We start from the raw sequence: 115683 nt of genomic DNA on the forward strand, positions 1-115683 counted from the left end.
CATCCAGCACCCAACCACTTCTCATCACCTCCACTGCTCCCCCCAATCCAGGTCACCATGATCTCACACCTGGGTCATTGCAAAGGCCTCCTAACTAGTCTCCCTGGTCACATCCTTGCACCCCTACTGTCTGTTCTCAGCAAAGCAGCCGGAATGAGTCTTTTAAAATATTAGGTCTGATCATTTCATCCCTTGCTTAGAACCCTCCACTGTCCTCTCACCTTACTCAGAGGAAACTCAAAGTCCTTACAAGTTCTTACGAGATCTGGTTGCTTGTTACCTCGCTGATCTTATAAACTGCTACCTTCAGTTATCACCATCTGAGATGAGAAAGCTGAGGGGAGCAGGTTTGGAAGGGACAACCAGGAGTTCACGTTTGGATGTTCTTAGACAAAGATGTTGTGTAGCAGTTGGATCTATAAATCTGGAATTCGGAGGGATTCTTGACTGGAGGTATAAATTTGGGAATTGTTAGCACACGGATGGCATTTAAAGACATGAGCCTGGAGCAGATCACCAAGGAAGTAGATATAGATAAAGAAAACTGGGCTTCCCTGATGGCGCAGTGGTTGAGAGTCCGCCTGCCGATGCAGGGGATGCGGGTTCGTGCCCCGGTCTGGGAAGATCCCACATGCCACGGAGCGGCTGGGCCCGTGAGCCATGGCCACTGAGCCTGCGCGTCCGGAGCCTGTGCTCTGCATTGGGAGAGGCCACGACAGTGAGAGGCCCACGTACCACAAAAAAAAAAAAAAAAAAAAAAAGAGAACCAAGGACTGAGCCCCAGGGCACCCCAATATTAAATGAGTGGAAAGAAGGGGAGGAACCAGGAAAGGAGACGGAAAACAGCAATAAGTGAGGCAGGAGGGAAGCCAAGAGAGCATCGTGTCCTGCGAGCTAAGTGAAAACAGTCTATCAGTGAACTAGAATCTGTCAGTCAAAGGTTTCTTTCCAAACCTAGACTCATCTCAGGGACTTCTCTAGGAAATTATAGTCTACTTGCCTAACAAAATGCAGTGGGCAATGGAAATATTTCTTTCATCACTATGCTTAATTGCTCAATAAGTTATTACATACAGTTCTTATGGTTCAGAGTCTTGTCTCCATTTAATTTCCATCTGTTTTCCTATTTATGACAGTATCACAGTCTAATTAAATAAACTGAAAGCTTAGGTGTTACGTGAATAGGGCATATTTATGTAGAAATACCGAATCAACATGTATGAGTAACATCTGAAATGTAATAATTGCAACATTACCTAATTATTAATCGTGTCATTTATCAAAATGAGTAGCTAAGGACCAAAACTGGGAGAAAGGGCTGTTCCTAACTCTAAACTTCATCCTAACGAAACCCTCTAAACACAAAATGGCTAATATTTAATAATCAATGTAGTATTTGTTCAGATAATATATTCATTAGTCAGTTAATTTCAAGGGTGTAGCCCAACACTTAGGAACCACTTTGACTTGGTTATTTCTTCCAGCAATAGAGATGAGTACTGATCTGGCCAGTGTGGCATTAGTACCTTATGATAGCAAGGCACAAATGAAACAAGAATTAGAACTCAGGTCAATGTCTTTGCAAGAAAAGAGATGCCTGATGTCATTTCTAGATGGCTTCCCGGAAACATTTACTCCCCCGTAAAGTGGAGGCTGCCTGTTCTTAGCTTCTGATCACGCTTCGAAATCAGAAGCTCTTGTGGTTATACTAAAAAGGGCCTTCAAGGTCTTAAAATTAAGTGAAATTAAGTAACCATTTGAAATTTTTTAAAGCACCGTTTTTACAACACAAGGATAAATCCCAAACCCAAGCTAGGTTTCATTCACATTCCTTGACGAATCAGACTTCATAAAAATAATTCAGGTCCTTCTAAAGTTCCTGTAGAGTAAACAAGCACCAACAGTCACGTTTTAGCAGTTAGGATGAAGTCAGAGCAGACCTACATTCTGAATCTGAGAATGGCACAGTCCTGGGAGGGTCAGCTATGCTAGATGAAAGAAAAGGTAGAACAGCTGTCACATCTCCCAGCCAAGTGACATGCACAACTGTGAGGCCCCCAGTACCCACTAGTTGAATGAGTGGATGAATAAAAACCTGGGTTTTAGTGAAAATGTCTATGAAAAAAAGTCCAGGATGGAAAAAACTGCCCTGACACAGATTCTGGGAAAAGAGCTCTGGGGAGTGAAATCCAACTCAAATTCAAATGATCCAGCATTGTTATAATACATAATAAGTTAATACAATCTTATTAGATGGAAGCTTTCAGATCAAGTGAAGTAATTGTCCCTATACTTGACATGAATTAGACCTCACCTGGAATGTTATGTTTCATTCCAGGAAAGACATAGTAAGAAGGACATTGGCAACCCCAGTATTCTCCAGAGGATGCCCTAGATTGCTTAGCACAGGGCATTGGACCTAAAGCTGCTCAATAAGTAAGTACTGTATTACCCTGAGCTAATATTGTAGAGTCTGGAAATCACATGAGAAATGATTAAGGGAAGTCGAAAGGAGGTGGGCTTTATTTAGCTTAACACAATGCACTTTCTAACAGAGCTGCCCCACAATGAAACAAGACACCCAACAAAGTAAGGATCTTAGTATGGAGAGTATCTCAGCAGGTATTCCAGCTCATCTACCAGGGGTGCTACCAAAGAATCACTTGTACTAAGTGGGAGATTGAAATGAATGATTCCAAGAGCTCTTTCAGCTCTGGGGTCTCTGGAACGGAGGCCAGGGCCTACAGAGGGTATGGCCATGGCTGGTCCGCTCCCCTCCCCACCGTGAGCCTCCGCTCTGCATCCTCTTCTTCAGAGAGGGATGCTGTTGGGCTCCAGGCTGCAACTTTACCCTTCGCACAGCCAAGGACAGCCGTCCTGTGGGGCATCTTGTTGTGACAGAGTCACCAGCACTGGACACTGGGTACTGCCCTATGCCTAAATCGGCCATACCACTTGCTTTCCCTTGCCGTGCTTCACACTCTACTTGAAGCTGATTTTGAAGTCATTCTGCAAGAAATAATGATCTTTGGCTGGGAACTTTGTACCTGAGCTCTCCTTATCCAATAGCCAATTGTACATACTTAAAAAAAGTAATAAGATGGTGGGCTTCCCTGGTGATGCAGTGGTTGAGAGTCCGCCTGCCGATGCAGGGGACGCGGGTTCGTGCCCCGGTCCAGGAAGATCCCACATGCCGCGGAGCGGCTGGGCCCGTGAGCCATGGCCGCTGAGCCTGCGCGTCCGGAGCCTGTGCTCCGCAACGGAAGAGGCCACAGCAGTGAGAGGCCCGCGTACCGGAAAAAAAAAAAAAAATTAATAAGATGGGAGTATGGGGACGGGGAGGGGGCAGGTGCGCAGCAATAGGAGCCATCCTGGTCCCTCCCTCACACAAACACGCTGAACGCTTTCGAGTAAAATTCCCAGCATATCGCTAGACGCAAGCATCTGGCGATATTGCATGAGGCAACAGTGGCATCTAGTGGTCACATAAATTAGTCACACGCATGCTCAGTTGAAGCAAGAAAACAGCAACAAAAACCCAATCTTTCTCCTCCTCCCTTTGTACCTCTTACCCACCCAGACCTGCTGGGAAGTTAGTTGGAAAATAGAAAGTCAGTAAAACAGAGAATCATTCAAACGATGCATGAAGAGCTTCCTAAACACTTAACATAGCTAACTATACCTTCGTTTAGCCATTGATGTATAGCCAAGGTTTCTTTCCCGAAGGTAGGTCCACTAAGTCATCGCTATTCTATGTTGCATAAATCAAACATCATATATCATCTATAATATCCAGTTTTTGTTTATTTAACTAGTTGAGAATTTTAAGACACTTGTGAAATAAGATTCCCTCCACTGATTTTTGTGGGTTTTTTTCTCTGAGAGTTGTCTCTCATTACTTTTTTTTTTATAATCATGACCCTTCAATTCCAAAACTAACTTAAGAAGGGAGAGACACCAGGGTGGATTTCAGTATTTGGGGAGCTAGTTGCCCATGCGGCATCCCACACACCATGGGAGGCCAGCCCCTGTTCCAGTCGACCCTGACTCAGAGGTGGGGAGATCTTGTTAGTGTCCATAGTACACTTCTCCATTGCCTCCTAGATCTGCCTCTTTCATCATATCCAATTTTTAACTGGGGCGAGGGGCGCAAGAGGGCAGATGAAGGCACAGGCTTCTAGAAGCACTATCACTTCTGTTAGTTTAGGGTGTGAGAGCTGGAACCACACTCTGGGTTCAACTCAGCTCTCTGCCACTTTCGAACTCTATGACCATGAGAAAGTTCCTTATCCTTTCTAAGCCCAGGTTCCTTCCTCATCTGTAACCTAAGAAGGAACACTAGTACCCGCTCTTCAGGTGGCTATGAGAGTTGAATGAGGTAATCCATGTTAGGCCCTTAACACAGAACCTGTCAAACAGGAAGCACTCAATAAATAATTATTGTTATCTTGTGTTTATCTCCTTTCACTATCCCGTGGATCAACAGTTCTCAAACTTTTTGGTCTTGGGATCCCTTTAACTTCTTAAAAATTTTAAATTCTTAAAAATTATAAGGACCCTAAAGAGCTTAAAGTTTATATATATTTTTTGGTATTTACTGTATTATAAGTTAATTTGAAATCTTTGAATTCTTTTTTAAATGACAATAAATCCATTAACATAAATAACATTTTACAAAAAATAGCTTCATTTTCCAAAACAAAAATATTTGGTAAGAGAGTGGCATTGCTTTACACTTCTGCAAATTTCTTTCACGTCTGGTTATTAAGATAGCTGGTTACCCATATCTGCTTCTGCATTCAATCTGTTCTAATATCACACATCATGTAGCCTCTGAAAAACTCCTGGTACACCCATGAGAAAATGAGAGTGAAACAGACAAATAACGTCTCAGTGTTGTTATAAACATAGTTTTGACCTCAGGGACCCCATGAAAGGACCTCAGGGACCCACAGGGTTCCCAGACCACACTTTGAGGTTTGCAGTTGTAGCCCATAGTACCAGTCCAGATTTTCTGCTGTCAAGATCAGTACGGCAGGGGCTTCCCTGGTGGCGCAGTGGTTAAGAATCCACCTGCCAATGCAGGGGACACGGGTTCGAGCCCTGGTCCAGGAAGATCCCACATGCCGTGGAGCAACTAAGCCCATGTGCCACAACTACTGAGTCTGCGCTCTAGAGCCTGCGAGCCACAACTACTGAAGTCTGCGTGCCTAAAGCCCGTCCTCCACAACAGGAGAAGCCACCACAATGAGAAGCCCGCATACCACAACAAAGAGTAGCCCCCGCTAGCCACAACAAGAGAAAGCCTGTGCGCAGCAATGAAGGCCCAATGCAGCCAAAAATAAATAAATAAATTTTTTAAAAAAAAGATCAGTATGGCAGAATCACTGGTCACAAGTCAGCTCACTGTCAGAATCTGGGAGGATTTTTGTAGACTACAAGGCCAATGGACCTGGACATGAAAACACAATCGCTGACACAGCCATGACCTTGCCCTGCTGAGAGGAGGCAGGAAGGCCTTTCATCCCAAGCCTAACTCATACCATCTGGTTCAGAAGCTCAGACCCAGGCCATGCAGAAGGCCAGATCCCCACTTCTCTACTGCACAGATGAAGCTGGGTTCTGACTACTAATATTATTACAGGAATCCATCCATTTCTCTGGGTTAAGATATGCAGTTGTTTTTTGTTATTTGTTTCTTGTTTGTGTTAGTTTTTTTTTTTTGGAAGAGAGTGATTTCAAGGTAAGTAAGATATACACTTGGTATAATTCCTTTTTTAGAAAATATCTCTTTTAAAATCTGGAAATCCAGTGGTTGGGTGTGACCTAATCATTAATTTGTTATTTTTACATCATTACAGTTTGAATTGTTATTTGTGGCAAGCCTTTATACAAATTTTGATGCTGAGTGAGACCTTTTCAAAAGTGTTTTATTTATTCTTTCTTTCCTGACCTTTCAAGCTACTTCATTGTAACTACAAGGTGACATCATATTTACTGTGTCCCTCTGTGATACCCAAAATCCCATATGAGGCAAACTCAAACAATGGTTTATCCTCTGCACCCAGTGGGGATGGTTCCTCTCTGAGAGGCTTCCTTCCAGAGATTATCTCGAAGAGAGTTTTCAAAAGGAGGGCAGAACCAGGCTGGGACTGACTCTGGGTGCAGAGCTTACATTTCACCCTCCTCAAGGCTCTAAAACACAGGTTATCTCCCCCCACCCCAGCCCCACTAGTTGTAGAAACTTGAAAAGTTACCTTATCTGTCATCACCTTGAGCTGCTGGTAGCAAAACCCAAATCAAAGCGGCTCAAGTGGAGAGGGATTTCTGAAGGAGATGCTCATTTATTGAAAGCACTTGCAGTGTTTCCACTCAGTTCAGGAGTGCTATGAAAATAAAAACAATACGATGTTTCAATTGTTGGCTGTGAGATTTTTAACATAGGAACATATTTGTATTAATATAAATAGGACACTAAGTGAAAATTTTCCGACTCTTAGGTGAAGCATATTCTAATCTCTAGATCTATCACCATCTCTGTCTCCTATATTATCTATCTTGTGCCTATTTCTATTTTTATGCCTATAGCTGTGTCTCTACCTTCACACATGTATCCCAGTAACTTTGCCTTTGCTGTTCCTTCTACCTGGGACATGTTTCCCCCAAACACCGACATGATCACCTGTGACAATGGAGTGGTCCACAACATGAGCTCTCTGACCGGCCTCCTGTGACTCCCTCCAGCTCCTCTGCCAATGGTACATTCCATGCACATGGGGAGGGAAGGGACATACAGTGGTGTTCTGGTAATGGTACAATGGTACCGTTGTCATCCGTGAAAAAGACTGGGCCAGATCAGTGGTTTTCAAACTCTGCTCTCCAGAACCCCAAAGCCTCCACAGAGCAGCTTGGGGGTGACCTCAGGCAACAACAGGGGAAGCGAGTCAGGAGGGCTTTGGCCTCTCCACCCCTCAACCCCCAACCAGAGTAGCTCTGTTATTGCTCAGATTTGCTTTGAATACAAGGTTCTGTTGTGGATCTGAAAGTCCAGAAATATACCGTAAAACATACAGGAATTTAGGATGGGATAAAAATGGCATTTCAATTCAGTAAAGGGAAGATGAATTATTTAATAAATAATTCACTGGGTAACCATTTAGAAAAAAGTGTTAAAAATCAGTTCACCAATATCAAAAACAAAGTGAAAATAAAGGCAAACAAAACTCGTCTTCTAGCACAGATGGATTAAGAAGCACTGATGCATTTAGATTTGTGACCTCAACATGACAGCCTTCTATACTTTGTATACTCCCTGTGCCTGATGGTTAAGGTGATTATTTCTGGAGATCTGAATGGCGGACTTCTTTGTGACAACACCTGAGATTTGCCCATATAGTGTAGGATCATGAAGGCTTTTCTTCCTCCTCAATGAGTCCATTGTCTAGCAATGGTTATGTGACTTCAAGAAGAAAGCACCTGGTTGAATTCATTAAAACACGAATTTAACGTCAAGCAACTGAAGAATCTTACAGCTGGTTCCCTGGGAAGAAGTTTGTACACAGCTACCTGGTGCTAATCCTTTCTCACCTCTAGGGCGAGTGCCTCAGAAAGAACCAAACCAGTTCACACTGTGATCTTGGACTCCCAGCCTCCAGAACTGGGAGAAAATTAAGTTCTAGTAGATAAGCCACCCAGTCTGTTATACTTTGTTAAGGTGGCCCCATACTGTAATACACTCAATATGCACTAGATGTAGCCACATAGGAAGACTTTTATAATGAACTTGAATTTTGTCGTCAAAAAAAAAAATGTTAAGAGGGAAACTAATGCATACCTTACACAAAAGAAAATACCAGTTGGATCAAAGATTTAAGCATGAATGGAGAGAGTGTGGAGAAAAGCGAACCCTCCTACCCTGTTTGTGGGAATATAAATTGGTACAGCCACTGTGGAGAACAGTACGGAGGTCCCTTAAAAAACTAAAAATAGAACTACCATATGACCCAGCAAACCCACTCCTGAGCATACATCCAGACAAAACTCTAACTGGAAAAGATACATGCACCCCAATGTTCATTGCACCACTAATTACAATAGCCAAGCAACCTAAATGGAAGCAACCAAAATGTCCATCAGGAGATGAATGGATAAAGAAGATGTGGTACATATATACAATGGAATATTACTCAGCCATAAAAAAGGAATGAAATAATGCCATTTGCAGCAACATGGATGAACCTAGAGATTATCATACTAAGTGAAGCAAGCCAAAGACAAATATTACATGATATCACTTACATGTGGAATCTAAAAAGTGATACAAATGAACTTATATACAAAACAGAAATAGACTCACAGACATAGAAAACAAACTTATGGTTACCAAAGGAGAAAGGAGTTGGAGAGGGATAAATTAGGAGTTTGGGATTAGCAGATACAAATTATTATATATAAAACAAACAACAAGGTCCTGTATAGCCTTGTACTATACAGCACAGAGAACTATATTTAATATCCTGTAATAAAACATAATGGAAAAGAATATGAAAAATAATATGTATATTATACACACATACATACATATGTATAACTGAATCACTTTGCCGTATACCCAAAACTAACACAACGCTGTAAATAAACTACATTTCAATTTTTCAAAAAATATTTAAGCATGAAAATAGAACCTATAAAAGTAGAAGAAAAACATTAGAGAATTTTCAAAGAATTACAAAGATGTGGGGAAGCGCTTCCTAAATATCACACAAAACCCAGACACTATACAATAAAAGGCTGATGAATTTGAAAAGATAAAAATTATTTTAAAATATATATATGTGTCAACAAATTAGCATAATCATTAGAATTAGAAACGAAAAAGGAGAAGTAGCAACTGACACTTCAGAAATACAAAGGATCATGAGAGATTACTACAAACAACTATATGCCAAGAAAATGGACAATCTGGAAGAAATGGAAAAATTCTTAGAAAAGCACAATCTTCTGAGACTGAACCAGGAAGAAATAGAAAATATAAACAGAACAATCACAAGCACTGAAATTGAGAATGTGATTAAAAATCTTCCAACAAACAAAAATCCAAGACCAGATGGCTTCGCAGGCGAATTCTATCAAACATTTAGAGAAGAGCTAACACCTATCCTTCTCAGACTCTTCCAAAATGTAGCGGGGGAGGAACACTCCCAAACTCATTCTACAAGGCCACCATCACCCTGATACCAAAACCAGACAAAGATGTCACAAAGGAAGAAAACTACAGGCCAATATCACTGATGAACATAGATGCAAAAACCCTCAACAAAATACTGGCAAACAGAATCCAAGAGCACATTACAAGGATCATAAACCATGATCAAGTGGGGTTTATCCCAGGATTGCAAGGATTCTTCAATATACACAAATCAATCAGTGTGGTAAACCAGATTAACAAATTGAAGGAGAAAAACAGTATGATCATCGCAATACATGCAGAAAAAGCTTCTGACAAAATTCAGCACCCATTTATGACAAAAACCCTCCAGAAAGTAGGCATAGAGGGAACTTACCTCAACATAATAAAGGCTATATATGACAAACCCAGAGCCAACATCGTCCTCAATGGTGAAAAGCTGCAACCATTTCTTCTAGGATCAGGAACAAGACAAGGTTGTCCACTCTCACCACTATTATTCAACATCGCTTTGGAAGTTTTAGCCACAGCAATCAGAGAAGAAAAAGAAATAAAAGGAATCCAAATCGGAAAAGAAGAAGTAAAGCTGTCACTGTTTGCAGATGACATGATACTATAAATAGAGAATCTTAAAGATGCTACCAGAAAACTACTAGAGCTAATCAAAGAATTTGGTAAAGTAGCAGGATGCAAAATTAATGCACAGAAATCTCTTGCATTCCTATACACTAATGATGAAAATTCTGAAAGAGAAATTAAGGAAACACTCCCGTTTACCACTGCATCAAAAAGAATAAAATACCTAGGAATAAACCTACCTAAGGAGACAAAAGACCTGTATGCAGAAAACTATAAGACACAGATGAAAGAAATTAAAGATGATACAAACAGATGGAGAGATATACCATGTTCTTGCATTCGAAGAATCAACATTGTGAAAATGACTCTACTACCCAAAGCAATCTACAGATTCAATGCAATCCCTATCAAACTACCAATGGCATTTTTCATAGAACTAGAACAAAAAATTTCACAATTTGTATGGAAACACAAAAGACCCCTAATAACCAAAGCAATCTTGAGAAAGAAAAACGGAGCTGGAGGAGTCAGGCTCCTGGACTTTAGACTATACTACAAAGCTACAGTAATCAAGACAGTATGGTACTGGCACAAAAACAGAAATATAGATCAACGGAAGAGGACAGAAAGCCCAGAGATAAACCCACGCACATATGGTCACCTTTTTTTGATAAAGGAGGCAAGAATATACAATGGAGAAAAGACAGCCTCTTCAGTAAGTGGTGCTGGGAAAACTGGACAGCTACATGTAAAAGAATGAAATTAGAACACTCCCTAACACCAAACACAAAAATAAACTCAAAATGGATTAAAGACCTGAATGTAAGGCCAGACACTATAAAACTCTTAGAGGAAAACATAGGCAGAACACTCTATGACATAAATCACAGCAAGATCCTTTTTGACCCACCTCCTACATAAATGGAAATAAAAACAAAAATAAACAAATGGGACCTAATGAAACTTAAAAGCTTTTTCACAGGAAACGAAACCATAAACAAGATCAAAAGACCACCCTCAGAATGGGAGAATATATTTGCAAATGAAGCAACTGACAAAGAATTAATCTCCAAAATTTACAAGCAGCTTATGCAGCTCAATATCAAAAAACAAACAACCCAATCCAAAAAAGGGCAGAAGACCTAAATAGACATTTCTCCAAAGAAGATATACAGGTTGTCAACAAAGACATGAAAGGATGCTCAACATCACTAATCATTAGAAAAATGCAAATCAAAACTACAATGAGGTATCACCGCACACGAGTCAGAATGGCCATCATCAAAAAATCTACAAACAATAAATGCTGGAGAGGGTGTGGAGAAAAGGGAACCCTCTTGCGCTGTTGGTGGGAATGTAAATTGATACAGCCACTATGGAGAACAGTATGGAGGTTCCTTAAAAAACTAAAAATAGAGCTACCATATGACCCAGCAATCCCATTACTGGGCATATACCCTGAGAAAACCATAATTCAAAAAGACACATGCACCCCAATGTTCACTGCAGCACTATTTACAATAGCCAGGACTTGGAAGCAACCTAAGTGTCCATCGACAGATGAATGGATAAAGAAGATGTGGCACATGTATACAATGGAATATTACTCAGCCATAAAAGGAAACGAAATTGAGTTACTTGTAGTGAGGTGGATGGACCTAGACTCTGTCATATAGAGTGAAGTAAGTCAGAAAGACAAAAACAAATACCATATGCTAACATATATATATGGAATCCAAAAAAAAAATGGTTCTGAAGAACCTAGGGGCAGGACAGAAATAAAGACGTAGACGTAGAGAATGGACTTGAAGACACGAGGAAGGGGGAAGGGTAAGCTGGAACAAAGTGAGAGAGTGGCATGGACATATATACAGTACCAAATGTAAAACAGATAGCTAGTGGGAAGCAGCCACATAGCACTGGGAGATCAGCTCTGTGCTTTGTGACCACCTAGAGGGGTGGGATAGGGAGGGTGGGAGGGAGACACAAGATATGGGGATATATGTATATGTAAAGCTGATTCACTTTGTTATAAAGCAGAAACCAACACACCATTGTAAAGCAATTATACTCCAATAAAGTTGTTAAAAAAATAAAATAAAAACAAAGTAGCATAAACAAATTTAAAGATAATCAGCAATGAGAAAAATATCACAACTCATATTACAGACAAGGACATTTTTCTTAGTGTATAAAGAACTGGTATCAATAAGGATAAAAAAATAGGAAAGAACAAAAATGAGCAAAGTCTATGAACAAAGGACACATAAAGAATTTTTAAATAAATGTTAACTTCATGAATATTTTTTAAATGCACATTAACTACCTGAGCAAAAGGTTTGGTAAGATACTGAATAATGTGAGGGTAGAAGGAATTGGGCATTTTCATACAGCACCAATGGAAGTCAAAATTTATATACAGAACATCTGTAGATAGTAATTTGGCAACTTTATCAAAATCTAAAATGCACATTGTTAACAGGTAATTCCATATCTAGGAATTTATCCTATACCAAAACTTGCTCGTTTGCAACATAACAACACATGTACAAGGATATGCATATTCCATATTGGAAGCAACCAAATTATCTAACAATGTACAAGAGGGCAAATCCACTGTGTAGAGTAAAATGAAATGCAGCAGTAAAAACAGACTGAGGTTGACACCTGCACTGTTATGGAATGACCTCCATGATACATTAAGTATAAAAGAAAGGTTCGTGCTTCCCTGGTGGCCCAGTGGTTGAGAGTCCACCTGCCGATGCAGGAGACACGGGTTCGTGCCCCGGTGCGGGAAGATCCCACATGCCACGGAGCGGCTGGGCCCGTGAGCCATGGCCGCTGAGCCTGTGCGTCCGGAGCCTGTGCTCCGCAATGGGAGAGGCCACAACAGTGAGAGGCCCGTGTACCCAAAAAAAAAAAAAAAAAAAAGGTTCAAGACTTCCCTGGTGGCACAGTGGTTAAGAACCCGCCTGCCAATGCAGGGGACATGGGTTTGATCCCTGGTCCAGGAAGATCCCACATGCCATGGAGCAACTAAGCCCATGCACCACGACTACTAAGCCTGCGCTCTAGAGCCCACAAGCCACAAATACTGAGCCTGCACACCAGAACTACTGAAGCCCGCGCACCTAGAGCTGGTGCCCGCAACAAGAGAAGCCACCACAATGAGAAGCCCGCGCACCACAAGGAAGAGTAGCCCCCGCTCACCGCAACTAGAGAAAACCCGCGCACAGCAAGGAAGACCCAATGCAGCCATAAATAAATAAGTTTATTTTTTTAAAAAAGGTTCAGAAGGTTATTATGCTACTACTTATAAATATGTGTGTGTGAAAGTGCTTGAATATGCATAAAATCTTCCTGGAAGGGTATGCAAGAAAACAGTAGCAGTGGTTTCCAGTGGGTAGAGAAATTGGTTGGCTAAGAGACAAGGCATGGAGGGAGACCTAGTTTTTACCATGTGCTTTTTTGTACATTTTGAATTTTCACCATGTGCAAATATGTGCAAAGTGAAAGTTTAAATAATTTTGTAAATGACCTGTTGATTAAAGATATTGAAAACCACTGAGCTCCATGATCTCTAGGTCTGATATTTATTAATTCCATTATTCCAATACACTTTTGTTAAATAATTCTATGATTCTGTGATTTGTTTCCCACTTAAAAAATGCACTAGAAACTCCAGTCCATAGTTCCACGTGCAAAAAAAAAAAAAATCTTTAAGCTTTTCACCATCTGCTAGTTTGGTTGCATATACATATGTGGAGTTCATCAGGTGACAGTTATATGTAACCTGACTTTTCACAGACCTCAGCAAATTTTTCATCCAGGTAGGGTCCCTGTAACAGCAACAACTCAAACCACTGTTCTCACATACATCTTTTGAGGTAGGGCCTATAAAGTCTTCCTATCCTCTTAACACAGGGCAAGGTTTTCTTGAAATCCTGAAGAGGTGCTTCTCTTGTTTTCCCAAACAGGTGTGCTCCCCAGCGGGTGCTCCTACAACTCTGCTGGACGCCTCAGCTCCCCAAGAGGCCCACTCCCCTACCCAGCCCTGCTGCTTCCCGGCAGATGCCACCAGAGCTGCTCCAGAGCCTTCTCTGTCAGAGAGCTGCATGAGCACCTGAGGGAGGGAAGGGAAATGCCCTCCGTTTCCATTATAGCCAGTGACAGCAATTCCAGAAATATGCTGCTTGGACTCCCAAATTTTGTGGAATTCGGTTAAAACAACCCTTCCATGTTTTGCATATAGTTTCTCTGCTCTCCACAGGACTCAGCTGTGAATGCAGATGGGGCTGGAACAATAGGTAAGATTGGTGGAAAATCGTTTCATACTCAGAATCACTTGTCCTTCTGCCACAAGGAGATACAAGGCCAAAGAAGATCCAAAGGCTGAAGGAAAGACCCCTCTTCGTAAAACAAGAACCACTCTCCCTGACTCTCACCAGCTTACCCTATCTATTATTCTGATGGGGAGGACAGAGCCCCCCAAAAATAATAGAGCTCAAGAGAGGTTTGACTCACTGAACTAAAAATATTAGCTACTTTTTACTGACTAAACTATTAGCTACTTTGTACTGACTGTACCACTATTTTGCCTTTTTAACCTGTAATCTTCATAAAATGCCTGTTCCAACTGACAGGTTTTTAATATGAATGATAGAAAACACAACCAAACAGGCTAAAACCAAAAACTGGAATGTTGGCTGATGTAATAAATGGTGTAGAGAGATTAATTTAACTTCAGGTATGGCCTGATCCAGGGGTCATCTGATATGAAAAGGGCCTGGTTTCTGTTTCTGAGCTCTGCTTGTTCAGTGTTGACTCACTTCTTCAAGAAACTCTCCTCTCATGGGGAGATGTTACAAGATGGCTGCCAGCAGCAACTCCTGGGCTTTTTCCTTGAGGTTCAAATCCACTAAAAAACGAGCAAATCAGCTTCCCCAAGAGTTCAAAACAAGAGCCCAGGAATTGAGTTTCTTTGCCCATGTGCTTGACCATGAGTCAGACACCACAGCAGGGAAGAGGGAGAGTGTTGAATGGCTTAGCTTGGTCCCTGTGCTCCTGGGGCATCAACTTCACCAGACTACATGGAGAGAGTTAGAGGAGAACAAAGCTCTCCAGGGCATTGTTGCCAAAGGAAGGTAGTTAATTCTAGGCAGCAAAAATAGCAGAAGCCCACAACAAACCTTATGAGGTTGAAATTATTATCCTCCTTGTACAGATGTGGAGATAGAAGGTCCCAGATGTTAAGAAACTTACACATCATACTATTGGAAAGTGGCAGGGATTGGATCTGACCCCATTGATGTGTGTGATATGACTAAAAGGATGGGTGGGTGTTTCCCAGGCAGACTGGAGCAAGGAGGGTGCTCTAGGTAGAGGTTAATGAATACACAGTTACGAGGGTGTTGGGAGAGCAAGGAGCTTTCAGGGAATTTCAGGTTGCTGTATGCAAAGTTCTCAGACGGTGCAGATAGTGCAAGGCAAAGAGCTTAAGCTCTCGTGTCAGAGGGATCAGGACCCTGCTATTTACCATGAGGTAAACGTGGTCAAGGACATAACAAGTCACCCCACTTTTATCATCTCTAATACAGGAATAATATGCTTTGTGGGGTTCTTGGGAGGAATATGCCAACGAGATAACATATATAAAGGAGCTAGTATAGTGCCTAGCAGATAGGATCTCAACAAATGGTTGATGTTATTCTGCTGATGATGATAGATTGCAGAAGGCAATGAATGGAAAAGATGGTGGGAAAATAAGCTGGAAAAATAACCACAGGCCAGATCAAACTAAGACAAGGGTTTTAGCCTTTATACTCCAGAAGATGGGAACCTATTGAAGGATTTTGTCCAGAGGAATGGTCTGATCAGTTTTTCATTTTAGAAGAATCACTCCGGCAGCAATGTGTAGCCACGGCAACAGAGAGAGGTGGGGTAGGATGGGAGAGACTAGTTGAAGGACATTTAAAATAGGTTGACCAGTGGTTGTCAAATCTAGTTCAGTATCAAAATTTCTAGGGGAGGTTTTTTTGTTTTGTTGTTGCTTTATTTTGTTTTAATACAGATTTCTAAAACTCTCCAGGGGTTGGGAGACACCTGGGTTGAAATATCAGCTAAGTCCCACCCAGAAAACTGTTGGCCCCTTAGGGAAATTGATCCACCTCCTTCCCAAGGATCAACATCACCTAAAGAAAAACTAGAAGTGTTACAGGAATATATAAAAGGAATGCAAATATTAAGAAACAGTCAACTTTCTGGTTTTTTAACCTTAAAAAGAAGTCTCTCGAGGCCCCTGGGATGCAGGGTGTAGCAGTCAGATAAGGCTTACCGGTGCTGGAAGGAATGAAGAGAATGGGATAGAGAGTGACTTTGAAAAAGGTCAGTGGGTTTGATCAGAGCTGAGCACCAGGAAAGAAGTAGACTCAGATTCAGGACATAGGCAGCAAGGAAATTCCAACCCCAAGAGTCTATGAGTCCCCATTTGGTCCCCATTTAATTGAGCCCAGGCTGCCTTTGTGGAAGAGCTACACTGCACGGCTCTGCTTTAGCCATCATCCAGTAAGGGCTTCCCATCCGTAACTGTATCCTAGTGATTCTATGACTCCAGACTTCACTGAAACTTTCATCTGAACTGCCTCATGTGGATAAGAGATAACTGCCATTTCAATGGCCCAAACACTCATGGGCCATTGTACTTCCATCCTATAGATCAAATAATTCATGTAACCATTACCCTTATTCTCAGATGTTTACATTGTTTATACTGTTTCCAAATTTCCTCTAGTAAATTTAACAATGCAGTGAAAATCTGCACATAAAAGTTTCACTGCTATCACTTGCAACTCTAAAATATCTTAATATGCTTCGATGAAACCCTGCAATGGCTATTTTCTCAAGTTCAAAGATACCAAATCTCAAGCACCACTTCCTTCTCAAAGGATGCAATTAGGGATCATTTGATAAAGTTAAATATTTGTTGATTTTTTTAAAATCTCTTAGTGAGCAAATAAAAGGTACTTTCCTTAACCTGATAAAAGATACCTACCAGGAATCTCAGGAAACATCTTACTTAATGGTTTTCTTAAAAGTCAGGAATGAGATATGAATGCCCATTATCACTGCTTCTATCAATGATGGAGGTCCTAGGGAAAAAAAAGAAAGAAACGACTGCCTCATCCAGAGGTGTAGAGAAACAGGCATTCTGCTTGTATATATAGTAAGTTCAGTCTTCAAGGATGGCAATTTGGTGATACATATATATCAGTTTTAAAAATGCACATACTTTCTGACCCTGCAACTCCACCTGGATGAACATACCCTAAGAAACTTCTTAGGGCTGTGTACAAAGTTATAAGTACTAGGATGTTCTCTCCAGTACTATCTACAATCAAAAAATACCTGTTTGAGATACACATTACCATATATAAAATAGATAAACAACAAGGATTTACTGTACAGCACAGGGAACTATATTCAATATCTCGTAATAATCTATAATGGAAAAGAATCCAAAAAATAATATATACATATATATAACCAAATTACTTTACTATATACCTGAAACTAACACAATATTGAAAATCAACTACACTTCAATTAAAAAAAAAAACACCTCGTGGACGAGACACTGGTTATGTGAATTCTGGCACAAACACATGATGAAATAATAGTTACTGAAAATGATACTGTAAAAGAGCATTTACTGGAAAGAAAGCTTAAACCAGTTTTCTCAATATACCTTTTTGTAGATAGTGGTGTGTATATATATGAACACACATAAAAAAACATAGTGGAGAGACCCATACCAGAATACCAATGATTCCTTGTGCTCTTTCTGTTTTCCAGATTTTCTTAACACATGTCATTTTTCTAATTAGGAAACTTATTTAAAATGCTGCCTCAAATGATGGCTGTAGGTAGCAAAAAAAAAAAAGTGGCTCAGCAGCACTATTTACAATAGCCAGGACATGGAAGCAACCTAAGTGTCCATTGACAGATGAATGGATAAAGAAGATGTGGCACATATATACAATGGAATATTACTCAGCCTTAAAAAGAAACGAAATTGAGTTATTTGTAGTGAGGTGGATGGACTTAGAATCTGTCATATAGAGTGAAGTAAGTCAGAAAGAGAAAAACAAATACTGTATGCTAACACATATATATGGAATCTAAAAAAAAAAATGGTCTGAACAACCTAGGGGCAGGACAGGAATAAAGACGCAGACGTAGAGAATGGACTTGAGGACACGGGGAGGGGGAAGGGTATGCTGAGACAAAGTGACAGAGTGGCATGGACATATATACACTACCAAATGTAAAACCGCTAGCTAGTGGGAAGCAGCCGCATAGCACAGGGAGATCAGCTCAGTGCTTTGTGACCACCTAGAGGGGTGGGATAGGGAGGGTGGGAGGGAGATACAAGAGGGAGGAGATATGGGGATATATGTATATGTATAGCTGATTCACTTTGTTATACAGCAGAAACTAACACACCATTGTAAAGCAATTATACTCCAATAAAGATGTTAAAAAAAAAAAAAGTCGCTCAGAAAGAGTAAAGGGAGATTTTATGAGGGGAGATGGCAGGCTGTACACTTGACCACGACTCTCCGTTATCTAGAATCCATAAGACCAGGAAGCTAAATGGCATTCTTATTGTTCTATTTTATTAAAACAAAGAAAAATGACAGATCCACAGGTTATTTTTATACACACACATACATTCACACACACATACACACATTCCTGAATAAACTCGTTTACTCATATTCGGGAACTCGCCATTCTGCCAAGTTCTTGGCAGGTCACAGGCCACCCAGCAACCCAGTGATTAGACCGGCGGAGATGGAGTTTATTGGGCTGTTCTCTTGGTTCACGTGATGAAGGTGGGGTAAAGTTGACAGGGTAAGGAAAGGGAGTGGGGAAAGTCACAACAGCATTCTACGCAGGCGCTCAGATAAACAACGTCACAATAGCTACAACAATGAGAATCTTTATGCATATATCTTTGTAATCAGTACAGTTCTTCAGAACAAGAGAGACTGAAAAAGGGAATACAATATTCCAAACAGTTACAGCCCCATAGGTTGACATTACAAACTAGGTTTAAAGTATCTGGAGGCTTTTGTAAGAGAACTGAGGTGCAGACATCAGGAGTCGGCTCCAGCCTAAGTGCTGACGGGGTACAGACATATCTAAAAATGAAGAAACCACTACTTGGTAAGTACTTCTGGTGCTGGCATACAGTGTCCAATACAACGAAGATAAAAGTCCATACTGGTCTCTTCGTACATGCTGTGTGCTACAGGCTACTGCAGATCCTTTATTTTCTAAAGTAGGCAAAGCTCACAAGTTGACCGATACACATGGTGATTACATGGTACAATGCATGCACTTTAACAGGACAGAGTGCTTTAACAGGAATCTGTCAGGTTTTGAAACCCTGATGAGGTCATTTTTACCTCAAAGGACTATTATCCTTTCAGTAGTTTATTTATTCATTCAACAAATGCTTATCCCAAACCGTGTGCCATCACTTCCATTCTTTTCTCAGGAAGACCAACCCCAGGAAACAGATACAGCATGTGCTACTAACCCTAAGACAGGTGGCAGACAGCGATGGCACAAGCCTAAGAACTGCAGTAAGTGCCCTCCACCCCCTTACCCACCTCCCCAAACCCAGACCCTCTGGGAGCTGGGAGCTGACTCAAGAGAGAAAAGAAAAATTCTCTATTCAAGTCAGACATCCCTCAAGGGGAACATGACTATTCTGAGTCACTTGGGAAGGGGGAGGAGAAAAGAATACAAGGTGGAATGTAAAGTTCAGCAGATGGAAGAAAATAGTATCACTGGCTTAACTTTGGAAAATGCAGAGGGTCTCGTCCTGGGGGTGGTATGCAAAGTAATCCCGACTCTCCACCTACACCCTTCCCAAGACACAGGCTGTGGGAGTGGCTGCTTTTTAAGAAGCTGCATGCTAACTGCAGATGGCACAGAATTCTCCTGCAAGACCAAAACTGCAATAACTTATTAGTCATGTTTTCCATCTTCAGTTCTTTGGAGGGTAAAAATACCACAAAAGGGATAACTCTTCTCATTGTACATATCATTCTTGTGTTTTCTGTGCAAAAAAGCCCACACAACAACATTCTCTATTTTATTATAAAAATTAGTGCCTCTCATAGTAGAAACTCTTTCTAAAACTATAGCTCTGGTTTCAGAATCAGCAATCCAATTAGCTCAAATGAATACTGACTGCATCATCAAAATGCCGGCAAGCCTAGCCGAGGTCTTCCAGGGAACGAGGATAAAAATGCCAAGTCTATCTTCTAATGTTGGCTGGAGAAGGGGTTTGAGGAGTGAGCCTTTTGTCCAGCGAAAATGACAGTTGCATGAAGCATTTTTTAAATGAACTACGTTTTCGGATAAGAAGGTCAAAGCTGGTTTTGTGAAACGCCATCACAGGACTCTGTACCATCTGGAGAAAGGTCCTTTGAGTCAGGAGGGAGTGCAGGGAATAGCTTCCCAGTCTTGGTTTCTAGAACCTATGTAGCCAATGCACCTGGGTACAAGGAGCATAAAACCCACCTATTGCACGGGAGGCAATGTGGCTGAGACACTGAGTACCGGGAGTATTTACCTTGAGTATCTGAAGTACTCCTTCACCTCTGTGTGGCTCAGAGTTCCCATGTGCATGGTGGAAATAACAGGTGCTGTCTCTGGGGAGGAATGGGAGAGACAGAGCTAGACAGCACTGGGGCCTTCTCCAGGGAGAGGCAGTGGTCAAGTAAGAAAGTACTCAACAAAGTACTCCCACCCCAAAAAAAAGCACAAAATTCAAGTAACAGAGTTGCAGGTGCTATGTTCTGGCTTTTGAGCAGAGGCTTCTCGCATCTGCAGTGGAGAACTGGTAGGTAAATGAGCTGCATGGTGGAGGCCAGACAAGCTCTGTATAGAGCCCATTGGTCATCCCACCACTGAGGACCAAAACCCTCCTTAAGAGGCGAACATGAAGCTCGAGGAAAGCTCAGTGGAATCAGCAAGCTGTTGAGAGCAACTGCTTCATGCATAACCCATTTGTGTCCTCTTCATAAGATCTTCCAGCTGATGATCAAGCTACATTTCAACAGATAAAGGTTTTCTTCCTTTTGCAGGTAGAAATAGAAAGTGAAAGAAAGGCTATCTAGATTTTTCTCCTGCCCTTTAGCACAAGAATAAAAACCAGTTTTGAGACTGGCTGAAAGAAACTACTGAAGGAAAACTCACACAAACATTCCCCCCAGCAGGGCATGAAGAGGGAAATTGGGAAGTTCTTTGCAACTTACTTTCTTTTTACAGTTTCTGTTCTAACAAGCTAGTGTGTGCATGCTTGAGTATTAATAACACCCAGAGAACTGGAAGGTTGGGTGGGGGGTTGTCACAGGCACCCTGAAGGCCCTCAGAACAGGAGGAAGGAAGAGGGGTTAACAGCCTAGATACAAAGTCTTTTCTAAACAGCTCACAATGAAAAGCTGGGAAAACTTCACACTTTAAAACCACAATATTTATTTTGCCATAAGAACCCACTGTATCGATGATCGCAAGACATCCCTATTCTAGCACCCATTGTAAAATGTCCAATTCCCATTTCTATGGACCGTTGCTCATCTCTGAACCCATCTCTTCATTTTCAATGGACAGCTGAGGCTCTCTTGGAGCCATCCGGCTGGAACCCTTCTGCCACCATGAAGAGGTGAATGTGGATACACAGTTGCTGAAAGATGTCACCGTTTCTTAGTACTACTGTTTCCACCGCTGGACTTGCTGAAGCTCCTGCTCATGTAAGGAAAGTGCACGGTTGGGGTTCTTTCTGTAGGACCATATAATCCCAAATTCCTGGCAGTGGCTGACTTCCGCAGTGGCTTGACGCTGGGAAAGGGGCTAAAGATGGGAGTTTTCGGGTGGCTGCCTTGGGGAGACTTGCCAGGGGCCTTGTTTCCTCCGGGTGCCTCTGGCGGCTCCGGGAGGTGCTGCTGGCAGGGCAGGTGCACCTTGGGATGAGTTTCAGCAGCAGCAGCCCTTGGGTTCAGTTCCAAGGCTTCTAACTTCACCTGGACCACAGACACACTGGCATCAGCATCCCCAAAGAGCGGCTCTGGAGGTTGCCCTTCGATGGTCCTCCCAGGGCCGCCGTCGGAGATGCCACCTTCCCTTTGAGCTGCCCCCGCACAATCGGAGGAAAATGCCTGCACGGCCCCCAGACTGTGAGTCTTGCAGCCCTCATTCTGCTCGTCTATCAGCCCGACGGTGTCCCCACAGCCCAGCTGACTCTTGGTCCTCGCCGTGTTCTTTTTGTGGACCCGGATGTGAGTTCGCCATGGAGAATTGAGCTTGGTCCTAAGGTCTTCATAGGGCACAGGAGATATTTTGTCTCCTGTGTGACCAGGGATGTGGATGACAGCATTCTTGGCAGCTCTGTTTGACATTTTCATCTTCTTTCCTAAAAGAAGGTGGTTTATAACTGGAGAGTTGTTTACCTGAGATGGGAGAATGCTGGTCACTGGCCCTTTGTCTGAAAGAAATGTTGAAAGGTCGTGTGAAAGGTACCACAGAGAAAGACAGCCATCACAGAACAGGAGTCACACACAGGTTGTCCCCGGACCCTGCCCACATATTTCCCAGGTCTTGGCAGAGTCATGTAACTGAAGGCAGCAGAAACTGAATTCGATCCTAGAGCCTGGGGTACGGATTCCCTCCTCTTCAAAGAGGAGGAGACAAGGGGCTGAGGATACAAAAAGAAACAGACTCTGACCCCTTGTTACTAATTAGAGCCCAGCCTCCCTAGTGTTTTTTACAGAGAGCCTTGTGTCTGAGAAGCAACCTCGGAGGTCTTGTATCTAGGAAATCTTTGAAGATTTTTTTTTTTAAATAATAGGTCAGACACTATGACCATATAGATTACCAGCTGTCAGCTTCTGAGAGGTAGAAAAACAACACACTGCATATTATTGAGAGACAGCAGAATGAGAGAAGTGATAAGAAGGTGGTAAAAATGCAGTGACATCACAGCTATCCAGTGCCTGGCCCTAGTTCCACTCCTGTGTCCTCAATTGACTTTGAAAGCAAATTGAAAACAGGAAAGCACCGAAAGCTGTGTTCTCCTGGAAGGCACTGTTAACAGTATTACTGTCCTCATCCTGTGGCTATGACCAAGCCCCTGTTTTCCAATGAAGCTTCAACATTCATGGCCCCAGGGACGACAGCTGCAGGCAGAAGTATCAAGAGAAGACCCCGCCGTCTTTGTGTGAACAGCCTTCCTCCTGATATCTAGGTCACGTGGCTGAACTCCCGCCTGTGCTTCTCGACTGCTCCTATCTATCTACCTCTGGTCACAGTCCAATCTTCACTGAAATTTTGACACTTGTTTCCTCTTCACTCTATGTCCTCTTACCTACCACGGTTACTTTACTGCCTCGGTGACTGACCCAACCTCCACCTGCCCAGTTCCATCCTAAACCTCATCACTCAGATCTGCCTCATGTGAAAAGTATTTAACTCTCATATTCCTCTCTTTGACTCTTCCAGCTCTCAGACTCTCGATGTAACTATACCTGGTACTAAACCATAAAGATTTCCATTCCTTGATCCCTCAATCTTCTCATAACCTCTCACTGTCTCCTCGGCTCACTTACACCCCTACCCTGCTAGATGCACGGTGGATCCCTGGACCACACCTCACCAATAACCACACATCCAGGCATCCCTATGGCTTTATCACACATGCCTGGCAAAACTCCACTCTAGAACCACAATTCACATTCTCCTTTCCAAAATAGGAGGTGCTAATCGCTGCTGGGGGGTGGGGATGAGGATGGGGAGAAATCACACAGCCATGTGGATTGATATCCCTTAAATTCATAACTTCCTATTTCTGTTAGGTCCACAATGCCGCTGAACAAACTTTCTTTCCCTCTCCCATTGCTTCCGATGGCCGATCCAAATCTTCATTATTTTCTTTAAGCTCCCACCCAACCTTCAACTTACTCCCAAGCAAACAACTTTTCCTCCTATTTCTTCATAAAAACAGAAGCTATCAGGACTGAAAAGCCTTAACTTCCTGTCCTCCCTAACCTAGGAAGCTGGTACCTCAACCACCATCCTTACCACCTTCCTTTAAATCTCAGAAGCTGAGGACTTTTGCCTCTGGCTCGAATTCAATCTCTCCGCCTGTGCTGCTGGTCCTATCCTACACCATCTCCTCTAAAACCCCGCTACTCAAAGTGCAATCTCCATCCAGCAGCAGTGGCATCACCTGGAGGCTTATTGGAAATGCATAATCTCAGTCCTACCCACAGCTACTGAAGCAGATTCCTCATTTTGACACATCCCCAAGTGATGCGTATTCACACTAAAGTTTGAGAAACAATGCTCTCAAACTTTGCCCTTAAGCAGCAATCTCTCCCTAAAAATAACCACATAAACCCTGATCTAGAGTAGGGGTCAGCAAACTTTTCCTGTAAAGGACCAGACTATAAATATTTTAGCCACTGTGGTGCAAAAGCAGTCATAGACAATATGTAGACAAATGGGCATGCCTGTGTTTCAATAAAACTTTATTTATAAAAACAGGCAGTGAGCAGAATTTGACCTACAGACCATAGTTTGCTGACCCCTGACTAGAGTACAGACACTGGGCTGATTTAGTACCCAATGACAATTGTTCACCATTCCACCTAAAGCTTCTGAAAGTGGTTGGAAAAGAACTACATAAAGAATCAAGGGCTTCCCTGGTGGCGCAAGGGCTTCCCTGGTGGCACAGTGGTTGAGCGTCTGCCTGACGATGCGGGGGACACGGGTTCGTGCCCCGGTCCGGAAGGATCCCACATGTCGCGGGGCGGATAGGTCCGTGAGCCATGGCCGCTGAGCCTGCACGTCCGGAGGCTGTGCTCCGCAACGGGAGAGGCCACAACAGTGAGAGGCCCACGTACCGGAAAAAAAAAAAAAAAGAAGAATCAGAACATGGGGGTTTTAGCCCTGGCCTGATCACTCACTATAGTTATATAATCCTAGACAGTTGCTAAGCCTTCCTGAATTACCATTTCCTCATTTTTTAAAAGGATATAAGAATATCTGTCCTTGCCTTGCTCATAGATTTAAGGACAAATGAGGATATGTATGTGCCAGTGTTCTGAAAATTAAACTGTTATAGTTGTTAGTTACTTTTGTGATTGCTTTTTTAATGATTCAGGATAAAGTAAGAATCTTTAAGAAGTTGCCTGCTGCTCCCCAACAAGTGAAAGGTAAATTCAGTTTTTATGCAAGATCAATCACATGCTCACAAGCCTCTTAAAAACATGTCAAATTTATATCTTGGTTAATCCTGGATCGGCATCACTTTCATTAGGATTTCATTTAAAATAAGACAAACCAATTCCCAAATCAGCATATATTAAACAACAAATCAGATTGTTCATTGGGATTTGGGGAATTTAAAGGAAAAAAGAAGCTTGACAATCCTTGGAAAAGAGCATTTCCAACTGCAGTACAATTGTGTTCTTCTCAGCAGACTCCCAAGACACTGCTAACCCACAGTTAGCAGGCACAGTAACGGCGTTTTCCTTTTCCTCTGATCACAACATCTGTTATATTACTACCTAAATGACTGGTAGTAATATTATTTACCAGTATACAGATGACTGAATTCTACTTCCAAATGCCTGATATTTAGGAGGCAATAGCTCCAAAATGTCTCAAATCCAAGGAATGCATGGCTTTGCAACATTCTAATCATTTGTAAAGCCTTCTCCACAAGCATACAGAGTCAAGAAGTATTGAATACCATCAACTGCCTGGTCCTTGGGACCTTTCTCTTATTTAGAGCCTGATAAGATAAAATATAAAAAGTGAGAAGATAAAGATGTTATTGTCTCCTGCCAGCTGTGTTGGTGGATGCTGAGCCAGAGTGAGCAGTAATTCTCAGGCCATCCTGGGAATACTCAGTCTTCCTTTCACAAGTTGACACGGAGCTGAAATTGACTCAAACAAAGAAGTACATTACCTGCCCTGATATACACCTGATGAACCTGCTGCTGCTGCTTCTTTTTAATCCGAGAATATTGCTGCTTCAGCGCGTTGATATCTGTGGTCATGCGTTCCATCATCATACTGTTAAAAGCTGCGTGGTATTCACTTCGGCAGGAATTGATCGCTCCTGGACTCAGCTCTGCAATGTTATTGGATCTCAGATTCTGGTCCCCATTTGGTTCTATATTCCAAGGAATAGAGACAAGGAGACACTATCACAGGAGGAGAACGGGACTAACTGGGAATTGCTTACACTATATAACCTCGGGTAGTATCTTAACCTCCAGGAAATTCTGAACCACAAAAAACATGTACACTAGAATTTGTCCAGTACTTGTTTTTATCTGGTCCTGAAAATATTTCTGCATTTTATTATTAGGCTAACTGTGAGTCTGAAATGAGCTGTGTGGGTTCATTGTTTGATTTTATTACCCCTTTGTTCATTATATGGACATAAGATCCGCTGTTTCCAGATAAAAATCACTGCCATTTTCTAAAATTCCCTTAGAAAAATATAACTCTAGCTGTCTAAAGTCAGGGTACAGATTTCCATATAACTACATGAGGATTTACAAGGTTCCATATAACTAACTGCATGAGGACTCACAACTATAAACTTGTAAATTTTACACTGTAGGGTTTAGTCAGTCATTAAAAGTGAGCTTTTCTTAAGTTAAAAACTGCAAGACATTCTATAAGATTATCAAGACTTTAGATCATGGTATCACTAGAAATGGAATGTTTTTATTCATTTAACAAGTATTTCCTGACTGTCTACTATGTGTGTTATGTCTGATGTGGTTTCTGCTCCTGCTAACACCAACAACTAGTAGATTTATCCCTTAAATAAATTTGAGATTACCTCCAAGAAACAGAAATAAGTACTGTGTGAAAATACACTCACATGCCACACAGGTAAACAGGGGATAAAATGAGGCTTTTCTAATACGATATGTAAAACTTGCCTGGGGACAAGCTTAAAAAAAAAAGATTATAGGGGATTTCAAGTATCCTAACATCTGCTGAAAGTGTTATTCAGATAAAGACTGAACATCTGGTAAACTTTCTTTTTTATTGAAAATACTTCTCTAAGGAGAAGAAAATTAAAAGAGGACATCTAATCTAACTAAAGTAAAACCAATAAGAAAGACTAAGGATGAAATTTAGGAGAAAATGACCATGTCATCCCAGAGCCTATAATTGCACAGAAAGAATAACAGGGGGGAAAAATGGAACATAGACCCAGATGACAGAAAGCAGATTCAAAAACGTTAGAGTTAAAATACTTATTGATCGCATGGCCAGAAACCAACAGCTAAAATTCAGGCAACTAAAGAGGAGATAGAAACCATTACAAAACCAATAGAACTCTTGTTGAGTTCAGATTTTTTTAAGTCATTTAAAAAGATGACAGGGGAGTGCATACCAAGAACACACACACAAAATGACATGAATCAAACATTAAACAAGTTAAAACTCAAAACAAGCTAAGGCTTGCAGAACATACTCAAAACTACCACGACCAAAACAACAACAACAAAACAAACAAACAAACAAAAAGGAAGCCTTCTAAGCAATAGGAACAAAAACAAGAAAATAGCCCCATGACTTTGAGAACGCAGTATAAAGCTAGCAGATGGCAAAGAGAATGCAGAGGTGCCTGACATCTTTTGTTTCTGTCCTCTTTCAGCAAGGAGAATGGTCTTCAAACTAGAATAAATGTCATAAAGGAAGAGCTGCCACCAAAGATAGGAAAGATCACAGTGGGGGAACCGCGAACTGCTTCAAAAGAGTTCATTACACGAATAATGTCCAATCTATTTTCTGCAAGAAAAAAACAAACATAGCATGACATTCAATTCAGAGCACCACTTTTTAAGAGGGATACTATCAAACTTCAGGACATTTAGAGGTGAATTTATAGAACATTAAAAGTTCTGGGGCCTCCCTGGTGGCGCAGTGGTTGAGAGTCCGCCTGCCGATGCAGGGGATACGGGTTCGTGCCCCGGTCCGGGAGGATCCCATATGCCGCGGAGCGGCTGGGCCCGTGGGCTATGGCCGCTGAGCCTGCGCGTCCGGAGCCTGTGCTCCGCAACGGGAGAGGCCACAGCAGTGAGAGGCCCGCATACCACAAAAAAAAAAAAAAAAAAAAAGTTCTGGAAGACATATCTTTGAGAAATTCTGAATTTGGACCATGAAGCCACTTTTGGGGGACGTGATGACTGTCCTCAAGACTCAAAGGAGACATCTAGCAGAAGAGGGAGCAGACTTGTTCTGTTTTGTTCTGAAGAGAAGAACTATTAATAGAACTAGTAAGTGGAGTTTATCTCTTCAAAACTAGAAACCCTGGGCTAAGCAGAGGAATTAGCAGAATGTCTTATGAGATAATGAGTTTCTGGTCACTGAAATTCAAGTAGAGGTACCATAATATTTTGGCTTTAGAGAGTATTTCTATAGTGGAAAAGAAGCCAGTCTATAATGAATTCAATTTAACTCAAACAGAATGTAGTAAGCCTCTGTTATATGCCAGGCTTGGTGCTAAGGAACTGAGCACACAAAGTTAAATCAGACGAGTGGGAGGCAAAACGAATCATAAAGAAAAAGAAATATGTATTATGCATGTAACACATAACAGAGAGAGCCTCCTAAATGATAAAGTAACAGAGAAGTTACTTTTAATAAAGACCTTTAATAGTGGTAATCAGTTCAGGAAACAACAGACATTTATAGGACACAATAATACTACCCTTGCTATAGTGAACCAACACATTGTGAGTATCTAATAGATGCCACCTCTTTACCTTTAACTTGCTTTTGGTACTTCTGCAGTTCAGGTGCCAGGAGCCCACTAAAAGGTCCGAGACACCCCACTGCATTAGCAATAGCATCTTCATCATCTGGGTCATTCTCTTCATCGCTGTCTCTGACCTTACCACGTCGTCTTGGAAAACATAAAAGAAAAAGGAATATTTTTTCAAAAAGTGGTATTATTTTTAAATAAGTAATATAGCCACATGACTTAAATGATATATATATATATATTATATAAATTATTATAATTTCTATAACGTATTTATATTATATTTATATAATTATATATTATACTTATATAATTTATACATATATATATATAAAGTCCATCTCCCATCCCTGGCCAACTTCTACCCTGTTCTTACCCTACTTAATCCCCACAGGTGACCACTGTTACTAGTTTCTGATGTATTCTTCAGCTTCCTTATCAGTTAAATAAGCAAATATGACTATACAGTTTTATTTTTCTCCTCTTTTTCATAAGTATTAGCATGCTATATATAAGTACACTCTTCTGCACCTTGCTTTTATTCACCTAAAAAAAACTCTCCATATTCACACAGAGCTTCCTCCTCATCCTTTTCTTAATGGCTGCACTGTACTGTATGTATACATTATTGTTTGTATGTATGTACTGTATTGTATGTATGTAGCCCATGTTATGGAACCAGGCTGCTAAATGATGCACACTCAAGTGTGCATTGAGGAATTGGCAGAATGTCTTATGAGATAATGAGTTTCTGGTCACTGAAATTCAAGTAGAGGTACCATAATATTTTGGCTTTAGAGAGTATTTCTATAGTGGAAAAGAAGCCAGTCTATAATGAATTCAATTTAACTCAAACAGAATGTAGTAAGCCTCTGTTATATGCCAGGCTTGGTGCTAAGGAACTGAGCACACAAAGTTAAATCAGACGAGTGGGAGGTTTCCAATATTAAACTATTATAAACAACACTGCAATAAGTAACCTTATACATACTGTGTTTTGCATGTGTACAAATATATTTGTTGGATAATTCAGAAAGGTAGAATTGCTGGGTCAAAGGATATATGCAATAGTAATTTGGGAAAATACAGTCAAATTGCCTGCCCCAAATCCCATGGTAATTAACCTCTCATGAGCAAAGTGTAAGACTGCCTGTTTCCCTATAGCCTTATCAACAGAGAGCACATCAACCTTTTGAATTTTTGTCAACCTGATAGGTGAAAAAAACAGAATCTCAATCTTGCTTTAAGCTGCATTTCTCTTAGTCCAAGTGAAGTTGCCTTTTATGTAAACTGCCTATTCCCATACTTTCATCATTTTTCAGATGGTGGTCATTTTCTTATTGACTTCTAAGAACTTTATATATGAGAGGAATCAGTTACAAATATTTTTTCACAAATATTTTTGTGTCTGCTTATGGAGGTTTTCTTTTGCTCTGTTTTGGTTTTAGTTATGCAGAAAATTATTTTTAAAGTACTTAATTTTTTTTCCTTTATTGTTTTTTTTTTGAGCAGTTATTAAGGCCTTCCCAATTCCAAAGAACTAAAGACATCCTTCCACATTTTCTTCTGCTTATTATTTCAGTTTTTTCCATTTAACTGTCTCATCTCCATGGAGTTTATCCTGATGTATGGTGTAAAGTATGACTCTAACTTTATTTCCTTCCAGATTCTCATTGGCCCAGCACCATTTACTAAATAGTATATCTTTTCAGTGTTGATTTATGTTTTCATATATTAAATTCCTCTGTGTGTGTGTCTGTGTGTGTGTGTGTGTGTATTTGTCAATTTCTGGTCTCCACAGTATTTTAAACTAGCTCATCTGTCTACACTTTTTTGATTCTACCCTTTTTTAATTACTGAGATTTTTAATATTTGATATTTTTAAATAAGTTGTGGGGTTGCTAAATATCCCTTCAGTTTAGGTTCCAACCTTCTTTGGAAAGTACACTTTCAAAAATCTCCCTCTTGAATTTAAATCAAAACCTTTGGGAAAGAGATATTCAGAGTTTAAGCACCAAACTACTTCAAATGTATTTCTGGGGTTTAACAAATATTAATAACAAATTAAGGTATTAAGTCTTCCATCATGAAAACAAGAAGGAAAAAATAGGACCTTACCCAGAAACTGAGGTGGGCTTAATTGTGGCTGGGAATGGTGTAATGTTGTAGGTGTACTTTTCCCTCAGCTCTGCCAACTGTGGAAAAGGGAATGGAGCCATAGAATACACAGTCTGGAAAACAAGAACAAAAATGCCAGGTCTGAAATGGTGGCCTTAAACAATTCTTATCAATCCTGCAAAGACATTAAAGTTCTATGATTTGGGTGTGAGGGGATAGATACTGCTCCTTACACAGCAGGTGGAGAGAATATACTTCAATATCATTTTAGAGAAAGACAAAAGCATACTGATAAAACAACAGTTAGTCCCCACATCAACCCAGCTGGGACTGGGCACTCCAACTGGTGAACATGGGTGGGCAAATGGGGACAGTCTGACGTTCTCTTGCTCATTTGATAGATGGGTTAATTCAGAAATTCACAGCTCCCTATTACTTCTTTCACAGTGAACCCATCAATCTTCTTCACGTGTACCACTCGTTTTTCAAAGCTTTGCTTGATGATCGTTATAGGCTTTAAATGTCAGCCTTCCGGATACAGTTATGTCCAGGGGACAATCTTGTGATCGCCTGCAAGCTTTCTCCAAAGATACCACCTTTTCAAATGTCTGTGAATCAGTTCTAGGTGAAAATTGTTAACTGTTATTTTGAAAGAAAAAAAAGAAAGAAAGAAAAAAAGTGACAGGGTGTAAAGCACAGGCTGTTAAAAATCTATAAATAAAAATGGGAAAAGCACCTGTGCTTCCTCCAGGATTTTAAGATTATATATCATTCTACCAGCAGGAGGAAAATCACCTTGTTTGTTCTGTTAATTTTATGAAAATTTAACTGCTCCAAACATATTTCTTCAGTCTTTCAGGTTCTTATTCACCAGAAAATGTATATGAATCATATTAACTTTCATTTCTTCCAGGAAGCCATTCAAATGTCCTGATAACACTTTTCTAGGACAATATTTTGAAGTGGTATTTTTCATTTCAACAGTACTGTTTTCCTGAAGGCTTAGGAGATGTCTAATATCTGCACAGGTAGGAAAAGGAGGGCTCTGAAAGGGGCTTCCTAGCACTGTACCCTCACCCCACAGCTCAGAGCCACCACCGGGACAGAATTTCGATTCTCAACAGTCTGTACATCTGACTGTTGCCAAACTTCTATGGTATCTGCTTATACCTTAGTGTAACATCCCAAGATTCCAAACAAGGAAGTGTTGACTAAAATTCCTTCCCTTTGATTCCCCATTGCTTATTATGCAAAGTTACACAGTTTATTGGGACCACAAGTCATCTCCAAGTCGTATTATCTCACACATACTTGATTACAGACAGCCTCTGACTTACAATGGTTCAACTTAAATGATTTTTCCACTTTACGAAGGTGCGAAAGTGATACATATTCAGTAGAAACCTTTCTTCGAATTTAGAATTTGGAACTTTTCCTGGGTTTACGATACGCCATAGGTCCTCTCTCGTGATGCTGGGCAAGGCAGCTCCCCATCAGCCACGTGATCACAAGGGGAAACAACCAATACATTTACAACCATTCTGGACCCAGACAACCGTTCTATTTTTCACTTGCAGTTCAGTATGCAATAAATTATATGAGTTATTCAACTCTTCATTATAAAGTAGGCTTCGTGTCAGATGATTTTGCCCAACTGTAGGCTAATGTAAGTGTTCTGGGCATGTTTAAGGCAGGCCAGGCTGAGCTGTGATGTTTGGGTGGTTAGGTGTATTAAATGCATTTTCAACTTATGAAGGGTTTATCTGGATGTAACCCCATCGTAAGTCCAGGAAGATCTGTGTACCCAAAAGGCTGAGAAGCAGTACAAATTTACTAACAGTGAACTGTTCCCAACGGGGAGAAGCAGAAGGCACCCTGTGGTTCCCACTCGTCTGGAGTGTGAGACTAAGCTGGTTCCCAACCTCTCCAGGCCTCCTTTTTCTCATCTGAAAAAATGAAGGCATGAAACTCAGGATGCTGGTTACCTCTGAGAGGAGAGGGGGTGGCGGGATCAGAGAGAAGGGTATGAGGGTGTTCACCTGTATTGTGAATGTTTTATTTAAGCTGGGTCATAGGTGTGTAAGTTTTATTATTTTAATACATTCTGTATGCCTGAAATACTTCATATAATTTCATTAATAACATGGTCAGAGTACACTCTCACATTTTTTTTTTTTTCGGTATGCGGGCCTCTCACTGTCGGGGCCCCTCCCGTTGCGGAGCACAGGCTCCGGTCGCGCAGGCTTAGCGGCCATGGCTCACGGGCCCAGCCGCACCGCGGCATGTGGGATCTTCCCGGACCGGGCACGAACCCGCATCCCCTGCATCACAGGCGGACTCTCAACCACTGCGCCACCAGGGAAGCCCCTACATGGTCAGAGTACACTCTCACATTTTTTGATCCCACAAAGTTTACCAGCAGCTCATCGCCCGAGAAGCTGCTTTACTGCCAGTATGGAATTCTTCCCTCCTTGCTCCTGTGACCTGTCTTAACTCCACATACCCTTTTGAGGGAAACGGAGAGATGTGAAAACCTCAGCACCCCAACTGTAAGTCCAGAGCACGGCACCTCTGCTTGGGCCTCAGTACAGCAGCATCAGTCTCTGACACATCAAATGTTGGTCCCACTGCTGGGCCAAAAGTCAGCCTGTCTCTCACTCATGAGACATTTCTTCCTTAACAATTTAGAAATCTGGTTCAGATTTCAAGAAACCCATACCATGCAATGAATAGCATGGTGACTATAGTTAATGATACTATATTGCGTATTTGAAAGTTGCTAAGAGAGTAGATCTTAAAAGTTCTCATCACAAGAAAAAAAATTTGTAACTGTGTGTGGTGATGGGTGTTGACGGGACTTATTGTGATCATTTCACAATATATACAAATATCGAATCATTATGTTGTATACCTGAAACTAATGTAATGTTATATGCCAATCATATCTCAATAAAAGAGAAACCCACACCATCTGGATTCAAGTTTAAAAGATGAAATGATTAATGCTAGGAACTTCAAAATTCTCTACAAACAAAGTAAGATGTCTCATTGGAGACAATTAGTGGGATGTCTAGCTGAAGACTCATTTGTTTTATTTTTGCCAGTTTTATTAAAAGTTATCAGAAAACTCCTTTGTCCAGCCTCATGAAGGAAGTGTATAAGAAAAGAAAGGGCTAATAAGGACCTACTGTATAGCATGGGAAAATCTACTCAATACTCTGTAATGGCTTATATGGGAAAAGAATCTAAAAAAGAGTGGATATATGTATATGTATAACAGATTCACTTTGCTGTACACCTGAAACGAACACAACATTGTAAATAAACTATACTCCAATAAGTATTAAAAGAAAAAAAAGAAAGAAAGGGAAGTTCATCTTGCCCCTACTCTGTCCCATCCTGCTCCAGGGTAAATAGTCTGGGGTCTTACCAAGCTCCTTCAAGGGCGACTCAGCTAAAAGACACTGGACCAAAAAGAACACTGGCTCCATTGAGCTGCATTCTCTATTCCTGGTCTTCCTTTCTCTATAATTTACTTTTAGTTAGCCCTTCAAAGCATACATCGGTGTTCCTGAAACAAATGTGCTTATAGTACTTTGCATATATTCACTCACTTATTTAAAGGTCTCACATGTCGGCCGGCATGTTTATCCCATGAAGGTACACCACACACACCACCACAGTCCTCAGGATACCTGAGAAGCTGTAGATTTCCAACTGTGTAAATCAGAGATTTACAACAGATTTCAAGAAGGGAATTTTACTAATCATCTTAGAGCCAAAGTATAGTACATGAATAGGGTCTTAGGGTTAGAAAGAAATTTAAACATAATTAGTTCAACCTCCCTCCCAAGCAGCAGTTCCCTCTAAAGCATCTCCAACATATGGTCATAAAGGCACCGCTTAAACACTTGCAGTTACGGGCACACACAATTCTGCAAGGCAGATGGTTTCTTTTTTGACAGCACTAATTAATCAAACAGTAACCTTCTACTGGACAAGCATTCACATCCATGTAATTTCTACTTCATCACTGATAGAAAAAAGGGAACAGTCCAAGGCCAGGTCCTGCCTCATGGCACATGAAAGCTCCCCACAGGTAACAGTAAATTACTGACAACCACTTTGGGCTAGGTTTTCCTAAGCACCTAAAACCCATCTAGTAAACAGCACCTAACTAACTTTTCTCTATATTACTCTTAAAGAATTCATGAGAAACTTTGTCAAAAGTCTTACTGAAATCCATATACACTATTTCATCAGCATTCTCCCAATATCTTTTTCTGACATTATTGTTTTTTTTTAATGGCCATTACTAGTAAAATAAAAGAGTGATGCAATTTGCAGGGGGAAAGAACCCAGTAGATTATTTCGCGTATGGCACCTAGAACTGAAAAAAATATGGAAGACCAAACAGGGAGAACGTTTCCATCTCTTCAGCTCGAAAATAAAGATCTGTATGCAATCCAAATTTTTCATCTGGAGTCATTTCAGGTTTGCTGACAGACTTAAAGTCTACCATAATTGGATCACAGCCATTGAATTAATTTTTTTTAAGAGTACAGAAAAGAGAGTGCTTGAAATGACATTCAGCATTTCTCTCCTTAATACTCTACGATGTCAAGGAAAACCAACAAGTCTATTTACTGCCCAAACTACCAACACACATTTAAATAGACATTTATATTTAGGCACTGCTGAAGAGGAACTATATTTCTCTTTTTCATTATTGACATGCTTTAAAAGAAACATGAAAACATAAATTGTACAAAATTAGGCTCAATTCATCTTCACCAGATGTTTTCCTTGGCAGGAGAAATGCTGCTAAAATGGAATTCTAATCAATCAAGCCACAGCCTACATTTTTCCTTCCAGGATTCTCTTAAAGCAGAGTAAAGAAGGGGTGCTCTTTTCTCTTAATACTTAAGACTGGAAATTCCTGAAGGACAAAGATGGAGTACCTCAACATATCTATCATTCCTTCTGGCAATGTTTAAACTTTAGGTGAGATAAAACGTTGCTCATTCTTCTGAAAGGGATTTCAGCTTTTAGAAAGTCATATTTTCAATAAGGTGGAAGCCCTGTGTTGGGTGGTGAGGAGAAGCACTTGGCCAGGTGTCGAGCTTGGGCCCCAGTTCTGGGTCTGCCACTAGACAACCTAAGAATATGGCAAGATGCTCACTCTCCATGTCTTAGTTTCTTCTCTGTAAAATGACAGAATTAGGTTAGTGGACCATTAAGCTTCTTTCAAATCAGTGTTTGTCTAAGTGTTAGCTCAAAGCCACTTGCATCAGAACCACCCACAGGCCGAATATCTGCCTTTTAATACACTCTTGACATGCTGCTTATACACAGTCAAGTTCAAAAACCACCGCCTCGAGTTCTAATGTTCTATAATTCTGTGTATGCACTGAGCAACCAGGTGGATTCTTAGCACTACATTAGATGTTATGGGGATACAGAGTAATACAAGGCCCTTATCATTAAGGAACTTGCTAGATAATATTAACATATTTGAAAAAATACCAAACAATATAAAATAATTTGTAATGAGCATTAAGTCAATTGCTGACAATCTTAAGTACTGAAGGGGTAGGGAAGAGGTATCATCAATGAGGGCTGAGACGACAGAGCCTGAGGGGAGGGGAGAACAGACTGAGTAGGATCCGGGAGACAGAAAGGATTTGCCCAGATAGGGTGTCAGAGGGAACCACAAGCCCTGTCATGGTGATGAGCAGGGCCCACAGAGGACTGGGTGGGGACAGGGCTATGGCCAGTGCAATAGGTCCCAGCTGTGGAGTAGTGGGGAGCGCCTCTGGATAGGTAACAAATGGGGCAACCACAGAATACCTCCAATGCGACCAGTGTAAGACAAATCCACCTGCCTCCCCCGTGAACTTTTCCTCTTCTTCCTAAGCCAGAAGCCTGGGGGCTGTCCTTGGCTCTCCCTGTCTTTCTCCCTCACCCCATGTCCACTTCCCACGGCCAAGTCCTGTCAACTTCATCTTCTAAGTACTGCCTCTGTTCCATTCTTGCGTCGACCCTTCACTACCTCCCCACGGTGACCCCTTCAAGTCCACCCTTCACAGAGCTGCCCCTGTAGTCGACATCAGACACAACTGAGACCATTTCCCTCTTCTCCCTAAAACCTCTCCAGCCCACAGCTCTTCTTCTTCCCTTTCCAAAGGTCCCACAGAGGCCCAAGAACTCCAGCAAGCACAACCTCACAACCATTGACCTTCAGGATCAAGTCCACACTCCTTACCATGGGTTGTGGTCTCCCACGAGCCATCCCTGTATACCAAACCCCTGTAGCTTCCTTCCCACACCATAAAGGTTTTCATTGCCAATGCCATGGCTCATGCTGTTCCCTCAGCCATGAACTGCCTCTCCGCTCTGCACCACTGCCTCAAACATATACACCCACACACCCCACACGTGCATGCACCCATGCACACACACACACAGACATACACACACACACACAGCCCGACCTACTCCTATCCATCTTTAAAGGTAAAACCAGGGCTTCCCTGGTGGCGCAGTGGTTAAGAGTCCGCCTGCCGATGCAGGGGACGCGGGTTCGTGCCCTGGTCCGGGAAGATCCCACATGCCGTGGAGCGGCTGGGCCCGTGAGCCATGGCCGCTGAGCCTGTGCATCCAGAGCCTGTGCTCTGCAACGGGAGAGGCCACAAAAGTGAGAGGCATGTGCACCGCAAAAAAAAAAAAAAAAAAAAAAAAGCGGGAGGAGACTGCAGAAAACTCATGTTATAGAGCCGAATGAGAGCATGTTAACAAATCCGCTCTCTTCTATACTCACTGCCAATTTTAATGATTTGGCGAATGTAATCTTGAGATACAGCAACATACCAGAAAAATGACAAAACCCTTCAAGTCTTCCATTTTGAAATTTATGATTCATATGTAATAACATGAGTCGCAAATGTGGGCAAAACAAATAAACCAAAATGCTGATTAGAATAATCTCCTTTTTATCCTCAATAATCCCTTCCCAGAAATACTTATTTCTCCCCACAAGTCTCCCTTTACAGCTAAGAATCAGATTCAGAACAAATACCTGGTGATTTGAGGGGCGAGGGAGGAGGTGTTCTGGTGGTTTTTTGGTTTGTTTTTGTATTGCACGTTATGATTTTTAAGCAACACAGTTGGAACGAAAGCCGTAACAAATATCCATTTCCTCCTTCCTCTTGTGACACAGTTAGATTCTTAACAAATTATATATAGACTCTTGGTCATTTGAAAAACTACATCTGAGGGCTGGGCAAATACATTTCCCAAGACCGCTGCTCTGGCACTGCTTGTTCCCATGGTACCAGGGTCCCCCGAGCCAAGGGAGGTGGCACTGCCCACTCACCTGCATGAGTTCATGGCTTTCCAGAAGATCATTCTCCAGCATCTCCTGGGTAAGGCGCCCCATGGTGCTATAGAATTCATCTGCTGTTTCACAACATTCTATCTGCCTAGATAAAGGACAGAAAAAGGAACTGTTTAGGACACCCATGCTATCAGGTACATGCTGCAGGCACAAGAAGACATGTTTTCTCTTGCCATCAAATCGACCAAGTTAGCAACCAACAAAAATCAAAATCCTATGATACACTCACAGGACAGCCTGTTTTAGGCAGAGAAAAGATTTAAAAAAATTCGAAGGGCGATGTAAAGGTACTTATTCTAGGATGAGTTCCCATCTTTGCTATGCTGCTCCCCTAACTCACAGCCCCACCTGTGGCATCTTTATTGTTTCCATGTGACACATTCTACACATCAGAATACCCATCACTGATCAGAAATTATAACCAGGAAATTGGGTGCCCAAGTACAATTGTTCCCTAGAGGGAATCTGTTTCTCTGGATCTGCAAACTGCAGTGGCATTGACAGACTGAAACCAAACCACAGGAGAAGTGAAAGATGAAATATACAAAAACTTTATCTGCATATTTCATCAGTCCACAGGATATTTTCACAGGTAGTCTTTTCAGCCCTTCTCAGGACACTGATGCTAGTTGGAAATTACATCCTGTTTCTTGTGTTTGGTTAGACATGTAAATAAAGAATCTGTCAGGGCTTCCCTGGTGGCGCAGTGGTTGAGAGTCCGCCTGCCAATGCAGGGGACACGGGTTCGTGCCCCGGTCCGGGAAGATCCCATATGCCGCGGAGTGGCTGGGCCCGTGAGCCATGGCCGCTGAGCCTGCGCGTCCGGAGCCTTGCTCCGCAATGGGAGAGGCCACAACAGTGAGAGGCCCGCATACCACAAAAAAAAAAAAAAAAAAAAAAGAATCTGTCACCTCCCATCCTGTGAGACAGGTGAGACTTTAATCCTTCTTCTAGAGGGGGAAGGAATAACCCAAAGCAAAGAGACCTGTGTATTTGTTTTATCTATTATGACAGTCTTTGTATCGCAGGATAACTCTATTTGCCCACCAATCATAAGACATGCTCTTTGGCATACACTAAGGTTAGGGGATTTCCGTAGAGCCATCCAAAAACAATATGATGATGGGAAAATTCCATGCTCTGGAGTGCTATTCAAATCCCACTGCCACAATCATGTAAATAAATAAATGAAATAAATGGCTGATGTGTTAATGAAAAATACCGAGTAGCATGTGGGCATAAATAAAGTGGTTAAGTTTATCCTGTGAGTGGCAGGAGAGTGAGGAAGAGAAGTAATGCCTAAGATGAGTTTTGAAAAATGTTCTGCAGGTTGACAAGGTGGAAAAAGCATCCCAAAGATGTGGATACAGGAGACAGAAGGCACTACTGGGGGAAATGCATGTAGGTCCCCACCACCAGCATGGGAGCGGCTGCACAGCTGGGGGCGCCAGGGAGAGATGAGGGCAGAGAGGTGCAGAGAGCAGATCGCAATGGCCTCCCCTGCCTGCTGAGCCCCCTCAGGACAAGAGTTACTGAAAGGCCTTTAATATGGAGTGTGGGAACAGACATGCCCTTGGCAAGGTTGCCGGGGAGGTGGCATGGCGAGTTCGGGGTACGATGGGGAGGCCAGGGAGGACAGTGCCAGGCATGAGGCAACGAGGGAGGGAATCAAGGCAGTCAGATCAGAAAAGAAAGGACATGTGAAAGAGATGCCAGTGGGGCTAAGTAGATGGTCTACGGCTTACACATTCCAAAAGTACCGCTGGTATGAGCAAGGAGGAAATTTCACATTGCAGAAGCAGGATGATGGGAAAGGTCCCATGGATAACCACACACAAGGCACATATGTTACTCAGGTACACGTAAGCTGGAGATCACCTGCATACTGTTTACGATTTTTCCAATGGAAAATTTGTGGACAAGATTACAGGCCCTGGAGTCTGACTGATTACAGTCAGAAAGATCCAGGATTAAGTCCCAGCACCACTACTCATTAGCTGTGGGACAATGAACTAGTTAATTAGCCTTCCTGGGGTAGTTTTCTCACTTGAACAGGCAGGGAGAATAATCCTACCTACTTCACAGGGTTGTGGGGATAATCGAATGAGATGATGTGTGTAAACTTCCAAACACAATGACGGCACGGCAGGTACTTGATGTTGTATACATGTTGGTTGCCTTTCCTTTTGTTTAACAAGCTGCACGCTCAAAACATGTATAATTATAATAAGCAAAGACTATGAAACATTTAAAATTCTACCAGTCTGATTCATAGATCCCTGAACTTCATAAACAGGAGCCATTTATAAGCAATAGATTCACATTATTAAAAGCACAGATTATAGAGCCAAGGTACCTAGGTTCAAAATCAGGCCTTTCCACTTACTAACTCGGTGATTTGGGGCAATTTACTTAACTTCTCTGTGCCTCAGTGCCCACATCTATAAAATGGGGATGATAACAGTACCTACCTCATAGGATGATGGTGAGGACTAAATGAGTTAATTTTACATCTAGAGTGCTTAGAACCATGCCTGTCCACTGCAAGCACTCCATGAATATTGGATTTTAAGTGTAGCTATTATTATTTCAACAGTGTGCCATCCTTGGGATGACCATATGAATAAATTCTGATCCTACAGGTAATGGATAGATGAGAATAAAAATGAGAACCACCTCTTTTCCTCCTGCCCCATAATTAAGAACTAACAAAAAGGGGACCATAACTGACGCAGCATACAGTAAAGTGCTTTAGCATTTTAATCCCATAAGCTAATTACTCAGTAACTATCATACCAGTTAGAGTGTGATAGTGTTTGATAGAGAAATTATCAAAGCTCAAAGAGTTTACGAGGTGTAGAGTGGGTGGGAAATATGTGACTGCAGAAAGAGGTAGACATCGGAAGAAAGTAATCAGATAAGTAAATAGCACAAAAAACCCCACACAGATGAATTTATTTGCCTAGCTGAAAAGCTATGTACAATAAAACAAAGGCAAAGGAGATAGCTATATGATATTTAAAAATACTTCCACACAACAATGATTTTTTTTAATCCCTGAATTGAGAGTCAGTGGATCTTTCTTACAAAAAGTAAAAAATACTGCAAGTCTCTGAGGAAACAACTTGTCTTAGATAAAAAGGCTACTGAAAAAGTTTTTGATCCGTGTCATCTATGGGTACCCACTCAAGTCATTTACAGCTCTAGGAAAGAAACATTAAAAACTTCTCTGCATCTTCAAGTGGCACATATATACAATGGAATATTACTCAGCCATAAAAAGAAATGAAATTGAGTTATTTGTAGTGAGGTGGACGGACCTAGAGTCTGTCATACAGAGTGAAGTAAGTCAGAAAGAGAAAGACAAATATCGTATGCTAACGCATATATATGGAAACTTAAAAAATAATGGTACTGATGAACCTAGGGGCAGGGCAGGAATAAAGACATAGACATAGAGAATGGACTTGAGGACATGGTGGGGGGAGGGGGAAGCTGGGACAAACTGAGAGTAGCATGGACATATATACACTACCAAATGTAAAATAGACAGCTAGTGGGAAGCAGCAGCATAGCCCAGGGAGATCAGCTCGGTGCTCTGTGACCACCTAGAGGGGTGGGATAGGGAGGGTGGGAGGGAGGCTCAAGAGGGAGGGGATATGGGGATATATGTATGCATGTGGCTGATTCACTTTGTTGTACAACAGAAGCTAGCACAGCATTGTGAAGCAATTATACTCCAATAAAGATGTTTTTAGAAATCCTCTGCATCTTCAGTTAACTACAACTTCATCCTGACGTCTCTTCCATTACCCCAAAGGCCGAATTTTAATGTAATAGTCATAATATATTAGAGATAGGTGAAAATACCCTAGTTTTTCCAGCTCTGCTACTAGACAAGAATGTAAGTAAAATCTGTTTAGTAGTAATAGATTTCAACATAGAATTAACTCTTTTTTTTTTTTTTTGCGGTATGCAGGACTCCCACTGCTGGGCCTCTCCGGACGCGGAGCACAGGCTCCGGACGCGCAGGCCCAGCAGCCATGGCTCACAGGCCCAGCCGCTCCGTGGCACGTGGGATCTTCCCGGACCAGGGCATGAACCCATGTCCCCTGCATCGGCAGACGGACATTGGCAGGCGGACTCTCAACCACTGCGCCACCAGGGAAGTCCCTAGAATTAACTCTTGATGAAATGAAATAAGTTCTACTGTTGACTAGATACCAAGCACCATGCTAGATACCCTTATACATATTATCTCATTTCATTTTATCACAGCTCACAAAATAAATTATAAAGATTCAAACATAAGCCAAATTGCAGTCTTAACCAACAAACCCACCCAGTCCTCTCCAGATCTGCCTGTTCCTCTTCCACCTACCTCCCTTTCCCTCTCCCCAACCAGTGTCAGGAAAGATGCCGACAGCTCGGACCAGGCAGGACACCAGCACTGAGGAGGAGGAGACCTACAGGCCTGCAACAGCTTGGCTCCTTCAGTAAAATGGATTCTCTCTGCCCCCAACATTCACAGAAGAGCCAGCTGAGTTCAGAAGGCAGAAGCAATTACACCGAGTTCACAACTTTCTCTCCTCCTCAAACCTAAATACCAATCCTTTGTTAGAGCACAAAAATGGTGTAAGGCCCTCAACACCACAGAAAAGAACAGCAGTGGGAAATCACTTACTCTCCCAGTTTTGCCCAGATAGCCAGCGACACCCTTAGGATGATTTCCGAACCTTCAAAGAAGACTGAATCCCAAATCTTTAAAACCGTATGGTTAGGGAGGCACGTAGCGAAGAGAGTCAGAAACCACTGCATCGTGAAGACATTTGTAAGTGGGGGCTCATATCCACCTGAAATAAAACAAACACTCTACATCTCTCCAGAATCAACAACTTGTAAGATATAAAAATACCCTCTTTCAGTCTCCCATGTCCACCCAAAAATGTTATTTCCTGACTGATTTCTTTTTTTTTTTCTTTCTTTTTTTTTTTTTTTTTTGCAGTACGTGGGCCTCTCATTGTTGTGGCCTCTCCCGTTGCGGAGCACAGGCTCCGGACGCACAGGCCCAGCCGCTCCGTGGCACGTGGGATCCTCCCGGACCAGGGCACGAACCCGCGTCCCCTGCATCGGCAGGCGGACTCCCAACCACTGCGCCACCAGGGAAGCCCTGACTTATTTCTTTATATCTCTAAATTCTGGTTTCTTCCTCCTTTTGTCCTTCCTTTTTTTTTTTTTTTTTTGGAAGAACATAGGTGTGTTTAATAAAAATCTCAATAATATGAACTTCACAGATACTTTGTGATATTTCAGAAATCTTAACCTAAAATTTAATTTGGCTCTACCTATTGTGGGTGCTGAATATTAAGGAGGATGTTTTCCTCACCGAAAACAGGATAAAAAGAAAGGATTTTAACCTCTCAAAAGTAAAAGCTGATTTTCAAAACCTCCTAAAGCCTACCTTTATTCAAATGCTGCCAATAAAAAGAAAATTGCTCATTAGCAGTTACTTGTCTACTTCGTAATTTATACATAGTTCTCAGACCACAATGGAATTAAACCAGAAATCAGTAACAGAAATAAAGCTGGAAAATCCCAAAATACTCAGAGATCAAGCAAAGTGAAATTTTACAATATTTTTAACTAAACTATACCCAGTTTTAAAGACCCAGGATCCAGCTCACTTTGAAGTTTCTGGATTTACTAAAAAAAGAGTCCCCTCCAACTTCCTGTGATCACATAAGCGTGTATTTTAATGAAATATAAAAATTTAGATATTTGGACTAATCCTCCCTCCAAATTACAGTCAGAAGGTGCATTTACCCAAGTACAAGCAAAACAAGATCTGTTCTCCTGCACTCATTTTCTTGCTTCTTACCTATGAACAAAGGAAAATCTTTGTTCAGAGACTAGAATCTGAGGTCACCACTTAAGCAAGTACAGGGCATTTGGGGGAAACGTGGAGCCCAGTAAAAGTGTGTCTGACTCCGGGACAGAAAAGTTTGGTCTCTCTGGAAGCTTTATGAAATCCCCATCGGTTCACAAGTATACTGCACAGCCAAATTAAGTAAGATTGCTCAAACGACTTAGAAGAAAATGCTTAGAGATGTTCAGGTGTCACTAAAATTTCCAGTGTATTTTATTTGTTTGTTTGTTTGTTTTTTTCGTGGTACGCGGGCCTCTCATCATTGTGGCCTCTCCCGCTGCGGAGCGCAGGCTCCGGACGCACAGGCTCAGCGGCCATGGCTTACAGGTCCAGCTGCTCCGCGGCATGTGGGATCTTCCCGGACCGGGGCACGAACCCGTGTCCCCTGCATCGGCAGGAGGACTCTCAACCACTGCGCCACCAGGGAAGCCCACCAGTGTATTTTAATCGTAGATAGGGTCCTCAAAATCCTTTCGTATTTTCCCAGATTTAAATGCATGGATCAGGAACTGGCAACCATCTAAAGGAAACATAGCAAACTTCTGACTATTCTATTTCTGGTATCCTGAGCACAGCCAGGGAAGTGCAAGCAGTGGGTCTAATGAGAGCTACGAGCTCAGGTACTTGGGAAGCTGGACGAAGCCGGCTAGATGGAGGAGACTCAGAGCTGCTTGCAGAGCTATCTCCATCACCACCCCACTCAGCCCAGTCCATTCCTGCAGGGCTCAGGTTCTAAACAGAGGTCCAGAAGAGCCCTTCTCCAGCAAGAACAGGCCCATTCACCTCAAGTAAATCTAAATACCCTTCGCATGAATGAATAAAAAGAGCTCAGTCCAAAGGACTGCTTTTATCTCCTACAACTTTATGAAAATACATATTCCACTCTCCATAACATCAATGGTTGAGGCAAAACCACAGTCTGTGCTAAGTTGTACCTGTAGCTCAGTTTTACAGAACTCCTATAGTTCTGGTGCCAACTTAAAGCAGTTTAACTAGATGGCAAGACACGGATACCCTTCTTTACCTAGAGTACAATATATACTGGGTAATCTGGCACTGGTGAACTATTAGGTTCTTGTCTGAGTTCCTAACCATAACCAGTTAGAAGTTCAACATTCGGCCTTCTGTTTTTTGTTCTTGGTTTTGTTTTTAGTTTTGTTTTTGTTCTCTAGAAATCTATTCCATTGCACTAAACTCTCACCAATAGAAATATCTGAAAACACATATTTCCATTCAAGGTTTAGGCTCTTATGTACAGTGGAACCAGAGAAGTAAACTATTTTCAAAGGTAAAATAGCATTGAATCATCACTACCTCCACTTTCCTTGTTTGCAGTTTTCTGAAGAGTATCCAGGTGCTGAGATAATTCAGGGAGCTTCAGTCTCAAGAGGTCTCGGAAGACGGCCATATCCACAGACAGTGCCCGGAGATTGTTGACAAAATAGCTTTCAGGAAGTACCTTGTCAATAAGGTAAATCATAATCTGAAGAAAAAGATAAAGAATAAGATTGCTTCATACAGGCCGCGGGGCAACCAAGCCCGTGCGCCACAAAAACTGAGCCTGCGCTCTAGAGCCTGTGAGCCACAGCTACTGAAGCCCACGTGCCACAACTACTGAAGCCTGTGCGCCTAGAGCCTATGCTCCGCAACAAAAGAAGCCATCGCATTGAGAAGCCCGTGCACCACAACAAAGAGTAGCCCCTGCTAGCCACAACTAGAGAAAGCCTGCATGCAGCAATGAAGACCCAATGCAGCCAAAAAAAAACAAACAAATAAATAAACAAAATAAATCTATTTTTAAAAAAAGATGGCTTCGGGCCTCCCTGGTGGCGCAGTGGTTGAGAGTCCACCTGCCGATGCAGGGGATACGGGTTCGTGCCCCGGTCTGGGAGGATCCCATATGCCGCGGAGCAGCTGGGCCCGTGAGCCATGGCCGCTGGGCCTGCGCGTCCGGAGCCTGTGCTCCGCAACGGGAGAGGCCACAACAGTGAGAGGCCCGCATACCGCAAAAAAAGAAAAAAAAAAAAAAAAAAAAAAAAAGATGGCTTCATAAAAACCAGTATATTAACATATCCTAAATCGAACATATTCAAACAGATAAAATGCAGTTAGCCAAAGCACACTGTCCTTTACATATGTCAGAACCAAATGCTCTGGATTTTCAAGGCTCCTCTCCCCCTGGGTAAGGAGAGGGCGGCATAATTTTCTAAGTACCTCAGACCCCACATCTGCCAATGTCTAAAATTTCTAGCTGGGCCGCTAGACCTGAGTTCATCCTATAAGTAGCTGTGATGATAAATACACCCCTCAGCCTCCCTCTGAGAAGCCACGGAGCACATGCTTTCTCAGCAGCAGGCAGGAATCTCAATGTCGGCTCCCTGATAGCAGCACAGTGTTACAACCTTAACCTGAAAACCAAGAGCTGGCCTGTCATGAAACATCACAACTGCAGCCCGTCTCAAGATTCACTGACCATCAACCTGGGTTATTCGGACAACTGATGTCGGCTTTTTGTCCACTTCCCCTCCTGGGAGAGTGCAACAAGGTGTTGTTTAAGCAAATGGTACTTTTAAATTGGGATTTCTTTCATGAGATTGTCTCATGCTCTTCAAATTACTATTTTCATTCTGACTTTTCTATCTGATTTTTCTATATCTTTTCTAAGATGTCAAGAACCACCAGAATGACCCAGCAAAACACACATGAGTTCTATATGTCAGCTTGCATGCTCTGTTTATGCCCTCCTCCTTAGAAGACCTTCTCTTTCCCTAGAGCACAGAAAAAGCAAAATTAAGAGCAAAATCATAGGACTTCCCTGGTGGTGCAGTGATTAAGAATCCGCCTGCCAATGCAGGGGACACAGGTTCAAGCCCTGGTACGGTAAGATCCCACATGACGCGGAGCGACTAAGCCCATGCACCACAACTACTGAGCCTGTGCTCTAGAGCTCACGAGCCACAACTGCTGAAGCCCGCCACCTAGAGCCCGTGCTCCACCACAAGAGAAGCCACTGCAATGAGAAGCCTGCGCACCACAACAAGGAGTAGCCCCCGCTCGCCACAACTAGAGAAAGCCCGCGCGCAGCAACAAAGACCCAATGCAGCCAAAAATAAATAAATTAATTTAAAAAATAAAAGAACAAAATCATAGTGGGTCCTATACGTTGGTGGAGAAGTAGCTGTCTCATATTTTGATTTTCAGCATATCACAAAACACTATTTTCCAAAAAAAAAAATTATCTCCCAGACCTGCCAAGGGCCCATTTCCCCCTCATCCTTGGCTTATAACTTCTACTTTTAGGGTCATAGTTGTTTTGTTTTGTTTTTTATAAATTTATTTATTTATTTTTGGCTGTGTTGGGTCTTCGTTGCTGCACGCAGGCTTTCTCTAGTTGCAGCAAGCAAGGGCTACTGTTCATTGCGATGCGCAGGCTTCTCATTGCAGTGGCTTCTCTTGTTGCAGAGCATGGGCTCTAGGTGCACGGGTTTCAGTAGTTGTGGTACACAGGCTCAGTAGTTGTGGCTCACAGGCTTAGTTGCTCTGTGGCATGTGGGATCCTCCCAGACCAGGGCTCAAACCCGTGTCCCCTGCATTGTCAGGCGGATTCTTAACCACTGTGCCACCAGGGAAGCCCTAGGGTCATAGTTTTGACTAAGTCAGTAAGACTGCGGACATACTCTCAAGAAGGCCCCCCACGGCTTTTACTATAGGAGTGAACAGGCCCAGGGAACCGCCTTAGCCTTCTGACACAGGGTCAGAATTTACCAGGTAAATGCAGCATCACCCTGGAAATAGGAGTTTAGCAGTAAAAGCAGTCCCTCCCTGTGGAGGGAGGAAGCCCTCACACAGGCCAGCAGAGGGGAGAGCAGATTGTCAGCAGAGCAGAGGGCACTGTCAGGGACCTCGCACTCTACAGGTAAGGAGAAGATTTATGGGATCTGAAGGCAAAATTTAAAGGTAACAGTCTATTACTGCACTTTTCATCTAGAATAAGCTATATAATACCAAGAAAGATTTTTAAATGAATTTATAAGTATTTATGAAGTAATTACAATCCCTCAAAATTACATGAAAACAAGAAAAAGAATTCCGATTATCACAGTAATTCTTTTGACACAATGAAATTCTCTGTCCAAACACATCTCAAAATCTGACATAAGACATAAGAGCCAGCTATGTACTGTGTCAGCTATGTTACTTCACCTACTACTGTATTCCAAAGACCAAACATTAGATCTTTAAAAAAAATAGGATACATAATGGCAATAGAACAGACAGTCTCTTCAACAAATGGCGTTGGAACAACCCTACACTCTGCACAAAAAGTAACTCAAAAGGGATCATAGACCTATGATCTAAAACGCAAACCATAAAAACTCCTAGGAGATAACAGAGCCTAGATGACCTTGAGTATGACTTTTAAATGACTTTTTAGATACAATACCAAAGGCACAATCCATGAAAGAAAAAATATTTGGTAGGCTAGACTTCATTAAAATTTAAACCTTCTGCTCTGTGAAAGACACTGCCAAGAGGATTAGAAGAAAAGCCACAGACTGGGAGAAAATATTTGAAAAGACAGATCTGAAAAAAGGACTGTCAGCCAAAATGTACAACAATTCTTCAAACTCAACAATAAGGGCTTCCCTGGTGGCGCAGTGGTTGAGAGTCCGCCTGCAGATGCAGGGGACACGGGTTCGTGCCCCGGTCTGGGAAGATCCCACATGCCGCAGAGCGGCTGGGCCCGTGAGCCATGGCCGCTGAGGCTGTACGTCTGGAGACTGTGCTCCGCATCGGGAGAGGCCACAGCAGTGAGAGGCCCGCGTACCACAAAAAAAAAAAAAAAAAAAAAAAAGTTTTAAACTCACGTATTTGATTTGTCACTACCTCCTCCCCTTCACCCCTGCCTATTTGATGAACAAGTACCTTCAAAGCTGTTTCCTTAAATACATGAATGGAAAAATCGAGAGGGTGAATACAGATTTAGATAATGTCATGCTGGATTTATAATTAATTCCACCACGATGTGTATAAAACCAAGAGGAAAATGTGTTTCTTTTTCCGTATGACATTTAGTGAGTGATTAAGAATATCACTAAGTTATTTGCCACAATCAAACACAGAATTGGGAGGGGGGGATCTTGAATACAAAGACTAAGTATTCATCCTATCCATCACACAACATTGCAGTCAAAAACAGCTTCAGGGTTCAAATATGCGTAAGCAACCCCATACTACGCCAAGCAAATAAGGCAGCGGCCATCCTCTACATCTGAAATGCTTCATTTCTCATAAAGACTATTTGTGATGACTCACTGAGTCACATTCAGACCTATAAGTTTAACTTGCTAGCAACCCATCTCAAAGTGTTTCCAGAATATTTTTACTAAAAAAGGCCCTAGACATCAAAGATTAAAAGATAAGAAACATAATTCACTTCCATAACCTTTCTCCACGCAAACACCTTCCATCACAGACATTCACCCTCAGCCTACCTCATTCATACCTTGCTCCAGATGTGAAAGCAACCTATTAACAAGATCCAACCAGAATTAAGCATAACAAATAAGGCAGTTTACAGCGTGAGGTCTCAGGAACTACACCTCCTGGTAGTCACACCCTTGTATATGCCCTTCCCCTTGAATACGAGCTGGACTTAGTGACTGGCTTCTAATAAATAAAACATATACTAACAGCCATAAAAGGGGAAATCAACAGTAACACAATCATAGTAGGGGACTTTAACACCCCACTTTCACCAATGGACAGATCATCCAAAATGAAAATAAATAAGGAAACACAAGCTTTAAATGATACATTAAACAAGATAGACTTAATAGATATTTATAGGACATTCCATCTAAACACAACAGAATACACTTTCTTCTCAAGTGCTCATGGAACATTCTCCAGGAGAGATTATATCTTGGGTCATAAATCAATCCTTGGTAAATTTAAGAAAATCGAAATAGTATCAAGCATCTTTTCTGACCACAACGCTATGAGACTAGATATCAATTACAGGAAAAAATCTGTAAAAATACAAACACATGGAGGCTAAACAATACACTACTTAATAACCAAGAGATCACTGAAGAAATCAAAGAGGAAATCAAAAAACACCTAGAAACAAATGACAATGAAAACACAACGACCCAAAACCTATGGGATGCAGCAAAAGCAGTTCTAAGACGGAAGTTTATAGCAATAAAATCCTACCTTAAAAAACAAGAAACATCTCAAATAAACAACCTAACCTTACACCTAAAGCAATTAGAGAAAGAAGAACAAAAAAACCCCAAAGTTAGCAGAAGGAAAGAAATCATAAAGATAAGATCAGAAATAAATGAAAAAGAAATGAAGGAAACGATAGCAAAGATCAATAAAACTAAAGGCTGGTTCTTTGAGAAGATAAACAAAATTGATAAACCATTAGCCAGACTCATCAAGAAAAAAAGGGAGAAGACTCAAATCAGTAGAATTAGAAATGAAAAAGGAGAAGTAACAACTGACACTGCAGAAATCCAAAGGATCATAAGAGATTACTACAAGCAACTCTATGCCAATAAAATGGACAACCTGGAAGAAATGGACAAATTCTTAGAAAAGCACAACCTTCCAAGACTGAATCACGAAGAAAGAGAAAATATAAACAGACCAATCACAAGCACTGAAATTGAAACTGTGATTAAAAATCTTCCAAGAAACAAAAGCCCAGGACCAGATGGCTTCACAGGTGAATTCTATCAAACAATTAGAGAAGAGCTAACACCTATCCTTCTCAAACTCTTCCAAAATACAGAACAAGGAGGAACACTCCCAAACTCATTCTGCGAGGCCCCCTCAACCTGATACCAAAACAAGACAAAGATGTCACAAAAAAAGAAAACTACAGACCAATATCACTGATGAACATAGATGCAAAAATCCTCAACAAAATACTAGCAAACAGAATCCAACAGCACATTAAAAGGATCATACACCATGATCAAGTGGGGTTTATCCCAGGAATGCAAGGATTCTTCAATATATGCAAATCAATCAATGTGATACACCACATTAACAAATTGAAGGAGAAAAACCATATGATCATCTCAATAGATGCAGAGAAAGCTTTTGATAAAATTCAACACCCATTTATGATAAACACCCTGCAGAAAGTAGGCATAGGGGGAACTTACCTCAACATAATAAAGGCCATATATGACAAACCCACAGCCAACATGTCCTCAATGGTGAAAAACTGAAACCATTTCCACTAAGATCACGAACAAGGCAAGGTTGCCCACTCTCACCACTATTATTCAACATAGTTTTGGAAGTTTTACCACAGCAGTCAGAGCAGAAAAAGAAATAAAAGGAATCCAAATCAGAAAAGAAGAAGTAAAGCTGTCACTGTTTGCAGATGACATGATACTATACATAGAGAATCCTAAAGATGCTACCAGAAAACTACTAGAGCTAATCAAAGAATTTGGTAAAGTAGCAGGATACAAAATTAATGCACAGAAATCTCTTGCATTCCTATACACTAATGATGAAAATTCTGAAAGTGAAATTAAGAAAACACTCCAATTTACCATTGCAACAAAAAGAAAAAATACCTAGGAATAAACCTACCTAAGGAGACAAAAGACCTGTATGCAGAAAATTATAAGACACTGATGAAAGAAATTAAAGATGAAACAAATAGATGGAGAGATATACCGTGTTCTTGGATTGGAAGAATCAACATTGTGAAAATGACTATACTACCCAAAGCAATCTACAGATTCAATGCAATCCCTATCAAACTACCAATGGCATTTTTCACAGAACTAGAACAAAAAATTTCACAATTTGCATGGAAACACAAAAGACCCTGAGCAGCCAAAGTAATCTTGAGAAAGAAAAACGGAGCTGGAGGAATCAGGCTCCTGGACTTCAGACTATACTACAAAGCTACAGTAATCAAGACAGTATGGTACTGGCACAAAAACAGAAATACAGATCAATGGAACAGGACAGAAAGCCCAGAGATAAACCCACGCACATATGGTCGCCTTATCTTTGATAAAGGAGGCAAGAATATACAATGGAGAAAAGACAGTCTCTTCAATAAGTGGTGCTGGGAAAACTGGACAGCTACATGTAAAAGAATGAAATTAGAATACTCCCTAACACCAAACACAAAAATAAACTCAAAATGGATTAAAGACCTAAATATAAGGCCAGACACTATCAAACTCTTAGAGGAAAACATAGGCAGAACACTCTATGACATAAATCACAGCAAGATCCTTTTTGACCCACCTCCTAGAGAAATGGAAATAAAAACAAAAATAAATAAATGGGACCTAATGAGACTTAAAAGCTTTTGCATAGAAAACGAAACCATAAACAAGATCAAAAGACAACCCTCAGAATGAGAGAATATATTTGCAAATGAAGCAACTGACAAAGGATTAATCTCCAAAATTTACAAGCAGCTCATGCAGCTCAATATCAAAAAAACAAACAACCCAATCCAAAATAGGGCAGAAGACCTAAATAGACATTTCTCCAAAGAAGATATACAGACTGCCGATAAACACATGAAAGAATGCTCAACATCATTAATCATTAGAGAAATGCAAATCAAAACTACAATGCGATATCATCTCACACCGGTCAGAATGGCCATCATCAAAAAATCTACAAACAGTAAATGCTGGAGAGGGTGTGGAGAAAAGGGAACCCTCTTGCACTGTTGGTGGGAATGTAAATTGATACAACCACTATGGAGAACAGTATGGAGGTTCCTTAAAAAAAAAAAAAATAGAACTACCATATGACCCAGCAATCCCATTACTGGGCATATACCCTGAGAAAACCATAATTCAAAAAGAGTCATGTACCACAATGTTCATTGCAGCTCTATTTACAATAGCCAGGACTTGGAAGCAACCTAAGTGTCCATCGACAGATGAATAGATAAAGAAGATGTGGCACATATATACAATGGAATACTACTCAGACATAAAAAGAAACAAAATCGAGTTATTTGTAGTGAGGTGGATGGACCTAGAATCTGTCATACAGAGTGAAGTAAGTCAGAAAGAGAAAAACAAATACCATATGCTAACACATATATATGGAATCTAAAAAAAAAAAATGGTCATGAAGAACCTAGGGGCAAGACGGGAATAAAGACATAGGCCTACTAGAGAATGGACTTGAGGACATGCGGAGAGGGAAGGGTATGCTGGGACAAAGTGAGAGAGTGGTAGTGTATATATGGACATATATACACTACCAAATGTAAAATAGCTAGCTAGTGGGAAGCAGTCACATAGCACAGGGAGATAAGCTCAACACTTTGTGACCAGCTAGAAGGGTGGGAGGGAGGGAGACACAAAAGGGAAGAGATATGGGGATATATGTATATGTATAACTGACTCACTTCGTTATAAAGCAGAAAATAACACACCATTGTAAAGCAATTATACTCCAATAAAAATGTTAAAAAAAACCCAAAGCAGCCTAAATAAATAAATACATAAATAAATACATAAATAAATAAAATATGGTGGGTGGGAGGAGACAAAAGAGGGAGGAGATATGGGGATATATGTATATGTATAGCCGATTCACTTTGTTATAAAGAAGAAACTAACACACCACTATAAAGCAATTATACTCCAATAAAGATGTTAAAAAAAGAAAAACATCACAAAAATAATGGAATGTCACTTCTGATATTAGGCTACAGATCTGTAATGTAATCTCTTCTGACTTGCCATTCTCTTTTACTCTCTCGTTCACTCTGAGGGATGCCAGCCACCACGTTGTACAATGGAGAGGCCCACACAGCAAAGAACAACAGCCAGCAGAAAAACTGAGGCTCTCAGTCCAACAATCTGTGATGAATGAAATCCTACCAACAACCACATGAATGAACTTGAAAGTGCATGCTCTCCCTACTCAATCGAGCCTTCGGATGAGACTAAAGCCCCAGCCGAGAGTTTGAGTGCCACAATGATGTGACTCTGAGCCAGCTAAGCCGCACCCAGATTCCTGACTCAAAGAAACTGTGAGGTAATACACATTGGCTGTTTGAAGCAACTAATTTGTTAGGCATCACTGGATAATCAATACAGTTAGTATTCAGCTTGCTTTAAATATGATGTCTCTAAAAGGAAATGAAATTGAGTTATCGTAGTGAGGTGGATGGACCTAGAGTTTGTCATACAGAGTGAAGTAAGTCAGAAAGAGAAAAACAAATACTGTATGCTAACACATATACGTGGAATTAAAAAAAAATGGTTCTGTAGAACCTAGGAGCAGGAAAGGAATAAAGACGCAGATGTAGAGAATGGACTTGAGGACACGGGGAGTGGGAAGGGTGAGCTGGGACAAAGTGAGAGAGTGGCATGGACATGTATACACTACCAAACGTAAAATAGCTAGCTAGTGGGAAGCAGCCACATAGCACAGGGAGATCAGCTCGGTGCTTTGTGACCACCTAGAGGTGTGGGATAGGGAGGGTGGGAGGGAGATACAAGAGGGAGGAGATATGGGGATATATGTATATGTATAGCTGATTCACTTTGTTATAAAGCAGAAACTAACACACCATTGTAAAGCAATTATACTCCAATAAAGATGTTAAAAGAATAAAATAAAATAAAATTTGAAAAAATATGATGTCTCATAAGTGAGACTAAAAGCATAATCATTCTCCTCAAATTAGGCAGCTACATAAGTCTGTCATGTGACTAGGCTTTAACCTGGGAGAAATGGTATCATGGATAATAAGAAAGGTGTAGTCAATACCCTGGAAGGAGGTGGAGCACCAGGGAAGAGAAATTATAGTTCCAGTATTTCACTCTCTGAAGAATTTTAGTTGCCTTCTTCAGAGCCTGATACTCACTTTCAGAGCATCGCCTTCGTTGCCTTCCACCACTTCCAGAATTAGCGCAGCCAGGATGTTAAAGCCTTGGCAATACCCGACATTCTTGTTCCATCGGGCATAGGCCAGCAGAACCCGCTTCAACACAACCCTGTCCTGCTCAGCCTCCTGGCCACAGTAAGAACTGCAGCCTGTGCGGTGAAGATCCTAAAATGAGAGGGAAACAACATTTTTTAAAATACCTCCTTAGGGCCTCCCTGGTGGCGCAAGTGGTTGAGAGTCCGCCTGCCAATGCAGGGGATACGGGTTCGTGCCCCGGTCTGGGAGGATCCCATATGCCGCGGAGCGGCTGGGCCCGTGAGCCATGGCCGCTGAGCCTGCGCGTCCGGAGCCTGCGCGTCCGGAGCCTGTGCTCCGCAACGGGGGAGGCCACAACAGTGAGAGGCCCGCATACCGCAAAAAAAAAAATAATAATAAAAAAAATAAAAAAATAAAAATAAAATAAAAAAATAAAAATAAAATACCTCCTTAAGCTCTCTAAAAAAAAAAAAACTTTAGTTTTTTCTCTGCCTCAGCATTAAGTAGAGTCAGAGTATCAACATGGATTTTAGTTTTCAAAAATGTATATGCAGGGCTTCCCTGGTGGCGCAGTGGTTGAGAGTCCACCTGCCGATGCAGGGGACACGGGTTCATGCCCCAGTCCGGGAAGATCCCACATGCCGCGGAGTGGCTGGGCCCGTGAGCCATGGCTGCTGAGCCTGCGCGTCCAGAGCCTGTGCTCCTCAACGGGAGAGGCCACAACAGTGAGAGGCCCGTGTACCGCAAAAAAAAAAAAAAAAATGTATATGCAACTTAAACATATGGACCAAAACTTTTTTTTTTTTTAGTTTTCTAATATGCTGAGGCATTTTCAAGAGGAATTTCAGTCAGGCAAACTTTCTACCACAGGTATTTCCAGAGTTAACACAAAAAGGGACTCAGAATTAATACTGCATTATAATTCCAAATACATTGACAGTTTATTTTAATCATACATCTCAAATAAAACAAGTCATTTTAACACATGTATGATAGATGCTAACATTATTTCTTTCTACAAAAAATGATATAATATTTAGCTATCAAAACTCCAAATAGTATTAAGGAGCAAAATGAAAAGAATAAAAAAATGTAACCGGTACTACAAAGAGACAGAAAAACCATTTTCTCCAAGTTGTTTTATAAATTTGTATAAAAGAGGCAGAAACATTTACTGTACTTTAATATTTAATGAGGGTAATATCTATAATTTAATTACCAAACAGAGACTATGATTTTCAGGAGCTGAAGTCATTTTACTGACATATCATTCATTTCAATGAGAAAAAAAATTCTCTTAATAACATGATTGTTATAAAATGTGCATTGCCTAAATTCACAACTTAAATAGAAAGAAAATATTTCAAATATGGAATACTTCATCTCCGGGAAACATATACCTAAATTCCAAATAAACAGCTCAAATGTGGACAACGCAAAGGCTTTTCAAGCATACAATATAAAAGTTCCTTTTTTATATTATATGCTTGAAACAGACCAAGTTAGATGAGAAAATAGCTCCTTTTAGTTAGGACCTCCTCCTGAAAAACATATCTTCAAATCTGCCAAAACATTAGCCAACTTCTGGTGACCGAAATTTAGATGAAACAACTTTCCTTTTAAAACCTCAGTTTAGCATCACACGTAATGTACTCATATAAAGTAAAAAGCATGTGCTAGAGGCTTATGTAAGAGAATAATAATGGGATTAAATCAAATCAGCATCCTTGGCTTTCGGTGCCAGGCTCTAATCAACTGTAATAATCCAGGTAGGTGAACCACAGCTGGCTTGAGCATTTGACCATCTGGTTTAAAGTAAACCTATCAGTCAATCTAACTATCTTCGTAAAATGACAGTTAAGAAATTATCAAAATTCTAATAAGTGCCCAATTATTCTAATATGAAATAGATTTAACTTTAAATTTCTCAGTGACTTTTACATTAAAATCCAGTTAAAAGCACTGACCCATGCTAAAGAGAAAAGGAATTTCGATTTCCTATCATGTGAGCAAAATAAATAAGTTGAATATAAATGGAAACATTTTCTTCTTACTAGCAACATACAAATTTATGAGGAAAAGGCATCATCAAGTTCCCCGTTAAAAAGCTGTTAACTGGGCTTCCCTGGTGGCGCAGTGGTTGGAGTCCACCTGCCGATGCAGGGGACGCGAGTTCGTGCCCCGGTCCGGGAGGATCCCGTGTGCCGCAGAGCGGCTGGGCCTGTGGGCTGTGGCCGCTGGGCCTGCGCGTCCAGAGGCTGTGCTCCACGACGGGAGGGACCACAACAGTAAGAGGCCCGCGTACCGCAAAAAAAAAAAAAAAAGCTGTTAACTAATGAAATTAGGAAGCAGGAAATACACGGACATTCAGTCCATAAGGCTTGATCCTCTGTCCAGGAAACATCTGGCTCTTAGAATCTTTCTTCTAAGTTAGGACAATAAGCCAAACTTAGGGACATTACCTTGACTATCTGAATTCCCATCGAGTCATCATCAGGATTACTCCTTTCATTGAAAGTGAAGCGCATGGTTTTGTCCCAATCAATGGCTATACTGTGCAAATACTGATCTGCCAAGGTCAACCAAACCTAAAATATTAATAAAAAAGAATGCTAATGTAAAATACATAATTTCATCTTTCTTTATCAGGAAATAATGATTGCATCCAATAAGAAAATGAGAGCTGTTACTAGAACAGATATAGCCTACATGTAGAAAACTCTAAGAACCTCACTGAAAAGTCTGCTGTACTAAACTGTACCAATTAGGGGCTTTCATTTATTCTTTCAGTTAATATTGTTGAGATCCTACAAGCAATGATCCAGCCATTAGGGATACTGTTAAGAAAACGAAAACATTTCAAATTTTATTTCAGTTCATTGGAATAGCTAAATTAGCTTATGAGCTTGTTATACTTGGCTCTGGATGGCGCTCTATGCTTGGGTAAGAGCTCCCTGGTCATCCGTGGAGTATGGGCCTGTTTTTACCATAAAGTGGCTTCTGCCTTTAAATCATCCCTCTCTCACACACACAAAAAACTGACAGATGGGTTCCTATAATGAATAACTTTTTAAAGGAATCACTGGATATTTTTAGGCCTTTCATTACCTTATCTGGAAAAGCTGTTTCATAATGCTATTTTTAATGTGCATTTTGAGGAACCAAAATGTTCAAATTCTAGGAGTATTAAGACCTGGTTTATAATACAAATGAACTTATTTACAAAACAGAAAGAGACTCCCAAACTTCGAAAACAAACTTACAGTTACCAAAGGGGAAATGTGGGGTGGGGGGATAAATTAGGAGTTTGGGATTAACATATACACACTACTATATAAAAAATAGATAATCAATAAGGATCTACTGTATAGCACAAAGAACTCTACTGAATATTCTGTGGCGACCTATATGGGAAAAGAATCTGAAATGGAATGGCTATATGTATATGTATAACAGAATCACTTTGCTGTACACCTGAAGCTAACACAGCATTGTAAATTAACTATACCCCAATATATAATAAAAATTAAATTTAAAAAAAGGAATGGGAATTGTGGCTGCCACAAAGGAAGGGGGTGGGGGAAGGATAGATTAGGAGTTTGGGATTAGTAGATGCAAGCTATTATATATAGAACGGATAAACAACAAGGTCCTACTGTATAGCACAGGGAACTATATTCAATATTCTGTGATAAAGCATAATGGAAAAGAATATAAAAAAGAGTGTATATATATGTATAACTGATTCTCTTTGCTGTACAGCAGTAAAAACACAACATTGAAAATCAACTATACTTCAATAAAATTTTTTTAAAAAGGAAACAAAGACTACGTTTATGAATTAATAAGATGGCAATTCAAGTTTTGGTATTTGAACATAATTTAGCAGGAATAACACTGATTAATATCTCCAGCCATACTTCTCTCTTAAGCATCAGGATCATATGTCAAAATGCTCACTTGACATCTTCAACTTGGACATCTAATAGGCATCTCAACCTTAACATATCCAAAACCAACTGTCTAATCCACCGCCACCCCAACTATACAGACATACACACAAACACACACACCTGCTTGTCCCCTCTCTGGGAAAATAGTAACTCTACCCTTCCAGTAGCTCAGGTCAATCTTGAAGTCACTGATATCCCTCTTACACTTTTTATTCAATCCAGTAGGAATTCAAGTCAACCCAGCCTTCAAAATATATCTAGAATCTGACCCCTTCTCTCCAGCTACACTACCACAACCCTGATCCATCTCTTGCCTGAATTATCTCACGTCTCCTACTGGTCTCTCCGCTGCTGTCCTTGTCCTTCATATTCTCAGGTTAGTAGCCAGAGTGGTCCATTTAAAATATAAGTCATATCATGTTATTCTCCTCCTCAAAACTTCCCAATGCTTCTCATCGCACACTGGGCAAAAGTCCTACTATGACCTGTAAGGTCCTATATGATCTGCCATTCCCCTAAGGTCATCACATTACCTCTATGACCCCCATTGCTTTCCCTTTTATTCACTGTGCTTCAGCCACACTGACCTCTTGCTTTTGCTTGCATACTCCTCACTGATGCTCTCACCTGAGGGTGTTTCCTGTTTGGAGTACTCTCCCACCAGGTAGCTACGTGGTCAATGGCTCACCTCTTTAAGGGCCCTATTCAAATGTCACCTTGCCATTTAAAATGCTACCTCCTTACCTCCACTCCCCTCTCTCTTTATTCCTTTCTCTGCTTTATTTTTATGCATGGCACTTAGCATCATCTGAAATACTCTATATTATATGCATTGTAAAGTCCATGAGGACAAAAATTTTGGTCTGCTGTTTTTTTTTCCACTGCTGTATCCCCATTACCCTGCAGAACAGTACCTGGCATAGAATAATCATTAAATACTTACTGAATTAATGAATAATGAAAAGAGACAGATTTCAAGTTACTAAATCTAGAATATCCTTTTTGACATTCCAGACACTTTCAAGAGGGACAGAGTGATGGTCCTTTTGTATTTTAGCCATACAAATCCACCTCACCTTTCTCCTCCATTCCTTTGGTATTCCTGTTGATAGTCTGGCAACTGCTTTGAGCGCATCATACCACTAGAAACAAAGAAGGAAAGCTGTCAAAGTGATAATATTGACCTGATTAAGCACTTTTCAACTTTTCCCCATCCTGACGTTCATAGAGCATGATAAAATTTATACAGAACACTGGGGTAAACATTCAGAGCTTCCTTCAGCCAGATATGACTGGTCTAAGGGCTATGACTGCCCCAAGGTCCCCCACTTAGGTACCCTTAACAGACCCGTGATCCAATTGCAGTACACACACAAAGGCTGGGAACTCTGAAATCAAAACATGCGTTACAGATTTGGAATAACAGCATTTGGTTTTTAAATTTTTTTCACACTTGAACCATTAAAAGAAAGTGCAAAATTTTTCACTGCAAGTATAACTCCAAGTCACTTACAGCTTCACAAGTTATTTTATCTATAATTTTTAAAACTGACTCATCTTCTTAGGCATATCCAAGCACATGTTAATCTTCCCACTTTGAGAATATACCTCAGTGTACCCTGTAGGTACCCCAAAATAAAGGTATTTTCAAAACCAAAAATAAAATTACCTGCTGAAAACCATTTTGACCTAAAGATGGCTCAAGAGTGAACTTCAACTTTGTGTCAACTCCTAAAAGAAAAATACATAAATAACTGTTATTTGGGGAAAAATATGTTACATCAAAAATAAAAAGTAAAAATTAACCTGATTCTTTTTTAAAAGAATTTAAAAATTTAAAAATCATAAAATTTTTAAAACATTTATTTTTACTAAATCGTAGTCAATTTTGTTAAAAGAAAAAGAATACTGATTATTAAGATAGAAAAATGTCCTATGGTAATAGAATGAAGCTTATCACATAGAATGGTGGTTCTACCGCTGTCTGGAGTAGTGCAAAAACAAAACAATGACACCACAGGCTTGGAGTCATGCACACTTTAATTCACCTTTGGTTCCTAGAGTCAAACAAATTATTTAACCTGTCTCAGTCTCAATTCTTTATCCTTAAAATGAGGATAATGGGGCTTCCCTGGTGGCGCAGTGGTTGAGGGTCCGCCTGCCGATGCAGGGGACACGGGTTTGTGCCCCGATCCCGGAAGATCCCACATGCCGCGGAGCGGCTGGGCCCGCGAGCCATGGCCGCGGAGCCTGTGTGTCCGGAGCCTGTGCTCCACAACGGGAGAGGCCACAGCAGTGAGAGGCCCGCGTACAGCAAAAAAAAAAAATGAGGATAACGTCTATCTCAGTTAGTTGTTGCAATAATTAACTGTAAATCACTTAGCACAGTATAATTAATATTTATGAAACTTAGGAAGAGAATTCTCTACTTACAAAATTTGTTTTCTAGGACACTTGCATGGACTAAGTCTATTAAGGAAACTTCAGTGAAATATCAAAAGTTATAAAAATAATGTCACTGCCTTCCCACTTGTGGAATAATCCATTTTAACAAGACTATTTAGCGATTTTCATGTATTTTTAAATTCTGTCATGATAGACTTATTCATTAAAGATAAGTTTATACGTTTGATTATAGGCTCCAAGCTAAAAATATAACTGAATTCTAATTCCAAGTTATCTACAACTTTAAACTTCTTTGACTCAAATCCCAAATCTATGGAATAGAAGTAAATAAATAGGAGAATATATAAAGATTATACGCTATATTCATATTGGGCTTTTTTATTATTGAGGTGAAATTCCATGACAATTTTTTAACATCTTTACTGGAGTATAATTGCTTTACAATGTTGTGTTAGTTTCTACTGTATAACAAAGTGAATCAGCTATACATATACATATATCCTCATATCTCTTCCCTCTTGCGTCTCCCTCCCTCCCACCCTCCCTATCCCACCCCTCTAGGTGGTCACAAAGCACCGAGCTGATCTCTCTGTGCTATGCGGGTGTCTTTGTAAAAACATATATGGAGTCAAGAAGCTGAAAAGAGATGTGTCTGATTTGCCCAAGCCCGTGACAGTATGAAGATGTCCTTCTCGGAGTCCTAGAAGAATACTGTGTATACATGAGTTGGGTCCTAGATTTCTAAAGTCAAGCTGTGTGTGATAGAGAATCCCAGGCATCCAATCAATGCCCTGATCATTCTCTTCAGAGCTTCAGGGCCAAAACCATACTCTGCCTAGATTGATAAGATTTCCTTCTTCGAAGGTATATTAAGTACCCCGACGGATTCCCAATTCTCTGAGATGGTTTAAATTAAGTCCTGCCTCAGTGCAGCGCAATGATACAAAGACCACAAGAGTGCCTCCACCTGGCGCGCATGATTTAAGACACGATAAAACGGACCTCTTTGTGAGGTTGCTGTCCAGACACAGGGTGCTGAATGGAGGAGCGTATAGTCATGACGTTTGCTTTATTATAACAAAGACCAGGAAATTCGGTCCCACGCTCCTATTTCAACCGACCTAAAAGCCTCGGATTCCTTGCATGTATGACCGAATACGCTCCCTTGACTTTTTCAGAAGTACCTGCTGGGCACGATGCCAATCGCCTTGCCGAGCTGTAACCCGGCTGGGGTTAGTCAAAATCACAACTATTTTCTCACTATCAAAAATGAGTCACAGGATTTAACTGGAATTGATCATTCGCTGCCTGCAGGCAAAAGCTGAAATCAGGTCATTTCCACCTCTTTTCTTCTAATTGAATAAGGGAGGGGAGAAGGTTTATGTTTCATCTGGTAATCATTGGCTGTTCCGGATTCAGAAATACAAAACACTTTTAACGTGAGAAGGAGGTTTCTTTTTTTAAGGCTAAAGGAAGACGGTGAATAACTACTACAGTCTCTGCAACTAGACACTTCCTTGGGGAGAAAAACAAAGAAACCACGAGGTTCGGAAAGGCAGCGACGCGTTCCACCCTTTGGGGCTCAGTGCCTCGACAGATTCTCCCCTGCAGCCTCAGGACAGCAGGTCCCCAAAGGCGCTGGGAGGCGGGATGGGGTGGGGTTGGGGGAGGGCAAACCCACCTGGAAGCCAGCTGGTGCCACTCCGGGGACAAGTGTGCGCTACGCACGGGTACGAGTACAGCCGGCTCCCTCTGCGGCCACCCCTAGCCAGAAAGCCTTATGCCCAGGGGCCCGCGCGCCAGGGCGGGCTCATAAAACCCTGCGGAGGGATGCCGGATGGTGGAGCAAGCGCGGAGTTATGCAGCCTGGAGAAGCAGGGATGTGTAAACACAGGCTGACAGCAGAAAGGGCCTAGCCTAGCACAGCCAGGAGAACTCTCAGTCTTTACCTATAGAAAGAATCTCTACTTTGCAGGAGTGTTTCCTGCCCGCTCTCCACCCGGACACACAAATTAGAGGCTCCAGGTGAGACGATCCCGGCACTCACGAAGCAGGGACCGTCAAGAAAATGCACCCGATTTTTTCTTTCGCGGTCACTGCCTCCTTCTCTGACGCCAAGCATCAGACCTGTGCCTTTCTCCTGCCTCACACACCTCTTTCAAGGTGTGGCTTCTTGTGGGTCCGAAGCACAACTGGTTGCTCGGCCTCTGATAGCCCGGGTAGCCGCCAACACTTTCCCACCACTCGGAGAAGACCGAGCGCATCGCTCGCCAGCAGCTCCCGGCACATGCAGGGCTGGACCGCGCACAGGCCGTGGGATGGGGGCGCGCGGGCAGCCGGCGGGAACAGCCGGTCCTCCGCGCCGTGGGAGGCCGCTGCCCCCGCCCAGGCCTCGGTCCGCGCTATTCCCTCCCAGGCCGACCCAGCCCCGCCTGCGCCCAGCAGCGGTACCCAGCAGCGGTACCCAGCACCGGGCGGCCGGCGGGTGTTCCCTGGCCTACGCGGAGTTCGGCTGAGGCAGAGGCACCAGCTCCGGGGGCGCCACGCTACTTTCCAGTGCCCCATCTGCCGCCCCGGTTCCTCACCCGGCTCCAGGGTGCAGAGCAGCCGGGGCGCGGTCCGGGAAATGCAGCTGCGTTTCTTGAGCACATTGCTCAGGATGGTGCCCACGCCGCCGCCGCTGCCGCCGCCGCTGCCACCGCCCTGCCGCTTCAGGCATCTCCCTCCGCGCCTAAGGGAACCGGTCAGCTTGTCCTGCCGCATCCGAGAGCGCCCTGGGCTCCCGTGCGGCCGCCGTCCGCCTGGGTCCTCGCTGTCCCGCCGGAGCAGCGGCTTCGCGCGCGTGGGGCTCGGCAAGACCGGTTAGTCAAGGGTCTCTCGAAAGCAGCAAGAGCGCTCGGGGGTCAAGGGACCCTGCGGAGCACCGCGGGAACCACCAAGCGCGGGGCGGCCGGCAGGGATCTGCAGTGCGGAGCCTGCAAGGCTGAGGCAGGAGAGGACTTGGGGCGGGGAGGAGGGCGGGAGCGAGCGAGCGCGCGGAGACGGAGGCAACGCTCCCGCCCCCAATCCCGGCATCACCGTGCGCAGGCGGGGCTGCCTTAGCTCCCGAGCGCCCCACCCGCTCGCGACACCTGCGCTGGGCAGCCGCAGAGACCCGGAGCCCGGGAGAGGGCGGCTGAGCAACTGCGCCTGGGGACCAGAAGCAGTGACAGAGATTTCCGTGCTTCTCCCAAGATCTGGGAGGTGCAGGAGGGAGCACCAAAGGGAGGGAGTCTCAGGTGCAGAACGCCAGCGAGATGCAAGTGCCCACCTCATCGGAGCAGCCTTGCAAGAGTCGGTCAACAGACCGCAGGAAGAATCTACCAGCGCGGCGGGAACATTGGTGGAAGGTGAAGCACCAGCTTCATCCCAAATTGTGTTAAACTCTTTTTCTTGGCATCTTAGGCATAGGAAGCACGTTAAAATTATTATTATTATATATTACTATTAATATATACTTTGTACATTAATTAATTCTATAATATAATTATTATTATAATAATGGTTGTTTCTTTTGGAAGAGCAGACTTCAAGATAAAAGTGTTTCATTAAAAGCAGGGTTGTTTTTTTTTAAGTGCTTCCCCCGTCTCTCCAGCCAGAGACTTCAGTAGGCAGAATGGTTAGTGATAATTACTTTTTAAAAAATCATTCTTAAACTACGACATTACGACATTCACCAATGGATATTAATCATAAAGATGAATAAGTCATAAGAAAGGAAAGCATATGGAGGGAAATACAAAGATATTTGTATATGCTAATATTTAGAGAAGGAACACCAGATGGATTAAAAAAACTAAAAAGTATGTGGAAGGGAACAGTGTACAAGAGAGAGGAATAGAAAACAGATTTCTCTAGATGTGGCTTATGTAGTTTTGACTCTGGAATAACATCTTATATTAATAATATTAATAAGTCAAGCAAAAAGAAAACCCTAAAATTTGAAAATGAATGGAAACAAATGAACCTAACTAGAAATCCTGTTGATGGCATAAGAACACAGTGTTATGTAGTGTTATGCCTGTATATCAATGGTGGTATAGACTCCAAGGGCAAAAAGAGCTGCCAAGAAATCTTAAATGTCATTCAGTAGCATTACTGTTATTAATAATATTGCTGTTGGGCTTCCCTGGTGGCGCGGTGGTTGAGAGTCTGCCTGCCTGCCGATGCAGGGGACACGGGTTCACGACCCGGTCTGGGAAGGTCCCACATGCTGCAGAGCAGCTGGGCCCGTGAGCTGTGGCCGCTGGGCCTGCGCATCCAGAGCCTGTGCTCCGCAGCAGGAGAGGCCATAACAGTGAGAGGCCCACGTACCGCAAAAAAATAAAAAATAAAAAAAATTTAAAAATAATAATATTGGTGTTATTTCTTAATTATGTACACTATAGGATAACCTAAATAAATAATTATGTTAACATCATAATCAGTCTGCTAATTTGGGGTGATTTTAAATGTTTCACTAAGTAATGTTGTGATGGATATCTTTGTTGACTAAGCTTTACTAGATTTTTGAACACCTAAAATGAATTTCCACAGTGGGGTTATTGGATCTAAAGGCATAATCATCTATATGACATATATTGCTAAATTAAATCTTAAAGGATTGTACCAGTTTAGTCTCTGATTGACACCTTTTCATCCTCCATCTTCAACAGCTCTCAGTAATATCATTTAAACACTTGCTGCTTTGATAAAGAAAACTGTCATTTTGTTGTTTTTATTGGCCTTTTTTATTAGTACTGCAGTTGAACTTTTTTTGGTATGTTAACTAAGCAGTTATATGATATTTTCTGGGAATTTCTTACTTACTCGAATATTAAAGCCTACGTGTTTTCTTAATGAAAAAATAAATAAATATGTTAAGGTCAAAAGAAACCAAGATGTTTTCAGTGTAACAGAAAATATAAGTGTGCAACCAAAGAAATTAAGTTTTTTTAATCCTGCAATAGTATATTTTAAATGGAAATAATAGTATGAACTCATCTTTTTTCTTTTCAAAAATACATATAAAGCCACTGAATAGGTTTAGAACTAAGGACAACCCAGCAGCAGTGAACACCCCCAGCACTCAGGATGTGGTCTCTAAAAACCGTTCCCCACGAAAAGGAACCAGGGCTCCTTTGAGGTGCAACTGATTCCATTTCTGGGCCAGAAAAAGTACAAGATGAGCCTGAAATATATTGATGAATTCAGGAAGGAAGGATGTGCTCCAAGACTACTAGGGTCATGTCAAAAAGACATGAGAGCCACACAAATAGGATCCTATTGGCCAAAGATGGAACACTTTGAGCATCAAAAACAATGACTGCTAATCGACAGATGAATGGATAAAGAAGATGTGACATATATACAATGGAATACTATTCACCCATAAAAAAGAATGAAATTTTTGCCATTTGCAGCAACATGGATGGACCTACAGATTATCATACTAAGTGAAATAAGTCAGAAAGAGAAAGACAAATATCATATGATATCATTTATATGTGGAATCTAACATGACACAAATGAACTTATGAACTTATTTATGAAACAGAAACAGACTCACAGACACAGAAAACAAACTTATGGTTACCAAAGGGAAAAGGAGGTGGGGAGGGATAAATTAGGAGTTTGGGATTAGCAGATACAAACTATTATATATAAAACAGATAAACAATAAGGTCCTACTGTATAGCACAGGGAACTATAATCAATATCCTGTAATAAACCATAATAGAAAAGAATATGAAAAAGAATATGTATATATATATAACTGAATTACTTTGTTGTACACCAGAAACTAATACAACATTGTAAATCAACTATACTTACATATAAATAAATAAATTTTTAAAAAACAATGGCTGCTATTGATTGGAAGTATTAACTTTTTTAAAAATGCATTTCTAATGATATTCTTAAAGAACTAAAAAAGAAGTCCTTCACATGACTCTGGCACACTTATTTTGTAATCAGCACATTCTGGACTCTGGCACACTTATTTTGTAATCAGCACATTCTGGACTTTGTGAATTGCCCTCAGAATTTGAGGACAATGTCAGAAATGATATAACACTAAGCATGAAATACACATTTCACATAGAAAAATCTGTTAAAATCACATTTGTCATCTGCAAAAGTAAAGCCAGCTGATAGGGATATAGAAGCTATTCAGTTATGCCCACCTGACTGAGATAAAGATGCCTTGAAACAGGCAGTAGTCTGCCTCATCACTTTAGAAGATAAAATCATTATTGAACCTGGTTGTGATGAACTGTTTGGCTTAGATTTCCCAACATTTCACACCAATTTCAGGTACAGAAATCTACACTTATTCAGCCTGATGCTTATAGCTCCAGTACATGTTTGTTCTCCTTCGGCTTTCTCTTAATTTTAATAAGATGTCCCTTGACTGCTCTGGCCTGAGAACGATAATTGAAAGATATCTGATGTTTGACTTTGGACAGTTTTTTAGAGGGCCACACAGACCCCTGGGTGAAGATGGTGATGAACACCCATAGTTAAAGGAAGAAAACTGGAAGGAGAGGGAAAATCCAGACCAAGGTGGTAAGTGCATGCACAGTATCGTCTTCCAGAGCTCTCATCTTCTCAAACCATAGAGGGTTCATGTTCTCTTTTAACAAGAAAGGCTGTTCATGATCAGTTTTAGCAGTGGGCCAGCAGGAAAGACAGCCTCGCCGGCCAAGAGGAGGAGCAATGGGCTCTGCTTTACAACACTGCCTCTGGGGTAGAAAGGAGGACGCACAGGCCTGGCTGACATTCACCACTCCGACCATCCCACACCCTTTGGCTCAGGCTCCCTGCTCACCAAGCAAACTTTTGATTGTCATTTGGCTTCCCACAGAGACTTTGCCGCTGAGGAGAGGACACGCTGACCAGTTAACAGTGGTCAATATCCCTGAGTTTGCTCAACTCTCAGTGAGCTGAAGGAATCAAATTTCTGGGCTGCCAAAGCTGAAGTGTAGACCCTAGATTGCCAACACACCCAGATGTGTCATGGCTGACAAAAAGGCCTGTGTCTGAAATTCTTCAGTTACAGCATTTTTCTTACTATTAGTGACAGGGGCTTGTTTACTTTCAAGATAAAAATTCTATTTCACTCAGATTTATTACAAGGAAAAACTGACTTAAAAAAAAAAAAGCTTTCTTGAAAACTTCCCATGCTAAACTACATAGAAGTTGAAACAAAAAAAAAATTTAAGTTTCTACTATTAAAGCAATACATAACGAAGGAATTAAATAATATTATTTTGTTTACATTGGAGAGGAAAGCCAAGACTGCCAACTTTCGTAGCAAACAGATAATTAAGCACTAAAATACAATGCTCTAAAAACAGCCATGGCACAAGCCTAGCATTATATTTATTGTATGACTCATAGTTTCTTGTTCATGTCTGGAATATTGTTTTCCAAAAGCAAAAGAAGTCACATCTGAAGTCAACCTGCAGAGGCAACAATGCCAGCATGAGCTCTGCTTGAGGATCTCAGCTGGTGAGGTTTCCAGCCAAAGCCAACTTACCATCCCTCTTCACTGAGTGATTTTTACTAATCAAATTAATATCAATGAATTCACAATGAATTTGGGCAAATCGTACCTTGGCATGGTCCAGAGCAGTTATGATTTAAGCTGAATTTGGGAAAAGGAAAACTTCACATCGGATGAGAATCTGTTACTGGCTTGCTAAAGAAAATGGGTGCTTTGAGGAAATACTCTGAATGTCTCAGAGAGTCCAATACCTGTGGTACGTCCCCAGAGATGTAAGCTCCCAGGCCCAAACAAGGAAGTAGGGATCATTCAGCTACCCCTGCATTTTCAGGCTTATGTGCTGGCAGTGAGGCTTCCTTGAGAGCAAACTATTCCTTTAATGGAGAAAGGGGACAAGCCAGAAGAAAAAGCAAGTCCAGCATAAATAAAAGCTATGTCCCACGGGGCTTCCAGAAGGGAATCAGGTCTGGGATTCCTGTGGTTTCCTAATGATGTTACTTTCGTTTAACAGTAAAATCTTAAAATACAAAGGGCCTGTGTGTTTATCTTCAGGGACTGAACAGAGCCAGTGGTGACAGTTACCAAGAGAAAAAGCTCCGGAAACCTGCAGCAAAGAGAGAGAAAACACAGGGAGCTGGTCTGCTCTGAGGAGGTGAGCCTGGAACTCATCCTCACGGCTTCAGAGGCCCCTGGCAGCTGTCCTCCAACCCCCAAATCTCAAAGGGTCAGAAGAGATTGTACCGAACATCAGGCCCAGCACTGTCTCCCATCGGGCAGGAGATGGTACGTCTTTGCACTTGTGCTAATGAAAAGGGTGGCGGTCTGGTGGCATAAAAGTCACTCTTCTCCTCTCCCCACAATTTCTGAAGGTCTGTGAGCAACTCCTAAATAGGAAAAGTAATATCTCCTAAACGGATGGTAAACTGTGATCAGTCACATAAGAAGCTAACACTCTCCTCAGAACTACTTAAGAGTAGGGCCTTAATAAGCAGTTCCTTCAACTCATTATCCAGGACGAAGCCCACAAAACTATGAGCTCATGGAGACGAGCATCATAAGCACTTCCCCTCATGAAAGAGACAGAAGCGGGACAGCAGGAAGAAACCAAGGCGAAAGGAAAAACCTTACAATTATCTGACACATCACATGACGTACATGGGACATTTTGGGGGTTTTTTTGTACGGTTTCCCTTCTTAGTCATAAAAACCTATTTCTCTACTTAAATACAGGCATCCTTGAAGACAATCAGGTGTAGCTTTTGTATTTTGTTTATCACAGAGAAAGGATTCTGTCCAGCGTGGAACAGAGAAGCTTTGACATTCCAACGCCAAATCACACTCAGCACCATCTTCTTTCTACCTCCCAATAGTCCCTGCTTATGCTTTCTCAGGACCATTCATTTTAATCAGATATTTTCAAAACCAAAACCACTCTTAACATTCCCCCCAAGCACACTCAAATATTTTGGATGAAGTATTTTAAGAATAACCAGTTTTATTTACAGGCCAGAAAGTTTCAAATTCAAAACTTATCTAATAGAAAAATTTACTTCCTAGCTGGAGTGAAGTCCCATTTCACGGTACCATAGTGGAAATACACGTAAAACCCTGCATCCAGGTCCATGTAACTTCAGATGCATAGCTAACCCAAGATTTTCTATTTTCTAGGAAGTATTTTCTTGCTTCAGAATAACTGAAACTGATTCAGCACCACTTGAGGTAGGTTTATGTTGCCCATATAAGACATTTTCCTATTTCTTTTATTCATTCATTCATTAGTGAAATAAACATTTATTCCTCAACTGCTGTGGGAAAGGCATTGTGCTATGGCCTGTGGGGAATAAAATTATGAATTCAGTATGTTCTCTACCCTCAAGAAGCTTATAGTTTACTGAGGGACAGACAAAGTGGGTAGTGATAGGACAGTGTGAAATGTTCATTTAAAATACTATGCAAGGGCCTCCCTGGTGGCACAGTGGTTGGGAGTCCGCCTGCCGATGCAGGGGATGCGGGTTCGTGCCCCGGTCTGGGAGGATCCCATATGCCGCGGAGCGGCTGGGCCCGTGAGCCATGGCCGCTGGGCCTGCGCATCCGGAGCCTGTGCTCCGCAACGGGAGAGGCCACAACAGTGAGAGGCCCGCATACCGCAAAAAGAAAAAAAAAATAAAAAATAAATAAAAAAAATAAAATAAAATAAAATACTATGCAAAATCAAAACTACAATGCGACATCACCTCACACCAGTCAGAATGGCCATCATCAAAAAATGTACAAACAATAAATGCTGGAGAGGGTGTGGAGAAAAGAGAACCCTCAAACACTGTTGGTGGGAATGTAAATTGATACAGTCACTATGGAGAACAGTATGGAGGTTCCTTAAAACACTAAAAATAGAACTACCATATGACACAGCAATCCCACTACCAGGCATATACCCTGAGAAAAACATAATTCAAAAAGAGCCATGGGGGCCTCCCTGGTGGCGCAAGTGGTTGAGAGTCCGCCTGCCGATGCAGGGGATACGGGTTCGTGCCCCGGTCTGGGAGGATCCCATATGCCGCGGAGCGGCTGGGCCCGTGAGCCATGGCCGCTGAGCCTGCGCGTCCGGAGCCTGCGCGTCCGGAGCCTGTGCTCCGCAACGGGGGAGGCCACAACAGTGAGAGGCCCGCATACCGCAAAAAAAAAAAAAAAAAGAGCCATGGGGCTTCCCTGGTGGCTCAGTGGTTGACAGTCTGCCTGCCGATGCAGGTGACACGGGTTCATGCCCCAGTCCAGGAAGATCCCTCATGCCGTGGAGTGGCTGGGCCCGTGAGCCATGGCCACTGAGCCTGCACATCCAGAGCCTGTGCTCCGCAACGGGAAAGGCCACAACAGTGAGAGGCCCGTGTACCAAAAAAAAAAAAAAAAGAGTCATGTACCACAATGTTCATTGTAGCTCTGTTTACAATAGCCAGGACATGGAAGCAACCTAAGTGTCCATCAACAGATGAAAGGATAAAGAAGATGTGGCACATATATACAATGGAATATTACTCAGCCATAAGAAGAACGAAATTGAGTTATTTGTAGTGAGGATGGACCTAGAGTCTGTCATACAGAGTGAAGTCAGAAAGAGAAAAACAAATACCATATGCTAACACATATATATGGAATCTAAAAAAGAAAAAAAATGGTCATGAAGAACCTAGGGGCAAGATGGGAATAAAGACACAGACCTACTAGAGAATGGACTTGAGGACACAGGGAAGGGGAAGGGTAAACTAGGACAAAGTGAGAGAGTGGTAGTGTATATATGGACATATATACACTACCAAATGTGAAATAGATAGCTAGTGGGAAGCAGCCACATAGCACAGGGAGATCAGCTCAGTGCTTTGTGACCAGCTAGAAGGGTGGGATAAGGAGGGTGGGAGGGAGGGAGATGCAAGAGGGAAGAGATATGGGGATATACATATATGTATAACTGATTCACTCTGTTATAAAGCAGAAACTAACACATCATTGTAAAGCAATTATACTCCAATAAAAACATTAAAAAATATTTAAAAAGTAAAAAATAAAATACTATGCAAAAAAAATATTGCTACGATTTTTGTCAAAGAGTGTTTTACCTAAGTTTTCCCCTAGGAGATTTATGGTATCCAGTCTTACATTTAGGCTTTATTTATTTTTGTACATGTTAGAGAATGTTCTAATTTCATTGCTTTACATGTAGCTGTCCAGTTTTCCCAGCACCATACTGTTTTGTTTACTGTAGCTTTATAGTATAGTCTGAAGTCAGGGAGTGTGATTATAGCAAACACAATAATTATAAATGGAGTATAACCTTTAAAAATTGTGAACCACTATATTGTACATCTGTAACTTATAAACATTGTACATCAATGATAATTCAATTAAAAATTAATTAATTAAATACTATGCAAGTACTTGGAGGGATACCATTATCTCTACCTCCTCCTAGGTATCATACATTCCAATGTTTTCCCAGGGCTTCATTTTATTGAATTATTAAATTTCACCTGAAAGCAGGCCAAAGAACAAGCTCATCTGTGTTCTTCTCATAATTATGATATTCAACCCTTTATTTGCACATCAGGAGTGGATCTCAGTCTGGAAGACTGAGACCCATCACTTTAGAAGATGAAATCATTGTTCAACCTGGTCACAAATGACTATTTAGCTCAGATTTCCCAACCTTTACACTAAGCCATTCTGAGATCCTTTATGACCCAGTTGAGGAATATGAAAGGAGAGGTTTCTCATACTTATTGATGCAGATCAGTTTGGCTTAGAAATATATGTTCCTAGAGAGAAAAAAAGGTGATACCTTTGAAAATAATATGCTTAACTTTGATGGTAAGACTAGAGAGGTATCAGGAAGAGGAGAGAGATTTGAATTAACATGAATGTTGGCTTGGCTGGCCTGGGAGCCTTAGATCTCCCAGATGGATTCATTCAGAAGAGAAGATTGTAGAACATGTGAACTGATGAGGGAGCTCGTAAAAGCTGCACCTGATAAGGCCTCAGGAGGCAATGTGGTGTATCAGAAAGGGTCTGCCCACATGGCAGGGAGACCGAGATTAGAATGCCAACGTCCATACTTACTAGCTCTATGCCCTTGGGCAAGTTACTTAAAATTTCTGCGCTTCAGTTTCCTCATCCTGAGAATTAACAATACTTACCTGAGTACTTGTGAGAATTAGGTGGCATAATGAAAGTCAAGATTCTAACACAGTAGTGGTACAAAGCAGGCACTCAATACATTTGCACGGGGGTGTCCTCCTTAGTGTTTGTTGATAATCGTACAAGATAAAGGTTAAAATGACCCTGCTCCCAGTCTATCCAGAAGTCTGCCCAGCACAGGATCAGGACCTGACCCCCAGGGAAAGTCTGCCTGGCCAGAACACCCCCACTGAGGTCCTCACCAGATGCTCCTCTTTTGTGTTCTTACCCTGGCGCCCTCACTCAATGGGAGGAAAACTGAGGTTAGCTTCATGTTCACACCAAAGTGCAAAACCAGAACTGCTAACTGGGGTTACAGAGAGGCAGACATCAAAATTTAAGGACACTATAACTGTAATAAAACTGCCTCAGGAGATCATAAATGTCCTTTCCTTGGAGTTCTCAGGCAAAGACTGCAAGCCCAGCAGTCAGGAGTGCTGTGAAAGGGCATTTAAAACGAGGTGAGGTTCAAGCATCAGTATCAGTAAAACAGCTTCCAACACTATGATTCTCTGAAAGCAACTGAACTGATATTCAGGTCTCTTACTCTCTAAGATTTCCTCAATCCAATACAAATCCTGACCAACTATAATGCTGGGAGAACACAGTTTGGATTGTTATAGTTTCAGGTAAACTGAAGTTTAAGCAGAAGAGATCCAGCTTCAGTCCTTATTAAGGATATTTTTTTAAATGTACCATTATACTTTCTTTACTTAAAAAGAGAATTCTGGGGCTTCCCTGGTGGCGCAGAGGTTGAGAGTCCGCCTGCCGATGCAGGGGATGCGAGTTCATGCCTCGGTCCGGGAAGATCCCACGTGCCGCGGAGCGGCTGGGCCCGTGAGCCATGGCCGCTGAGCCTGCGCGTCCAGAGCCTGTGCTCTGCAACAGGAGAGGCCACAACAGTGAGGCCAGCGTACCGCAAAAAAAAAAAAAAAAAAGAGAGAATTCTGAACAAACTGAATTTTTATGTATTTACTAAAAATCTTACATTGTATTATTATTCTCATTGTCTGAGAGTCCAGGACAGGTGTTAGAAAGGAACTGCAAATCATCTTAGGAACTACATTAAAAGGAAAATGCATGTCTCCTGAATTATACGGGTGACAGATACTTGGAGGTAAGAGAAATTTTATGGTATGTCAGTCAATACAGGCCTCAGCATTTCAAAGGGTAGCACATCGGGTGACTTACATCCACTTTTATCTTTACCTCCATAGATACAGGAATTCACCAGTGTACTCTTAAAAATGGTCATATATGTGTTCTAGTTTTTGCAAGTCAACTTAAAGTTTTCGTACTAGAGAAAAACTCCTAAGAAAGCAGATGCTTTTAATAAATATACTTCCCATGTACTCCTTCTCTTCGAGAAACAATACGAGTGTGGCCTATTATATATTCATGTACTTAAAACAGCAGCACTGGCACCTTGAATTACCACCATCTTTAGTCCCAGCTTACCACAGAGTGTCACTTGGCAGTACGTCACTCTGGCCTAACACCAGCATCAATCAGATACACCAGCTCCTAAAGAGGGAATAGGTTATGGCTAAATAAAGTTAACCCTGGTTTCTCTAAACTTTAAACCTTCCTAATACTTGAAAACTAAGTACCACAGTGTATTTTAGGAAAATACACAATAATTTTCTTTCACAGGGCCTGAAATACAGTAGGGACTCAGTAAAATTTTTTAACTGCATCTATGACACAAAGAGTATCAGGGTGGGATCTTGCTGACTGGACATTTTTAAGTGGTACCCACATTAACACCTGTATTTCAGATGCCACACTTGTCCCACTCCCACGTCTGATGCATCCATGCCCTTGACTTGTTTATAGGCTTCTCAATAGATCATAAACTGCTTTGAGCACCAGGACTAAGACTTCTTCATTGTTGGATCTCTCCCCTTCCCTGCCTGCAGCCAGCATGGGGCTCATACACTTTCGACACTCAGTACATGAACATAAACAATAACATCATAAACTCATCACATCAAGAAGAGAGCTAGGGACTTCCCTGGTGGCGCAGTGGTTGAGAGTCCGCCTGCCGATGCAGGAGACACGGGTTCGTGTCCCGGTCTGGGAAGATCCCACATGCCGCGGAGCGGCTAGGCCCGTGAGCCATGGCCGCTGAGCCTGCGCGTCCGGAGCCTGTGCTCCACAACAGTGAGAGGCCCACATAACGAAAAAAAAAAAAAAAAAGGGCTTTTTATTCAACTACAAGAGAAATAAGCAGATGTGTTTATGAAAAGTTATCTTGACTGACATTTATGCAATGTACCCCAAAAAAATCCGCAATCACTATTCTTAGTCTCCCTGACAAGTTTCCAAAATATAAGATGCTCAAATATCACATAGTTGCTCTACTCATCAGGTGAAAGATGCTCCTGAAATTCTAGATATAATGGCAGTCAGCATAGTATAGCAGCTAAAATCAGACTCCAGAACCAGCTACCTGGATTTGAAACCTGGTTCTACCACTCAGTAACTATCTAAACTTGGGTAAGTTAATTATCTCAGTTTCCTCATCCATAAAATGGGAAAACTATCTACTTCATAAGGGTTATTCTAAGGATCGAATGATACAGAGAAAGCACTTATGCTGTCTGTCTTATTGTAAGTTCTTATAGTAAATGACTTATTGTGCCATTAATATATAGTATTAAAGGCACTCAGAATATTTTTTTAAAGGAAAAATATTTTAAGCTTATACATCAACATTGTTGTAGATTATAAATGATGCCACCTGGTCACTCAAGCATCTTTGCTCTTTAATTATGTTACCTTCCATTTGGGCAGAGATTTTAGTGCGAAACCAGTCTAGGAAGCCCATAAAAGGGAACATCCATTTAAATTGACAAACTGTTCACATTTCTCATCATCTTGATTTTTTTTAAAACATGTTACTTGGGGAGAATTCACTTCAGTGCAGACAAGCTAATCCTTCCCTGCTCTTCATAAATTAATAAAGCCCCAGCATCAATTACCCAACAGCCTCTTGCTTTGCAAGATCACTACAGGGAAGAAATCAATCTTTCACAGCAGAGTTTAAGTAAGCAATTTTCTTCTCAATCTTTCTATTCCTCCAATATTAAAGTTTTTTTAAATAATGCATGCAGTTTTCTAAAATTTGGTTCAATCATTTTGTTTTAAAGGGTTTCCCAAATGTAGTCCATCATTCATCAGAAAGTCCTGGTCTTTCTATGTATTTTTATTATTTGCCATATAAATAAGTTGTATGGTGTATTCTATCCATTTCTACATGTATCAACATCAATTCCTCGAGTTGGGGTTGGGGGGTTACAAATACACCCTAGAAGGAGAAAGAGTTTGTCAAAAAAATAATTTTTCTAAGTTTGTCAATTTTCCAGTACTAAATTTTCTAATGGAGATGTACCAAGAGAAAAGTAAGCATAGGAGGAGAAAAATAAGTAACAACTACCATGTACCAGCTGTCTGCTATGGATCAGGCACTGGGCTAGGTGTTTAATTATCTTATCTCATTTTAACCCAACAAGGTAAACATTATTCCCCAAGAAATGGGGAGTAAAAGGAGTGTGTACACATATATTATCAGGGTAATTTTTTCCTAAGCATGGGGGGGAGGGGCGGGAATGACTACAAGAAGATATATTCAAATATAAATAGTTAATTCTGAGTGGTGGGAGTATGGGAATTTATTGTATTTTTCCTTGTACTTTTCTGATTTTTTTTTTATTCCTGAAGGAAGGAAGGAAAAAAAGAAGGAAAAAACAAAGAGGTTAAATAAGTTTCCAACTAATAAGTGGTGGAGTTGGGATTTGAACCCAGGTCTATCTCACTGGAAAGCCACACCAAGCCAATAAAATATAGCCAGCTATTTTGGATCTGAGGAGGATCAAAAACACTTTGGAAGTTCTGAAAGGAGACTTGTTCACAGCCTCATTTATGTTACCAAGTGAATGAAACATCCATAATTTCCTCAAACTCCCCATTTATTATTTACCTACTAAAACAAACAAGATACTGGTAGAGATGGTAGAGAAGCAGCATCAACAAGGTCAGCCCAGCACTGCCAGGTAAACAGGAAGATTCCATGATGCCAGAGCAAATGAGTGAAGCTCTTAGGTAAGGATTACAGAAGACCAGCTGTGTCCTATAGGATACATGGCAGGGCATGCGGGAGTTCATTAGAACTCACGGCGAGATGGGGCTTGGTGGAGACCTCATGGGGCAATTCTTTCTGCATCAACCCACCCTATAACTCATCCAGGAAAAATCTGGGCCACCTTGAAGTTCCCCCAAGAAACTGCAGATATGATTTGTCTCTGAAAATAATTTGTCAAATGTGAAACAGGAGACAGGAAGCTGGTTCATTAGCTGAGAAAGCAACAAACCAAAGACCCTCTCCATAGAGAGAAAATGTTAAATGATGAGGACTTGGGGTATAATCAGTCTCGAATAATTTTTGTGCCATTGTTGTGTTCCCTCTTGTGCAGGGGCCAGCTGTCACAATCACTGTGTCTCAGAGTTAGGATAACATTCGAGATGATTCAAACTAAGTTGCCCAGACTTTTAAAAATGTGTTTGAAAACTCTTGCACAATATCAGACAGTAGAAAAATCTCATTAACCACTCACTGATGTTAAAGATTTGATGCAGTGAGTCAACGCTTCAGATGCTTCCTTTCTGTATGTCCAACAGTTGCACTACAAAATTTGGTGTACAACTGGTCAGAATGGCTATCATCAAAAAGAACACAAATAACAAATGTTGGCAAGGATTTGGAGAAAAGGGAACCCTCGTACACTGTTGGTGGGAATGTAAGCTGGTGCAGCCACTGTGAAGGATTCTCAAAAAACTAAAAATAGAACTACCATATGACTCAGCAATTCCACTCCTGGGTATATATCTGAATAAAACAAAAACACTAATTCGCAGAAAGTACATGCACTCCAATGGAAGCAACCTAAGTGTCCAGGTTTAGAGTGAAAAAAACAGTGCTTATGTGTCAGTCCCAATCCCCCAATTTATCCCTCCCCCCCTTATCCCCTGCTAACCATAAGTTTGTTTTCTACATCCGTGACTCTACTTCTGTTCTGTAAATAAGTTCACTTGTACCCTTTTTTTAGGTTCCACATATAAGTGATATCATATGATATTTGTCTTTCTGTGTCTGACTTACTTCACTCAGTATGACAATCTCTAGGTCCATCCACATTACTATATATAAAATAGATAACTAATAAGAACCTGCTGTATAGCACAAGGAACTCTACTCAACACTGTGTAATGGCCCTTATGGGAAAAGAATCTAAAAAAGAGTGGCTATATGTATAACTAATTCATTTTGCTGTACACCTGAAACTAACACAGCATTGCAAATCAACTATACTCCAACAAAAATTAAAAAAAAAAAAAAGACAGTGCTGCAGGGACAGACAGCACGTGACAGGGGAGAAGTAGGATGGCCCCAGTCAGGACAGACGTGAAACTAGCCACTCTCCCACCCAATCTACTAACAAGGGCTGTTGGGAGTGGCGGCTATATTTTGCAATTGCCTCTAGTTCAAGAGGTCACTTTTCATTCCTCCGGGGCCTTGCAATCATGGGAAATGGGGGAAGGGGGAGCAGTAGGGGCCAAGGGTAAGGAAGGGGGGCTTCACGCCGCACAGAGCATGGGAGGGCTGCTGCCAGTGGAGTCTCCCTTCTTCAGTGGGAATAGCTGGCAAACGGAAGAGAAAAGCCTGGTGGGGTGGAGAAAGTAGATGGGGGAGAAGGAGGGGGAGACATTCTGTCAAGAGATCCCAAACTCCACGAGGTAGAGGAGCAAGTCTTCCGACTGGACCTGTAACATGACTGATCCGAAACCACAGACAAGGGGTTGTGTGTGAACCCAGGCAGAAACCACAGACGCAGTTCTAAGTGAAGAAAACAAGTCACAAGATCAACGCTGGGGAGACTGGAAGAGGACAGAAAGCAGACGGATGGAGAAAAATGGTTCAGGATGGAGGCTGTAAGAATTCAGGGTCTAAAAGGTGTGTTTTTTATGTGGTGCTGTATGGACGGCACAAGGACAGACCTGTCATGCTTAAGAAGTCAGAGCTACCCCATGTTCACAGCAGCATTATTCACAGTAGCCAAGGGGTGGAAGCACCCCAAGTGTCCATCAGTGGATGAATGCATAAATGTGGTACATACATATGGTGGCATATTATTCAGCCTTAAAAATGAAGGCAATTCTGACACATGCTACTACTACATAGATGAACCTTTAAGACATTATGCTGAATGAAGTAAGCACGTCACAAAAGGACACATACCCAATGGTGGTTGCCAGGGACTGAGGAGAGAGAGGAATGGGGAGTCGTTGTTTAAGGGGTGCAGAGTTTCAGTTTTGCAAGATGAAGAGTTCTGGAGATGGATGGTGGTGACGGTTGCACAGCAATATGACTCTACTTATTACCAATGAACTATGCTCTTAAACATGGTTAAGATGGCAAAGTTTATGTTGCATGTATTTTATCACAATGATTCAAAATGAACTTTAAAAAAAGCCAGAGAGTTGCAGATCAGCGATTGGTGTTGGGCAGTTTTGAATATGTCTCTCTTACAGCAGTATCTTCCAAGACACAGTTCATCTTCCGGCAAAGGTTTTTGAGCCCCTACCCTGTGCAAGCGGTATGCTAGACACTGGGAACATCGAGTAAGTAAGGCACAATCCAGCGTGAGATGCAGACTGGGAAACAGAGCAGGACAATTCCACGTGGCCAGGACGAGCCTGACCAGAGGAAGCACCAGATTCAGACTCTGGGGTCAAAGGTACTTTCCAGGGGCTTCCCCGGTGGCGCAGTGGTTGAGAGTCTGCCTGTCGATGCGGGGGACGCGGGTTCGTGCCCCGGTCCAGGAGGATCCCACATGCCGCGGAGCGGCTGGGCCCGTGAGCCATGGCCACTGAGCCTGCGCATCCGGAGTCTGTGCTCCGCAACGGGAGAGGCCACAACAGTGAGAGGCCCGCGTACCGCAAAAAAAAAAAAAAAAAAAGTACTTTCCAGAAGGAATGATGCCTCAGCTGAATCCTAAAACTAGCAGTTATCATATAGAGGTAGCGGAGAAAAGAGTACCAAAGCAAAGAGCATGTGGCAAGAGAGAATGTGGTGAAATTTAAGTACCACCTGTAATGCATCCTGCCTGGAGCACAGAGTGGGAAGGTGTGATTTGAAGAGAGGAGGATGGAGAGTCAAACAGCATCCACACATCAACAGTGAAAATTATTTTTCTGGGCAGTGACAAACCGGTTGGGGGAAGGATGCTTTAGCTTCTGATGCATGATTAAGTTTGTGGAAAGAATATCATTAATGGCATATTAGGACAAGCATAGAATAGTTGAGAGTAAATGAAACACCAACTATCCATGTGGACATAAGCTCTTTTGGTGAGGGGCGGGGGGGGCGCGGGTGGTAAAATACACGTATCATAAAATTTACCATCTTAACCATTTTTAGTGTGTAGTTCAGTAGTGTTGAACTGTTGTGCAACCAATCTCCAGAACTCTTCATCTTCCCAAACTGAAACTCTATAATCCATTAAACAATTCCCCATCCTCCCTCCTCCAAGCCCCTGGCAACCACCATTCTACTTTCTGTCTCTATGAATTTCATGATTCTAGGTGCCTCATATAAGGGGTACCTATCTGTCTTTTTGTGACTGGATTATTTCACTTAGCATAATGTCCTCAAGGTTCATCTATGTTGTAGCATGTCAGAATTTCCTTCCTTTTCGAGGAGGAAAAAGATTCTACCATATGTCAAGAATATACAATGGAGAAAAGATAGTCTCTTCAATAAGTGGTTCTGGGAAAACTGGATGGTTACATGTAACAGATTGAAATTAGAATACTCCTTAACACCACACACAAAAATAAACTCAAAATGGATTAAAGACCTAAATGTAAGGCCAGACGCTATAATACTCTTAGAGGAAAACATAGGCAGAAACCCTTTGACATAAATCGCAGCAAGATCTTTTCTCTGACCCACCTCCTAGAGTAATGGAAATAAAAACAAAAATAAACAAATGGGACCTAATGAAACTTAAAAGCTTTTGCACAGCAAAGGAACCCATAAACAAGACGAAAAGACAACCCTGAGAATGGGAGAAAATATTTGCAAACGAAGCAACTGACAAGGGATTCATCTCCAAAATATACAAGCAGCTCATGCAGCTCAATATCAAAAAAACAAACAACCCAATCCAAAAATGGGCATAAGACCTAAATAGACATTTCTCCAAAGAAGACATACAGGTGGCCAACAAACACATGAAAAGATGCTCAACATCACTAATTATTAGAGAAATGAAAATCAAAACTACAATGAGGCAACCATAATCCAATAAAAATTAATTTAAAAAAACACTAGTCCTAAATGTTGAGAAATGGGTGAGGCCAAATAAAATAAATGTGAACAATCAAAAAAAGAAACTTACAGTGAGGTATCACCTCACACCAGTCAGAATGGCCATCATCAAAAAATCTACAAACAATAGATGCTGGAGAGGGTGTGGAGAAATGGGAACCCTCTTACACTATTGGTGGGAATGTAAACTGACACAGCCACTACGGAGAACAGTATGGAGGTTTCTTAAAAATCTAAAAATAGGGCTTCCCTGGTGGCGCAGTGGTTGAGAGTCCGCCTGTCGATGCAGGGGACACAGGTTCGTGCCCCAGTCCAGGAAGATCCCGCATGCCGCGGAGCGGCTGGGCCCGTGAGCCATGGCCACTGAGCCTGCGCGTCCAGAGCCTGTGCTCTGCAAGGGGAGAGGCCACAACAGTGAGAGGCCCGCGGACCGCAAAAAAAAAAAAAAAATCTAAAAATAGAACTACCATATGACCGAGCAAGCCCACTCCTGGGCATATACCCTGAGAAAACCATAATTCAAAAAGATACATGCACACCAATGTTCACTGCAGCACTATTTACAATAGCCAGGACATGGAAGCAACCTAAATGTCCATCAACATGGAATGGAATGGATAAAGAAGATGTGGTACATATATACAAAGGAATATTACTCAGCCATAAAAAGGAATGAAATGTATCATTTGCAGAGACATGGATGGACCTAGAGACTGTCATACAGAGTGAAGTAAGTCAGAAAGAGAAAAAAATGTATATTAACGCATATATGTGGAATTTATAAAAATGGTATAGATGTACTTATTTGCAAAGCAGAAATAGAGACACAGACATAGAGAACAAATGTATGGATACCACTCTCAAACGTATGGATCAATTGGGAGATTGGAATTGACATATATACACTACTATGTATAAAAGAGATAACTAATGAGAACCTACTGTACAGCAGAGGGAACTCTACTCGGTGCTCTATGGTGACCTAAATGAAAAGGAAATCCAAAAAAAGAGGGGATATATGTATACGTATGGCTGATTCACTTTGCTGTACCGGAGAAACTGACACAGCAGTGTAAAGCAGCTATACTCCAGCAAAAAATAAATAAATTTTTTTAAAAAGATTCCACCCTGTGTATAAACCACATTTTGTTTATCCATTCATCCATCAATGGACACTTGGGGTGCTTCCACCTTTTGGCTATTGCGAATAATGTTGGTATAAACGTGGACGTACAGATACCTTTTCCAGACCCTATTTTCGATTCTTTTGGGTATACAGTTGACCCCTGAACAACACAGGTTTGAACTGTGCTAGTCCACTTATATGCAGATTTTTTCAATAAATACTACAGTTCTACACGATCTGCAGTTGATTGATTCCACAGATGTGAAGCTGTAGATACAGAGAAACTTGAGCATCTGTGGATTTTGGTATCCACAGCTGGTCCTGGAACCATATGCTGCAGACACCTAGAGACAGACGACTGTATACCCAGAAGAACTGCTGGATCTCATGGTAATTCTAATTTTAATTTGGGGGGGAACAGTCATACCATTTTCCATAGCAGCAGCACCATTTTACTTTCCCTCCAAAAGTGTACAAGGGTTTCAATTTTTCACACATTCTTGCCAACACTTATTTTCTGGTTTTTTTTTTAATAGCAGCCATCCTAATGGATGTGAGGTAGTTACAACCATCTTATTAGCGCTTCTGAGCCTCCAATTTCCTCATCTGTAAAATGAGCATGTTGGACTACATGATCTCGAAGGAGCTCAAATTTCATGATTCTATGAATTGAGAGGAGAATTAGGTTGATTTACTGGGAAAACTCAGGTCATTTACTCATTCTGAGGCTCACATTCCCTAACTATAGTCACAGCACTGACACCCACTCTGGATATGGTTTCAAGTAAAACACAGACTGAAATTCAAGTGCAAAGAGCATTAACTTAATGAGAAAGTTTAAGAGAGCCTGGTCCCAGCCTTCCATGGCAAGGACATGGATACCACTGGATGCTGAAGGTAACTGGTCGACACAAGTGGAGCGAATTTCACATGCCACTGGTCTTCCCACAGGTGGGTTAATTATTAGCAACGACTATAATGAGGACACCTACTCACTGTTCAACTTTCACTCGTATAAAGGGATAAATTGATTGCAACTAATTTTTTTTTTAATGGTCAGGCTGGGAGGGCAGAGAGAGATGGTCACTTCCCTGGGAAATTTGTTATGTTTTTCTGATGTGGGGTGAATCCTCCCCACTCTCAAATACAGTGGCTAAAACTTGAAAGAGAAAATGTATTTTCTTCAATGAGACACCCTGAAGAAAAGTCAGCACTAAGTCCCCAAGAAGAATACTGTTTTTACAAACAGGTGAACAAAGGCAAGCAGGATGATTTGCAGAAAATCCAGAAACATCAAAAACAGAATCCAGGACTCCTGAACTCACAGCACAAATACTGTTTGCAAATTTAGTTCCTCCTCTAAAAAGGAGAATTATTATTATCACATCTGTCCACGAATAACAACAAAAAATCTATTAATATGGATGTGTACAGACTTTAGCTCCATGTAAATCTGTGCCTTTTTGTAGGAATGCTGAAACATTGTGGACCTCGATGTGGGAATCAAACTTGAGAAGCCTCCTTAACGACCTATTAAGAATCCTCGGGCTTCCCTGGTGGCGCAGTGGCTGGGAGTCCGCCTGCCGATGCAGGGGACACGGGTTCGTGCCCCAGTCCGGGAAGATCCCACATGCCGCAGAGCGGCTGGGCCCGTGAGCCATGGCCGCTGAGCCTGCACGTTCGGAGCCTGTGCCCTGCAATGGGAGAGGCCACAGCCCGCGTACTGCAAAAAAAAAAAAAAAAAAATCCTCCTCCAGGGCTTCCCTGGTGGAGCAGTGGCTGAGAGTCCACCTGCCGACACAGGGGACACAGGTTCGTGCCCCAGTCCAGGAAGATTCCATATGCCACGGAGTGGCTGGGCCCGTGAGCCATGGCCGCTGAGCCTGTGCATCCGGAGCCTGTGCTCCACAACGGGAGAGGCCACAACAGTGAGAGGCCCGCGTACCGCAAAAAAAAAAAAAAAAGAATCCTCCTCCAACATGAAGACCACAACCTCCTCACAGCGTTGAGGGTTGAGTCCCTTATACCTTCCGTGGGTCATCCTGGGATAATATGGGCAGAAAAAGCTCAGAGAGGGCCACCAACGTGGGCTAAAAGACATCTGCCCCAAAGAATCAAGATGTATGGAGAAAACAAGAATGACTTTTGTGTCCCTTTCCCACTAGTTTTTAATTATATTATAACTGATTCTAGAAACTGTGTGATCTGACAAATCAGAAAACTGCTGGATATCAGAGGCGACAGACTGGGCCGGAAGAAGGCAGTGCAGGTCCCAGATCAGGGAAAGGAGCAAGCCTGCCCTCTGCTGGCAATCCTGGGTAGTGGCAGTAAGATGTGAGGAGAAGATCTCCACCTTGAGCTGGAGGAACTAGACACACAAAAAAACCAAGACACCCAGCTACAGCAACTTTCATACACAGCAGAAACCTTATGGAAGAGATTGCAGGCCAAAGAGCAAACTTTGATGTTGCCTTAGTGACCATGTCCTGGAACACTCCTTTTTGCAAATGGTGTTGAGAAGGCAATACTGGATGAGACCGAAAAAGAGCTCCATCTGAAAGACTAGGCATGGGCAACGATGAGCATTCATTAGAAACAATTCTCTTCCAACATAAGATATTAAAATATATTTCTATGCAGAGTCCATTATAAACATCTACTTGTTCATGCCCTCCCCAGAAAAAAATATTACATTATTGTTCAATGACATTGAAAGTAAAATCATGACAGAAATGCCAAGAAGCAAGTAGGGAAAAAAAGGTCCTGCGGTCTGGGGAGGGAGATAGGTCAGATCCATATTTAGAACTGAGTAGGTAAAATTTTACAATGCTGTTAAGGACATATTCTATAAAGACAACACAGCTGAATTATCTGTCTTTGCTATTTTCCTGCTGCCTGGTATATACATTTTCAAATTTTCTTTCTAACAAGAGTGATATCCTCTAATCCTCCCTACTCACTTCATCCTCACATAGAGATAAGATTGCACTCTCATTATCGGTTAGTATTATGTACTAAATGTTCACTTATCAAGTAGTTATTGTCAAATAGCCATATCCTCAAACAGCTTTCAATCTAGTTGAGAAGGCAGTTCACAGACACTAGTGTTCTATGTTCAAGAGGCAGTTACACTAGATGAATTTTGAGGTTCCCTTTAGCTCTAATTTTATATCCAGAAATACTAGATTACTAAAACTATCTTAAGTACCTGATGTCCTCGCAGCCTCTGCACCATTATCTCTGCCTGGAATATTTCCCCAGCCCATCTACCCTTGGCTACATAACACATTTCTGTCCTTCTTCTCATTCTAGTTCTTTTTTGAAGTGCTTCAAGGAGGATTTGGGTGATTCTCACCTTGGACCCTACTGTCCTTGTACACACAGGCAGTTGCCTACTTTCAGATATAATGTGCTTACTTATCATCTTTTCAACTGAAACACATAAAAGAGGAGCAATCTCCTCGCATGTTATTGGACAAGAGTAAGCCATTCTTTCCCAAAGAGCTAAAGAAGTCTAAAATCCCTAATTATGATCATCTAATATCTCCTCCTCAAACAATCCCATCCCATCAATTTTTTTAAATGTGAGGAACCCCAACTCCAAGCTTCTCAATTGCCTTCAAAAGGCAAGTATCCAAATGCTGGTAGAAAGGGCAGCCTCTAAACCTCCCCGCAGCAGAAATAATGGCAATAATAGTAAGTAATATGGCCAGACGCTGTTCTATAAGCATTTTATATAATTTCACTCAGTTCTCATAACCACCCTATGAAGTGGGTATTATCTTCATGTCCCTTCTTTAACTGATGAGAAAAATGAAGCACAGGGATGTCAAGGAACTTACATGAGACTGCACCTTGAGGAAGTGGCAGAACCAGGATTCAAGCTGTGACAGTACAGAGAACGTAAATTTAACACGGTTCTTAGGAAAGCTTAAAAGAGAAAGAGAACTCCCCCTGCTGGCTGTATATACAGTTTTCTTTTGTCACAACTGATAGCAAGGGCACCACCAAGCAGGGGAGCCCTGACTGAGTCACCAACCAGTACAGTGAGTTCCTGCAATGTTTTCTTTTTAACTGAAGTATAGTTGATTTACAATACTGGGTTAGATTTAGGTGCACATCGTAGTGATTCGGTTTTTTGTTTTGTTTTTTTGTTTTGCAGATTATATTCGGCAACACTCTTAACTCTTCCAACCTCACTTTGCCCAGCCCTAAGGTTGGGAGTAAACAGAAATCAGATTTAAGTTCTCTTCTAGCTCTAAATTACTATGACTTTGAGATTCAGATGTTTTTCTCTAAAAACCAGTTCTCTCTGTAATGTGCACAAGAAACAGCTACAAACAGTTTTGTTTTTTTCCAAAGCCACAAGAATATCTCAGGGGCTTCCCTGGTGGCGCAGTGTTTAAGAATCCGCCTGCCAATGCAGGGGACACGGGTTCCAGCCCTGGTCCGGGAAGATCCCACATGCCGCGGAGCAACTAAGACCCAAGTGCCACAACTACTGAGCCTGCGCTCTAGAGCCCGCAAGCCACAGCTACTGAGCCCACGTGCCACAACTACTGAAGCCTGTGCACCTAGAACCCATGCTCCTCAACAAGAGAAGCCACCACAATGAGAAGCCCGCACACTGCAACAAAGAGTAGCCCCATTCGCCGCAACTAGAGAAAGCCAGCGCGCAGCAACGAAGACCCAACTCAGCCAAAAATAAATAAATAAATTTATTTTTTTAAAAAAATAATCTCTCAGAAGTTAGAGGTTCAAAAGCTATACAGTACTTTCAAATATTTCACAAATTTGCAGTAAGGATAAGAATAAGTAAATTATGACAAAAAAATTCAGCTGCAAGACACTAAGAGTTTAAAGGAAATGAGAGGAAACTGTTGCTAAAATATGTTGTAAGCAATAATAATCCAATTTCTTTCACCTAGTCATAGTCTTACTTTAGGGCAGACCACGCTGCTAATTATATATCAAAACAAACCTAAATCTGTTATCAATATTAACAAATTTATACCAAAAGTCACAACTCTGCAACCAAGTTCCAAAGTTAAGGGACATCCACCTTAATCTAAATGCTAACTTGTTTATATGTCAATTATATCTCAATAAAGCTGAAAAAATACTAATTTCTTTCCATCCAGCAAAACAAATGAGTTTATGAAAAAGGAATACATACATCTGGGTTAAGAAGGAAGATACAAAAAAATTTCCATCTAATTTTGGTCCCCACCAAAATCCCACTAAAAATAAAGCTAAGAGATTTTTGTTTATCATAACCCACAAGGACCAAGAAGTAAAAAAAAAGAAGAAAAAAAAAAAGCATCAGAGACAACAGCAATAGAATTTTGAAGATGAAAAAACATGGACAAGTAGAAATTGACTTAGCAGGTCCTAGAAAGCCAAATCCCAAAATCGCACGAGAAAGTGGAAATCCAACCTCTATTACACCACATATTCCACAAAAGACTCAGAGACAGGCAGCCAGGCTTCATAAGGAGAATTGGGAGAAAGCTGTTGAGAAGCCGTTGGATCCCTATATCCTCTCCTCTACTTCATGAGGCTGGACAATTACTCCTCTTCCATCCCCGCAAAAGACTGAAGGTTTCATTTCTGAAAAGGGGTAAAACAGAGAGTTGCTGGACAACCAGCTGAGGGTGGGAACCTTACCTAAAACAAAGGGAATCCAGTGACCATATGCACACTGAATGCTGAATGCAGAGACCCAGCTCTTAGCTCCACAGACCTTCACCATCTGGGCAGGAAGTCAGAGGACTCTTCCCTGAGGACTCTGACCAGCTCCACAAGAAAAAACTGGAGACACGGACCTGGGGGGCCCTATAAGAAAGGGCCCATCCAGATGACACTCCAGTAAAGCTCAAAGTCCACAAGCTCTACTGGGAGAGCTCAGAGTTCAACTCATTCTTTTAGATTCTCACACTTATGAGCAGACAGTCAGGGATCACCGGATATCCGGGGAAAGACCTGAATTATAACAGCATTTTGAAGGTTTCTTTCCTCCCTGGATAATCTATTTCCTCCAAATTGTAATTTTCTGTTTGTCTGTTTTAGTCTCTATCATTAATATCCTTAGAGCAATAAGAAAATAGATTGCATCTATGAAATAAGAACAGAATACCATATATATACATGAAACATTCAACTAACAACTTAAAAAAGAGGTCTCAATAACAGGAGGGGCAAATAAAGTTGCAATAATCTCTGAGTAAGTAAAGCAAAAAAAAAGAAAAGAAACAACAGATATAGAAAATAAGACAAGAGTATTACAAAACTAGTCCAGACGTTCCGACAGCCAAACAATAGAATTCCAGAAAGAGGAAAAAGGAAAAAATAAAAAGAGAGAGGAAAAGCATCAAAGAATTAATTCACATAAATTTTTAGAACTGAAAGACATAGTTGCCTGATCAAAAGAGGCCATCTAGACCCAGGCACAGTGGGTGAAAATAGACCCACACCAAGCAACATGATCGTGAATTCCAGAAGACCAAGAACAAAGAAAGATCCCACAAGCTTTCAAAGAGGAAAAACAAACAGTCCAGTACAAAGGATAAGGAATCAGAAAGGCTCTAGACTTCTCTAGACCAACAATGAAAGCAATAAAACAATAAAGGCAATAAAACAGGTATAGAAATGTCAACTAAAGCAAGGATATAATAAAGATATTTTCATTCCTGCACAATTTCCAAAAATTTACCTCACAGGCACCCTTCCTCAAGGAGATATGGGCAATGATATTTTTTTAAAAAAGAAAGAAAGAAAGAAAGAAGAAAACACAGGACACAGGAAGTAACAGATCCAACACAGGAGAAAAAGAGAGCCTCCAGGCTGACAGTGAAGAGAGATCCCAAGATCATGGGTGTGCATCAGACAGGGCACAACCGGCAACAGTTGTGTTGACTGCAGTCAACACAAGATGCTTCCTGCTATTGGACCCTCTTTCTAACTCGAAGAGAGAATGCCAAGGTGAGCTGGTCCAGATTCTCATCTGTGCTTGTTTATCTCACAGTGTGCTGATAAAGTGCCTGTTCTCCACTCCCCTCCATGCCCACAAAAGTGTTCTGCTTGGACCTACTTCTGAGATCAAGAGCAAGGCCATGTTGGCGAGTTTCAAATAAAAAATAAGCAGCAGTCCCCTCCTCCAGCTTAGCTGATCATTCATCAACTAGCCCATAACATAGCCCTGGCAGATGCCACAGGACTTGCCTTCTGACTCCCCCAGAAGGGGCTCCTGTGAATTCTCTGAGGAACCCAACATCACACTGTGACCCAGAAACGGTTTGGTTTACCTTTTGAGAGCTTTTCTCTAACAGAGGCAGCAACATTACCCTTTCCCTACACAACTAGGCATGGGCTTGCTACTCAGCTTTTCAAAACTATATGTTGTTTAGGAATATGTACAAGAGGCAGAAAAACTATAAAGAGAAGCAAGGGAATAATTAACACAAACGCAGGGGAGAAAGGAGATTTCAGCCAGGGAGGAACACACAAGGGCTTCTAATGTGCCCGTAATATTTATTACTCAATCTTCATAGGTAGATATCATGTATAGATTTTGCTTATTTTTTTAATATATATACATGTATTAGAATACTCTTCTTTATGGTGATGCATTCTATAATAGGTATCTTAAATAGTAAGTGAATTTCTATTTAAATCAGTGATATTGTTTTAATATTGTAGAACACTAAAGGAACCAAAAAAAATTCTTAAAATTTTTATGCCTATAAATGTGAAAATTTACATGAAATGGGCAAATTGTATGTAATTTACCAAAGCTGATATAAAAAGAAATAAAAAATACAAATAATCTTATAATTTTTTTAAGTTGTCATAATTTAAAACCTTCCTATGAAGGAAACTTCAGGCCCAAATATTTTACCAGTGAATTCTACCAAACGTTTATGAAAGAAATAATTCCAGTCTTATACAATCTCTTCAAAAGAATGGAAAAAGAGGGTACTCTGTAACTTCTTTTATGAGACTGCCAAAACTTGACAAGAGCATTACAAGAAAGGAAAATTATAAGCTAATCTCACTCATGAACATAGCTATAAAAAATCATAAACAAAATATTAGCAAACCAAATCTAGCAATGTATATATGTATGTATGTACATATACATATTGTGTGTGTATATACATGTGTATATATGCGTGTGTATATTATATGTGTGTGTGTATATATATATGTATATATATATATATCATGACCTAGGTAGGATTTTTTCAAGAATACGAAGTTGTTTTAACATTCAACAAAAATATAAAATTCAACATATTATCTCAATACAGCAATAAAGTATGTGATAAAATTCAGCATCTTAGGGCTTCCCTGGTGGCGCAGTGGTTGAGAGTCCGCCTGCCGATGCAGGGGACACGGGTTCGTGCCCCGATCCCGGAAGATCCCACATGCCGCGGAGCGGCTGGGCCCACGAGCCGTGGCCGCGGAGCCTGTGTGTCCGGAGCCTGTGCTCCGCAACGGGAGAGGCCACAGCAGTGAGAGGCCCGCGTACAGCAAAAAAAAAAAAAAAAAAAAAAAATTCAGCATCTTAGCAAACTGTACAAGAGAATTTTCTTAATTTGATAAAGGATTTCTACAGAAAACTTTCAGCAAACATTGTACTTAATGGTGAAATGATAAAAAGAAAACTTTCCTTCTGAGGTTGTACATGACACAAAAATTCTCTTATTTTCACTACTTCCATTCAAGATTAAACCAGAGGTCCTAGCCAGTACACAAGATGAGAAAAATAAATGAAAGGATGGTAAAGAAATCCATAAAACTGACAGTATTCACAGATGATAAAGATTACGCACTTAGAAAAAACAAATGATTTTACAGATAAAGTATTAGAATCAACAAAAGAAAAAGTAAGATTACTGGATACAGTACCAATATGCAGATAACAATCATACTTCTATGTACTAGAAACAAATAGAAAATAAATTTCTTAAAAGATACCAATTTAAAATAGCATCAAGAAAACTCAATTACCTAAGAGTAAATATACTAAAAGATATGTAAGACCTCCACATAGAAAACTGTAAAATATTATTCAAATAAATTTGAATAAAAATTTTAAATACCATAGTTATGGATTGGAGGACCCAACATTGTAAAGATGTCAATTCTCCCCTAAAAACTAATAATAAGCAAAACAGTCCTGAAGAAGAACAAGGTGTAAGAACCTACACTATCAGAGAGTAAGAGTTATTATAAAAGCGCAGTAATTAAGACAGTGTTGCATTGGCTCAAGGATAGACAAATAAAACAACAAAATAGGATAAGAGACCCCAAATAGACCCACACACATATAGAAATTTATATAAAAATCACACCACAGAGCAGTGGTAAAAGGATGGTCTCTGATAAACCGTACTGAGTCAATTAGATGCCCACATGGACAAAAATGATTTTTTTTTCTGGACAAAAATGAAATTTGACTCCTTTCTCATTTCATGTGAACAAAATGAATCAATTCTAGGTGGCTCTTGATCTGAAAACAAAATAATAAAGCTTCCTGAAAATATAATGGGAGAACAGAAAGCACCAGCTATAATAAAGGCAGGACTGGTTACCTAACCTGTGGGACCCCTTGTTCAAAAATCACTAAGAAAAGCAACAGCAGAGCATTAAACCAAGTGTAGGGCCCTAATGAGCATAGGCCCCACGTGACTGCACAGATCACATGCCCGTGAAGCTGGCCCTGCAAGAAGCTAACAGACTAGTAAATTGGACTACATAAAAACTAAGAATTCTTGTTCATCAAACGACACTCTTTTTTTTTAAACTGTTCCATCTCCTTTTATTACAATCCTGTCGTTGTGTTCCAGAATGAATAGCTATTTAATACACACACCACTCCTAAAATTGATCTTAACAGCCCCATTTCTTTCTCAGTATATTAAATCAAAAGGAAAAATCAAAAAAAAAAAAAAAATCACCTGGTTTAGTACATCCCAGGAACAGCACCTTTACTAAACAACAGGAAACGAAACATGCCAGAAATCTGACCAAATACACAAAGCAGCAGGTGAGATGCCTGATAGGAAAGAATGACTCCCAATGGAATGTTCGTAGATGCCCTCTAGATGACACTCTTAAGAGAGTGAAAATGCAAGCCAAAAAAGTGGGAGAAGTATTTGCATCACATGTATCTGACAAAGACTCATATTCAGAATTCATAAAGAATTCCTACAAATCTATAAGAAAAGGGAGACAATCCTTTTCTTAGGAGACAATTAGCCAGTAAACATATGAAGAGGTGCTGAACCACCTTAGTAATCAGCAAAATGAAAATGAAAATCACGCAGCCACTAAAACACTCACTAGAAGAGTTAAAATTTAAAGGACTGACAACACCAACACCCATTGTTGGCCACTGCAAATCTGCCTTTTCCTGTTGGTTTCTTTTTCCCCTATGGCACTTATCACCTTAACCCCTTCTTACATACATTAAAAAAAGGGTTGAGTCTTAGTAAGCATGTGACCCAACTAGGTCAAGGAAAGTAAATTATGGGACTTTCTGGAGCTCCGGAAAAAGATGTTCTTTTTGGTAAGTTTGCTGATTTGGAGCTGCTGTTGGCCATTTTGGTGTTGTCCAATACAGAGGAAAGCACAGCTAAGAGATGAAGTCATATTCTTAAAGATACTCTCTGAGCACCTGTATGTACCTGATTTAGCTACACCTGAAGGCACATCCTTGGACTTTTAATTATGTAAGCCCATCAGTTTCCTTTATTGCTTAAATCAGTTTGAGTTGTGCTTCTGTACTCACAACTGAAAGGAGATTCGTCACTATTACAATGTGGTGACAAAATAAAATGGTAGACTGAAAAATAGTGCATTAATCATTCAAAATTATGTTTATGATAATTTATGCCAATGGCACCAGCTTATAATATGTTACATGAAAAAGGCAGGATACAGAAATATTATACAGTACACCAACTTTGGAAAAACTTCATATTAAAAAACCACTTGAATAAAAATTCAAAAACATTAAGAGACTGTCTTTAGAAAATGGTTTTTCCTCTTCTTTTTACACGTATTTTCCAAAGTTTCCTTATTATTATATTTTAACACTTTTTGTTGAGATATAATTCACATACCATAAAATTCACCCCTTTAAACTGTACAATTTAGTGTTTTTTAGTATATTCACAGAAGTGTGCAACCATCACCACTATCTGACAGCACAACATTTTTATCACCCCAGCAAGAAACCCATGCCATTAGCAGTCATTTCCTATTCTCCCTACCCGCAAGCCCTGGCAATGACTAATTTACTTTCTATATCTATGGATTTGTCTATTCTGAACATTTCAAATAGAATCATAAAGTATGTGGACTTTTGTGCCTGCTTCTTTCACTTAGCATCACGTTTTCAAGGGTCATCCATGTTGTAACATGAATTAGTAACTTCATTCCTGTTTATGGCTGAATAATATTCCATCATATGGATGTACCACATTTGTTTATCCATTCATCCATTGACAGACATTTGGGTTGTTACCATTTTTTGGCTATTATAAAAAAAACTGCTATGAACATTCATGTACCAAGTTTTGTGGGAATATACATCTCCAATTCTCTTGGGTAAATACCTAGGAGTAGATGGCTGGTTAGGTGCATTACTTTTTATAATTTTTTAAAAAACAATGAGAATTGTTTCTTAGTGGAAAATGTTGAATGTCAGTGATACCAAACTCAGGGTCACACAAATTCCTTCTTCTGCTGCAGAGGACAAGGTACTACTGTAGAGAAGAGACCCATAGAAAAAGAAGAACAAAGACCACTCACTATCTAACAAAGTATCAGTCTCTACCAGGCATTTATGATAGCAAGATTTAATTACATTTTCAGGATGCCAGGGTGGACACATTAATAAAATGAGTCTATAAGCTGCCTAAAATTCCTGTACTGATAGACCAGGCTAAAATAAAGATAATACTTCCATTTACATTCACGTTTTTTTTCACGCTTTTCTCTTTTCACAGTTTTCCAATCACCGCTAGATTGGAATCATCTAGATCAATCACTTGATCTGTAACACCTTTCATAAACTCAACCAGCATAACAAACATTTAATATACCAATGCAGAAAATTGTAGAACTAGGCAATGCTGATCACTAAGATGGCCTCCCTTCTGTTTTCAGGAAAAATAGTTAAACCACGGGATAAGCAAACTACTTAAAAATCTTAACATCAGAATCAAACTCCCGGCCAAATATTCACCTTATTCTTCCCATCATCTTAATGTCTTAATGTCTTAATGTCTTAATGCAGGTAGATTTTCCTGCACACCACACTACATTTGTTCCATAATCCAGCTGGCCAAGTAAAGATAAAGTATTTACTTCACATGCAAACTATGCTAAAGCAGTATATTCTAATAAACCTGAAACTCTGTATTATATCCTTCGTATGTTACAAATTTCTTATTGCTCCAACAGTAATCCAGTATTATAGAAGTATCAATCTAATTGCTAAGAAAAAGCAGACCCCTCTTATGTTTACGGTACAAAGAGTGAAGTTTTGAGATACCTATCTTCAAATTCCTTCTCAACCACTAGGCAGATTACCTAAACTTTTTGAATCTCAATTTCCCAATAAAATGTGCCTAAAGACAATATACTTTTGGAATTGCTAAGAGAGATAAAACCAACACTTTCGCATAAAGCACATACTTAGTGAACAGTAGCTGCTGATACTATTCTTATTATTAATTTTAAGATTAATATTGAAGTGGTTATACTATGATTATCCTTAGATAAACTGTAAAGTTTAGGGGAAAAATCTTCCATGCTATAAGGCAAATATTGATCCTGCTCTTATTCTCACCCGTTTGAAAATAAAGGGATTCTACCATAAGGCTTGGTGTAGAAAATCAAAAAGTCTAAGCAGTTACATCACCTATGTTAGAAATAAAAATGATCTAGTCATTTTGGTTCATAATCCACACTTTCTGAATCATCATCCACTTATGATTCTTATTTCAAAATTAATATATCCCCTTCGGCGTATCAACAGGAAATAATCCATTTTAATAAAAGATTAAAACTGTTTAATTCTATAATATGACCCTGTTTTTGTAAAACTAACAACAATAAAAATATTTCATGTATATGTAAAAAAATGTTTAATTCTACAGCATGTTATAAAAGGGGAAAAGTCACTTATAGAAAGAATCATAAGCACTGAATCCATATGGAGGGGAAAATAGGGGTTATCTGCCTTTTGCACATTAAATGCAAACAATTCAACATGTATGCTGTATTTCAATGCATCACTGACAGTCACTACTAAACTGAAAGTTCAGTGACTAATCTAATTAAACATATTTGTTATTAGTTGACTTTGAGGAAAAAGGACAAATGGGTAAGTACTGGAATCAGGCATTTAGTCACTAAACATCTAACCTCTGGGGCTTCTCTGGTGGTGCAGTGGTTAAGAATCCACCTGCCAATGCAGGGGACACGGGTTCGAGACCTGGTCCGGGAAGGTCTCACATGCCGTGGAGCAACTAAGCCCGTGCGCCACAACTACTGAGCCCGCGTGCTAGAGCCTGCGAGCCACAACTACTGAGCCCATGTGCCACAACTGCTGAAGCCCACGCACCTAGAACCCGTGCTCTGCAACAAGAGAAGCCACGGCAATGAGAAGCCCGCACACCACATCGAAGAGTAGCCCCAGCTTGCCACAACTAGAGAAAGCCCGCGCGCAGCAACGAAGACCCAATGCAGCCGAAAATTAATTAATTAATTAATTTTTCAAAAAATCTAACCTCTGGAGTTCTCAAATGGATAAATAACCATTTAGTCAAATTTCTAACAATGTCTACATCATAATACTTTATCATATGATGAGAATGATAATTCTAATACACTGTTATTTCTTAATTCAACAAAAAAGAATTCTGTTCCATTTAATAGAGTCTTATTACCCAGGTGAGAACTGAAATCCAAGGAAAGGAGCCATTAACCCCATATTCTCTGACATGCAAAACTCTGGACTTAAAGAGACAAAAATCTAAAATACATAGGAATGCTGCACCCACAAATCCACAAATTAAATTGGGGGCGTGTGGACACATTTTTCTAAAAAGACATAAAAGCCAGTCCTTTTATCAGTCAAGCAAAGTGAAATTCTAAATGATTATCGGTCTCTGGTACTTACCAGCCTGTGATCCTGTGCTAGCCTGACATTCCTCTCTGTCTCCTGACACTGGCTCCAACGCGCCCCCTTATACTTTCCCACACATCCAAATCCATGCATTTACCACTATGTGCTTTTAACTTCTGGTACAAACAATAATAATGGGAAGATGAAAACACAGTTGAGAAGAGAAAAATCAAAATCAAAACATTTCAAAATAAAAAGGGAATATAATACCATTTTTACTGGACACTAGTGAATCAACCAGAATCCATGGAAAAATATCAAATACTTATAACACGTGACAACTTTCTGTATACATACACATATATAGATATACATGTACTATATGGTATACATGTATATCTATATATGTACACGTATATCTATATATCTCTACCCTCCTTCTCTACCTATTTCAGACAAGTGTCTGGCTCTGGGGAAAACCCTATTCAAAACCAGTCTACTCAATTATATTCCTGCTTCTTGTATGGACTATTACATCATTATAACAATAAAGAAGTATTCCGTTTAATACACATTAGGTTGAAACCTTCCTCAGTAAACAGCATAATAATAATTTGGGGATAACAGTGATATAATAAAAGGAGAGGAAGAAAACAGTATTTTCCTTTAATAACAAACATAAGAATGGAATTTAAGTCATTAATTTTATTATCTGAAGCTAATCAAGCCCTAAAAATTGTTTTATGAAAACAGACACATCTTCATTTGGAATTAAAAAAAACTCTAGGAAGTGTCACTTTACATACAAAATGTGACAGGGTAAAGGAAAAAGAAAAGGCGACTTTCACATGCACCTAAAAAGCTGCCACGGGCATTCTGTCAAAACACATTATCGTGCCTCTGTTTACCATACCTGAACATACTGTTCTGCCACGCTGCATGTTAATAAAAAATAAAAAACAAAAATAGGGAAACATTAGCAGAATAAAACATAAAACTCTTGCATGGAGAATTTAAAAATCAATTCACAAGCTTTTATATCCAGTATCTAACATGGATTAGTAAGTTAATATTTTGTTTTTAACTCAGTTAATAAACCATGCATCTCTTACTTATGAATGGATTACCCACGAGACAGGTTTAATTTGTTAAAATATTTTGTCCTTTTCGGATTTCAGAGCAAGTTGTAAGATCCTGTTCCAAGAGTCTCCTCCTTTTAAATCAATTGTTCAATTCACTTATTAGAGCAACACAGCACAAGAAAGTAGAGACATGCCTTTTAGGTTGTGTCTCTTTGCTGCTGTTTTAAAAATAAAAGATTTTAGTCATTATGTAGCATCAGGCAAAAATAACCATTGTCAAAGTGAAGTGCTACCTCGAATCTAGAATAATAAAATTAACTACATTGTAACATCAGACACGTAATATACATTTTAACTGAAAAATATCGGAAGCTGTCTGAGTTGTTCACCGTTCTTAGTTCTGAAGGTATTAAAACTTCTCAATACATATATTCAAAAGCATAATGACTACTGACGTGGCTTCACTAGCATTCCGGTCCCACGTGGCAAAAGGGCTTACCCCAATCCAGCACTTACTTCTCTTCTGAGACACAGCCTGCAGGCACGCCGTCACAACATCGCAGTTCCTCTGTACTTTGTGCACAAGCCTATCTTTCTGCTTCAGCTGCCGAAGTAATTTCGCTGATAGAATGCCAATCCTGTACTTTAGCTCTCGAAGGATCATCTTCAGTTCATTTGTGTCTATCAGTAAAGAAAAAGGAAAATAGAACAATAAATACCCTTGAGAGGAATACAAATTCCAATGTGATACCAATCATGAGATAAATCTCTGGAACATCCATTTAAACCAAGTAATCCTGGATTCTCACCCAGGATTACATGTAAACATTCAGCTAAAAGATTCTGATGAAATAAGTCACTCATCTATTAATATTTCTTGCCCTGTCCATGCAAAGACTGTAAGATAATTTTATTCTTGAGGCTACTTGTAACATGTAAGCAAAGACTCTTATGACATACAGCTCTGGTTTCAAATTTATGTTTCATTGCCTTAAAATTGGCACGTATTTTTTCTATCATTAAAGTGCTCAGATGGTAAGCTTACAGGAAAAGAATATTTAGTCTGTTAAATCAATGATAAGTCTAACAGCTGATAACAAATGTTTTTTAAAAGCACTCACTTTTGTAAATGATCAAAGTAAGTAATATTACCACATTTTCTAATATAGATAAATGTAGTGATAATGGTTTTGTTTTAAATATACAGTCTTCCCATAGCTTGACAATGAGTACAACATTTCATCTTCAAATATGGTAGAAAATATGCCCTTCAAACAGATAAATAAAAGACAGTTCGTATCTCTAAAACTAATATTCTCAACAGCAGTTTTTCTACAAATGAAAAAAGACTTGGGAATCAGAAGTGACCACAACATTTATATGAATAATCATTACAATTGGGGAGTTTCGTTTGTCATACTGCATATTAGTATGACTAATGGCGTACTTCATTAGTCACCATACTGTGACCTGCCAGGCAGGCAATGCCTTCCACTTGGCGTGGCACAGGCTAGGTCCTCATTAGAGGTCCTGTGTGGGGTTTGGATCTACTCATTTTGAAAGGGATTTGGAGAAACTAGAGAGGATCAGAAGAGAACAAAAGAAGTGTGCAAAAGTAAGAAAAACATTCCAGAGATCACAGGAAGTGAACTGTCAGGGGTCTGTGTCAGAGAAGTGGGTGAGGGTTGCTTTAACAGCCGTCATACTGGATTGACCTCATTATGGAAAATGCATTTGACCTTGAGTTAAAAAGAATTGCCTTTGGATCAATCCACTTATCTGTGTGATCTCAGGCAAGGCAGTGCTCCAAGTCTCAAATTCTACAAGATTATTCTGAAAAACAGATGTGAATAGCCTTTATAAACATTAATATAAAGAGCACTAAAGTAAGAATAAGGAATTACTGTTAAGAAGAAAACAACAGCCAGCTATTTCTCTCACCTTGAGTTCAAATGTGTGAGATATAATGAGAAGTAAGAACACACTTAGGTTAATTGAAAACATTTGGGTTCTGAGGATGATTAAATGTAGAATCGAGCAACAAGAAGACACCTGAGACTCTTCAATCCCAGATTCCTTCAAATAGAGCAAATTCGAATGTTTAAAGTTGTTCCCTCTATTAACAGAAACAAAAGGGATAAGGATATCAACATCTTATATTCAAATTACACTTTCCTTCCACAAAAGAGTCATTTTCGGTGACTCTTCAGATACCTAGAGCTCTATGATTTTCTGAATGATATGTACTGTCCAATGGAAAAATCTTGAACTTGAAAATGTTGAACTTGAAAATGTCTTTTACAGCAACATCTGCTGGTATATAAATATCTGGAAGACAGAAATAAGGTCTCCTTTATCTTTATTATGTCCTACAGCTTCAGCCATAGCGCCTAACACAGTGTTCAATAAATGAGGAAAAATGAGGAGATCATCAACTGACAAACTGAATAATTTCCTCTTTAAGGAATTCCAGTGTATATAATAATAAAAACAATATCTAACATTTATTGAGCACTTCACACCCATTAACTTACATAACTCTCACTACAGCCCTATGAAGTAGTAGCATTTTCTTTTACTGAAGTATAGCTGATTTACAATATTGTATTGTAATTGTAATATTGTATTGTATTGTAATACAATATTGTATGTTTCAGGTATACAGCAAAGTGGTTCAGTTATATATATTTTTAGATTCTTTTCCATTATAGGTTATTACAAGATACTGAATATAGTTCCCTGTGCTATAGAGTAAATCCGTGCTGTTTATCTATTTTATATATAGTACTGCGTATCTGTTAATCCCATACTCTTAATTTATCCCTCCCCACCCCCTTTCCCCTTTGGTAACCATCAGTTTGTTTTCTGTGTGTGAGTCTGTTGCTGTTTTGTAAATAAATTTATTTGTATTATTTTTTAGATTCCACATATAAGTGATATAATATTTTTTTTTCTCTGCCTGACTATGAAGTAGTAGTATTATTATCCCTATTTGTAGGTGAGGAAATTGAGACTCAGAGAGGTTAAAGAGCTTGCCCAAGGTCACACAACTAGTAAGGAACAGTGGCAGGATATTAACTCAAGCTTTCTAACTCCAAAGTTCACACCCTTAATGACAACAGTGAAAAGAGGGCCTAGATTTCCTGAGAAACCATTTTGGTGCCTCACGTAAATAAATGACCCACGCATGCTAAATATCTAAATAGGTGCTACAACAAAATCCCTATCAGAGGGAAGAGCGAATTAATACACAGGTTATCTACATTATAGAGTCTTAACTACGTATTATGTTAGGAGGGGTATTTTTTTGACCCTGAAAAAAGTCAAATAACCTAATAAGCTGTAAAATTATTTAAGTAGACAGCTGTTTCCATTAGCTGATTCCTTATTCTTAGTACTCTAATGATGCTTATCGATGAAGGAAAAGGGGTTTATGTGTGTGTTTGTGTGTGTAGGACTATCATAATATGGCATCACGTACATCCTAATAGGGTCCACTACAAGGAAAGAAGAGATTAGCAGATAGCTAACCATGCAGAAAGACTGACACTTGGGCAAAACTGACTCCTACAGGTCTTATGAATGATTAGTAGAGTGGTCACTTATTTGAAATCTGTATTTCCAAAGCTGTATTGTGACGTCTTCCTTAAACTTTAGCTTGCCAAATTTCCTCTTCCAAAAGGAAATCACTAATCCACAAAATTCTCTCCGTAATGAAAAGTAAGTAACGTTGTAAAAAACAGAAAGCCAAATCATAAATCTTCAAAACTGATTCTGCTGGATTCTGAAAGAACTACTGCCCTGCAGAACTCTTGGCATAAACACTCTGAGAACAGCCAAATAATTGTATAAAATTAAACAGCACAACTCCAGCTAAAGTCCCGGGGCAGGGGGGGGGGGCGGGGGGAGGAAGGTGGAAGCCATTTGTAATAATCAGCTGGGAAAAAAATCCTCACCAGGAAGCCAAAAGAGGAAGCTGAAAGCTGTTTACAGAGATTTCAGAAAGCAGGGAAATTTATTACTTTTCTAGTTAGGTTCTGCCCCCAGACCCCACCCCATCCCCGCACCAGCTGGACTGACTTTACAAATAGGAGACAGGAGGATCCATCCACAGTATTCTTGTTCCTCCCTTTCCTGGTAATTTAGCACAAGGACATTAATTCAAGAAATGTTGTGGTGGCTTAGCATGGTTTTCCACACCTCACTTCATTTTGTAAATTGAGGTCTTGATATATCTATACAAAAAGACAACTGTAATAACTGTGTCAGTGCCTGAAAGGAAATCTATTATGAACAGTTGAGGGAAAAAAAATCTCAATTAGGACAGAGCATCAGAGTCTGATAACAAAAGAAACCAAATTAGCCTCTCCCCCCAAAGCCAACGCCATTTTGGGATCGACCTCTCCAACTGAAGGTACTGGCAGTTAAATGCTGTGATAATGACAACGCCCTAGGGCCCTCCACTAATCCTCCACTCAAGGGGGAAAAAAATCCACCTAGTGAGCTTCTTGAAACCAGACGTTCTGAGAAATGGATTTCACACGTTCTGCTTAGAAACTGCATTATTGAATTATTCTGCCTCACTATTTAAACACTCTCCCAGTGGTGTGGCCAAGGAAGATGGATTTAAAATAAAATTTTTAAAAGGTGGATTTTTTTTTTTTTATTAAACCAGCCCCAAGAGTCGCCTCTATTCTCTCCCAGGGCCCTCTAGGTAACTTCAGATAGACAAATCGGAAACTCCAAACATGTCTTAACAGCTGTTCTGGTGAAATTAGAACCTGGACTGACTCTCCCCCTGGGCCTCCACAAACACAAGGAGGATGGGGGAGGGGGGAGGCCCGTTGGTACCATTCCGATAACTGATGCTTCACTCGACAACTCGAGAAGGGATGGGGGGACAAGAAGAACTTAGTCATGAATCCGTGACACTGGGGCCAGCCGCGCCAGGTCAAAGGAGACGTCCCAAACTTAACATCTGGGCGCACGGCCCATCAGCACAGGCGCGCGCTGGTGAGCAGGAGAGCGCGGACTGTCCCAGCGGGGGCGCGGCTCCGGGAAGCTCCCGGGAACCCCCTCCCCCGGCCCTCACCTTTCTGCCACAGGTACTGCATCTGGTGCCGCTGGCTCGGCCGCTCCTGCAGCTCCTGTAGCACACGGGAGTCGCCGGCGCCGCCGCGGCCGCCCAGGAACACGTCGGAGCCCGAGGCCTCCGTGGAGCTGTCGAGGCTGTCTCGGCTCTGCTGGCGGCCCCCGGGCCCGCGGCCCCCGCCGGCCGCCTCCTCCTCCTCCGTGCAGCTGTACAGCTCGGTGAGCAACCCGCTCACCAGGGACGCCGTGCAGCTGCCCCGAGGCTCGCCGGGCTCCGGGTCCTCCTCGCCTTCCCAGGAGTCCCGGGAGCCCCGCGCTCGCTCCGCCGGGGGCGCCCCTCGCAGGTTTACAACCAGGGGCGCTCTGGGGCCCGCGTCCTCCGGCCTCACCTCAGGCTGCGGGAGCCCCGTCCGGCCCCCGCCGGCGGGCAGGACCTCCATGGCTCCCGCCGTTCCTCCCGCGGCGCCACGCCGCGCCGGCCAGTTCCGGGAGGAGGCGCGGCCTCGGCCCCGCTGGGGGTGTCCTGCCGGGCGCAGCGCCAGTGGCCTCCGGATCCCCCAAGCGCCCGACCTCCCCCCGGGTCTGTACGAGCGCCGCCGCCCCTCGGCCCCGAGCGGGGAGGATAGGGCGGCGGCAACGCCGCTCGATAACTGGGGACACCTGCAGCAGGTGAGGCCAGCCTACGCCCGGGAGCGATCTCTGAAGAGCGTCCAGGAGCAGGATGTGGCCAGAACGAATCAGGATGAAGCCTTTAGCCCGGAGGGGGAAGGGCGCTCTGGCTGCTGCCACCTGCACTTTTATGAACGTTATTAACTCAAAAAGAGGGCAGCTCTAGCATCCTATTCAGCCACCAGCTCGAAATAGTGCCCGGTAGAGTTCTAAGCGCCCATCAATAGGCCGAGGCCGGGAGCTCCCTCCTTCACCTACTCCGGGCACAATGCCCAGCCCTCCTCACCTTCCCACCTGATCTGGGCGCCTTTAAAGGCTTTCTTAGTTTAGTTTCTGACAATAACTTTTCTGAAGACCTGGCATATACTTGAGATTTAATAACGCTGTGAACTTTTTTCCTTCGGTGAAAGATCAAGTACTGGATTAAAATCAACTAACACGCGGCACAAGACCTAACAGAGAATAAGGATTTAATACGTGTCACGAGAAGGCAAAACTAATAAATTGATGCAGCTGATTCTATCAGTAAAATCAAAAGTTCACCTGATATCCTAAAAGATGTATCTTTACCCTGCACCTCAATGGAAGAACTGGGTGCCCCTCCACTGTAGATATTTTTGTGAATTTAGTAATAATTGTCAATGTTTTTGAACACTTTTTGTGTGCCAGGCACTGTTCTGAGTTCTTTGCATGAATTATCCCATTTAATTCTCACTTTAACCCTATAAAGCAGTAAGCACTATTTTTTTATTGAGGCATAATTGACCTATAACATTATATTAGTCTCAGGAATACAACATAATGATTCGATATTTGTATATGTTGCAAAATGATCACCACAATATGCCTAGCTCGCATATGTCACCATACAGTTACAAAGGTAAGTACTATTTTTCCCTCACTTTTCAGATGAGGGTGCTGAAGCACAGAGAGGCTGAATAACTGCCAGTTCACAAAGAATAAAGTGAACTTTCTTTAAAGCTTAAAGTGTCTGGCTTTCAGTACAGATGCATATATATTTGTCTATCTCCTAATGCTATTAAATACTTGCCATATTTTTTAAAGGAACAGCAAAGCACCTAGTGAACAATGGTGGTATTTTGTTTGTTCAACACACTTTTTACTTTTCAAGGCACTTTCATAATAGAGCCTGTAGAATCTTGGTGTCCCTTGGCATCACCACCAAAATACATGTAAACATAGAGTGAGAGCAATAAGACCCTTTTAGAGACTGGAGTTACTATAAGGGAAGCAGAAGTTTTATAACTTTTCCTTTATGTATCCAGAATTTAAAATTATACTAGAAATAGTATTTTATGGTTTTGTAACTGTGTTAACTACTACTGTATCCATTTAACTTTAAAATGTATGTAGTAGAAGGAATGGAATTATTTGTTATTTTATTGTTGTTTTGTTTTTTGAGGTTTTTTTTTTTCTCTGTTGTCTCCAGCATTGAATACAGTCCTGAAATCCTTCCTTCAGATGTCAAACTTTGCAACAAACAGGACTTAAACAAAGGGAAATGCTGAAATTGGATCTCTTTTCTTAGTTGACTTCCCAGCTCTTTCTCTCTATCTCCAGTAAGAGATGTGATAACTACTAGTCTTCAGCACAATTCACATCTGGGGTATCACTATCAGGACCTATAAAGAAACTCAAAGTGAGCTGAGGTGGATGGTGAAAGAGGCCAGGAAAAACAGTAGGTCATTGACAGTCAGCATTTCTAAATTAATCAAACTCCAAAATCATCTCCTGTTACCCATCATTACCAAATCACCTGAGGACAGAAAATTGGCAAAATAAAAACTAACAAGGAAAGCAGATTCAAGGTCCTTTGCCTTTGTTGGAATGATCTTGGCCCAGATATCCACGTGACTCTTCTCTCACCAGCTGAGGTCTCTGTTTAAATGTCATCTTCAGGGCTTCCCTGGTGGCACAGTGGTTAAGAATCCGCCCGGCAATGCAGGGGACATGGGTTCGAGTCCTGGTCTGGGAAGATCCCACATGCCACGGAGCAACTAAGCCCGTGTGCCACAACTACTGAAGCCCGTGCACCTAGAGCCCATGCTCTACAACAAGAGAAGCCACTGCAATGAGAAGCCCACACACCGCAATGAAGAGTAGCTCCCCTTGCTGCAACTAGAGAAAGCCCGCGTGCAGCAACAAAGACCCACCTCAGCCAATAAATAAATAAATTAAAAAAAATAAAATAAAATGTCATCTTCTCAGGGGACCCTTCCTAACCGCCCTATTTAAAATTGCAGCTCCCTAACCCCCAGTATCCCCTTCTTCAACCTCCTTGTTCTCTTTTCTTCCATAACACTCACCACCTTCCAACATATTATACCATCCATGGATTTATTTTATTCTCTGTCTTCTGCCACTAAAATATAAGCTCCTGGAGGCAGGAATTTTTGTCTCCTTTGTTCACCAATGTATGCCCACCACCTAGAACAGATGCTAGCACATTATATGTACTCAATAAATATTTGTTGAATTAATTAACTGAATGAATAATATGAAAACTAGAGAAAAGATCAACCAATTACCTACTTTCCTAAGAAAAGTGAGTTCCATTAAACAGTCCTAGAAGAGGTGTTGGCAAAGAACAGCCCATTTTTGTACCCTACATTACTGCTGCCTGGTGATGGGATGGTCCCCAATGAAGCCAACTAATTGGATATGAGAGAGAACCAATGGCCTGACAGAATATGATTTCAAACTGATCACGACTAATTAATAGCTTAAATTAAATTACTATGGTTAACTATGCTACTACTAATAATCAGCATTTTAATTTGTTTGGAACTTTAGTTTTAATATTTAAATAATTATATTAGGCCCATATAAGGCCCAATATTGCATTATATTTACAAGGAGCTAAGAAGCATCTATCTCTAAGTTGAGTACAATTTACTGTAATCTATAGCATATAATTTATATAAATCTGTGTACAAGATACAGACCATGAACATTTCAATTATTTCCAAACCTGTATCAAGGTCTTGCCAATAACCTTCTGTCACCTGTCATTTAAAGCTACCTTAACCTATATAAAATGGATTTTGTATATTGTTTTCTTGCTCAACATTTTATTATGAGTATTTTCCCTACTATCCCATTTAATAAATGATATTCTATTTAAAAAAATAAAAAATAAAACTACCTTAGGGCCTCCCTGGTGGCGCAAGTGGTTGAGAGTCCGCCTGCCGATGCAGGGGATACGGGTTCGTGCCCCGGTCTGGGAGGATCCCATATGCCGCGGAGCGGCTGGGCCCGTGAGCCATGGCCGCTGAGCCTGCGCGTCCGGAGCCTGCGCGTCCGGAGCCTGTGCTCCGCAACGGGGGAGGCCACAACAGTGAGAGGCCCGCATACCGCAAAAAAAAAAAAAAAAAAAAAAAAAAAAAAAAAAAAACTACCTTAAGACTCTCAACATTATTGATAATTTGATAATTTTTTTCAGCGTGTGCAAACACACATAAAGATGAAATTGCTATGATGAAAGTTATGACTATTCCTGGAATGGCTGATTTGTAAAATCTAGCAGTTAACCTTTTACTCTAATCCTTCAGGGATTACTCATTCTCGAGTCACAGGAGAAATGCACAAGGTCATTGCTGGGTTTCAGCTTCTCCTCATAGAAGCTCACTCTTTCTCAAAATTAATTGCTGATTACAATTTATTTATATCCTTGGAATGCGATACAATATCTATTTTCAATTTAATAACTATACATGAAGAATCATATTTTTCAATCCCAAAAGTTGGGAAAAGAGGTAAAAAGGGGATTTTCATACTTTAAAAAGCCACCAAACCTTAGACCTTGGGAAATACATAGTAATCCATAGTAGACAGTCAATAAATAGCTATTAATGTTGAATGACATTTGAGTCATAAAATTTGAGTGCTTAGAGGAACTTTGGAGATCTCATTTGACTACTGCTTAATAATTAATTATTATACTATATTTCAAAGTGACAGATTATAACCTTTCCTTTGCAAGAGTAGAAAAAGTAGTTGTGTTTGCTCAATGCATATCAGCTGGGAACTGAACTTCTGATCTCTCACCCATATTCAAGTGACGTTCTTTTTTTTTTTTTTTTTTTCGCGGTACGCGGGCCTCTCACTGTCGTGGCCTCTCCCGTTGTGGAGCACAGGCTCCGGACGCACAGGCTCAGCAGCCATGGCTCACGGGCCCAGCCGCTCCGCGGCATGTGGGATCTTCCCGGACTGGGGCACGAACCCACGTCCCCTGCATCGGCAGGCGGACTCTCAACCACTGCGCCACCAGGGAAGCCCTCAAGTGAAATTCTTTATGAGTAAGTGAGGGTGTCTTAGGAAGCCACTGACAAGGGCAGACTAACATCAATGGCCTCAACTGCTTTGTCTAATTCATTGTTTAGTGCCTCCTCCATGTGAATGCTTTCTGGTGAACATAAGCACATCATACAAAGATCTTCACACTTTGTGCCTATTCCTACATGTCTATCCCTGTGCCTCCACACCAGAACTCCCCATCTGCAATCTCCCAGTCATTTTCCTTCCAGGGTCATGACCAGCCAGCAGAGGCCATTCACCACTGCCAGTGAGTCCATAAATATTCTAATCTCAGGTCACTTCTTTCTACACAAACTGGATGGTCAGGTGCATCACTCAAAACTCTGCCCATTAAGATGGTTTTCTCTCACCACTGTCATTCAAGGCCAAGCCAAGTGAGGCTGTAATGCAACCATCAACCACTTCCACTTTGCACCCATATACCAAGCTGTTCTATCCTTAAACAAAGCTCAGACTTTCTCCTCCTCTTTCAGCTGGTCTATAGTCCCCCAGGTGTGAGCTGAGATAGGAGTACGGGGCAACCATGATGAGTGATATGGGAGTCTGGGCTATCTCTTCATGCACTTGCTTGTGCCCTCTGGTCTTGTTCATGCTTGGTTCCAGATGTACTGTTTCATCTTCTGTAGAACTACTGCTGATCCTGACCAACTTTATGACTTGGGAATCCTAGAGGACCCAACTGGCGATGGATAATTCAGGTAGCATCATCACTTAGTGCCTCATGGTCAAGAGTCCCATCTCTCTCAGGGCCCAGTACATTAGGAGCTGTTTTTCAAAAGATGTGTGATTCCTGCTATAGGTATCATGACCTTGCTCCAAAACCACAGGGGTATGTATTGTGATTTTTTTCCTATTGGAGTGTGTTTCACATTGCATCTGTTCCCACCACTGACATCTGGAATGCCATAGGGTCTGCTTGCAGGTATGCCCCAAGCAGAAGGGCTACCTACATCACAGGTTGGACCTGCCACCAGGATGGACTTCAAGATGTGACCTCTGCACTTGTACAGAGCTGCACTTTCAGAATGTCCCCGCACTTGGCTTAATGCTTTGTTGCCATCATCTTGAAATTATTAACAATATTTTCTTTGAACTTGTGTTTTGTAAGTGAAGTCCAATGGCACAATGGAAGGTATGCAGGAACAGTGGAGATAAACCAGGACTGGGGGGTAGAGCAGGCAGCAGCCAGGCACTAAGAAATTGTCACATGTGCATACCTCCAGGCAGTCCAGGGAGACTCAGGGCCCCCAGGTGGGCAGGCAGAGACCGGAAGCCAGGTTGGTGGCAGGAACTGTAGAGAGAATAGTGGAAAAGCAGCAGTGGTGGCCAACAGCAGTAAGAAAGAAAGGTTTTCTACTTAAAACTGGTGCTGGGACCTGCTGTGGGGATCCAGCTTGCCCATCTGTTTCCTGAATGCCATCTTTGTGATGTTTGCACAAATCTTTGAGATCTGGGACAGGAACTGCCAGTTTTCAGGCATTACATTTTGCCAGTAAATTATTATAAAGTACAAGCACACATATGGATATTGACATAAAGCATATCAGAAAATTATTAGAATTCTTCACTGAGTTTAGAGGCTCTGGTTTTGAAAACTTCTGCAATGCGGCAAATCAAATTTCCACAGTCTTAGAAAGAAATTAAAGATCAATGCATTTGATGGAAAAGAGCACTATTTTTAAATGTAGCTCCAGATAAACCAATTATTAATGATGAAAACAATTTAAAATTTTAACTTTTTCTTATAATTGAAGATGCAGTGTTAGAATGCAAAAACAGGCACTCCGAATTATATAAAAACTTGAAGCCATCTGAGGTTTCTTGTAGGCCCTTCACAAGTTACAGGAAATGTTGGAGGAAATATTACAATGTAACTATTATACCAGTTACAATTTTACAATTGCAAAATTATAATAATTTATGATTTACATTGAAATTAAATTCATATCTAAATGAAACTGATCTGTAGAGAGATTTAAATGTTTTTAGAAAAATTGTTCCACAATCATCAGTTCTACCTGTGCTAAAATTTGTATTTTGAAATAATCTGTCAAAAGTTTATCCCACTGTTATACACCCTATAAAAATACTCTTAACAGTTCCAGTAACAGTTATATCAGAAGATCCTCCTCAAAATTAAAAATTATCAATAATTGTTTGCAATCAGGCATTTGCTGAGAGTCACGAGATCACTTTTAGTTATATCAATTGAAAATGAAGTTGCTAAAAATACACATTTTGATTTTGAAGTGAATTTGTAGGAAATTGTGAATTTGTAGACCTATGAAATGAATTTATAGGAAAGCAAGCCAGAAAAATTATATAATCAATCAAGATATCACATTAATAGTCATTATTTATTGTATTACATAAATTATAACACCAAAAGTTTCTCTGCAGTTTGTAAGATTACAGTGTTATTCATGTATCACTATAACACCCATTGCATTTTGTAAGTAATTCAATATTTTTTAATGAAAAACTTTATATTTTACCACTTTCAGTGACACTTTTTTCCTGCTTTTTTAACAAAGGGCCCCACATTTTTATTTCACGCAGGGCCCTACAGATTATGTAACCAGGCCTGTCTGCTACAGAGTGCTTTTCTGCTCCAGGCTCCACTCAAATCTGGTATCCTTTCCTGTCACTCAGTATATGGGCTGGAGCAGTACTCCTAGGTAGAATGGGTTGCTTATGAATACCAAAAGGTCTACCAAGCACTGTGCCTCCCTTTCTGCAATAAGAAATGCAAGAAGCAGTGATTTGTTTTTACTTTGGAGGCAATGTCCTGACACAACACTGGACCCCTAAGATCCTCTACTGAAGTGCCAAGTCCCTGAATTTTTATAGGGTCTCTCTCCTACCCTCTGGAGCACATGTCATATGAAAGATTCCAGCATGTTAGATGCCTCTCGTTCATCCTGCCTGATCAGCATGATGTCATCAATGTAATGGATGGATATGATGTTCTGCAGGATGCCCAGATCTATTTAAACTCTATTACGACATATGGTTATAATAGGTGTTTTAACACACTGATCTGCTAATTCCTTCATCTCGTCATTTATTATCTGTTTTTACTGCCTGGTTTTTCTTTTGGTTATGGGTCACATTTTCCTGTTTGGGGGCCTGTGTAGTAATTTTTTTAAATAAATTATTTATTTATTTATTTTTGGCTGCGTTGAGTCTTCGTTGCTGCGCAGGGGCTCTTTGTTGTGGTGCACAGGCTTCTCATTACGGTGGCTTCTCTTGTTGCGGAGCATGGGCTCTAGGCTCATGGGCTTCAGTAGTTGCAGTGCACGGGCTTAGTTGCTCCGCAGCATGTGGGATCTTCCCAGATCAGGGCTCAAACCCATGTCTCCTGCATTGGCAGGCAGATTCTCAACCACTGCACCACCAGGGAAGCCCAGTAATTTTTTTTTAATTGGATCCAGGCCATTGTAAATTTCATGTTGTCGAGTATCTAGATTTTGTAGTCTTCCCTTAAAGAGTAAGGGGCCTTATTTTGGCAGGCAAGTTAAGTTTCCAGCAGATCACCTTGACACTTTGAGACTTGTATTTAAACATTGTCACTGTAGGCATACAGTACTTTGCACGCATGATAGTTTAGCTCTAATACAAAAGTATAACCTTTCTGGGTTCTCTACTGAATGCTCCTTGTGATCAAGAAAAACTTTCCCTTCTGGCTGGTTGGATCTCAAACATTTCCAGCTCCTCTGGGAATTATTATATATCCTTGGTCATTCATTGTGTTACCTATGGTGCCTTCACCCTAGGCATGTGCATCTTAGTGTTCAACAAAGTCTCACAAAGATATCTACCCAGATTTATGAAGCTTTGCACCTACATAGCCTCCTCCTCTTTGGAACATTGTCCCACAAGTTCCAGCTACTTCAGCCCCCCTTAACTGTAATCTTTCTCTCTTCAACTCAATTTTGTTCTGCATGGCACCTTTTTTCTGGCTCCCTGGTTCAGGATATGCCTCCAGGTAGAAAACTGGGGCAACTGTTTGTTTCCCTTCACACGTACTCTTTGAGGGAAGACTAAGAGGAGGAGACAAATTGCAAATAAAAGTAATAAATAGGCTCTTGAATCGTTTGATAATTTGTAAAGAGAAGTGAATCATACAAATTCATTTAAAAATATTTAGGGCTTCCCTGGTGGCGCAGTGGTTGGGAGTCCGCCTGCCGATGCAGGGAACACGAGTTCGTGCCCCGGTCCGGGAGGATCCCACATGCCGCGGAACGGCTGGGCCTGTGAGCCATGGCCGCTGAGCCTGCGCGTCCGGAGCCTGTGCTCCGCAACGGGAAAGGCCACAGCAGTGAGAGGCCCGCATACTGCGAAAAAAAAAATTTTTAATTTTTTTCTGATTTGACCTCAAACTGACATCAGTGAAATTCATATAAATTCATAATATGTGATTACACTGAGTGCACTGATGACTAAATTAGTGCCTTCAATTCAAGGAATATCTAAGATTAGTAACTGTGCAAGATAATTTGAAATGCCCATATAAAAATATTTGATAGAGCTCCTGAAATTTCACACACACACACACACACACACACACACACACACACACACACATAATGAACTACAAGGATGAAAATTTTTTTCTGAGCTATTAATAATAAAAAAAACAAATACTGATCAACCATGCTAGAGAAAAAATAAATGATCTTTGTATTCTCTCTATAGAAAATATTACAAACCATGGTCATAATAAGAGTCGATTAAAGAGTACATAGCCATAAAATTTGGGAAAAAAGTTTGGAGAGGCATGCCTGACAGTTTATTAATAAAAATATTTTGTTATTTTTACATTATTTGTAATATTTCTCAACTTTTAATAGTTTATAATATTGTGATTTCTTTTCTCAGTCTACATAAATATACTAGTTTTGTATCTAGTTTTGTATTTATAATTGCTATTCTTTTTCTTAAGGAACCCCCAAAATCGTATATAAGCTTCAGGCCACACAAAATCTGGATTTGCCACTGTTATCATCATCTCTCCACCTAACTGATCTACCTTTATCCATTCCTGTCCTCTTCTAGTCTGTACACCGTGCCACAGCCAAAAGGATCTTATAAAAATTCATGTATGATTATATTTCTCCTCTAGTCTTCCAATGATTTCCCATTAGCCTTAGGATAAAGACCAAAATCCTTAACATAGGGTCTGGGCCCTGCCTACTTATCCCCTTCCTTCTCTCTCTCAGCTGCAACCACGGTGGCTTCTTTTAGTTATTTGAATGCACCTCCTTAGGACTTTTGCAAATGCTGTACTCTGTGCCTAGGAGACATTCTACCACCCACCTATTCCATTAACAAATTATCTCCTTTAAACTTCAGGCTGTCATTCAAGGTTATTTCCTCAGGGTATCTTAGACTAGATCAGCCCCCTATGCCCTTAAATGCTCATCACGCTCTTTGCTTTTCCTTCATAGTATGTCTCCCTATTTGTAATTATATACTTCTGCAATTGTTAGGTTGTATATTTCTCTGCCACTAGATTTCAAATTCCATGAAAGAGGGACAGTGTCTCCTCAGCACTAGCCTAGCATCTGGAACAAAGTTGGTACCTAATTATACAATCTCTGGCCCCAAAGAATTTACAATCTAGTTTTGAAACAAAAACAGTGAGAAAATTTAACAATCTGGGGCATCAGTGCAGATGGAGTAGATTATTTTTGTGTGCAGAAAGTCCTACTGGAAGTCTTGAAATCTGAATACATGGGGGTTGGTTATTCCATCAGTGTGCAAAATTAGCCTAGCCTGAGGCTGTAACATAGTACACTGGCCATCTGGGAAGTACTCTGACCAGATTCCCAGCACAATCCTTTCTTGCAGTGGAAATCTACTTCATTCTTATTTTTCACTGTTTTTTTTCTTATAATTTTTATTGGAGTATAGTTGATTTGAAGTGTTGTGTTAGTTTCTGCTGTACAGCAAAGTGAATCATTTATACATACATTAATACATATATCCACTCTTTTTTAGATTCTTTTCCCATATAGGTCATTAAAGAGTATTGAAAAGAGTTCCCTGTGCTATACAGTAGGTCCTTACCAATTTTCTATTTTATTTATTTATTTATTTATTTATTTATTTTTTTGCGGTATGCGGGCCTCTCACTGTTGTGGCCTCCCCCGTTGTGGAGCACAGGCTCCGGACGCGCAGGCTCAGCGGCCATGGCTCACGGGCCCAGCCGCTCCACGGCATATGGGATCCTCCCAGACCGGGGCACGAACCCGTATCCCCTGCATCGGCAGGCGGACTCTCAACCACTTGCGCCACCAGGGAGGCCCCCAATTTTCTATTTTATATATTCTACTTCATTTTTAAAAATTCTCTTGTCTTCTGTAGACTTACTTTTAAAAAAAGTAATAAAACTAAGGATGTTTCCTTTTGCATAAGCCTGAGAGTTGTGTGTATGACATTCCCAAGCACTTCCATAATTATTTTTACCTTATACTACAGTGCTTTCACAGATTTGAAGACTTCCAGTTGGAGGGTTCAGCTTAGAGAAAATACACCTTATTTGTTAGGAACCAGGAGGTACAGCCTGTTGTTCTCAGTTGGGAATAAGGCTTGGTGGTTCACCTTGGCAGGGATATTTCTTTTGTTATTGTTATATTCACCAGTTTCTTTTATTTTTTGGACTCCACATATAAGTGATATCATACAGTATTTATCTTTCTCTGTCTGACTTATTTCACTAAGCATAATACCCTCCAAGGCCAGAGATACTTCTGCTTTCCTAGACTTGGGCAGAGGGGCAGGGTAGAGATGTTCTAGAGCTATCACAGAGATACTTGGAGCCCTAGTGTCATGGAATTTTTATCCCTAAACATTACTTAATAACTTGGTTGGGTGACCATGTCGCTGTGTTTTGGTTTTTGTTCAATGTGCACATCCTTCAACATCATCTAAAAGGTCTTTCAAAATGTCACCAATTTTTAACAATCCGCCTGCCAATGCAGGGGACACAGGTTCATGCCCTGGTCCAGGAAGATCCTACATTCTGCGGAGCAACTAAGCCTGCGTGCTACAATTACTGAAGCCCGCACTCCTAGAGCCCGTGCTCCTCAACAAGAGAAGCCACCGTAATGAGAAGCCCGCGCACCGCGACGAAGAGTAGCTTCCACTCGCTGAAACTAGAGAAAGCCAGTGAGCAGCAACGAAGACCCAACGCAGCCAAA

At 41.0% G+C, this 115683-nt stretch overlaps 1 protein-coding gene across 2 annotated transcripts; it reads right to left on the reverse strand.

Annotated features, from left to right (window-relative positions):
• Positions 1-21117: 21117 nt before the first annotated feature.
• Positions 21118-103911, reverse strand: TBC1D30 (TBC1 domain family member 30). Of its 2 annotated transcripts, XM_060112849.1 has the most exons (13): positions 103473-103911; positions 98897-99061; positions 60648-60709; positions 60055-60120; positions 57488-57613; positions 54969-55154; positions 45392-45560; positions 42836-43004; positions 38131-38236; positions 30756-30868; positions 28639-28778; positions 25812-26018; positions 21118-22325 (listed from the first exon to the last, which is right to left on the reverse strand). In XM_060112849.1, the coding sequence occupies exons 1-13, from the start codon at positions 103909-103911 to the stop codon at positions 21538-21540; spliced, it is 2736 nt and encodes a 911-aa protein (XP_059968832.1). In that variant the 3' UTR covers positions 21118-21537. The 2 variants fall into 2 exon arrangements, with proteins under 2 accessions (XP_059968832.1, XP_059968833.1); XM_060112850.1 differs by lacking the exons at positions 98897-99061; positions 103473-103911 and adding an exon at positions 63970-64376.
• Positions 103912-115683: the final 11772 nt, after the last annotated feature.

This window comes from Mesoplodon densirostris, chromosome 11 (assembly GCF_025265405.1).
Source record: "Mesoplodon densirostris isolate mMesDen1 chromosome 11, mMesDen1 primary haplotype, whole genome shotgun sequence".
Classification (NCBI taxonomy): Eukaryota; Metazoa; Chordata; class Mammalia; order Artiodactyla; family Ziphiidae; genus Mesoplodon; species Mesoplodon densirostris.

What these genes read in the sequence shown, in the direction of transcription:
- TBC1D30 (XM_060112849.1), bottom strand. Translation starts at nt 103,911, where the DNA reads ATGGAGGTCCTGCCCGCCGGCGGGGGCCGGACGGGGCTCCCGCAGCCT. An exon ending in TGCAAACAAGGAAAGTGGAG is followed by an intron (nt 43,005 to 45,391) that starts GTAGTGATGATT and finishes GTTTTATTTCAG; the next exon opens with GTGGATATGAGCCCCCACTT. An exon ending in ATCTGGGCAAAACTGGGAGA is followed by an intron (nt 38,237 to 42,835) that starts GTAAGTGATTTC and finishes TCCTTTATCTAG; the next exon opens with GCAGATAGAATGTTGTGAAA.